The following is a 129,925-nucleotide window of genomic DNA, read 5'->3' as shown; positions in this document are numbered from 1 at the left end:
TTGTTGTTTTGTTTTTGAGATGGAGTCTCACTCTGTCACCCAGGCTGGAGTGCAGTGGTGCCATCTCAGCTCACTGCAACCTCCACCTCCCAGGTTCAAGTAATCCTCCAGGGAGTGTGATCTGATATGGTTTGGCTGTGTCCCCACCCAAATCTCATCTTGAATTGTAATTCCCATAATTCCTACATGTTGTGGGCAGGACCCCGTAGGAGATATTTGAATCATGGGGGCGGTTTCCCCCATACTGCTCTTGTGGTAGTGAATAAGCCTCACAAGAGCTGATGGTTTGATAAGGGGTTTCCCCTTTTGCTTGGCTCTCATTCTCTTGCCTGCTGCCATGTCAGACGTGCCTTTCACCTTCCACCATGATTGTGAGGCCTCCCCAGCCACATGGAACTGAGTCCATTAAACGTCTTTTTTCTTTATCAGTTACCCAGTCTCAGGTATGTCTTTATCAGCAGCACGAAAATGGACTAATAAAGATCCAAATTGTGTGTGCTGTGAGCAGGTGAGAATGGTAAAATTGGGTTGCTTTCCAGAAGAAGGGGGACTGGGTGCTGGGCAGTATGCCCTTTAAGGACTGATCCAGGATCTGGAAGATGATACCAACAGTGAGGGGGAAAGGCTGGGGCCAGCAGGGCCGGGGGGTGGTGTCCATTTGCTGGAAATGACCGAGGGGCAGTGTAGAAATGTTTGGGAAGGGGCAGCCAGCCAACCACAGAGCCAGACGCCCTGTGCCTCTCCCCCCAGCCAGCGAGGCTGCCTGCTTCTCACTGTGAAAGTGTGGTGAGTTTCCGCGAGTCACTCAGGCAGAGTTATGTGGCCCATTGTGATGATTTCCCTTTTTGCCTCAGCTGCCAGGATGCAGGGAGCCAAACTAGCATATCTAATCTGTTACCGTTTCCCTAAGCGCAGGGATTTGGGAGGTTTTCTCCCCTTCTTTCTGCGTGGTGTTCTTGATTCTTCTCTTTCTATTTAACAGCCTTTCCATTTTATGTGTCTTTTATCGTAAACCACCTCAAATCCTTTTTTGAAGCAGGCAGGGTATAAATTGTAAATAGATTTAATTTTTAAAATTCCATAGGGCAGTTTCTCTATAGGGCTCCCAGCAATCGCTTCTGCTGACATTTCCCTCATTACCCCAGTGGAGTGGGATGGGGGCAGTGGGAACAGCTGGGAAGGGGCTTAACCCTTGGAGTGCTGTGTCTGAGGGCTTGGCCCCATGTGCTGGGACCAGAAGCCTAGCACAGGTGGATGACCACGCAGCCCTCAGAGGGGTTCAGCTGCTGAAGAAAGTGGGGTGACGCCCCCCACCCTCCTGGGAATTCATTCCTTCCCACGGTTGCCCCATGTCATGGTTCAACATGTGCCCGCTCGTGCTGGCCTTTCCTTGTCCTTCTCTTTTACAAACCACGCAGGTCTCACACCTCCACAGTGCCACAGATGCAGTCCACACGCCAGGTCATAAAACCCTGCAGAAATGATGCCAGAGCTGTGGCCCAGTGCATCGGTGAGCTCTGGGGGCGGGGGGGGGGGGCTGCTCGCCTTTCACAGGTCCCCAGCGGTGTATAAAATAGCTCACTCCTAGTCACTGAGCTACGAATGTTGGCCTTGCACTCGCCAACTCGGCGTCTCAAAGTGTGGCAGTGGCAGAGGCACCCGTGTGGAGGAGCCATGACTGGGCCATCCTGGTGCCAGGCAGCGGAAGCAGGTTAGGGTGCAGGAGCCGAGGGAAGTCTGCCCTGCTGGCAATGCAGTAGGCTGCCCTGGGCTGTGTGACCTCAGGCAAGATACCCAACCTCTCTGAGCTTCAGCTTCCTCATCTCTACAGTGGGTATACAGTAACACCTACTTAAGAGGGTTGTTGATTATCTGAGTTATTAAAGCATACCGAAAATGCTCAGAATGGTACCTGGCATATTGTAAGAACTTCATCTTTGCTATGGTTCTGTACTTTTGGGGAACACACGCACATACACACACCAATATAGATCATTTTTATAATTTCTGCTCCTTATCACTGGCTTACCCAACAAACTCACGTCATTCAATGGAGGCAAGGTCACAGAAGGTATGATCCATCCGCCCATCTGTCCCTCCTCCCTTTCTCTCTTCTCCCTCCCTCCCTTCCCTCCTCCTTTCCTTCCCTCCTCCCTTCTTCCCTCTCTCCTCCCTCCCTCCCTTCTTCCTTCTTTCACTTCCTCCCTCCCTCCCCTCCTTCCTTCCTTCCATCCTCCTTTCTTCCCTCTCTCCTCCCTCCCTCCCTTTTTTCCTTCCTTCCTTCCTTCCTTCTTTCCTCCCTCCCTCCCTTTTTTCCTTCCTTCCTTCCTTCCTTCTTTCCTTCCTTCCTTCCTTCTTTCCTCCCTCCCTCCCTTTTTTCCTTCCTTCCTTCCTTCTTTCCTTCCTTCCTTCTTTCTTTCCTTCCTTCCTTCCTTCTTTCCTTGCAAGTGTTTGTTGAGCACTTACTTTGTTCTTGGTATCAAGGGATACAGTCGTGAGCAAAGACAGATGTGATCCCTGCTCTCTTGGAGGCCACGTTCCAGGCTATACTTAAGTAAACAAATGAACAAAAAGAATGTCAGAAAATGAAAGTGTTAAGAAGAAAATCAATGAGCTTGAGAGGCTAGGTTGTGAGGGAGTGGGAGTGCTGGTTCAGAAGGCCACCCCAGGTGGGGATGTTGGAGCCCAAATGACAAGAAGGAGCTAGCCAGGGAAGCTGAGATGCAGCCTTCAAGGTAGAGGAGTGGCCAGTGCCAAGGCCCTGAGGCAGGGATGAGTTCGGTGGTTTCAAGGAACAGAATGGATACTGGAGTGAGCTGATCTGGGGTAGAGAGGAGGGCGGAGAAGTGGGAGATGCAGTCAGGGGCCAAATCCTGTGGAATCCAGGGAACCTGGTGAGGAGTTTGGACTTTATTTTAAGTCGTTAGAGCAGAGAAGACTCCAGGGTTTTGTCTCTGGCAACACCCCTGCCACTCACTAAGGCTCCCAAGCTGGTTGACCAGAAGGATGGATTCAAGGAGAGTAGCCCTGAGAGGGCCCCAGGGGTCAGAAGCCCTTGGTGACCTCACCTCTGTGACCTGCCAACTGATTTGGGTTGTGTGGGGACTGTCAGGGCCGAGAGTCCCCAAGCACTCAGTTTTCCGGTGCTGCGGCCCCTGGGATCTGTCCACAGCTTGAATGAATGGCTGGTGGATCTAGTTACGTCATTGGTTTATGCTCCATCTGTACAGGAAGTCTGTACTTCATTAAATATATATATGCCTCACAGTTTCCAATGGGAGAAGAGTTCTTCTTTTCCCACCTGCCCCAAGCCAGCTACAGAACTCTGCAGCTTCAAGAAATGGTGAATTGATTCATTTGCTTCTAAGAGATTGTTTTGCTTCTCCTCTGCGGGGGAGCCAGGCCTGGAGGACACGAGAAGGAAGGAAGAGGTCATCATTTCTGCCTGTAAGGAACTCGCAGTGGAGCAGATAATATTAGCATAAACCCAAAAGTTAAAAATAAAGGAGAGCAGATTGTGTTGTTCACAAAAACCTGTGTGCGTGTACTGTGGAATATTCCTTCCAGAAGTGGGTGATAGAGGCGGAACAGAAGAGGGCTTGTGGCCAGATGAGCTGGATTAATCAAAGTTTGAAAGCTGCCTGTCCTGCAGGACTTGTCAGAGCCTTGACACTGCCCGTGCTCCACTCATGTCTCATGTCCCTTTAGCACTTCCATGTCTGTTCCCAGGAGCTTTCGCTCCCAGGCTCCAGCACCTGGGTCTCTTTGCTAAAGGCTGCTCTCAGGCTTCCAGAGTTGATTTAGTCTGCCAACATGATGAGCAGGAAGTGTTTGGGAATTCACATCCCCTGCCTTGGGGCGCTTTAACCAATAATTAGGGAATGTGGGTGTGAAGGTATAAATACCTCAGCTCCCTTGCCCTGATGGGACTGTTTCCAGAGCCCACCACAGTGGTGAACCAATGCTACCCTCCATGGAACTTGGCTTGTTACAGCCTTCCTGCTTATCCCCCTTCCTCTCCCAGGTTCATTTCCTACTCCCCTTCTGGTCCCTTCCATAAGGGCTGCCTCCCAAAGCACTCTCCCACCATTCTCATCTCAGGGCTTGCTTCTGGGGACTTAACTATAGACAGTGATGCCTCAGACCAAGTATTAAATGCAGCCTTAAGCACAGTTAGACAGCTGGCTGTGCTCCAGGACTTGTCAGAGCATTGATTCTATGTACGCATAGTGGTGCTCCAAGAGGAGGTAGTAGGAGGCCGCATGGTGTGCATAGTTATCTGCCCAAAGACAGCGGTCACCCTGGGGCAACTCCAGGGAGGACCATCCCCAACACCCACACATAGAGCATACTTCGGATACTGTGCTGCATGGTGGGCTGTGGGCTAGAACTCTGGGAAGAGCCTCCACGGCCAAGTTCACAGAGAGTAAACAGAAAGTTGGTATTTGGAATTCAGATGTGGGTCTTTGGACTCCAAAGCTCACACCATCAACAACCCCACCTCCCCAGGCCTGGAATCTGTAGCAGATGCCTCCGCGGCTCCCAGCATGCCCGTCACAGCCATTCTTGGGACACTGCACCTCTCAGTTCCCTTGCAAGCCACCAACCTGGGAGGCAACTGGGTCGCCAGTCTTTCCTTGCCCAGCCCCATGTCAGTAGGTGCTTGCTGAGTGAGGTTGGAAGGTTTGAGGGACCAAGTGCTGCCCCTGGGCTGGGCTCTGGCCATGCCCCGGTCCACGTCTCCCCTCGGGCTGTAGGCATGGAGAAGGACCTCTTGCTGAAGCCCCCCCGTTCCTCACCCCATCCTGGGCCTCCCTGGGCAGCAAATCTGAGTGTGTGTGGCGGAATGGTGGGGGAAACAGAGGATCTGGGATAAGCATCGTGTCACTCCCAGTTACATTGTATTATCCAAATTTTCCATGGTCATTGACAACAACGTTGAAGGTACAGGTCACCAATCAAAATCATCCGAATTCCTTGCGCAACAGCTCTTGGCTTTTGCTACACAAATGGGCACAATGTTCCAGCCCCCATTCGCTCAGGGCTGGCTGTGTCTCCACCACAGCCCTGAAAGAGTGACCGGGGGCCCCAGGAAGAGCTAAGCAGTCATCCAGCTCACAAAGTGGGGGGCCGGGTTGGAAACTAGGCAGTCTCACTCCAGAGGTCATTTCCCCCTGCCCAGCTTGCCCCCATGTTTATTTCAGAAAGTCTTAAACATATGGAAAAGGAGATGGAATCGTCCGACGAGGCTCCCTGCACCAGCACCCAACTGTGACAGTCGTCCATGCCTGCCACGCCGGGGTCTTCTCGGCCCACATGGTCAGGAGCCCATCCCAGACCTCACAGCATTTCTCCAGAAAATAGTTCAGTCAGTGCCTCTCAGAATGTGCACTCCGAAGACTCTTCTATCCTGGCCTGGATAAATAAAATCTGTCTAGAAAATCTCTGTACGAGGATGTAAGCTCCAAGAGAGCTGTATCCTCAAGACATAGGGCAGGACAGTGCCTGGTGCAGAGGAGAGGCACAATAAATATGTTTTGAATCTCCGTCTATCTATCACCTATCCATAATCTATTATCTATCATCTATCTAGTAATCATCTATCTCCTATCTACCATTTCTCTATCCTTTCTCTTTCTACTGTCTATCTACTCTCTACCATCTATCTTTCTATCTCTCTATCATCTATCAGTTATCTATTATCTATCACTTGTCTATCAATCACCTATCATTTATCTACTCTACCATCTATCATTGATCTATCTACCATCTATTTATCTTTCTATCTATCATCTACCAATCATTCATTACCTATCATTTATATATCAATCCTCTACCTGTCATCTATGTACTATCTAATGTCTATCTACCTGTCATCTAGCTATCTATCTACCATCTACCTGCTGTCATCCATCTGTCACCTATCTTTCTATCTCTCTATCATATATCAATAAATCAATAATCTATTATCCAGGCCAGGCCCAGTGGCTCACACCTGTAATCCCAGCACTTTGGGAGGCTGAGGCAGACAGATCACTTGAGGCCAGGAGTTCAAGACCAGCCTGGGTAACATGGTGAAACTCCATCTCTACTAAAAATACAAAAATTAGCCAGGTGTGGTGGCATATGCCTGTAGTCTCAGCTACTCAGGAGGCTGAGGCAGAAGAATCACTTGAACCCGGGAGGTGGAGCTTGCAATGAGCTGAGATTGCACCACTGCACTCCAGCCTGAGCGACAGAATAAGACTCCATCTCAAAAATAAAATAAAATAAAATAAATAAATGATAACCTATTATCTATTTTTTCCTATCATTTATCTGTCAATTATCTATCTATCTTCTATATGCTATCTATTTTATATGAAAATGAGATTCTTCTAAACGTACTGTTTCATGACTTTCTGCTTTCCCCTGACCATTTATTATAATCACTGTTCTTTGTCAATAGATACGAGCCTCCTATGCCACCATTTTTACTGCCTGCACAGTACTACATTGTGTGAATGTATTCTCATTTGTTTAACCTGTTTTCCTTGGGACGTTTAAGGTTGTTTCCAATTTGTCATTATTGTAAACAATGCTGCAATGGATGTCCCTGTTTATGGGCCCTTGAGAACGTCCACAATAATTTCTTTAGAACCAATTCTTGGAAGCAGAAGGGCTGGGTCAAAGAGTATGTGTTTTTAAAAGATGTTTCATATTTTAAAAAACATTTTTGATGGATCTTCACACTGAATGGTAACTTTCTTCAAAAAAAGTGACCCCCATTGGCTTGTTTTTACCTTGAGTTCTGTTTGAGAAATAGATGTGGAAACAGAAGCTGTGGCAGAGGCGGGTGGTGAGGGTCCCGTTAGCTGGTGGCTTTGCCCTGGCAGCACAGGCTGGGCGGGAGCACTCTCAGCAGCGATGTCCAGCCTCATGACGGGAGCCCCTGTGATTGTTGTCTGATGCTCACATCGCAACCCCATTCAGCTCCCTCTTGCCACCTGGAGGGCCATCACCCACCTTTTACTTTGAACCTTTTGGAGTCTCTCTGTTGCCAAGGAGCGCCCTCTGTTCTGGGTCTTCTGACTTGTGTGGTCCCTGGGCTGTGGCAGGACCTTAGTCTTTCCTCTCTGGGTCAGCTGTGGGCCACATACCAAGTGGTTATAAGACCAGGAGCTTCTGGAATTGGGCAACCTGGCATGGAGCCTCAACGTTACCATGTACTACAAGGCTACTACAACTACTGGTACTACAATGTTACCAGGCTACTGTGTGGCCTCAGGCAAGTTACTTAACCTCCCTGAACTTCAGGGCACAATTCCCATATGCCCTAGGACTACTGGTAGGGTAAGGAAATGAGGTCCAAGACACTCTGGAGGCCCTTGCTGCATGGCAGAACATCTGTGGAGCTCACCGTAGGGCTCAGCTCTGAGTGCTTTGTCTACATGTGCTCATTCTGAGGCCAAGGGAAAGCATTTGGGGCTCTGGGGACTGGTGTCAAATCGCCCTCCCTGCCCAGCGCTGTAAACTGTGGAGCTGAGGATCGTGTCCTCCTGGTTTGTACCATAGCTGCAGTGCCTAGCAGATGCTGAATACAGAGCCAGTGTGCAAAAAGTGTCTATGGGACGAGTGAATGGATGAAAAACCGCCCAAAGCCCTGGGGACAAACCCCTCAATCTGACAGTATCTCCCTGGAGAGATGTGTGAGGACTGGCTTTGTCTCACAGTAACATTGGAAGAGAAATACAACAAGAAGAGTCCAAGCCTGGTAGAGAAAAGGGTGATTTCTTTTTTACAAAAAGATGCCAGTTGAGACTATTGGGACAAGAGAGAGAAAGAGAGAGAGAGAGAGAGAGAAGAGGAATGAGAGAGCAGGTTTCTGGGCAGCCAGAGAATCAACACAGCCCGCAGAGAGAATCCGTTCCGCCTGGGTTGCTAGGCAAAGGGCTGTGGACAGAATCGATTGGTCTTTGGGAGTCCGCAGTGTTTATGCAGCTCGAGGCTGGAGATGGGCAGAAATTGCCTGCAGAGTTGCCTGAGGCATCTGTGGGACGTCTTCGTGGAGGTGGAGAGAAAAGACCCAGGCAGAGCTGGGCAGAAATCCTGGCTCTCAGTGTGGGCCACAGGGCAAGGCACATCCGTTGCCGTTGCCTCCGTGTGCTCTGCTGCTGTGGCTACTGTTATTGGAAGGAACACATCTTCATCTGTAAAATGGGGCAGCGACCCCGGCACCCAACGCGGGGCGCTCACAGCACCTGGCATCTTGACACTGAGCGCTTAGTAGGCACTTTGTGGATTTTCATTATGGCACTCCCTTCCCCCATTCCCTCCAACAGTTATTAACTACTGTGCAAACCCAGACCCTAGCTTTCAATAGTAGCTTTCACTAACTATGTGTGAAATGAATGAGTGAATGAATATATGAATCAATGAGTTGTACCTGTGCCAGGCAGCTACTGGTCACCGCACTAAGCTGGAGCATTAAATATGCATTAAAACCAAAGACTTGGAACTCAAAGCACCTTTCACTGAAACCCCAGGTAGGTCACTCCACCGCTGTGTCTCTCTACCCCTGATGTCCTCGTGTGGGCAAAGGGGAAGACGCTGCCACCCCTCCCAGGCTGGGCCGATAACAGATGTTTTGTAAAGTGCTTAGCCAAGTGCCCGGCACAGGGCAAATTATCAAAGGCTCAAAAATGACCATCAACTGTGCTGTGGTTATTGTCATTATGGGCTAAGAATGGGCTCTGGTGGTGGTTCAGGAAATGAAGAAAGGGCTGGGCTTCTCCGGCTATGCTATCATAGCCAGCATTCACATTTCGTGCTTATCAAGGGGCCGTTCTTCCTCACCTCTGCAGTGTCTGTGGTTGTGGAACTCCAGCAGCCCTCTGAAGTGGGGGGCTGCAGGAAGTACACCCATTTTACAGACGAGGACAGAGAGGCTTGCAAGGGAAGTGCTGTGCTCCAACCTGCAACAATCACTTAGCATAGAACAACTATGTTCTATGTTCATTCACCCGACTTCAATTGTGCTTCTACCACACCCTGGGCTTGCATCATTCCATCCTCCCAACAGCTGCTTGAGGTAGGTGCTATTACGAGCCTCATTTGTACATGAGAAACTGAGTCCAAGGCCAGCACAACCAGGTGCCCCTATTCAGTGCTTCATGGCCAGGAGGGGCTCTCCATGTGCTGTGCCAGGGCTGGAGGGCAAGGAGCAATTTCCTCTCTCACTTTCCAAGGCACCCCACTGTCAGCCTGCAGCCCTCCAGATTCCCAGACCCTGCTAGTGTCCACAGTGGTCAGAGAGAGATGCCAGATGGGCCCAGGGGCCTGAAGTGGAGACTCGGTAGTTGGCTGGGTGATGGAACCCCAGTGACTTCCACAGGTAACATCCGGAGCCTGTGAATGTGTCATCTTACAGGGCAAAAGAAGCTCTCAGATGTCATCTGAATGTTGAGACAGGGATCATTGACAATGTTAGAGGGAGGCAGGAGGTCAGAATCAGAAAAGTAGATTCTGTCAGGGTTGACACTGCCAACTCCAAAGGTGGAGGAAGGGGGCCAGCAGCTGAGGAATGCAGGGACCTCTGGAAGCTGGGAATGGCAAGGAGATGGATTCTCCTCTAGAGCCTCCCCAAGGAAAGTGGACATCTTAGTTCAGGATTTCTGACTTCTAGAACTGTCAGAAAAGGAATTTGTACTGCTGTAGCCCATTCAGTTTGTGGAAATTTTTTACATTAGCAAGAGGAAAAGAATACAAACTCCATTTGCAAAACTAATGCCACGCTGTGACACCACAGGGCATGTTTTCCACTATGCTTCCAGGGCTGCTGGAGGAGCAGTAGGCGTGAGGATGCAAACTGTGGCTACCTGGGCTGAGCTGGCATCTCTGGGGCCATGATGGAGCCACCGTCCTGATTTGAGCCCTGTTTGCTGGTTTCATGGCACCAGCCAGCCGTTAGCAGCAGAAACTGCCCGCAGCCACCTTCCACCCTGTGTACTTCTGGAGTGACAAAGGCACAGCGGCTATGTGAAAAAGGAGGCAGAGAAACCAGTGGAGAACAAGGGTCTTGCCTAGAGCTGCTCAAAGCTTCCCTTTGAAGAGCCAGGAGGACGGGGAGGCTGCTGGCTGGATGGCACTCATTAGCAGTCAGCGTGTTAGGAGGGGTGGACTGTGATGAAATGAGTGGGCCCCGGGGTGAGATGAGGGAAGATGGCACATCAGGAGATGAGCCCCTGTCCCTGCAGTCTTCTCTGTCCCCCTCACCGTACCTGCTTTTCCACCTTTGCATCCACCACGAGCATTTAGCTTGCCCACTGCAAATGTCATTCTTTCTTGGGCATGCCATTGATTTCCTAGTGGGATTGGTGGTGCTTCAAACCAATTGTCTCTTTGCTCCCTAGTTAAAAAGACAGAGAACAGGCTTGGGAGCCAGGGGGACCTGCACTGTAGTCTCAGCTCTATCTTCTAGCTTTGTGGCTTGGAGCAAGCCTCACAGCCTCACTCTGGCAGCTGCGAGCCCTCCTTGAGGATTACTGGGGGAGATTCTGTCTCCCGGGTCATCTGGAGGCAAGCGAGGTCATGTTTACCATGGTGTCCCCAGCATCTGGCTCGTGGGAAGCACCTTCTAGATGTTTGCTGAATGAAGGAGGCACAGGGGTAGGTGTGGGTCTTAGTGCAGTGCCAGGCACAGAACCAACTGCGAACCACAGTGTGGGAATGAAGAGACAGCTAAGGTTCCACCCCCTCCACCCTTCAACCTTCTCCCTCCTTCCAGCCTTCTTCTTCAAACTTCTTCACACACTAGGGAAGCTTGTTCTTGACTGCCTACATGTTGACACTTTTTGTTAGTCTTTCAAAATTGTCATCTCCGTAATAATTTTTGAAAAGCATCTTTGGAAGTTGGGTCTTTGATATCCAGGAACGTCACGTAGGCATCTTTTATATTTTGTAACCTGGGGGCATTCCTTATCTTCCCTGTCACCTGGGAAGCTTGGCAAAAACAGAGAGGCACTCAGATTTGCCTCTGCTCCTGTGCAGTGCTTGGCTTTGAGAACCTGTGTTGATGAATGAATGATGGATGGATGAAAAAGGGATGGATGGATGGATGGATGGATGGATGAAGGAGTCAACATGTGTGTGATAAATGAATGAATGAAGGAATGAATGAATGGGAGATGAAGAATGAGCTCTGGTCTTTCCTGTAGCTCAAATGGTCTTGGAGAGGGTATGTTCCATGGTCGGTGTTTTCTAAAGTATATTCCGTGGATTAGCAGTTCTGCCAGACATTCATAGGTGTTATTTGAGAAAAGTTAAAAAGGGACTGGGGTTGGGGGGCAGTGCTTCCTGGGGAATAATTTGGGAAATGATGATTTCCAACGAAGTTAAACAAGTTTCCCTCTGACAGGACTTCTCAGAGCCTTGACTATGCTAACGTGCTTTGTAAATTCCCCAAAGGAGTGTAGATTCGGTCGTTTTGTCCAACGTATAAATTATGGGGTTCATATTTGGAGGATGGGTTTGGCAGATCCGGCTGGTGGGAAAACTCTTCCTGGGGGAGGTTGTTGTGAGGAGGAGGGAACCTTCTCCTGGCAGTGGGGCGCCCGCTGGGAACAGCGCAAAGCGCTGTGCTGCCCAAGGCCAGGCCGCTGGCTCGGCCCCAGGCTGGTCGGCAGCAGGTCCTGGGAAGGACAGCCTTGACTTTGTCCTGAAGCAGGCAATCTGCTTGTCAGACACACTCGGTGTCTTGTAGGAGCGAGGACTGGTGTTGTTATTGTTGTTGTCAGTCAGCAATTCTCTGCTTTTATTCAGGGAGGACAAAAGGACACTGCCGGCTTTTATTTTTTCATCTTTCGCACCCACGGGGTCCATGCCACAGGCTATCGTTCTTCTCCAGAAAGTGCTTGTCGAGGGTTAATCCATAAGGTCACTTGAAAACGAAGCCATTATTCCCTTCTTAAAGGTTAATGTGTTTTTTCCAGGAGTGTGTGAGTGGAAATTTCAAGTATTCCACATTCTTCATCTAGCTGGGTAAAGTCCTGAGCTCCTCTGGAAAAATGAGCCTGCAGAAAGCAAGACTGGGAGCCTCCAGGAGGAGAAAGGAGGGCTGTGCCCCGTCCCCCGTCCCCAGCCAGGTATGTCACAGCCTGCAGAACGGGAATCCCAGGGGGTCTCAGGGAGCTTGCCAGCCACGCTGGCCCTCTCTGCAACCTCCTCTGCCTCCCCACTCCCGCGTCTGCGCCCTTAGTTCAAAATGGATCAGACGGCTGTGTCCCAGGTCGGGTGCGGTGGCTCACACCTGTAATCCCAGCACTTTGGGAGGCCGAGGTGGGTGGATCACTTTAGGCCAGGAGTTTGAGACCAGCCTGGACAACATGGCAAAACTCCATCTCTACTAAAAATACCGAAAACTAGCCAGGCATGGTGAGCATGCCTGCAATCCCAACTGCTCGGGAGCCTGAGGGAGGAGAATCGCTTGAACCTGGGAGGCGGAGGTTGCAGGGAGCCTAGATGCACTCCAGTCCAGGCAACAGAGCAACACTCTGTCTTAAAAAAAAAAAAAAAAAGAAGGACTGTGTACCAACTCCACATGCCACCTCTGGTTGGGCATCTGCCCCTGGCGCAATCAACCTTGGTCAGAGGGCAGCATTTTATGTACCACCACTCTTCCATAGAGGAAAGAGGAAATGGCCCTCAGAGACAGGGGGACTGAGTCAGGCCAGGACCCCCAAACACCCTAAGTGAGTCTCCCAGTGCCCTGCCCAATCTACCAGGTATGCACATCTTAGCTGGAGCTACCTCTAGATTTTCTTCACCCCCAGCTTGGGACATTCTTTTTTGTTTCAGATAAGGAGTTAGCAAACTATGGCCCACTGGCCAAATCTGGCCTGCACCTACTTTAGTAAACAAAGTTTTATTGGCACCCAGCCATGCTCGTTCATTTACACATTGCCTATGTTGGCTTTTATGCTACACTGACGGATAGTTGCGACAGAGACCTTCTGGCCCACAAAGCCAGAAATATTTACTATTTGGCCTTTGCAGAAGAAGTTTGCCAATTCCCATTTTAGATGACTATTGTATAATGCTTACTTAGCTCGTGGGAGTCCTTAGTAAACATCAGGTGTGATGATGATTATTATTACTATCATTATCCAAGAAGGTCTTTGTTCATTTAGCAAATACTTACTGAGTGCCTGTGCCTGCCAGGCCTGTGCTGAGCTCTGGGAATAAAACGATAAACAAGATGAGGTCCCTGCCCTCGCAGAGCTCTGAACACTGAGATGGTAGGGTGTGCTTTCTCCTACAAATGATGAGACACTCAGTCCCAGGTGTCTACTGCTTGGGAATGTAGGTGTGGGGCTGGCGGTGTGGATTTGGTACACACTGAAGAGTCAGTGGGATCTCTGGCTCAGGAAACAGAGAGTCTGCTGTGGATGCTGCTACAGACTCGACAGAAATGCCTGGGCTCCAAAATAGCCAAGCACCTGGTACAGGGTTGCGGCGGGTGGGGGCCTGAGGGGGTGGTTACAGGGAGAGACAAGGTTGACCACCTGGCCAACGACCTGAGTAATTCGTCCCAGAAGTCTGCTTGGACAAGGAGGATTTTGCATACTGCCTTGAGTGCTAACAGAAAGGAAGGGTGTCACCCCTACAGCCCAAGGGCACACCCAAGAGAGACTCAAGCTGGAGGCTGCTGTTTTCACCCTGCTTCCATCAAATTTGTGTGTGGAATCGACTGCTCTTTTTCCCTTCTTCTATTTTATGGAATGTATCTGGACACATGACCACCAGAAATAAAGAGCACACTTCCCAACCAGCCTTGCAGCTAGATGTGCTCACGTGTAGCTTTGGGCCAACATGATATGAATGGAAGTGGTCTAAGCCATTTCCAAATCATGCTGTTGAAAGGGAAGAGGCAAGCCCAATCCTTGCTCCTTTATTCTTTCCCACTTGCTGGAATGCAGATGTATTGGTCAGAACTGGAGCAGCCATTTTGTATCTTGTATTGGAAGCTGTGTGCATGAGAAACTGAGGAATGAGGTAGAAGGGATCTGGGTCTCTGATGACTGCAGAGCTGCCCCACCGGCTCTGGACTGTGAACTTGGACCTTTATGGGAGAGAGAGAAATGGATTTCTGTGTTGTTTCAGCCATAATTATTTTAGGACTCTCCATTGTAGCAGCCAAACCTCTAAAATGAGACACCCCCAAGGCACTCTACATAAACATACAACCGAAGCGAAAACAGTAGGGTTGCTATGCAAGGAAAGCTCCCCAGCCTCTTCCTCTGGGAAGTTCTGGGGCTCCATTGCTAGTCTCTGTTTTCTCAGCCCAGTGTGCAGACAGCTTTTCCTGATGAGGAGCCCTTCTCCATCTCACCAGTTGCTGGCTCCCTCACCGCCGCTGAGCCTTCAATATACATTTCTGGATGAAGGAAGAATTGGAGGGAAACGAGGGTGTATGCGGCCAGCAAAGCCAATGGAGACTCCCAATCCTCAGCAGCCCCCTGACCTTTGTCTTGGCCTCCCCCACTGGTGGATGGGGGCAGCCTGCGAAGAGCCCAGGGTCAGCTGTGCCGAGGGCCGCTGGGAACAAAAGGCTGTAAGGGATTGCAGATGGGCCTGCCACGGTGTCAGAATAATAATTCATGTCCCTGGTTCATCTGGCCTCTGCTGGGCGGGGCTGCTTTTCTCAGTGATCTCAGCCTTTCCCATCTCAGCCCGGTTTCCATGAAAATCACAGGAGTGCTGCCAATTAGAGGCCTGCCAGCCGAGGCCCCTCTGAATGTAATCAGCCATAATCACTTAATAGCCTTAAGTTTGGGAGGCTTCTTTTGAAGCTCAGCGTCTTCACCCCTAGTAGCCCAGCTAATCTGCAAAAGTGTCTGTCTTGCCCTTCCCATACCAATTATCTTGTCAGTCCTGCTCTCCTGCACTCGGGGACCCGTCTCAGAGGAGCTGCCTCACTGTTTAACTGACAGGCATGGGGCATACTTCAGGCTCCCCAGCTCTCATTGCAGCCAGCATCCCAGCACAGATTCCTGAGAGAAAACAAAGTGCAAAATGCAAAAGGCTTGGCTTGAGCCACGTACAACCACACGCACCAAGAGCAATCAAAGAAAGGACCCACTGGGTGCCAAGGATCATTTGAGAATGAGAAGATCTATAATCAGGGAGAACATTTAATATGCAATACTTCATGCTGGATTAAGTGTACCACGCAGCTGAAAAACGAGGCTGTAGCTAGAAAACAAATGTTCAGATGTCTTCACGGCTGACCTCCAAGTTTCCACCGGCTCCTAATCCCTCTGTCATAATTCAAGCTCGTTGGCCGGGAGTTGACGGCTTGGCGGGTGGAATTCCAGGATCTATCAGCGGCTCTCTAAGGCCGCCAGTGGTTCCCTCTGCGGAGCCCAGCACACTGACATGTTTCTTTCTCAGGATGGAAGCCCATGTTTCCATTTGTCTGGGCAGAAAACCACCTCTGAGCTCATCTTCCCAAGAGCTCAATCCATGCAGGAAGGGGATGGGGAGGGGGGCGGGAGGGTCTGTCACAGGGCAAATGGTGTGAACGCCTCTACTTCGGAAAGAACATATCCTTGGGGAACCGAGGGCAGGGATCTTGTAAGTGATTTTGTCAGAACCAGCCTTTAGCCGTGGACTATCCTTCCCTCGATCTATCAGCCCACCTACTCATCTTTCCATTCTTTTCTGCAGTCACTCATTCACTCAACATTCAACAACCTATCTACGCTCACCCATGCTGCAATCTTAATAGATTATTCAGATGCATTGAAAACTTATGATACCCTAAATAAAACTTTTGGTTTTCTCCCAGTGTGGTAGGCAGCATCTAAACCGGCTCCCAGCCATGCTGGTAGTCACATCTTTTTGCAGTCCCCACCCCTCCAGCATGGGCTGGGCCTATTGACTTCCTCCCACACCAGTAGGAGATGGTGAAAGTGATGGGAGGCCAGTCCTGAGATTAGGTTGCAGCAAACTCTGACTTCCATTTTGCTCCTTCTCTGGCTCTTCTCATATACTCACTCTGACGAAGCCAGAGAGGCCCATGTGGCAAGGAGCCGCTATCTCTGGCCACCAGCCAGCGAGGCCCTGAGGCCCTCAGTCCAACAGCTCCTAGGGGCGATCCATCTCTCTATCCATCTCTCTCTTTCTTTCTCTCTCTCTTCCTTTATTCTCATCTCTCCATCTCTTTGTGTATCTCTATATCTATCTATCTGCGTATCTTCTATCAATCTGTCATCTATCGGCCTGCTTATCTATCTATATCATGTATCTGTCTGCCTATCTATCTGCCTATCTATATGACTGCCTGTTTATCTATTAATATCTAATCATCTATCTGTCTGCCTATCTATCTGCCTGTGTATCTATATGCCTGCCTATCTATTAATATCTGTCTATCTGCCTGCCTATCTATCTGCCTATCTTCATCTATTTATCTATCTGCCTGCTTCTCTGTCATTCTATCTGCCTGTCTAGCTACCTATCCATCTATCTGCCTGCCTATTTATCTATCAATATCTATCTGCCTGCCTATTTATCTATTAATATCTATCTATCTATCTATCTATCTATCTATCTATCTATCTACCTACCTACCTATCTGCCTATCTAGCTGCCTATCGGCCTGCCTATTTATCTGTTAATATCTATCTATCTAATCTATCAGCTATTATCTATCTATCTGCCTATCTGCCTGCCTGTCTGCTTATCTATCTATCTGTCTGTCTGTCTGTCTGTCTGTCCGTCCGTCCGTCCATCCATCCATCCATTCATCCATCTATCTACCTGCCTATTTGCCTATTTATCTGGCCTTCTGTGTGTCTCAGCTTGTGGCTGCATTGCTCCAATCCTTGTCTTCATCTTCACCTGGCCTTCTGTGTGTCTTACCCTTCTCTGACTCTTTTAAGGACACTTATCACTGAGTAATCCAGGATGATCTCATATCAGTCTCCTTAATCATGTCTCAAAAACCCTTTTTCCAAATAAAGTCCTATTCAGCAGTTTCTGAGACATGTCGTTTGGGGGCCACCATTCAATCCACTGTACTTCCTCTCCACTGTATTTAACCCTCGGGCCTCCCACAATTCAAACTACACCTGGGAGTACCCAGTAAGCATCCGTTGAATGAACCCATCCATTAGTTCAGTGGTTCTCAGCTTGCATCAGAACATCCTGGAGGGCTTCTAAAACCACAGATTAGGGCCAGACATGATGGCTCACACCTCCAACCCCAGCACTTTGGAAGGCCAAGGCAGAAGGATCACTTGAGCCTAGGAGTTTGAGGTCAGCCTGGGCAACATAGTGAGACCCCATCTCTAAAAAAATAATAATAATAAATTAAAAATAAAAATAAAAACACATATTGCTGTGTGGACCTCCCCACTGAGATTCTGACCCAGCAGGTCTGGGGTGAGGCCTGAGAACATGTATTGCTAAAGGGTTTCCAGGAGGAACTGCTACTGCTGCTAGGGGACCACCTTTGGAGCGCCCCTGCTTTAGATCACCTGGTTTTCCAGTCACCCATCAGAGGACCTGAGTCGTGATCAGATTTAATTTCCCCCGCAAAGAGCAGGTAAGCCCCATGCATCTCTGGGTGTCCCTGGTTCTTCTTTTCCAAGGAGACAAAATAATCAGATGACCTAATTCTTCACCCAAAGCCGTGGTATCTCACACCCTCCCTGGGGGTCATGGCAGTTAACAGCTGTCTGGCAGAACTGCAGGGTGAAGTCGCAGCCAGCACCCGGTGGACAGTCCACTGCTGGGTGTGGAGGTAGCGTCTTCCTGGATTCTCTCAGGTTGTACCTTGGAGGCCACACCTGAGGTTTGTTACAGAGACCAAGGGCTGGTCCACGTCTACTCCCCAAAATAAAATTTCTGGTTTTGGGGGCACATGTTCCACAGAGGAGAAAAATACAGGAAGAGAATACCTTGAAAATAATACCATCGAGACAGATTTTTAGCCAGGAAGATATGTGGCCCATTAGGGACCCCTCTGAGTGCAGCAGCCTTGCCTGGGCCTTTGATTAGTGATTCAATCTTCAGCCCAACAGGGCCTGGGTGTCTTTTTTATTTTTTAATTCTTTCTTTCTTTTTTTTTTTTTTTTAAAAAAAGCTTCACTGAGATATAATTCATAACTTACACAATTTACCCACTTAAGGGTATAGTTCAATGGTTTTTAATATATTTACAGATCTATGCACCTGTCATCACAGTCAATTTTAACAGACTTTCACTTCAAAAGGAAACCATATAACATTGAACTATCACACCTCTATCTTCATGCCCCACACCCAGCCCTAAGTAGCCACTAATCTACTTTTTGTCTCTATAGATTTCCATGTTCTGGACTTTGATATACATGGAATCATGCAACATTTGCCTTTTGTGACTGGCTTCTTTTATTTAGCAGAGTATTTTTGAAGTTCGTGTTGTAGCAGGTATCAGTACATTATTCCTTTTTATGGCTGAATAATTAATATTCCATTGTCTGCTATACTACGTTTTGTTTATCCATCCATCGGTTGATGGAAATTTGGGTTGTTTTCAGCTATGATAAGTAATGATGCTATAAACGCTCATGTGCAAGTTTCTGCTTGGACTTATGTTTTCCTTTCTCTTGGGTATATACCTAAGATTGGAATTTCTAGGTCATGTGGTAGCTCTATGTTTAATCATTTGAGAAACTGCTAGACTGTTTTCCAAAGCAGCTGCACCATTTTCAATTCCTACCAGCAGCGCATGAGGCTCTAATTCATCCGTATCCTCTGAGAGCTGACGCCTGTTGCCATTGGACTTTCTGATTCTAGCCATCCTAGTGGGTGTGACACGGTGTCTCATCTTAGTTTTGATTTGCATTTCCCTAAACAATGGTGAGCATCTTTTCCTATGCTCATTGACCATTTATAGATCTTCCTTGGAGATATGTCTATTCAGATCCTCTGCTTCTTTTAAAATTGGATTGCCTTTTTTATTATTGGGTTATATGAGTTATTCATAACTCTTTTATCAAACATATCATTTGCAAATAGTTCCTCCCATTCACTGTGTTGTCTTTTCAATTTCTTGATAGGGTCCTTTGAAGCACAAAAACTTTTAGTTTGTTTTGTTTTGTTTTGTTTTGTTTTGTTTTTTGAGACAGAGTCTCGCTGTGTCGCTCAGGCTGGAGTGCAGTGGCCAGATCTCAGCTCACTGCAAGCTCCACCTCCCGGGTTCACGCCATTCTCCTGCCTCAGACTCCCGAGTAGCTGGGACTACAGGCGCCCGCCACCTCGCCCGGCTAGTTTTTTTTTGTATTTTTTAGTAGAGACGGGGTTTCACCAGGTTAGCCAGGATGGTCTCGATCTCCTGACCTCATGATCTGCCCGTCTCGGCCTCCCAAAGTGCTGGGATTACAGGCCTGAGCCACCGTGCCCAGCCAAACTTTTAGTTTTGAAGAAGTCCAGTTTATCTATTTTTTATTTTATTGCTTATGCTTTTGATGTAGTATCTAAGAATCCTTTGCCAAACCCAGGTTATGAAGAATTCCGCCTGTGTTTTCTCCTAAGAGTTTTATAGTTGTAGCTCCTACATTTAGCTCTTTGATCTATTTTGAATCAACTTCCTGTATGGCATGGGGTAGGAGCTTCTATTTCATTCTTCTGCATGTGGATGTCCAGTCATTCCATTACCATTTGCTGAAGAGACTATTCTTTTCCCCCACTGGATGGTCTTGACACTCTTGTCAAATGACAGATTTTTTTAAAGGTCGAGTTTATGGAGGTATAATTTATCCAGATTAAAGTTCACCCTTTTTAGGTGCATAGTTTCAGGAATTGTGACAAACACTTACAATCTTGTGACCACTGCCGCAGTCAAGATATAGAACAGTGGCATCACTCCAGAAAGCGTCCTCTGCCTCTTTGGAGTCAAGCCGCTCCCAAAATCCCTTAGCCCTTGGCCCCCAGAAACCACTGGTCTGTTTTCTCTCCTCATAGTTTTGCCTTTTCCAGCCTGGCATGTGTTGGATCATATGGGGCTGGAATCACACAGTACTTAGCCTTTTGAGTCTGGCTTCTGTCACTCAGCGAAATGCACCCGATATCCATCTGCATGGTGCCCGTATCAGTAGTTTTAATAATGAGCGGTGTTCATTGCAAGGATATATCACAATTTGTTGAGGGACATTTAGTTGTTTCCAGACTGGACAACTACAAATAAAACCATTATAAACATTCACGTGCAAGTTTTTGCAAACGTGAATTTTCATTTTTCTTGTGTGAGTACCTGTAAGTGGGATTGCCAGGTCATAAAATCAATATATGGTTAACTTTATAGGAAGCTGCCAAACTGCTTTCCAAAGCAGCTGCACCGTTTCACATTTGTACCAGTAATAAATGGGAGGCCTGGTTGCTCTATATCCTCGTCAGCACTAGCTATTGTCAGATTTAAATTATTTTTTCTATTCTAATAAGTGTGTAGATGTATCTCCGTATGGTTTTAATTTAAGTTTCTTAAATGAGTAATGATGTTTAGCATGTGTTTATTGTCGATTCATATATCTTTTGTGAAATGCTGGTTCCAATCTTTTGCCCATTTTCTTAAGTTGTTTTTCTGATTCCTGTGCTGAGAGAGCTCCTCATATATTCTGAATATATGTGTTATTAGATGTGTGTCTGGCAATCATTTTTTTCCAATTGTGCATTGTTTATAAGGTATCTACTACTGCATAACAAATTGCTCCCAAACTTGGGTAATTAAAATGATATACATTTATTATCTCACACAGTTTCTGTGGACCATGAATTCAGAAGCAGTTCAGCTGGATGGTCCTGGCTTGGGGTCTCTCATGAGTTTGCAGTTAAGGTACCAGCCAGGGCTGCAGTCATCTGAGGGCTTGACTAGGTCCAGAGGATCTGCCTTCAAAGTGGCTCATTCATGTGGTGCTGGTCACTGGCAGGAGGCTTCTGCTCCTTTCCACACGGGCCTCTCCAGAGCACTGCTTGAGCGTCCTTACAACATGGCTGCTGGCTTTCCCTTGAGTGAGCACCTCAGAGAAAGTCAGACCTAGCCTCAGAAGTCTCACAAGGTCGTTTCTACAAAAACCTGTTTAGGTTAACACAGGTTAGCCCTATTCAATCTAGGAGGACATTGCACAAGGGCATGGATGAACAACAAGATGTGAGAATATTTGGAGACCCTCTTGGTAACTGGAAACCGTGTTTATATTTTCATTTTTTCAACAGTGTTTTTCAAAGAGCCTCCTGAGTGAATTTGATTCTCCCTTCTCAGCCTCAGTTTCCTTACCTTGAAATAGGGATGATGATCCCATCTTCAGGCAGGAATATTTTTCAAAGCACTTTGTGGACCACACACTCCCTCATCCCCCTTCTCCTTCCAGGTTGTCATCAGCTCCTTGAAACTATACTCCAGCTTCTCCCAGACTCTAAGACATCCATTTTCTCATGAATTCATTTACTGAAAACATTCCTGGAGCCTGAGCTGTTCCAGATGCTAAATGCTGGTGATTCCATAGCAGACAAAAGAAAATTCCTGCCTTCATGGGGCTTCTTGTGAGGACAATGGCACTGGGCCAACACAAAAATGAGAGTTGATCAAAGCAGCACCATAGCTCGGACAGCATCCATGGAGCACTGGGAGCTGGGTTTCATGTAATCCCATGACAATCCTACAGTGAAGCAATGATCAGTTCCTTTTTATGGATTTTATAAATGTCCAGAAAGATGAAGTGATGTGCCAGGGTCATAGAATTAGTCCAGGGACTGGGACTCTGCACTGTCTGCCTCTAGAACCTGGGGGAAGAGAGTCAACTCCTACAATTCCTAAGCACCAGTGAGAGGGTTTTGGATGAGGTGGGGTGGGTACTGGATTGAAGAGGAGAGAGGATCAGCTCATGAGCTCTGGCATTGCTCCGGAAAAGCCCCTCGGGACCTCCATGGCCTCCTCCACCCACATGCACACAAGTCCCGGCAGAGCCACTGACCCCTTGGCTCCTGGTTGGGGATGAGCCAAGTTTCACAAGCAATTACATTTCATGCAAGATTAAACTGCAGAGAGACGCTTAATTCGATTCTTTCCAAACCTTAGGTTTCTTTGAAATGAAACAGCCCCAGGGCTGTGAGCGTTATGCCTATGTATGTATTCCCCTGCCCAGAAACGCTGCTCTCCAAGGCTGGAGTGAAAACAGAGCTGACTGCTGCTCCATGCCCTGTGAAGGCATCTGGACTGGCTCCGGTGCAGCCCCCAGCCCCGCTACTCCCCAGTTCTGCCCAGCCATCTGGCCAACGCGGGCGGGAAGCGGTCCCAGTGGGGCAGGGTGAGCCACTTCCCGCTCGGCAGATGCCAGGTGTTGGAGTCTGAGCCCAGATGGCCCTGGTCTACCAGGAAGGCCTGCCTGGGGCAGGGGCTCCCCCCGGGGGTCCAACCAGCCTGTGGGTCTCTTCCACCAGCCTGCCCTCTCTGGGCCTCAGTCTTCCCACCTGTGAAAGCCGGCAGGGACCCTGGGAGGTGCAGCTGGAATGTGAGTTTCCTGAGGGGAGGGGCCTCACCTGTGTTTCTCATGCTGGAGCCATGAACTTGGAATAGGGTCAGTGTGCAGTGGACTCACAAGGACCTGCTCAATTTGGGCTCCTAAAGGGCATGAGTCCATGGGAGAGCTCTTGTTCTTCAGGCATCTGTGCTACCTGGAAAAAGAGTGGCCAGAATAAATACAGGACACTCAGTTAAATTCTAATTGCAGGTAAATAATGAGTAATCCCCTAATGTAAGTATATCCCAGGAAATATTTGGAACATACTAATGCTAAAAAGTTATTCGTTGTTCACTCGGAATTCAAATTTAACTGGGTGTCCTGTGTTTTCATTTGCTAACTCCCTACCTGGGGAAGGTATCGGCTGCCCAGAGACTCAGGGTCAGTGGAGGTGAGGTGAGGCCCAGGAATGTGCATTTTTATCTCGTTTCCTGGACATCCTGATGCTCAGGGTCCTCCATCTACACTTGGAGACACATGCAGTGTCTCCTTGGGGCCAAGCTCAGGAGTTGAGGATGAATGGAGAAGTAGGTCTTCCCTTTGTCTCCCCAGTTAACACAATACGTTGCCCGCCCTCCCTGTCAGGGCCAGGATGGGTGGCACGGTGGGGCTGCTCAGAGACACGATTTAAAGCCCTGGGGCACAGAGTCAGGCAGTCCTGGGTTCACATCCCATCTTCTCTACTCAGATTTGACCAAGTCCCTGAGCCTCCCTGACCTTCAGTTTTGTGTAGAGAGATGGAAACAGGAGCACTTCCCAGGCTGCCACAAGGCTGGATGGAGGCCACAGCTGGGGAGCGCTGAGCACAGTGCTTCCGTAATCATGATGAACCCTGGAAAGACAGTGACAACAGCAGCCCTTGCTGCGACACGTGGAGCATCCCTGTGTCTGGCGCTGTGGCAAACACTGCATTCGCTCAGTGAGCTCTCTGCTTGCCTATGCTTGGAGTCCTCATCCTGACCAGGCTCACTCTGGCTTCCCTCGGCCCCTAGCATGGGGTGCTCAGGCCACACGGCAATTACAGCGTTCTTGCCGACGAAAGCTGCCTGCTTATCAGGGTGGGCTGAGCACGTGGGCCTGACCCAAGGCACTCTGCAGACCTGGGATGAAACCTGTCAGTGGCAGGGAAGAGAGAGGTTTCCCTATCCCGCCACCCACCTCCCTGCCACATCCTGCTTCCGGGCTCATATCCCAGGCCCAGAGGACACAGGGATATCACCAGGTGGCAGAACAAAGGCCAAAGGGAAAACAAGATCCCAAGCCTGCGGCGGACACCCACACTCTCCACCCTTCACCCCCGACATCTCTCCATCCCCGCCCCACATTTGAGCCAAACAAGGGCTTCCAAGGATGTTAAAGGACAACCCTCAACTAGCTGGCAGCAGGTTTGGCGTGCTCATGTCACATGAAAATAAATGGGTCTGAGGGGGGACATGGGCCACGGTGGAAGGAGCAAGAGACAGAGCATTGTGGGCACCACATGCGAATTCCAAGCCCTCAGTTCTGTCCTGTCTCCCTTCACTCTGGCCTGGTCTATGATCACCCCTCCTGCCACGGGCTATGGGAGCTCCCATGCAGCGGGGAGAGGGTCCTTACCAGGAGGATAGGGGAAGGGTTCATGGAGAGCCCTGAAGAGGAGGAGGGGGTCAGGGGACAAGGATTTGTGGACATTTAGCCAACACCGTCTGAAAGAGAGGTGCTAAGTCTCAGGCCATGGTTCTGGTGGGTTCTGTTGTGAATCAGTTCTTTCGTCAGATTCCTTTAGGGCCTGGTAGATTGTCACTTAATGTTTCCATCTCCTGGGTGGTAGTTCTCTGACTCCTGCTCTCATTTCAGCCTTTTGAAGGCCTGTTGACACCCCAGAGTCCTTCACAACTACAAGTAGAACCCTGGAGTCCTTCATAGCTGCAAGTACAAGTCATGGGGAGCAGAACCAAAGATTCCAATCTGATGGAGAGTCACATTTGCCCTTTCAAACAGTTAAGCAGGCAGCAGGTGTAGGTTTGTGGCCTGCCTAAGCTGGAGGACTGACTTCAGCGTTACCCAGGACAGGTGGACTCGGGTGGGGCTCCTTCACCACCGCTGAGCCATGCAACCTGGGATAAGCCCTGAACCTCTCTGAACTTCAGGCTCGTCACAAAACAGGCATCATCATCCTCCTCACCTGTGGCGTTGTCGAGGAATGAATGAGCTCGTCTGGGCAGAGCGTGCAGTCCCAACAGGATGGAATTTGCTTCCCAAGGGGGAAAAACATATTTTATTCTTTACGTTTAAAGCATGGATACATGAACAGTACTTAAACAGATACCCAGTGTACCTGTGGCATTAAAATGTCACCAGAGAGAGCTATTAGGAAAAAATGCCTTAAAAGGCTCCTTGCAGGGATGAAGAATGGCAAAAGCTTACAAAGATGGTTCCTGGAACATAGCAGGTGTCCAACAAATTTCAGCTGCTTTGCTATTATGATTACGCACAGCAGGCGTTGCAGAGGAAGGATTGGTTATGAGCTTGGGTTTGGGAGCCATACTGTTGGAGGTCCCTTCCTGGCTCTGCCACTTGCCAGCTATGTGACCTTGGGCAATTTGCTTGACTATTCTGTGCCTCCGTTTCTCTCATCTGGAAGCAGAGCTGATCAGAGCACCTGTCTCATGCAGCTTTGTGTAGATTAGATGGGTTGATTTGTGTAGGATGTGTAGTTCAGTGCCTGGCACACAGTAAGCACTCAATAAATGCTTTGAGTGCTTGCTTGATTATCAAAAGCTATGATTATTATTGATTAAGATTGTTAATTATTACATGCACAGGACCCTGGGGGTCAATGATGCTAATTGGGGGGAAACTGTAAGGAATGGTAAGGTTCAAGGTTGACCCCTAACTGCTTCTTCTGGACATCTGGTCTGGTTCTAGCCTCAACCACTAAGGGCTGTCCTGGGCTCCAGAGGAGGGGCCAAGTGGCAGCCTAGGGCAGGAGCACCAACCAAGCATGTGAAGCACTTTGCACAGTGGCAGGGCGCTCAGGTCTCCATGGAACACCCCTGTCTGAGCACTGGCTTCAGAGCAATGTGTCCTCCATGCATAACCCAGCTCCACGTGCAGGGAGCCTGGGCCACTGCAGCCAGCTGCCCCCTTGCCCTCTCTATGCCTGACCTGGCTGAGGTGGAGAGGGAGGAGTCTGTCCCTTTCCCACGACTTCCCTGACAGATGGTGAGCCCCTCACTTTCCTGGTCCAGACCCACAGTGCAGACTCACTCTCCTGGAATCCCACGGAGACCTTACAAGGCCCCATCTGGTCCACACTGTCTGCCTCTCCCCCGTTGTCAGCCCACTGGCCACCCGGTGTTCCAGAACACAGCAAGCCTGTCCCACCTCGGGACCTTTGCACAGGCCATTCCACTGCCTGGAACTCTCTCCCCATGGCTGGGGCCTTCTCAACCTCCAAGTCCCCCAGTCAACCGTCCCCTCCCCTGACAGGTCTTCCCAGATGACCCAGGCTGAAGTGGACGTCCCACGCCCTCCCCTCCCCAGGTCTTCTCATCATCATATCCCTGTTTCATTTTTGTGTCGCTCTAATCACCAACAACCATTCTGTGTGTGTGTGTGTTTCTTGTCCTTCTCCCTGTGAAACATGACAAGCTCTGTGGGCTGGGGGCTTTGTCTTGCCTGCTTCCTGCCCGCCACCTCCCAGTCTGGGGCCCCGCCAGCCCTCAGTACCCGCTTGTCGTGGGGATGAAGCCCACCGACACCTTGGCTGCCTTCGTCATTAGCTGTGGTTGCCATCCCATTTTATAGCTGTAGATGCTGACAGCAGAGATTCCTTTTGTGTCAATATCTCAGGGAAACTTCTGGAACCCCCACCCAGGACCCAGGGAAAGGACTCTGCCTGGGAGGTTTCAGAGGGCACAGGAATGCAACGCTGCCCAGGCCCTGGCACTTACATTTCTCTGCAAGAGCATTTTCTTAAAATTTGTCTGTTGCCTCTGGATGTGTAAGCAGGGTGACTAAGGAACTCAGGATTCGATTAGGCAGCAAGAGCCAGATAAACAGGACAGGTGGCACTAATCAGAGCTGACGACTAGACAAGGCCTGGGAGGCCCTCGGGCTCCGTGAGCTCAGAGCACCTCTGTGGAAACTTCCTTCTGCCTGGGCCCCAGAGAGGATGGCCAGAGCAGCAGCCTGCCCGGCTGGGACACGGCTGGACGGGGCACAGGCCCAGAGACCATGTGGCATGCACCCTGCCACTGAGCCCCCAGGCAGAGGTGCCAGGGGAGGGAGGTGGGGGCTGCACAGGGTTTCTTGGCTGTCTCCAGCCAGTGGGGGACACTGAGCTCGAACTGGGCAGGTGACGACTTCTCTGGGCCTCAGGTTCCCCCTCTCTAGAGGAGATGAGTACAGGCCTGGGCTCCTGGCCCTGAGGTCCTAGGAAATGCTCTGTGCTGCAGACAGGCCATGAGGCCAGGACTGGCTCTGGCCCAGCCTGGTGTCTCCCAGGGCGTGGAGGCAACACGCATTCCCTTCCAGAGAGCTGGAGCCTGGAGCAGGACTCTCGCCAACAGCCCCCAGTCAGAACCTGCGAGCCTCCCTCAGGTCCCACCTGGAGCCACCTGCCTGCCATGCCTTCCTGGCTTCATGTCCCCCTGGTAAAACAGTCACTGTGCCAGCCTTGGGCCAGGCGCTGACCTAAGTGTGTGTTTATAAAGCAGTAGCTTCCTTTTTGCCTTCCAACAACCCGCAAGCCAGGAACTGTCACTGGCTCTTGTGTCACAAATGTGGTTTGGGGAACACCTACAAGGTCTTGTGGTTAGAAAGGGCAGAGCTGGATTTCGGACCCATGCTGGCTTGAGAGGAAGCCTCTCTCCCTCCCTCCTCTCTCCCTCCCTCCTCTCTCCCTCCCTCCTTTCCCCTCTTTCCTCCCTCCCTCTCTCTTTCTCCCTTTCCCTCCCTCTCTCTTTCTCCCTTTCCCTCCCTCTCTCTTTCTCCCTTTCCCTCCCTCTCTCTTTTCCAGTGACTAGAGCCTTCACTGATCAGCTAACAGTTTTTGGCTAGCCTCCCAGGGTCTGCTCCTCAATCCTAAATGGGACAGAAGTCTCGGCCACCAAGTGTGCCTGTGTGCCCTGCCGGGTTGAGGGGCAGAGGGTGCCACTGTGGCCCCCCTGGGCCTGGCGGAAAGCACACCCCGGCTGGGTTCTCAAATCCGTAAGGTCACAATCAACAAGTGAAGGCACCCTGAGGACCCAAGGACAGACAGGTCCAGGAGGCGGCTGCGGGAGGGGCTGTCTGGGGCCCCCTCAGGCCTGCAGGGGCCAGGGCCTGTTGACTCTGGCGTCCTGTGAATAGACTCTTGCAAAACCGCCACGTTCTCTGCTTCCTTGGGGAGGCACCTTGTCTTTTTAAGCCATTCTGTTGTGTCGATAATGCCTATTCTTTCCATGGAGCCATCTGCCAAGGTCAATGTTTGTGTTGTTTTAAAAACTTACATTATATCATTGTGGGAACTTGAGTGTACAGAAACCTTATTTTCTTTTTCCTTTTAAGGAGGGGACTGGGTGGGAGGTGGAGGAAGAAAACATTTCTCACTTTTCCTCTATTGCTTTAACATAAGACACCATTTGGATGGCATTGGCTTCCCGAAGCCGTAGCTATTTGAAGCTGTATTCACCGCGTGTGGTGCTTGCTTCTCCCTCCCCACCCTCTGAGGACACAGCCACTGGCTATTCCCTAGAAAAAAATAAAAAGGAAAAAGGAAGAGAGGGACAGAGGGAAGAAGAGGTGGGAGCTTCCCGGAGCACAGACCCTGATTAATGTTCCAGGGAGAAAGGTTAGAGATACGTAGTCAGGAAAGAAAATGGGGAAAAGGCCAGGTGTGGTGGCTCATGCCTGTAATCCCAGCACTTTGGGAGGCCAAGGCGGGAGGATCACTTGAGCCCAGGAGTTTGAGACCAGCCTGGGCAACATAGTGAGACCCTGTCTGTACAAAAAATACAAAAATTCTCCAGGTATGGTGGCAGATGCCTGTGGTCCTAGCTACTTGGGAGGCTAAGGTGAAAAGATTGCTTGAGCCCAGGAGGTTGGGGCTGCAGCTAGCTGAGACTGTGCCACTGCATTCCAGCCTGGGCTACAGATCAACATCCTGCCAAAAAAAAAAGGAAAGGAAAGGAAAGGAAAAAAAAAAGGTGGTCGGGGGAACCATCTTGGAATGAAATTCACTCCATGTTAGTCTGAGCCTGTCTGTCTCTGCAGAAGGGACAGAGGGGTGATTTTAACTGGGAAGGACAAAATTAAATAAGGCCCGGACTTCAGGTACTCAGGAGCCTGATGGACTTGTCCCCTGGCACAGTGGCTGCCGCTGCCACCTCATGCCAATTGCATGGCCAGCCACCACCATCAGGGTCCCCAGATTAGATGCCAGGCCCCTGGGCCTGCTTTAGTATTAGGCAAACCAGGAAGCAGGCGGCCAGCAGACCACAGACCTGAGAGACCAGGAATTTGTTTTTCCAAAAATGCCCTGATGAGGCCGGTGGAAAGTCCTGACACCAGCCCTGGTTCTCCTGGGACACAGTGGCCCAAGGCTGTGCCAGGCCCCGCCCCAGGAGAGGTCGATGGCAGGAGGCTTTGCATGGGGATCAGACGTGAAGCCAGGCAGCAGCAGCAGACAATGGGTCCTGAGGCTGGGCCCAGACCTTTCAGGCCCCATCAGCCACCTCCTCCAGTGAGGACTCTTTGATTAACACTCACTGGGCCCTTCTGGCTTTGACTGGCATGAGAGGAAACCTTCCTTCCCCACTGCCTCCTGTCCTTCCACAATTCTTCCTGGAGCACTGGATGCTGGGGGCCCAAAGACCCCGACACACAAGTCCCTCAGAGCTTATAGTCTAGTGGGGAGGCAGATGAGGAATCAGGCTCTCCCAGCAGCCCTGAGGTAGGGAAGAAAGGACAGAGTGTCTTGGGGGCAAAGAACAGGGCTGGGGGTCAACAGGGCCCTTCTGGGGCTAGAAGAAAGATGAGCAGGAGTGAGCTAGGCAAAAATAAGTGTGCGGTGCTTTAGCGCAGGCAAAGAACAGGATTGGAGGGTGCCTGTCTCCTTGGGGGGATGAGAGGAGGGAGCTGCAGCCTCAGAGTGGGGTGGGAGATGCTGCTGGCAGCGGAGAACAGGCTGCTCGGGTGCCGCCCCAACATGACATGGGTCTCAGAGAGATCTGACTTCAGCAGCCCAACCCACGCACATCTGCCTATGCATCCGCACTGGAGCAGGCAGGGGCCTGGCCTGGGAGAGGGGCTCCAGCAGCAGCAGTAGCCCCGGCAGCCTGTGCACGGAGCCTCCCTGGGGAGGCTGTTTGCCCTTTCTTCACAGAGTCACCAGCAAGGCTGCTTGCCCTTTCTTCACAGAGTGACCCACCCGACTGCTCAGGGCCGCACCAGGGGCTCCATGTGCTCCACCTCTAGCAAATGAGGCTACACAGGCGGCTCACTGCCTCACCCGTGTGTCCCTGGGTGCTCCAATGGCACCGAAGGCAGTAGGGATGCTCTGCCACTCTGGGGTCATATGCAACATGCAGCCCTGCAGCCCTTCATCCTCCTCCTCCCTGGAGGCTCCATCAGAAGTGGGCACATGCACCTCGCTCCCAAGGCGAGGAAGCTGAGGCACAGGAGCGCAAGGGGCACCCCCAAAGCCACCAAGCTCCTAAGCAGTACACCTGGGACCTAAGCCCATGTGGTTTGGGATTTCCGTTGGAGGACAACTTCCCTGAGTCTCTGCCACTAGCTCACTGTGTGCCTTGGGGCAGGTGACTTCAGCTCTCTGAGCCTTACCATCCTTGTCTGTCAAATAAGGCTAATGGCAGTGCCCCCGCTGTAGAGTCGCAGTGGGGAGTAGGGGGTGATTGGTATACATAAGGCATTGGCAACTGTGCCTGGCGCAGGTGAGCCCCTACCTCGTCCTTGCGTCTCCCCTCCGGCCCCAGGATCCTCTTCACTGTGTGCCTAGATCCAAGTTGCCTGGCACCAGGTCCTTGCGTGAGCTCATGTTTGTTTAGAAATGAGAGACACAGACCATGTGGTTGTGTGGGCCACCTCAGCAATATATGTGTCAATCAACAATGTGCTGCCAATCACGGGAGTGTCCTCCGGGTGCAAGGCGAAGCCATTTTGCTTGCCTTTGTTCACTGTGACCTCACAACAGCCATCCTCATTTCACCAATGAAGAAACAGGTTTTAGTGGCCCAGCCATTTACCCAGCATCTCACGGCCTTTGTGCAAGGGTCCCACAGTCAAGCTGATCCCAGAGTGTACCTCCCTCCCCACTATCACCAGCCATAGCACCACAGCAGACCATGGTGTGCTTTCCTGGTCATCATGGACACTGTGTGTGTTTCCACCAGGCCTGTGGACTCTGAGAACGCAGGCAGCATGAACCCACCCCTGGGATCCCCTCTGTCTGCAGGGTGCAAACAGTTCCTGTGCCCCACAGGCCAGGGCTGTGATGCTTCGAGGGAAGTACAGGAAAGAGTAGCCAAGACAGCTGTCCACACGCTCTTCCTCTCCTTAATGCATTTCCTCTGAACAAGAGCAGAGAGGCAGGTGGGCAGGGAGAGCTCAGATTGGTGCCTGGGCCCAACCGTGATGCTGTTTTTAGAGGAATGGGTGTGAAATGCTTTCCATGCAAAAGGGAGGGAGAAAGAGGGAGTGACCAGGGGAGAGGCAGAAGCCGCTGGCTGAGTATAGTACACCTCAGCTCAGAGCTGGGGGGAGAAAGAGGGAAGGACTAGGGAGAAGCAGAAGCTGCTGGCTGAGTATAGGACACCCCAGCTCAGAGCTGGAGGCAGCATGGCACCAGCATGGTTGGCACTTCTGGGGCTGCGGAGGCAGGGCAGGGGCCCACGGAATGCTGGCTCTTAGAGACCTGGCAAGGAAAGTGGGGTGGAGGCAGATCAAGGGGCTGTGTTTGGGTTCAGGGGCCCTAACCCATCAAACGGTGCAGGTGATGGCTTCCTTGGAGATTCTGGGTGAGCTGGGACCAGGAACATAGCTCAGGTGTCCTTGTAGGACCGAGGCTGGCACACAGCAGGGTCACCACAGCCATGGGCAAAAAAATGTCTGTGCCTTGTGCTGGAATTTTTGCCATACTCTGAGTTGGTATGCTGTCAGATGTGGGGGTCTGCTCCCCAAACCCTGCTTTGCTTCTCCTCTCCCTAGGTCATTTGGCCAACAGTGGTGGAGCAACCTGGCCTCTCTCGTTGCTGGTGTTCTTTGGAAGGTTTGAGGAACTGAGAGGTGTGGGCCAGCTGTGCAGATCAGTGTGACAGGGAAGACCCTATCTTGTCCCCCTCCAGTCCCCAGGCATGTCAGGAAGCACTCCCTAAATAGGTGCCATGTAAGTGGACCGAGGGTTTGCTCTCTGCCCAGCTGGGAGCCAAGTCCTCTCTGTACAGTATCTCATTTCATCTCCCACGACCACCTCGAGACAGATCTCGTGGCTGTGCCATGAAGGACTCAGGGCTCAGAGAGGAGCATTGAGGTCATGAGACAAGGAAGTGGCTGAGTCCAAACCTGAACCCACAGCCCTTGTTTCTAACAGCTGCATTGAGATCTAATTCATAGACCACGCAATTCACCCATTTTGATGGCTTTTGGTACATTTACAGAGCTGTGTAGCCATAACCAGACTAAATTTTAGAGCATTCACCCCCAAAAGAAAGCCCACTGCGTTAGCAGTCACCCCATTCTGCTTCAGCCCTCCTCTCCAGCTCGAAGCCAACACAAATCTATTTTCTATCCCTATGGACTTCCCTATTCTGGACATTTCATGGAAATGGATTTATACAATATGTGCTCCTTTGTGTCTGGCTTCTTTCATTTAGCATAACATTTCCGGGGTTCCTCCAAGCTGTGGCCTGGATCAGTGCTTCCCTCCTTTTTGTGGCTGAATGATACCCTGCTGTCTAGATGAACCATGTTAGCTGATGCGATGCATTATCAGTTGACACCCTTGGACCGTTTCCACATTTTGGCTATGACGAATACTGTTGCTATGAACATTATGTGCAAGTTTCTGTGTGAACCTATGTTTCCATTTCTCCTGGGAATGCACCTAGAATTGGAATAGTGTGTCATGTGGTAGCTCTGTGTTTAACTTCTTAAGGAGCTGCCAGATCTTTTTCCAAAGCAGCTGTACCTTTTATGTTGCCATCAGCAGTGAATGAAGGTTCCAATTGCTCTGTCTCCTTGTCGACACTTGTTATAGTCTGTCTTTTTTATTTTAGCCATCCTAGTGGGTATGACGTGGTCTCTTGTGGTTTTGATTTGTATTTATCTGTTACTTTTACCATATTGCTTTCCCTACATCAGCTGTGCTTCTCTCAAGGTGGCAAGAGTGCCCCACTGGGTGGGACTTTCAATGTTTGGATTTGAAGTTTAGGTGTATCAGATCATATACCCTCTTTTCTCATCAACAGTCACTCAACACTTACACTCATAAGTACCTACAGAGTATCTGTTCCTTCCTGGGGAGGTGAGGGTTGAAGGTGAGAGCCAGGAGAGGTCCTCACCCTCACAGAACACACAGAAGCCAACACTGACACAGGGCACGTACTGGAAGAGGTGGAAACACGCCATGGAGTCAGTGTCCTTTTAGGAGGGCTCTGAAGGACAAAAAGAATTGTGTAGAAAGACAGGGAAGGATAAGAGACTCAGCATGTTTTCCTTCCTTCACTTCATAAGTGTGTATTGATCACCGATTGTGTGCTAGGCATCATGCCCGTCAGCAGGAGGCCCAGAGGTGGGATTGTGTGCACTCTCTGCCCTCCCTTTAGGTAGGTGGGACTTGGTGAAGGTAATCTTATTTTCGATTTCGATGGGGTCCCTCTAGCTGTGTGAGCAGCCCCTAAATTGCAGGACAGCTTGTGTCTGCAACAATTCCATACAAATCACAGAGATGAGAACAGCTGATATCTGCCACTGACTGGACTCACAGAAGCAGTCAGCAGCACCTTTGTGGACCATGCAGTGGGCTTCTAACTGCTCCTGCGTCTCGTTTGTATGGAAAATCCCCTTCGGGGCTCAGTCAGGTCTGTCCAAACAGCACCAGGCTCTGTCGTGTGTGAAGATCTTGATATTTTCCATCTTGGTAATAGAAGCTTTTCCACTGTTGAGAGAACGGTTCCTTGTAGATGACTGCCCGCCCCCCTACCCCCATCCTCACGATTAGATTTTTGTTCAGTGGGGCTTCTAGATTCTTTACAACAAACACTCTTGTATGTGGCAATTATTTTGTTCAATGTCTTAAGCTCTCCTTTGAAGCACAACTCCTGCCCCTGGGGGACTCAGGGGTTTTGGTCAAAGCATATGGCCTCATCCATGGTCACCATTTGGGCTCCTGCCAAGTGCCCAGCTTTACATAAAGTGTCACTGTAATAACTGCACAAGTATCTCCCCTCCTCCCTTGCCCCCTACCCTGTCATCTGCTTTCTGTCTTTCAGGCTTCAGCTAATGGCCGGTCTGTTTTCTGGATACTTCCATACTTGTTTCTGTTCGGACTCGAGAAAACAGTGAGTTTGTTGGTTTTGTGTTGGGGATGTGAAGAGGTTTTTTTTTTCTTAATCTAGATGTTTTAGAAAATGGTGCCTTGAACAAGTCAGCAAAGAAAAACAGTTCTGCCCTTTGGGATGTATGAAAATGAAGGCCGTTGCAGGAGGGTCTTCAGCTACAGAGCTGGCTCCAGAGGCATTGGGAGGAGAAACGCGGCAGGCCTGGCTCACTCATATTTCAAGATCTATCCCGGCTTGTCACAACGTGGACTGCGTAACTGAGACGATTCGCGGTTGGTGTTCCCGTGCTGAGTCACGTGCTGCCCCGGCCCTTGGCTGCTGGGCAATTTGCTCTCTATGGACTGTACCTGGGGTGCCTACCCTGGACTTCACACAAGCTTCTTCAAGAGTAGCCCCTGCCAGGGCTGGAGCCAACAGCAAGAGCAGCCCAGGGCCACTCTGCCCAAGCTCGGAGGTATCACTGAGAAAGAGGCAGGGGCAGAAGGAACTGGGGTGGGAAGCCCTGAAGGGTGTCGAGTCCCAGGACAAGGGACTGGGGTGTGTCCCAGCAGACCCCCAGGGAAGAAGCAGCTTTGGACTCGCCTGACCCAACCCCTTGCTGACAGACAGGCTTAAATTGCCGACTCTCCCCATGAAGCTCAGACAGGAGGATGGAGGAGCAACTGCTTTCTGGGGTCAGATCTGTCCCCGCTCCTGCAGGCCGGAAGCATGTGTGGTCAGTGGTGGGCCAGAGCCTCTCAGCCTCTCAGCAAGGGCCTTCCTGTAGCTCTCCGCTCCTCCAATAGCCCCATCCCTTAGCACAGGAGGAGCTAGCGGAGCACTGCGGGGGCCAGGCGCAGCCACGGTGCAGCAAGGCACAGCTGCCTGATCAAACCAGATCAAAAGCCATTCGATCATCCAAGGACTATTTTCATTCGATATTTATTGATTCCTGCCGCTCGCTGGGGCTGTACAGGGCCCTGAGCTTGCCGTGAGGAGCACATTTTAGCCCCCACCCCCTCGAGGCTCACAGTCTGGTGGAGGAAGCACAAGAAATAAAAGAATTGCACATGTAAATATCTCACTACAAATGTGCCAAGAGCCATGAAGGAAAAAAAGAACACGATGGGAGGTAATCACAAAGTCCACTTATTTTAGACAAAGTGGTTGGAGACAGCCACATTTTTGCCAAGACCTAAAGGATGAGCAACAGTAAAAATCATCATCATCATCATCATCATAGTAATTTTTTGAGCGTTTCATTGATGGCGTGGTAAGCACTTAATAAACATCGACGTTGTATGGACTGGCTTATTTAATGCTGAGAAGAACTGTATGAGTAAGTGTTGTCATTATCTCCATTTTGCAGATGAGGAAACTGAGGCACAGAGCGGCTCAGGGACTTCCCCGAGGTCTCAAGTCTGGTTGGGAGAGCCGAGCTAGTGGTGAGAGTAGCATTAAGCATTTTCTGAAGCAGGGGCCATGCCCTGCATGATGCTTTGCAGCTGGGGAAATGAAGGCACAGAGATGTGAAGCCTCCTCCAGGGACAGAAACCAACCCTCAGGGCCCCTCAAGCCCCAGCTGGTGGGACCCTGTAAAGGGGCCTTCTGCAGTCCTGTGCGTGCCCTCCACGCTGCCCAGGATGAGGCTGGGGTGGGAGAAGCCGAGCTTCCCAGGCAAGTCCCCAGTGAGGCCCCAGGACTCCTGCCTTGGGGACAGTGGCATAGAGCCTGGTCTAGCTGGTAGAGCTGGCTGCCCCAACATCCTTCAGGCTCCATATTGAAGCCAAGACATTCACAGGGGCCACTGAGGACAACTGTGCTCCCAAACCATTTGGGTAGCAATGGAATGACAAGGCCTCTGTGCACGTGTTCCTTTGGTTGGGGACAATGAAATATGTCAGCAAGCAAATGGGAATGCCTAAATCCTGGAGTCTGGGCCAGAAGCCCCAGGAACCCCAACCCACACAGAAACCCTGCCCCTGAGCCAGAGCATTGCATACACACACACACGCACACACATATATACACACACACGCGCACACACATATATACACACACACGCGCACACACATATATACACACACACGCGCACACACACATATATACACACACACACGTGCACACGCATGCGCACACATTCACACACACATACACACACACACACGCACACACATGCGCACACATTCACACACATATATACACACACACGCGCACACATATATACACACACACGTGCACACGCATGCGCACACATTCACACACATATATACACACACACACGCACACACATGCGCACACATTCACACACACATGTGCGCGCACAAAGCACACATACACACATGTGCACACACATGCACACATGTGCCCACACATATACATGCACACGCACACATGCACACACACACGTACACATGCACACATACACACAGATACATGTGCACATGAGCACACACACACACACGCAGGCATCCCTCGGTGGTGGAAAGGGATGGCCATGCAGGTATCAGTGTGTGCTTTACAGCCGTGATCAGATAAGAGCTGCGGTCCTCGGGGAGCCGCACAGGCAGCTGCTGCTTGCATCTGTTGGGTGCAGCCTGACCTTAACCCCTGGGCTTCCCCGAATGCTCTCCTCTTCATCCCTTCCCATCCAGTCCCTCACCACGCGGCCACGGCCCACATCTCCTCCTCCAGGAAGTCTTCTCTGGCCTCTGTACCAACCTCCCACCTCACTGGAGGAGGTGTCATCTGTGCATGGCGTCCACTCAGCCATGTCGTTGCCAGTTTCTGTGTCATTGGTGTCTTAGCTGGACAGTAAGCAGTGTGAGGGCAGGAAAGTGTCACAAAACTGAACATTTGGCACTTGGTAGATGCTTAATAAACATTTAGAATCAATCAGTAAATAAGTGGGTGTGTTCATTTGTCCTCACCACGGGAACTCTCATCTCTTGCTAACATAGCATTTTGTAGATGCCCCTCAAAAATCAAGCCCCCCTGGAGTGCACTGAATTGTTTCTCCCCAAAAGATAGGTCCACCTGGATTGTGACCTAATCTGGAATAAGCGTCATTGCAGATGTCATTAAGGTAAGGATCTGGAAATGACATCATCCTGCACTGGGGATGGCCCTAAATCCAATGGTCGGTGTCCTTTTGAGAAGCTAAAGAGGAGGAGACATAAGGAGAAGGCTACGTGAAGACTGAGGCAGAGACTGGGGGTGATGTGTCTACGAGCCAAGGAATGCCAGGATCCCCGCAGCCACCAGACACTGGGAGAGAGCTGGAGGGACAGGTCCTTCCACGCCACCTTCAGAGGGAGTATGGTCTGGATGGCACCTTCATTTTGGACTTCAGTAAATTTCTGTGGTTTGAAATTACCCAATTTGTAACAATTTGGTGTAGTAATCCTAGAAAATTAACACACCCTCCTTATGGAGTCTAGTACCCCCACCCCGAGGAGCTCCATCCACCAACCATAGACCTCAACGCTTCATACCCACATCTTGAAATCTGTCCGGATGAAATCTAGTCTCTAAATGGGGACGTAGCCTGTCCCCATCTCCCCATTGCTCTCCACTCACAAGTTCAGCCTATCTTCCCCCAATCCATCAGTCACCATCTCTCTGTCTCTTGGAGAGCAGGCCTCCCAGGCCCTGCTGCTAAAGAAGATGGACTGTATTGTTCCAACAGCCCTGCCTCAATTTCCCCTTCTGGTGGCAGTGCACTGGTTTTTCTTTAGGGACCACCCTTCCCCAGCTTTCAACCCATGATGTCTGTGTGAAGCCCATGACCCAGAGCTGATTAGAGCATTCTATCCTCTGGCCACTAGGGCTGACTTAGAGATGGACACATGAGCCAGCAAGTTAAGAAGATGCGATCATGGCTTTGGGAAGGACTGTAGGGAAACAAGCTTTTTCTGTGGGAAGGCTGACTGGGGTGGCTGCAAGTCGGGACCCATCATGAGCCCCCATATAGGGGGAGCCTGCCTAGGAATGAAGCCAATGTGAAGTCCAAATCTCAGAGTAGAGCAAGACCTAGATTCCTGGTGGCAGCTCAGATGTTCCTGGGTCTCACCATGCCTGAAATCCACCCTATCACCAGATATGCACTTTCATGAGCCAATAAAGTCCCAGTTTTTCCTGGGGCTACACTGAAGTGGGTTTCTGCTCTTGACAACCAAAAGAGCATTGTCAATACAAGAAGACAATCTTCTCCTCCATCCAGAGGTTAACAAAAAACCTCTGAGTGGTTCTTCCTGCTCAGCGCTGGTCACCTCTGGTTGAAGGCCACTCCCCCGCTCTCAGATTCCTGCTGACCACCCTCCCTGAACTGTTGGCAGCAGTAACTAGAAAGCTGGACGGCTGTTTATCATCGTCAACCCTCCCTCCACATTACCCCTATGGTTTTCTTCCCCAAAACCCAAGCCTTCTGTGCCTCCTATGCCTACCCCACTTGGTGCTAGCTCGGTGGCTCACTTGCTGTCTGGAGTATAACTCATCTGTGTACCTGTGGTCTCTACTCCCAGACTCCGTGTCTACAAAGAGGAGGATATGCAGCTCAGACTGCACATCCAGCAGACGCTCATCAGATGCACAGCTCAGTGACTGATCCTGACCACAGGGGCCGGAGCCAACACTGTGTGCTGTGGTGTGTCCAGTTGCGATCAGCACTTTACATGGAGGTTCATCCTAGGAAGTGGCATTCATAGTCTTCACGTCTCACAGATGAGGAGTCAAGGTGGACAGAGCTGCACAGCCATGCATCCGTGGTCACACCACTGTTTGGCGGGGCTGGGGTAGGATGACCTTGGTCCCAAAGCCCATGTGCTTAACCAGGAAGGAAAGGAGGAAGGCATGGGGAGAGGGAGAGAAGAAAAGAAGGAAGGAAGTAGGGAAGGAAGGAAAGAGGGAGGGGGCTGTGTAGGCATATGAGAATGTGTGTATAGTAAGTGTGGATGTGGATGTGGGTGTGTATGCACGTGTGTGTGAATGTGGATGTGAACATGAATGTGTATGAGGGTGTGTGGAGGTGAGTGTGAACCCTGTGCATACAAGTGTGTGCATTCAAGGGTGTGTGTGTGAATGTGGATGTGAACGTGTGTATGAGGGTGTGTGATGTGTGTATATGGGTGGGCGTAAGTGTGTGTGATGTGTGTGTGAACCGTGTGCAATGTGTGTGCATTGGAGGAGGTGTGTGTGCACATGTGTATGAGTGTGTGAGATATTGTGTGATGTGTGTATACCATGTGCGTGTGTGTGTGTATTGGAGGGTGTGTGTGCATGTGTGAATGTACGAGTGTGTGATGGTGTGTGAAGTGTGTGTGAACTGTGTGCATTGGAGGGTGTGTGTGTGCACCTGTGTACAAGTGAGTGTGATGGTGTGTGAATTGTGTGTGAACCATGTGCATGAGTGTGTGCATTGGAGGGTGTGTGCGCACATGTGTGTACGTGTGTGATAGTTTGTGATGTGTGTGTATACCGTGTGCACATGCAAGTGTGCATTGGAAGGTGTGTGTGTGCACCTGTGTACAAGTGCGTGTGATAGTGTGTGATGTGTGTGTGACCTGTGTGCACACACGTGTGTCCATCGGAGGGGGTGTGTGTGCCCTCCTGTGCCCTCTGCCAGAGCGCCCCATCCTCCATGTGCTCTGTCCTGCTGGGGTCTCATTAGTGTGCTGAGGGCGTCAGAGCTGGCCGGAGCCGCAGAGCCGCTGACTCACGCAGCGTCTGGAGTGAGTCACTGGCTGAGCTGCAGGCTGCGGGGGCCGCACTCAGCCGGAATCCCTGCTGGCCTCCTGTTCTCATCCGCCTGCTCTGAGTCACCCACACCTATGCTTAGGGCCGTGTGGAATTAAACTCTCCTCTCCTCGAGGAGGATGGGAAGGGGATTGAAGAGCCTGTGGACGCTGTCCCCAGCCGGAACCCGGGGGTCTGAGGGCAGAGAGATGTGCTCCCAGCACTGCTCTTCTCAGAAGCTCCATGAGCTGCAGGCCAGGCTCCAGTCATTTCCAGCCCATGTCTCTGGGGTGTCCCCCAGATGGGGGCAGTGGGGCCTCTCGGGTCTTGCTTGAGGCCTGAGCCTCTGGGAGGCTCTTCATGGGAAAAGTTGCCCCCATCCCCACCAGAGGCAGCCCCCTCCACAATGGGTTGCTCTTCTGAGTATGGTCCAGAAGCTTCTAGAGAGAAAATGTCAGCACCAAGCCCCAACCTCATGAAGCTGACGGTCCAGGGGGAGGGCAGACAGCAAACAGAAACAGATAAATAGTGAGAAACAGAGCCGATATCAAGGGGCCGTGCTCCATGTGTTTTCAGAGCCTACTAGGACTGCCTGGAATGACCGTCCACACTTATTTGTGTACTGAATGCAAACCCCATATGGTCCGAGCCATGCTGATCTTGGTGCATCTTTGTGTTGAGTACAGGGCTTGCATACAGTAGGCGCTCAGCAGATGCATGCTAAGTGAAGGCCCGTGTGAACAGCAAGGCAGAAAAGTAGGTGCAATGGTGCAAGAAAGAGCAACTGGGAGAGCTGCTAAAAGAGGGTGTCTGAGCAGAGGGAGCAGCTTGTGCCGAGACCCTGGGGCAGGAACATGCTTCCATATTCCAGGGAGGTCAGCAGGGCTGGAGAGCAGGGGGAGGCGGCGAGAGGTGCGCTTGCAGAGATGAACCTGTGGGCTGTGATCAGGAGTGTGGATCTTGATTCTCTCCTCCTGATGGGTTATTATTCTAGATGCAGCCCAGAAGCTTCTACAGGAAGATGTCATGGAGCACCAGCTCCAGACTCTTGTCCCTCCTCAGAAAGCAGGAAGGTGTGATTCCACATGCCTGCCTGTTATCTGTCAGCTGGTGTTAACGTGCCCACCAGCAGGACAGAGGCCGGCTCAGAAAAGAAGAGCTCAGAAAAGAAATTTGGAAACATCCGTGAGGGGCAGGGAACTGGGAAGAGCATGGTAAACATGAGCCCTCTGCTCTTGGCTGAGCCCAGACCAGACTCACATCTCCATCATTAGGGGCCTCCTTTGGAGACGAGAGAGCAGGCAGAAAGCCTGCCCTGTTGAAAATGGACCTATGTTTTCTAGAATAAATAGTAGCAGCATAATGACTCTTTAGTGTAGGTAAAAATGTGTTGCTGACACTTAGCAAGAGACTAGGCACCCAGTGACACGGGAGAGGTAGGTTTGGATGAGACACAGCTCAGAATTGTCCAGATCACAGATGGTTTGGGAAGCAGCCTAGTGGCTGTGAGCCTTAAGGGTGACAGCGGAGAGAGGCCCCTAAGTTGCACGTCTCAGTGTGACCCAAGGCAGGCCAACCTTCCTGGGTGGCGTGATCTGCCCTGCCCTCCCGCTCTGCAGCTGGCTTCACTGGCTTCCCCTCAGCCCGTGTCCCTGCATTTTTCTATCACTGCTGGGACACAGTTTCCCCAACCTTGCCACATGCTTTGCAGATGTTGGCACCAGCCTGTATCCCTGGCCACTTGGCAGTCATTGGACCTATTAAACTGGAGTTCACATGCAACACAGTGGTGCTTGGCTAGGGTCCCTCCCTCCCCCTGCCTACTCCACCGAGCTGTGAGCTCTGAGTGCAGACGTACTTCCTGTCTCTGGAAATCCAGCACCTGGAACAGTGCCTGGTGCAATGTACGAGGTCAATAAATAGCTGCCAAGACGGGGATAGGTGATCCCATTTTATGGATGAGGAAAGTGAAGCCACGTGGCAGAGCCCTGTGTTCCTTCTCTTCCACTCACGTGAAATGCCCAGGGTACTAATTTAAGGGGGCGCTCACCTTCAGAGTCCAATCCTGTGCTAGCACCCCTTGTGAGTGAGTACCAGCTTAAGTATAATGCCTTGCTTGCCTCTCCCTTGTCCCATCCCAGAGAGGAAGGAGGTGAAGGGCAGAGGGACAGTGGCCAGATAGCCCCTAGCCCAGGGGGCCCTCCACCCGACTCTGGAAGTATCTAGGCTGCCCTAAAAGTCCTGAGGTGAGCTCACTCTGTTCATCGCGTCCAGATACCCAACGGTGCAGGGAGCAATCAAGTTAGCCATTTCCCCCAGTGAGCTTGACTTTAGGGGACTGGAGGAGCTATTTGTAGCACTTTTAAAACCTTTTATAGATCAGTGTGTTACCACTGACGACAGTGGAAGAAATGCTGCTATTAGAGGCAGGAGCTTTAAGAGGTTTGGTTATTGGCTATTTCTGATCGGGAATGCCGTGCTGGGAATCAATGCTCCATGCGTCCTTACAGTGCTGTGTGAGGAGGTCACACGTTGGCTTCTCACTCCCTCCTGCTATGTCTTTGCTCTTGTGTCTGCTCTCCCTTATCTTCTTTCTCTTTCTTTTGCTCTTTCTTCTCCTCCTTGCCTCTCTTTTTCTTCCTTTCCTTCCTCTTCACAGAGTCCAAGGAATTCTAAGGAAATGAGAAGTGTGGGTTCATAGGGTTTCTCACCTTGACCACCCGGGCTCATGCTGAGAACTAGGTTCCTTCAAAAGGCCTGTTGCATCTGTGGAAGTGGCTCTTCTGGAAGAGTCCGTGGCACCCATGGACAACAGCAGAGTGAGGCCCATTGAGACCATGAGGCTCATGTGATTCCTAATTCCACTAAACACTACGGGTTGGATGCCTGCGACCTGCCAGGCGGTCCCTTTCTTGGAAGGAAGCCAGACGCAGCCTCAGGAGACCATAGTGCAAGATGGAGGAGGGCAAGGCCAGTGGAGGAGCTGAGGAATGACACCCAGGTCCCGTTGAGTGAACCAAGATGGCGCCAGGTGGGGTTGGCCTTGGAGTGGGCCAGGACAGTTGAGTGGGGGAGGTGCTCATGGGTATGGAAGTGGTGAGGGGGCAGAGAAAGGCATTTGAGGAGGAGGTAAAAAAGGGAAGTGGATAAGAAGATGTAGTCTTGGGTTCAGATCTTTGTTTCACAGCTTTCTGGCCATGTGACCTTTGCTGAAACCACTTCCACTTCTGAATCCTCTTTTCTGACAAGTGAAAGGGGCCCTACCTTGCAAAGGAATGACATAAGATGACGTTTGCTGTGTGTTTGCCCCCTGCCTGGCATATCCTCAGAATGTGGTTCGTGATATCTTGATGAACTTGACAACAGAGGCAAGCTGTGCATGCGACATCGCTGGGCGTGCAGAAAAGCCTAGAAAGGTAATCCTAGAAGCCCTTGCTAATGAGCACTTACTGTGTGCTAATGAGCACTTATATGTGCCAGGCAGCATTCTGCAAGCTGTGTGTGTCCTGCCACTCAGTGCTCATGACAAGGACTCAATGGGAAGGATTCACCACCATGATGCCCACATGCCTGGAGAAGTGGGTCCCCTGGAGGGAAGCGGCTGCCCAGCAGCTCCTGGAGCCGGCATCCTCCTGGGCATGTCAGCTCTGGAGCCATGCTCCTCTCACCGTGGTTCTTGTCCCCCTGTTGAAGGGCTTCGGGGGCCAGATGAGGGGTTTGGGCTCTATCCTGGCAGAAGGGGAGAAGGGGTGGCAGCCTCTGAAAGTGTCTGTGCAGACCAGGCCCAGTCTTATTACTGGTGGCCAGTGGGGCAAAGGGCCTTGGGGGCTGTGGAGCAGCCACTATTGTTCCTGTTTCTAGGAACTTCTCTCTCTCCCCAGCCTCATCACTGGGGAGCATCCTGTCTAGAGTTTCTGGAAGGCTGTCTTCTTCCTCCCTTCCAGCTTCGTGTCCTGATGGCGTTGTGTGCCAGGGGGCTCACGGAATATTGTTTTCCTCTAATGACTCAGACAACTGATGAAATACTTGGTGCCTTGTGCTGCCTAAGACCCGTCCCCCTGAGAGCCTGCCTTCACATGACTGCCAGGGCCTTCAGTGCCGAGGCCGCTTTCCGTGGGGACCATCCCCATGTGGAACTTATTTCTAATTTTAAAAAAACAACAGACTCCCCATCCCCTTTCCCCTCCCTCCCCAGCCTCCTGCCGCTGCTCCTGGCTATGCAGTGAACACCAGGCTGTTGCTACCTCTCGGCTTTGCCATCGTGTCCAGCCTGGAAATTCTTGCTGGGCTATCTTCAGGGGCCAAGCCAAGGCCCTGGCCAGACCAAGGAAACCCATAAGCACCTCAGCCTTCCCCATCTCGGCCCCCTGCATCCCTCTGACTTCTAGGCAAGCTGACCCATGCCACTCCCTTCTCTAGCAGCCGTCCTCTGCCTGTCCTTGGCAGGGCTATGGGAAAGAACACCATGGCCCAAATCTTTAGATGGTTTGGACAAAAATTAGAGGGGGTTCAGTCGAACTGTACCTGCTGTCCCAGCAAGGCTGACACCTCCCTGAGTGTGAGGGTCTCCTCCTACAGACAACACCCCACTCATGGCTGCTCCTGCCCAGACCCTGCACTTTCTAACTCCTGGGATGCGCTGATTGATTATGTCCTCATCACAAACCCATTTTACAGGTGGAGAAACTGAGACAAAGAGGCTGAGTAACTCATTCAAAGTCCAGTGGTATAGGCAGGACTTGACCCAAATTCTGACCCCAAAGCCTAGCCCTTGACTGACCCCTAGAACTGCACTGGCTAGGGTTCCATGGTGGCCACCTTCTAAGACTGCATCACAGCTCAGGGAGGGGCTCCAGGACCACTTATTTGCTCTTAACATTGGTGACAAGGATGTGCTTTTGCAGATGTTGGTTTGTTCATGAGAAATTCGAGTCAGATTTGAGGGGGAAAGAGGAAAAGAGAGAGAATATGTGTAGAGCCATTATGTCTAATTCAGCTACCAACACACTTCTCTGTGGGCCTCTTCTGGCTCCCGTAGCCCCCTCCCCAGCTGTGATGTCACCAGTCAGCCTCTGCAGATGACAGCCCTGTGATTTATCATCAGCCACCTGCTTTCTCACTGCTGGGGATAGCCAGAGCCCAGAGCAGGCCCCGCTGTTCTGGGCAGCAGCTGCCCCCTGCCCCACTGCCGCCCTTCCAGACCTGTGAGCTTTTTGAGATTGTTTGCATTTGGGAAATGCCGGTTGTCTCTCCCAAATCTGCAGATAGCAGCATCTCACTATCCAGGGTTGGAGTTTCTGAACAGTCAGATAACCTTGCTCGCAGAGAAACAGCCTGAACACCATTTACAGAGAGCGACGGGATTTAATGAGATAAAGCCTTGGGCATCCATGAACCAATTTATGTTACGAGCCGTGATGAAATGGCTGTTTTCTTAATAGATACCCAAACGGAACACAATTCAGGGCTCTGAGAGCTTCAAAGGAACTTCTCAGCTCTAGCCTCTTGAAATTTTGGGCAAAATCCAAACACTTATCAGTCTTACCACTACCATGAAAATGATATGTTTTTGTAAAATTATGTGGGACCCACCTGCCAAGGGGGAGATGCCCCAGATGCTTTGGGGGCTCCAAGCCAGCACCTTCAGCCTTTTCTCACATAATGTGAACACCAAATTCCGGTACCACTTTCTAGAGGGGAGACTGCAGATGGATGGCTTGTCCTGGAGAGGTTGAAATGGTGGGAAAGGGAATAAAAAGCATGCTCTCGCTTTTTCTCCAATTCCCTGAACTAGCTGATTTCCTAAAGACTCCAGCGCAGCTAGACTGTGGCAAGTGGGCGACCGAATACTGACCTAGTCCTCGAAAAGAAAAAAAGGTCAAAGGGCACCCTTCCAACCCCCACTGTGTGACAATGACCTCCTCAGAGAGCAGCCTCATGGCCCCCCTTTGAAAAGGCACAGTTATCCCCCAGTGTCTGTCTGTTCTGCCCTGCTTGGAGAAACGGCTTCCTCCTCTGAGTTCCTAAAACATTTATCATCCCTACGATTTGCCAGGCAATTAATCATGCCCTGCCTTGAATATCTCTTCTATTGTTGTATCAAACGGCTGTTTAACCCTTATCAGCAGTGCAGTTTTCGATATCTTGTCTTTCTAACTCGATGTGAGCTTCCAGAGGGCTGTGCAAATGTCCACCCGTGTCTGTCTCCTGTGCCCATGGTCCAAACACATCTGGTCATCACCATCAGAGGGTAGGACTGTGTCCTGCCATTACAGGTAAAGTGTTTAGCATGCAAAATGCTTAGCACAGACACTGGCACCTCACAAGGGCCCAAGAAAGAACCACTAGTGTTTACCTTGTTATTCGTATTATTATCTGGTTTACAAGAATAGCTACTGAGCACCCTCCATGCCTGGTGCTGCTGAAGCCACTTGAAAATGGTAGCCGTGAATTTCCCCAAAGCCGTCTGGAATCCAGTTGCAAACTCTAGCTGTTTCTACTGAAGGGAGACACGTATCCCCTCACTGAGAAGTCTTTCCTCAAAGGCCCTGGGTCGACGTCAAGGACCCTGCAAATCTAGGTGAAGTTGGTTGTTTTGGTCTCCAGATCGGTGTGTGAATTTCACAGAATAGAGGATTTGTAGGTGGAGATCCTTGTCAACCTCTCCCCCAAAGAAGTCAGAGAAATGCCAGAAGAGAAGGAGCTCTCCAAAGAGGGGTGGGCTGGGCTGGGGGAGCTCGGAACAAACCATGCCCACCGTGGCTGGAACTCACTCATGTCCCAGCTACTGCTCTCACTGGCCAAGGAATAAGGTGAGACAGTACAGAAGGTTGAGGTCGGAGAGCTGGGTAGATTTAGGAAGATACAGAGTTGGAAACTTTGCTGTAGTCACGTCCAGTCAGACCATCTGATGTAACTTCATCCACGCCAGCCTCTACCTTCTTTATCAAAGCTCCCTCTGGTTCCTGTGTGGAGAATGTTTAGGGGTACAGGAGGGAACCCAGGAGTCCCGTGGGGGACTTTCACAGTGGCCCAGATGACCTGGATTGGACCAGGGAGGTGGGGGTGGGCAAAGGAGAGCGAGAAAAGCCAGGGCCTTCTGAAGCCTTCTTCCCGGCCCCTGGACCCCAGCTCAGGGTCCCTCCACTCCCTCCAATCCCCTTGTCCCCAGCCCTCCTCGCCCTGTATCGGGGCTTCTTGTTTGCATGTTTTTGGCCTCACGGATGGGGGGTTCCATGAGGGCAGAGCCCTGGTTTACTTGTCCCTGCTCACCGACCCCAGCAGGAAGAAAAGGAGGCCCGGTCTTGCGCACCCTCCCGGCTGAGCTCCTCACAGTCCCTGCATCTGCAGCCTGTAACGGCCAGGCCTGGAATGAGAGGAGAAGTCTGATCTCCCAGGCTGTCAATTGTTCCATTCCAACCCAAGCATTCTGACCCATGCCGCACTCCCGCCTGGGATTTATGACTCTCTTTGAGTCCACTCTGCAGCCCACTTCCCAGCAAAGCCTGGTTCGAGGGCAGCTGAGACCAGCCCCAGGCCCCAGGAGGAAGGAGACCTACATCTCCCCAGAGTACGCCAGCCCCGTGGACAATGGATCCTCTGTCAGCTGCGGCGAACGTTACAAGGCCCTAAAAACACTCTGGCCCTAGTGAGCTTTTTAAGAAACAAAACAAAGTTTTAAAACACACATACCCAACAAAACACAAAGTGAAAACTGCTGATGCTGATGAAGATGATAGAATCCAACGTGATCTTACCTTCACCAGGCCCCAAAAGAAAAGAAATGTGATGTGTGGCATCTCTAAAACGACTCCGGAAAGTGAGGGGGCAGAAGCAGACCCCACTGAGAAGGAGCTCCATGCCAAGGAGGAGCAGGGCTGGAGGCGTGAGGACCACCAGGAGGACGTGAACAGCAGCAGTCTGGCTGCTCTTCTGGGGTCCCCTGGGCCTGTGGGAAGTCCTGGGTACCCAGGGACATCTGCCCATAGCCAGCCAACACCCTGATGACCCTGGGAATCCCTCCAAATTCCATGTCCACTGGAACCTGAGCGAGCTTATTTGGAAATAAGTTCTTTGCCAATGTCATTAGTAAAGGATCTTGAGGTGCAATCATCCTGGTTTTAGGGTGGGCCCTAAATGCAATGATGGTGTCCTTCTGAGAACAGAGGAGGACACAAGACACATAGGGAAGAGGGGCCGTGTGAGGACAGAGCAGCGACGGGAGCGATGCGGCCACAAACCGGGAATACCAGGAATTCGCAGAATCCAGAAAAGGCCAGAAGGATCCTCAGCTAGAGCCTTTGGAGGGAGCATGGTCACACCTTGATTTCAGACTTCTGGTTTCTGGAACCGGGCCTTGGCCAAGTGAATACATTGATGTTTATGTTTTTCCATGTCAAGGTTACATGATTTGTGGATGATTTTCTAGCCACCAGCCAGTGGGTTGACCACACCAGTCCTTGCCTCCTGTGCTTACCTAGGGAAAGCAGAGCCCCCACTGATCGGGGTCGGGAGAGATGCAGAAGTAACTTCGCAGAGGACCGATGAGCTCAGCCGGGGACATAAGTTGCTGTGCGGCTTTTCCACAGGGGAAGAGTTATGGACAACTTCAGAGTAGCAACCAGGATTCGGTGAAATACTTAATGCCAAGTACTGCTCTATAGCGACCTGACAGCCCTGGCCTTGTGGCCGGTACTTCCCATGGAGACCACTGCAGGTGCACTCATTCTTCATTCTTTGGACAAATATTTATGGAGGACCTAAATATGCCTAGCACTAGGCGTTAGGCCCACCGTGGTGAGCAGGCCAGGCCGGTTCACATCCTAGTAGAAGAGACACGTGAAGGAAATGAACAAGGAACCAGGACAGAGACTTACAGGAGAGAGTGTGGCTGGAAGGCTTCTCCGAGGAAGGGACTTGGGGACCTGAAGGACAGGAAGGAGCCAGCCATCAAATGAGCTAGGGCAAGACCATTCCTGGCCGAGGCAGCCAGAGAACAGAGTCCTTGAGGTGGGGAAGGGCTTGGCCAGTTCTAGGCATGTGCCCAAGGCCACTTTGGCTAGCAAACAGAAAGGTCTGGAAGGCTCCGATAAGGAGGAGGAGTTTGGCACCGTCTCACCTAGGAGAGGTGAAACTGCTAACACAATGGCACATCACCACCTCCAGGAAGTCTTTCAGGGTTGCCTTTGTGGAGGTGAGCCGCAATATCACAGAAAGCTTGGGCCTACTGTCATGGTCTCAACTGGCCATCACCATCTGTGACTTTGTCTCTTAAGATTCTTTGTATTATGAGGGTTGGGTGTCTTCCCAAAGGCCTCTAATTCTCCCGCCGCCACTGCTGGAATGACCTCCTAAAGGTATCTAATACTTAGCATAGGGTGACATGCGGGTGATTGGTCTGTGATGTCTGTTACACCACTGATCGCCAGGATCCGTGTGGCACATCTCCGCCTGGTCAAGTGGGTGGCCCCTTACCTCCCAGAGCCATGCACAGAAAGCCCTTCCCAAGAAAGAGCAGCCCAGAGCTCTCTGTCAACCAGCATTCTGAAGCTCCACATGTGGTGATGGTTTAGCAGTGTCTGCTAGGAGTGTGGGATGGGGAGGGTGGGGTTAGGTGTGCCATGCATTTGCCCTCCTTCCTAACAGAACCTCCTTCCCCTCCCCAAAGCCCCATGTACTTTCTAGGTCTTAACCTAGCGGCATATACATGATAGATGTTCAAAACATGTGCTGTTTGATCGATAGTGCATTCAGCAGTCATTTCGCAGCCTAGTGACTGTGAACTCGACTCAGAGAGGGAATGACAGTGATGGGGTGGAAGCACGCGGCTGCCAGATGGGCAATGGGAAATGTTCTGCACACAGAAGTCAACCCTCCTGCCAATTTGGGAACAAGAAGTCACTCATTCGATGCCTGTCAAGTCCCTCTGCTGTGCCTGCCACTGCCCTTGACACTAGGGTGCCATGAACGCCCCCAGGAAGACACCTTGCTTGTCTCTAATTCCATGAACTTTCTGCAAGAAAATCTTGCTTGCCTTCCCAGGGGTCAGGTCTTCAGAGGGGAGACCCCTGCCCTGGTGTGCCCGGCTCCTGCCCATCCAGCAGAGCAGGAAAAGGTGACTCAGGTTCCATTCGACAAACGCTCTTCTGAAAGCCACCCTTAGCAGGCAGGAGAAAAGCTCCATTTACTGGGGCCTTGTCAGAGTTTCTAGAGCTTAAATTCTTTTCTTGAGAAAGGAAAAATATCTGCGGCCCCACACCCGCAGATGCATAAACGTGGGCGTGATTTATGAGTGCACATGGTATCCGGCGCTTTCCCCCCGCTACTGTGAAATCGTTCCTCTTCTCTGACTGAGACGTCAACAGTATGGTCACTGTATATGTTTCCCTACTTTTTCCGGAGCCAAGAACCAGGGGAAATAAAAGAAAAATGCAAGTGTACGGGAAGTCAAGGTCAGGCCATACCCACCACAGTTTGGAGAGCCATAGAGGAGAGCTTTCTTAACGGTCTGCTGGGCCCATCTGGGCCTCCCCTGGGATGGCGTGCTCCCCTACAGAACCTGATGGCTGGAGACACTCACACTCCTGCCTGTCGTTGCATCTCTCCCTCCACCGCAGGGGCTGGTACTGCCACAGGACACAGAGCAGCAGGCCCTAGACGCTTCTGGAAGCTTCTCTGCACCTCTGCTGCCTTTCTGAGTAATCAGAGGAGGCCACACCCACTCCAGGACACCCAGACCGGCCTCCTGGGCAATGATGCTCGTGGCGCGGGAGTAGGGGGCTGCCTCACACCTGCTGCTGTGGGGCAGAGTCTCTCCTGGATCGGGGTCTTGCTGGCAAATCTGCTCCATGTCATGTGATGTGCTGCAGCCCTGTGTCACCAAGAGCCTCTTGTGGGTCAGCAAGTCCAGACGGCCACTGGCCATGGGGCACCCTGCAGGGTCTCTGGACATGGAGACCTATGGTTCTCAGCCGATGGTGATTTTGTGTCCAGGGAACACCTGGCAATGTCTGGGTTCATTTTTGGTTGTCAGAGTTTAAGGTTGAGGTGCTGCTAGACATCCTCCAATGCACAGGACGGCCCACAGCAGACCAGCCCCACTGTCAGCATCACCGAGCCAGGAAAGCCTGGTCTGGAGCCGTTTCTCTCCAGGCTCCCTGCTGGGGAACCCCTCACTGCCATGGAGAACCCCTCTCCTCCTGTCTCTCAGGACTCTCCGAGGGTCAAGGACGGATGCCTCCCCATCGAGAGCCAAATAAACTGACAAATCGAGTGGGCAAAGGACTTACTCAAAGGCCAGAAGCAGCTACCCAACGGCTGCTCCCTCGACCTCTCTCTTCTCATTTTCTTCCCTATTCCATCCTTTGATAGGTGGCCTGTCACATGTTTGGAAATAAAAACAAGTGGGAAAGAGTGCCATAAACATTCCTGGAAAAAAAGCAGGGCCAGCTGGAGGTTCGTTGATGCTGAGAGACAAAAAGATCAAAGAGGAAGAAAGAAAGGATGGAGGGAGGGGAAGAAGAGAGGGAGAAAAGGAAGGAAAGAAGGAGGAAAAGGAAGAAGTGAAGGAGGGAGGATGGAAAGGAAGGAAGGAAGGAGAAAGAAAGAATGAAAGAAAGAGAGGGAGGGCGGAAGGAAGGGCAGGAGGAAGGAAGGAAAGGAGAGAAGGAAGGAAGGAAAGCAGGGAGGGAGGGGAGGGAGCAAGGAAGGAGGGAAGGGGGAAGAAGAAATGGAGGAAGGAGGGAGGGAGGAGGGAGGGAGAGAGGGAGCATGGAGAGAGGGAGGGAAGGAAGGAAGGAAGGAAGGAAGGAAGGGTTGGTTCTAACCGGTAAATCTCCCTGACTGCCCTCTGTGCATGTGTCACGTAGAGATGTTCTGTAGAAATTTCAGGAGAAGGGCTTTGGAATCCTTTCATCCCAAGTGATATCAAGCGCAGGTGACCATCAGGATGTGGGGATGAGACCACCCAGGTGGTGGGAGCTCACCAGACCAACATTAAAAGGAAAGGCCACCCCAAACCTTCTCCATAGCAGTAGCTGGCAGGCCCTGAATGGCTGTGTCTGGCCTGGAGGAACTGCTCCCCTCAGGAACTGTAGCCCTTCAGGGGCCTGAAGGTTTTCAGAGCCGAAGAAGGAGCCCCTGAGATGCCCACATGTAGATGTTCCAGGAAACAGCAATACCTGACTACACTCAACAAACCCGAAGTCCTCATGGCCTGGTAGGCTCTTCACCTCTGGCCCCTGCCATGCTCCAGCCTCACGGCTTCCCCTCCGCTCCCTGCTCTTCCCACTCCCTGTGATACTCTTCCCTGCGACAGCTTCGTGGCTTACTACTGGTCTCTGAATCAATGTCACCTCCTCCTGAAAGCCTTCCCTGACCATCCTTCTTGTGTGTCTCCTGTCCGTCAGAGGGCAGGGAGCTTGTGTCTGGCTGCCAGTGGCATCCCCAGCAGCCAGATCCCTGCCTGGCACAGAGTAGCTGCTCTGTCAGTATCTGTCAGTGGTTGAGTCCAGTTCCTATTCCTGGCGGCTCTGTGAGGTCCCCAAGGACTTGGTTACAAGGTGCTCTCAGCTGAGTGGCCTTAACTAAGATTATCATGGGTGATGCTGGTAGGTTTCCCCCAAATCAACATGATTCAGTGGTCAGGAGGTGGGAACTGGAGCCAGACGTACCTGAGTTCCATCTTGACTCTGCCTCTCCATGACCTCAGGTCACCCGAGCTCTCTGAAATGGCTTCTTTGTCTGTAAAAGAGAGCTCAGTGAGACAGACCGTTTTCAGCGCTGAGCGCAGAAGAAACTGTGGCATCCCGCCTTCCCACTAGGGGAAGCCCAGTTAGGCGGGGTCTTGAAAACCTAGATGCTTCATCAGCCTGAGCCAAGAGCCTGGGGATGCTTCTTTCCTAGCAGGTCCTTGGGGACCACCAAATTCTTCCACCCTCCATGTGCCTCTCATTTTAAAAGACCAAAAATCTGTGAAAAAGCTGTTCCCTGCGCATGGGAAACTCAATCACAGGACTTGCATGAAACACATCCCAAAGCAGCCTTGTTTTGCCTTCGGACATGGGTGGCCCCTTCTGCCCACCCCTTCCCAAGGCTGAAGATTGCCTGTTGGAACTTCCTGCATTGAAAACAAAAATCTTCAGTTCCATTGCCATTGTCATTGGCTCAGCCCTGCTGGTTGGGACCCGGAGGGCTGAACTAAGGACAGCAAGGGAACACCAGCCAGGCTGAGGTCCGCCTCTGGGGTAGATAGAGATGCTGTCCCATCCTTGCTCCCAGATGTTCTACAGGCCTTCTGCAACCACCCCTATCCCAGCAGAAATGCCTATCCATTCTCCGTTCTGATCTGTGATGGCTCAGCCTCCATGAAGTGAGAGAAATTAGCATGCCTATCACTCCAGATCCATCTGTTGCCTCCAAAGTTTCTCTAGGACGAGGGCCGCTGGCCAAGGCTGCCATGTCGGAGAAGAGCAGCCCTCATTTCACACTGAGCTGCACCCTGAGCCTCAGCCCTGCCACCAGCATGCCAGCCTCCCTGCTCTAACTTCAAGCCCAAGTGCCTTTGGCAGGGGCGCTATCCTGCCTGCTGTGGCCCTGCACACTCCAAACAGCCTGGGCACCACAGATTGTCTCACTGGCCAATCACACCGAGTGTGGAGCCCACAGCCGTTCCCTGCACACAGTAGTCCCTGCCTCGTGCCCACTGTAAAGACTGCCTTTATCACTCGGGAGGTTCATTCATTCACTTACTATTCATTTATTCATTCACTCAGCAAATATTTACAAAGCCCTCACTCTGCGTGAGGATAGTACAGACATGAATTAAGTACACATGGTTCCACGGTTCTTAGTGGTTCTGACCAGGAGATAAGGAAATCCTTGTTTGCCATCTGTAGGGCTCGCTGTTCTTTCTTGCTTGCCAGGGTGTTCTGGTAACAGCACCCTGATTTTCCTCAGGACAGCACCCTGGTGCTTCAGTCCACACATCGGGAGGCCTGGTCCAGCTCTAGCTCTGTCGTGAGCAGGTGACCAGGCTAGACCAGATGAGCCTCACACCCCTGGTGATAGCCACTAAGTGGTCACAGGTATGGGCAAGTGACCCGCTTCAGGCCATTGAGACTCAGTCCTGGGACCCTTACCAGAAAGATTCATGAGTCCAGAAACAGTGAAAGTTGCCTAGGTAACTGATTCAGGCCAAAGATTGATCTTCCACTAGTCCAGGAAGGCTTCCTGGAGGTGGAACTTCAGGTCTTTAAATTATGAGAGAGAAGAGAGTGAAGCCAGCACTCACGTGTGACCACCATCCACCTACTGACCCATTCGTCCAATGCAGTGGGGGCACACGGCACTGCACGCTGGGCGGGCTGCGTTTTTACCCTGCCATATGCTTCCTGTGTTGGTTGCCTCCAGCCTGTGCACCCCACCCTGCTCCACTCTTGCTTGTGAACTAAATCAAGATCTAAGTGATCACATCTCCACAGTGAGAAAAGACACCAATTGTCCCAGAGAACCAAATACAGGAGGTACTGGTCTTTGTAGGAGACTTGGGGAAGAAACTAACTCTTCTCTGAGGGGTGCTCAGGGCTGCCCTGGCAGTCAAAAGAGCTATCTCCAAGGCCAAACTATGCTACAGAGCTGCTGCGTGACCTTGGGCAAATAGCTTCCCTTCTCTGGGCTACCTGATCTCCAGGCATCTGTCCTATAAATACATTATTTTTAAATCAATTAGACAGAAATGCTGAGGCTTGGAACAGGAGCCAGAGAACGTGAGGCTGACCAGTGACCCCTTGGGAAGGTGGCTGCCATCCACCTGTTTCCAGAGCCTCTCCCTCTGGGGGGCTTCAAAAGCCCTGCCCTGAAATGGCTGCCCTACCACTCCCAATCCAACTTCCCAATACCATTTCCCTCTTTTCATTTTTCTTCTGTTCCAAGGCAGAACAGGATAGGAAATTGTGTCGAATAAAGATAGAAGTGCTTGATGTTCCTAATGGCATCCCAAGGAAATGAAGCGTAAAATCACACAAGTTACTCAGCTTCACATAATGCTTTTATCACAGGCCTGGACAGAACTCCTTAGCAGGAGGAAGCCTGATTTCCTTGGGAAGATGGAATTCTGGTGAGAGCAGAAGGGAGCTGGACTCTCCTGGCACTGGTGTAGGATGGAAAGGTCTGTAAGTCACGCCGAGGCAAAAACCAAGACACAAATCGCCTCCCCCCACCCACACACACAGAGCAAGACCACATTTTATCCCCGCTTTTCAAAGGCAAAGCTGTGTGTGGGCATTTACTCGGCCAACTTTGAAAGATCCTTTAATTCCAGGATGCTCTTAAAATAAAATCCAAACTCCCTGCTTTGTCTTCCAAGCCCAACAAGGTCGGAGCCAGCCTTGGGTTCCAGCTTACCCTGAGCTCTCTCCCTCCTCAAGCCCTCTGGTCTGCCTGTCTCCTTTCTGTTCCTCAAAGACTCCGGGCTCATGCCACCTTGGAGTATTGCCCTGAAGTGCCTGTTGTCCAGAGAGCTCCTGCACAGCTGTCCCCTCCTTCCCTTCAGGGCTCAGCTCAAATGCCATTTGTTCTGAGAAGCACCCCTGAACTACCCCTGGTCCAAGTAGGTCACTCTTTTTGGTTTTCTCCTGGCATTTATCACTCTCTGGGATTGCATTATTTATTCGTTATTTTCTGATTCCTCCTCCTAGAAAGTGAATGGTGGGGAGGGCATGGGGGAGAGGAAGGCAGGAATTACACTGGTTTTGTTCATCATTGTATCCTCAGAGTCCACAACAGCGCCTAGCACAGGATGGGTGAATCTGCCAGAGTTCAACTGAAAAAGTAGAAATAGGACATATATACATATAAATTATTTTAGGGGATTTGTTATGGAGAATTGGCTTACACATTTGTGGGAACCAGGTAAACAGTCTTTGCAAGGCTGCGTCTCAAGTCTGATGCTGGTGTTAGGTCCACAGGATAGGCAGTCAAGAGGAAAGGCAGATGTCAAGTAGGGAGGGCGGAAACCCACCAGCACAAGCCAGAGTCCCAGGATTGCAGCCTGAAGCCCACGGTTGTTCTTGTGGCCTCTAACCACAGTGATGAGGCTGTCCTGCAGAAGCCTAGCCCTTCATCACAGAGCTGAACACATACACACGGCCGGAAGTCAAAAAGCAGCAAGAAGATGCGGGAGAAGGTTGCGGGTGTTGTGGCAGCTGCTTCACTCCAGTGAGGTGAGTCAGCAGATCAGCAGCAATGTGTGCCAACTGCAAAACACAGCTGCAGCCTCTCTTGCCTTCTGTATCTTGCAAGACTCTTCCAAGAATATTCCTCGTGGTCCATCTTAACTGCAAACATGCAGGAAAGATAGTTCCAGGAAATGCAGTTGAGCGTGGCCAAGTTAACAGTCTCTGAATCCATCACAGGTCCACATCAATGCTGATGGATGGAGAGAGGGCGTGGTTTTAGACTGAAGTGTGAACTCCTTATGTGGCACACCAATCTCAGGGGCCAGCCTCTGCCTGCCTATCAGCCACCTGTCCAAAGTCTACCTTCTCTCCAAGCCCCGTCAGGGTCTCTAAACAGCCGGGCTCATTTGGACTGTCCCCTATGTCCAGAACCCTATTCCTCGCCCATCTGCCTGGGTAACCCTCAGCACCTTCTAAGACTCAAGCTTTAAGCAATACCTCCTTTTGGAGTCATTTCACATCAAGATTGTGTCACAGCCTCAGCTGTATTCCCCTCTTCATTCTATCTGGAAACAACTCTTATCCACATGTCTCATGTCTCTTTCCAGAGATGGCCTAGTCGTTTACCCACAAAATGTATATTTCTTTTTTTCTCACATGTAAGACAGCACACAATATATTTTTTCTGGATCTTGTGATTTTTTTCTCTTAACACTGTATCTCCAAGATCTTTCCAAATCAAAATATACAGAAATTCTTTATTCTTTTTAAAGGTTGCCTGGGGTTTCATGTGGGTGGACCAAATTTGTTTAACTTGTTGCTTTTTGCTGGATGTTTAAATTGTTTCTCATTTTTCACCAGGATAAACAACACTGCAGTGAACATCCTTACATGTGCCTAGATCATGCTCCTGCCCCTTCTACTTCCAGTGCTCTCTAGGATTAACATAAATATCACCTCCTCCATGAAGCCCACCTAAATCTTTCCTAAATTGGGTTGGCTGGTTGCCCCACTTGGCCTGCTAGGCAGCTACTTTCACTGCAGCACTTACCATGAGATATTGATGTGTCTGACTTGCCCTGTGACTTGTTCATCTGTTAATGTCCTGCACAATTTCACAGTACCTGACACACAGTAGATACTCAATAAATGTTTGTGAATTCAATACACATCAAATTTAAACCCCTGACTTTTGGGGCCTCCAAATCTTGCTTTTTTTTTTTTTTTTTTTTTTTTTTAGAAAGAGTCTTGTTCTGTCCCCTAGGCTCGAGTGCAGTGGTGCGATCTCAGCTCACCGCAAACTCTGCCTCCTGGGTTCAAGCCATTCTCTTGCTTCAGCCTCCTGGGTAGCTGGGATATCAGGCACCCATCATCATGCCAGGCTAATTTTTGTATTTTTAGTAGAGACAGGATTTCACCATGTTGGCCAGGCTGGTCTCGAACTTCTGACCTCAGGTGATCTGCCTGCTTCGGCCTCCCAAAGTGCTGGGATTACGGGCGTGAGCCACCATGCCTGGCTGCTCCATTATAATTTATGTGTCCACACCTTGCCCAGGCTTGCACAGATCAGCCAGGCTCTCTCGCCCACCTTATTCTTAGCCCTGCTTCTTCAGCTTTGCTCCTACTGTTTGCTCTTGTCTGGAACACCCTTCCCTTTCTGAAGCCCCTTTCCATCCTTCAAGGCACAGGTCTTCCCCTACCTCCTCCATGAAGGATGCTCTCACTGAAATATCATCTCTCCCCTTTCTGAACTGCTGCTGCCTTTATAGTCACTTTGGCATATTTTTTTCAAGCTCCATTGCTCACTAATTGTTTCCCGTCTGTTGGTTTTGTGTCCCCAGCTAGACTGTGAGTTCTTTGAGAGCAGAACTTCTTTATATAACTCTTGCGTCTCCCACAAGGCTGGGCTCATGGTAGCTACTCCATACTTCTGTGTTGGTCAGTCAACTGGTTCTTTCATGGATTGAGTCAGATCCTGGTACCGACTGTTAACAACCTTGTCCCTGGGGCACCATAGAGGTGCCGGAAATCATCGTGCTGGTAACTGTCACAGTAGGAAGCACGCTTAGATGGGGGAGTCCACTGGAGTGCAGCTCCTCTTATCCTCCTACCGCACCCTACCTACATTGGCACTTCTGCAAGAACGAACCTCTCAGTTACACCACGTTTTATCACTCTAGCGTCTTTATGGACCCCAAAAATATCTATCCTATGGAAGTCTCTCCTTTGGAAGACACAGATAACACGTGTCTTGGGTCCCCAGATTCTGGAATAGCTAGCTCCTCAGGAGAAACGGAGCACCCAGAGAGAATCAAATGAGACTCACCCAGACCCCCTGTCCAGTCATATTTCCAGAGATAATGTGACACAGGTCTGACTCAATCAGCCTTGATTTCCATCAAAAAGACATGAAGGCCGGGCACAGTGGCTCACGCCTGTAATCCCAGCACTTTGGGAGGCTGAGGTGAGCGGATCACTCGAGGTCAGGAGTTTGAGACCAGCCTGGCCAACACGGTGAAACCTCATCTCTACCAAAATACAAAAAATTACCTGGATGTGGTGGCACGAGCCTGTAATGCCAGCTACTGGGGAGGATGAGGCAGGAGAATCACTTGAATCCAGAGGCAGAGGGTGCAATGAGCCAAGATCGCACCACTGCACTCCAGCCTGGGCAACAGAGTGAGACCCTGTCTTTAAAAAAAAAAAAAAAAAAGGTAGAAGCACGGAGTATGCAGAGAATGTTCTGCAGGGCACAGGACTCAAGGCGGGAGTGGCTGGAAAGACCCTGGACACGTCCGACTTTGAGAGCAAAGTTAAAGAGTTAATTTTTTTCTAGTAGGCAGTGGGAAGACAAAGCAGTTATCTAATCAGGAAAGGAACATGAACAGATTGATAGTTTTAGAAAGGTGATGGTTTGGAGAGCATTCCACACCAGGGACCAGTCCTGGAGGTGTGACGGCCAGCTAGACAGTCTGTTGTGACTTTCCAGGCAAAAGAGGTGATGAGAGCAGTGAAGATGGAGAGGAGAGCAGACTGTTGATATTTAGGATGCAGAATCTGTCGCGCTGTGGACCTGAGTGGTATATTAGCAGGTGGTGGGGGCAAATGGGAGCAAGGATGGTGAATGATACTAAAGGCTCTATTTAGGGGTGCCACTGAAAGATAAGGAATAGAGGAGAAGGAAGAGAATGCTCAGATGGGCAGCCAATGGTTCACTGTTGAGCGTGTAAGACACCCAGGCAGCTCCGTGCAATGGAAAATCCACATGGATGCTCTGAATGAGTGGCAGAGTGTGTGCAGGAGGCCCATAGGTAGGCGGGACCTGCCACTGTGGTTAGGTGAAAGGTAACAGAAAAGCAAGGACCTAACACTGGGGAGAATAAAAATTTAGGGGCTGGGCCTCAGAGGGATTATGAAGGAGAAGAATCAGGCATGACCAAAGTTCCAGAAGCCAGAGGAGTGGGTTTGAAGGAGAGGCATATGGCAGTGTGCAAAGGGCACAAAGTGGATTGAAAACAGACCTGAGGCAGAAATCTGTTGCATGCGAGCACCCAACATCGCTTTCCTTCATTCCAACACACTGATTTCAGAAGAGGCGAGTTTGTAGCCCATTGTGTTTGGGTGGATCAGACCCTGCCACCCACCCTGAGTTCAGAAGTGGTCACATGATCCTGGTCTGACCCCCTCTGATGATCACTACTTTCTGGCTAAGTTTAGAATTTTGGGATACCTGCTCATACCTGCAATTCCAGCACTTTGGAAGGCCCAAGGCAGATGAATAGTTTGAGCCCAGGAGTTCGAGACCAGCCTGGGAAACATGGTGAAACTCCATCTCTACAAAAAGTATAAAAAATTATGGCTGGGTGTTGTAGCTCACACCTGTAATCCCAGCACTTTGGGAGGCTGAGGTGGGTGGATTGTTTGAGCCCAGGAATTTGAGAACAGCCAGGACCCCATCACTACTAAAAATATAAAACTTAGCAGGATATAGTGGCACATGTCCATGGTCTCAGCTACTTGGGAGGCTGAAGTGGGAGAATCATTTGAAGTTGCAGTGAGCTATGATCATGCCACAGTACTCTAGCCTGGGTGGCAGAGTGAGACTCTGTCTCAAAAAAAAAAAAAAAAAGTATAAGAATTAGCCAGGTATGGTGGTACATGCCTGTAGTCCCAACTACTTGGGAGGCTAAGGTGGGAGAATCACCTGAGCCTGGGAGGTTGAGGCTTCAGCGAGCTGTGATTGTGTCACTACATTCTAGCTTGCGAGACAGAGTAAGACCTTGGCTCAAAAAAAAAAAAAAAAAAAAAAAAAAAAAAAAAAAAAATTCAGGGATAAGGATGTAACTCATGACAGGCCAATGAGAGTCAATTCTAGGACTTTTGAAACCACTGGAAAAGAGAAATGCTCAATCTATTGGGTTGCTGTCCTGTGAGATAACAGGGCAGAGCTTCCAGAGAGCAATTTGCCACCTCCTGGGGTTCACTGGCTTGAGAATGAAACTAGCACAAGCAAAGGAAGAGCTGAGAGATAGAAACTCCTTGTTGATATTTTTCCCCCTCTGGATCCAGCCACGCATAGATGTTTGGGCCAACACATTTGCTTTGAAGCTTAAGTCCATTTGATTTGGGTTCTGTCCCTTGCGACCAAAGGAGTATTGAGCCATGTATGGCCACGTAGCTAATAAGAAGCTGCTGGTTGCACAGGCAGCATCTGGGGAAGGCTGGAGTCGAGCCCTGCACTTGCACATCACACAAATGACCATGAGCAGGTCAGTGGCCATGGCCATGGGAAAAAAACTAGAAACGAGTGAGCTGGCTATGTTTCAATACCTGCTAGCGGAAAAACACAATGATTTCCTTTATGTTTTTCAGGGGTTGAGTCATCCAGGTCAGTCCTGGTTTGGCACATTAACTTATTATTCCTGCCAAGGGAGATGGTTAAGATGGGAGGGTTGATTTATTTGAGTACACATGTGTCAACATCATCCTGGACAAAAAAGAAGTAAAATGCAGATATGCTTTGCTGGCATGTGTTGTGACCCAAGAGGCCTCTTCTTGGCCTCAAAGACCAAAAGCCACGATGTTAGACATTGTTTCAGTCTTGAACTTGACCAAGCATGGGCAGGCACCTGGTATGATGGTGACATAGGGGCCCTGGGAGAGGAGAGTCCTCTCCCCACACCGTGGACAGGGTAGGAGGATTGCTTTCTATTGAGTGGTCCGAGACAAGAGTGGTGGGAAGGAGCCAGTTATTTGAAGAAGCCAGGAAGGAGAGCAGAGCAGGTGCTAAGGAGGAGTGAGGAATAGTGAGAAGGCTAGTGTGGCTGAAAAGGGGTGAGTGAGGGGGACAGGGAACTGCCCTAATCTCTCCACCCATTTTGAGTCTTGACCATGTGGTATTCTCTAGCACTTAATATATTTAATCTCACCTTTTGTGCATCAAGCCATCCATTCATCCATTCCGCAAACATTTATCACACCTGACAGTGGGGAGGCGCTAAGTCTTGAAGGAAGGGTTTACCAAGCACAAGGGGCAAGACACATCCCCCGCCACTACCCCCACCAGGCAGAGAAAGGTCTGTGAGCCAAGTCCTGGAAAGAAAAAAGCTCACCATTTGGGTGGGGCCTGTTGGGCAGGGCTTTGAATACCCAGGGGTACTCCACCATGTGGAGAGCATAGAAAACCTAAATGCAGAACTCCAGAAAATACTGATATATGGGGAAAAAAATTGTAATGAAATCCATGATTCTGGAATAAGTCAGATCTAGTCTTATACTATATTCTAATACAGCCAAGTGGTAGCAGGAACTGAAGGTTTAAGAGAAAGTGAGAAGAGAAACACTTAAGATGGAGACTATTCTATTAATTAGCTGCTGCTTCTTTTTTTTCTTTTTCTGACAACCAAGTAAACACCATCATTAGTTAATATTAGTGATGCCCAGCTTGGTTCAACTTAGACAGCACCTGTTTTCTGCTGAGTGTCATTTGGATTGACTGGCATAGGCCAGAGGGAGCTGTTTCAGGGCCTCAATCAGGCAGTGACATGATCAGATTTGTGCTTTGGAAAGGTCACTGTGGCTGCAGGATGAGGAGGGAAGAGACGGGTGGCTGCTAGCAGACTGCTGGAAAAATGTACAAGATGAGAGCCAGAATTTGGGCAGAGACAGTGGAGATACAAATTCCCTGAAAGCAAAAGTTTTGCTCTGTTTCATTCTTTTAGCAGTGCCCAGCAAGAGCTAGGCACAGCCACTGGTAGATTTTTAGAAATGCCTACTGTATTGAATTGTCTGGTACTAAACGTTACGGGACTCCAGACAAAACAAAACTGTTGCCTCTCTCCGGAGTCTCCCTTCTTGGGAGAGGCATCATAGCTGAAGACAGACCCAGGTAGGGAGTTTTTTGTTGTTGGAAATACTCAAGGTTTTGAGGAACCGTTCGGAGACGTAGAACACACAACTCCTGTTACCTGAACCTGGCCCGTATCTGTCTGTTAGATCTGTGCAGACAAGACATGTGTTAGGCTTGGGGGCTTTTGCTGCTTGATAAACAAACAATCATCTGTCTTTCTATAGGTGGGAGAAAGGCCAATGTTAAAAGGTGTCTTTGAGACTGTTTAGCACCCTCTTCCACATGAGCGTGCACCACAGACACATCTGGATCCCCAAGGTCCAGAACAAGAAGCTCAGAAATGTGCTTAGATTTCCAAGTGTTCAGTTCTCAATATCATGCCATTCTCTTTGGAGTTTATGATGCCTTCCAGGGAGAGCAGAGCCCACGTGAGCTTTCCAACAGCAAGACTACTGTTGTGATAAATCACATTGCCCATTTGTGGAGCACTTACTCTATGCTGAGGTTGCATAAGGGCTTCACAAATCCTATCTCATTTAAATTGTTTTCACCAAAGGTGTGTGTCCCACTGCTGACCTGTTGTGCTAACCATCCCCTCTCAGTACTTGAAAACCTGCTCCTGCCCAAGTCATGGCCTGGCTTCACTGGGGTTCCCTTCTGTACTGAATGAGATGACAACAATGAAACACTTGTCCCCAAAAGTGACTTATTGGATTCGTTGGCAGAATGTTAGAAAGTGGGTATGAAGCCCAAGAAACAGGACGCTGAGCCTCACCAAGCCCAAGGAGTATGACGGAATCCGAGCCCAGGCCAAGAATGAGTCACAATGAAAGCTTTTAAAATGTAAAACCATCAACCTAGATTTCAATTCCAAGGAAACACATACTTGGCCATCGGGGAATGCTTTAAAAAAAAACAAAAACAAAAAATCAAGCTTAAGTTACTTGACAGGAAAATAAAACAGCCAACGAACATTCAAACATAATGATTTACATCCTTCCCCAACTCCCTTCCAGTGTGGGTCAGGGCGAACACGGACCATGGACGTGACTGGAGCCAGGAGTGCATGTCCTCTCTGGGTTTCCTCTTCATTAACACTATTTCAGGCACACAATCCCATACCTAAACACAGCCTGGTTAGAGCTGCACGGTGCTACCTTTGGGCTGTTATGCCAATTTCTTGGATTTTCATGACCTCCCTGCTGTTGGGCTCTTGAGTTGCTTGGGGTGGCTGTTTTGGGAATACGAGGGTTTTTCTTCCGTTATTTATGTGTGCAAGCAGTGTTCATTTCGCTCAAAGAAATGGAAGCTTGATTGATTTCCTAAATGTAAGAATGAGATTGTCCTGTAATAAATATTTAAGACTGACCAGGAAAGGCGACCACCATCTGCTTAAACACAAGACCAGGAATTATTCTGTTAAGCTTCCTGAACGGAGGGAATGAATGAATAACCATCCTATACAATATTTGCTCAGCACCTGGTAGTTTACAAAGAGTTTTTACTTATCTTATTTGATCTTCACAATAACCCCAGAGAAGCAGACAGGGCACGGATTACAAGGATTACGAAAAACCCACATTTTTTTCTTTCTTTCTTAACAGATAAGGGCTCTAAAGGCTTAAAGCCACTCGAGGGAGGTCAGAGAGTTTGGGGACTAAATCTCAGGTCTCTCATTCATTCATGCACATATTTAAAAAATATTTATCCGGAGCCTGTTCCAAGCCAGATGAGACGGCAGTGGGTACAAAGATGAATAAAACACAGTCCCTGCGTAGGAAGATCACGTTCTAGCCTGGGGGAGAACGCCAGGAAAAGTAAACAAGACCCCCTGCTTTGCGAGGTGATGAGTGCTGGGGAGATAGGAACAGAGTGGGGACCATGTTTCTAATCTGATTCTCCTACCGACAACCAGCTCAGTTGTTATTTACAAATAACTGTCCCCTAAAGGGGCGAGGGGGGAGGCTTGGCCGTGCTGCTGGGGTCAGAGCTCGCGGGGGGATCTGCCGCGGGTGAGGACAGAACTCTCCCTTATTGGGCAAATATTTCCTGGGGCACCGCGCTAAGCACACAGGCTCCCCGAATTTCCCTCCCCAGGGCCTCTGTCTTTGGATGGCCTGTCAGCGCGCCCCTGCAGCCCCCAACCCGGCCCGCGAGGCGACCCGGTCCCCTGTCGCCCGAATCTTCCACCGCAGCGAAGCGTCCCCGGGCGAGTGCCCTGCTCTCCGCGCAGAGCGGAAGCTGGCGGGTTCTCACAGTGAACTCGCCCAGCCCCGCTCGCGGCTCTCTCGATTTTATGTGGGTTTCGTTGTATGCATTTTGTTATTTGCCTCAATGGATATGTTTGACATTAATTTTTAGTTCCACAACGAACGCGCGGGAACGTTCTCCGTGAGAGAAAAAGCACGGCGGGGGGCGGTTACCGGCGTTTCCCCCGGTCCTCTGGGGGTCCCGCACGCGCCCCGCGGGTGCCGCTGTCCGGCCGGGGTCCCTGGGTGAGCCGCGGGCACCGGCTTCGCGTCTCCCCGGGCGCGACTCCGCTTTGCAAGCGCTCAGCACACGGGAAGCCCTCGGAAAACACACGTGTGTAAAGTTTGTTCCACGCAGAAACAAAGGACGCGTGGGGGCCGCTTCTGGGGCCTAGGTGTTTTGTTGGAACCCCACTCCGGAGTCCGGCCCGCACCCTCGCCCGGCAAGGGGAAGCCGGCCCTGCACTGGGAAGCCGGCCCTAGACAGACCGGGGGCCCGGAAGGCGCAGCAGCACAGCTCTGCGCCCTCGACCCGGTCCCGCCGAGCGCTGGGCCAGGCCCTTGGCCTCAGGCCTCCCGGGCGGCTCCGGGCCGGACCAGAGTCTCCGTCACTGGGCGCCCGCCTGTTTCTGGGCGCCGTGCTCGGGCCCGGGCAGCTGCTGCCCGACGCGGCCCCGAGGAGCCCCTGCACGAACCCCGCCGACCTGGCCCGGGGCGGCAAGCCGGGGTGCTTAGGGCGCCCCGGGCCTGGCCAACGGCGAGAAACCAGGCCCGGGACGCCAGGGGCGCGGGGGGCTCCGGGCCAGGGCCCAGGCGGGGAACAGAGATATTTTTCGCGGGGACGGGGGCAGGAGGTGTCAAAGTTTTCGGGGAACTTTTCCACTTGAGATTCCACGACCCTGTAGTGCCACCTACAGAAAGCGGCAGCTGGGGAGGGCGGGCGCCCCCAACGACCCCCGACTGCCGGCGGCTGCTCGGCCAGACTGCCTGGAGCTCTCGCTTTTTTTTTTTTTTTTTTTTTTTTCCTTTTTTTTCCTCCTGGTTGTTTGTCGGGTACATCTTTTTTCAGAGTGGAAAAAAAAAAAAAAAAAAAAAAAGCGAGCGCCAGCGCCTGCAGTAGAGCGTGCTCGGCCTGCAGAGGCAGTCGTCTCCAACTTTTCCTCTCCCGCTCCAACTCCCCGCGCCCAAAACTTCGGCTCTCGGGGAGCCCAAATTTGCCTGCCGCGCAACTTCCACTCTAATGCAGGGACCAAGGGCCCTGGCAGCGGTTTGCAGCCTGGGGGTCACGCTCCCCAGGCTCGGGCCTGCTCGCTGGCCTGCTCCTAGTGCCTAGACCCAGTTGGGGAAGGCGAAACGGGGCGCCCCAGGAGCACCCCGGGAGAGGGCGGAGCACTCTCGTGCCCCGGGGCAGGAGTGCAGGGAGCTCCCGCGCCCGGAACGTTGCAAGCAAGGCTTGCGAGAGTCGCAGGGGGGCACTCGCGAGGGACGGACAGGAAGAGGGCCAGGGGGGACGCCAGAACCCGGGACCACAGCACGGAAACGGCCCGGGGCTGAGCTGCAGTCAGATCCGGGGATGGAGGGAGCCGGAGAAGAGGAGTGAGAAGGCTGGGGAGGCAGGCCCTGCTGTCCTCCTGCAGGCCAGCAGCCTGCTGGCAGTGGAGGACCAGGCCAACCAGGAAAGGAAGGGGTCAGGAGGTCGGGCAGGGCCTCAGCAGGCTCAGACAAGGCCCCAGAAGGGAGCTGCAGGCGCCTTGGAGTCCAGGCCCCAGGCCTGGCTCCGGTTGTCCAAAGAGGGCCTAGGCCAGGCCTCTGGTGGGGAAACTGAGTCACAGCCAGACCTCAGGGCACGGCCTAGACGCTTACGAGCCAAGTTAGGGGTAGAGAGCAAAGACCTTTGGGGGTCTCACGGAGTAGGGGGCTTCAGGGCCTCCCAGTCCAGAGCTGGATTGGCGAGTTAGACGCTTGTAGATCCAAGGTTGGATTGGGGTGGGGTCTCTGGAACGTTGGATCGCTACGCAAGGATTGGGGGGATTCAAGTGCTTAGAGATCGAAGTCGGTCCTGGGTAGGGGGAGTCAGACAATTGGAAAGCCTAGGTAGTTATTTGGGGAGGGGTCTCTACGCTTTGGCGAAGGGCACAGCTGCGTCTTTTTGGCTTGAGGCCTGAGGCCTTGTCGAGAAGCTTCTGTGAAAGGGTGGGCCGGCCGGGTCAAGAGAAAGAAAGTGAATAAACCAGGAATATAAGTGGGCGGGGGGCCCCTGAGAGGGGGGTCACAAAGGGTGAGACATGGCCACCAGGCGTTTAACCGACGCTTTCTTGTTGTTGCGGAATAATTCCATCCAAAACCGGCAGCTGTTAGCCGAGCAAGTGAGTAGTCACACCACCTCCAGCCCTCTGCATTCACGTAGCATTGCTGCGGTGAGTCTCCCGGCGGCCTCTCCGACACACGGACCGTGTGCACTGCGGCTCTGCCTGTTTGTCTGTCTCTGTCTGTCTCTCTGTTTAATAAAAGAAGATAAGAATAATAAGACTAAGGATAATAAGATCTCTTGGCTAGAATCAGGGGGCATCTGTAACCCTGGATGGGGAAAAAGCGGTGCTGTGAGGCCGCAGCTCCACCTCTGCCTTGTCTTCTCCTCACTTCCGCAGCACCCCCCCGCGCATCCCCCGCCTTGGCGTCACTGCGCTACAGGCCGCCTGTAATTTACATATGTTTTAACGCTAACATTGGGAAGCATTGGGCCTTTCTGAAGCCTTTTTGTTTCGTTTTGTTTGAAGCTCCCCTCCCCCCAATAGTGAGCCTCAGTTCGGTCCTAATGGCTGGGTCGCGGGACCATGGACCCAAATCCTTGCAAATGAACGACTCCCTCTCCTAAAGAGGAAGCAGTTGTGTTGTTGTTTTGTTTTGTTTTGTTTTTTTGCCCGTTTTAACGGTCCCGCAGCCCTTGTGTGGCCTTGTTCCCTATGAATAATTGTTTCACTGTTCTTCCTGGGGGCTTGGGTTTCTAAGACTCGAGGTGCTAGCCTCTTCACTTTCCATTTCCCAGACGGGAAATTACGCTTTCCTCTCCATTCGAACTTTTTAAAAAAGCCTGAGGAGGTATATGTGAAAATTAACCCTCTAAAATAGCATTTTTTTTTTTTTAATTAGCCAGAACCTTTAGTTAGCCTAGCAGTAGTGTTTTTTAAGGGTGGTCCTGGAAAAATTACTGTTTCTGGTTTGTTTTTAATGGGGGCTACTTTTCCCTTTCTGAGCCTCAGTTTACTGCTCTGTTAAATAAGGGGCGAGTCTAGATGATCTATACCAGACAGTGATCGTTAGCTCGGTAATGTCTTCAATTGAAAAGTGAAGTTATGAAATTGGCTGTAGTTCAGGCTACCTGCTGTAGGGAGGCTAGGTTGGGATAGAAGCAGCGTTGGAACAGGCGGGGAATAGCCATCCCAGGACCACATTCTTGGGGATTATACTTGATAGGCAATTTTGGAAACCCCGCATTTATTTCACCTCCTGGGGACTGTATTGCCAGTTCATTTTTTTCTTTGTGACTTTATCTAAATGTTTCAGAAAAATTTTGCCATATGTCATGATTATCATGTCTACAAAGACAGTTTCTCCTTTTTGTAAGTCACAAGTGGAGAATGTCTTTGGCCATATAACTGATAGAAAAGTGATTTTAAGCCATATGAGCGGTTTCAGGAATAAAAGCATGTAAACTCAGGTCGAAAAGCCTAGAAACAGGGACAGAGTGTGTGTGAGATTTCAGTTAAGAAGTTGAAGGGTTTTACATTTATAAACTGAAAGGAATGACATTATATTGAAATAAATGTAAAGATGTCTGGTAGCATAGAAAAGGGCTAATTCTAGCGCTAATTTTGAAGAAAAAAATAAGCCAAGAAATTGAGTAGCAATTGGATGAATACAATTCCTTAATGGTACTTCAGTAATGTTAAATAAGAACTACATGTTCCTTAAATGACTTGATTTTTGTGCTGCCTCAAAAACAACTGAAACTGATATTAAGATTTCTAAGGTATCAGTTTTAATTGATTGAAAAACATATTGTTTATTTTTCAATTTTTAATCATTAAGGTTCAAAATACCCTGAACCTTTGGGTAACATGAGGGTTTTTTTGTTTTTTTTTTTTCCCCCATTTAGTCAGACGGTTTAAAAACTTAGTATCTGAGACAGGAAGCTTTTTAAAAGTCCTTCTCTGAATCAAACCACTTTAGAAAATTATTTTCTAAGTTAGGCAATTTAAAAAAAATATTTAAGCTAAGCAAAAGAACTAAAAATGGATAGCTAAAGTATACAGTTTGGAAAAATAGATACGTCAGGATATATACAGATATATTTACCTAACTCACAGTTTTTTGAAAATGATTTCTAAACCCAACTAAAAATATATTTCTAAGTCAGAACATTAAAAAATGTTTTCTAAATGTCATGCCATTGAAAATGTTAATATTTGTATTAGTCTCACCATTTAAAATCTTTCTCAGATCATTGAAAGCAGCCATATCATTTAAAATATCCTTATAGTCAATTCATACTGTTTAAAAAATAGGTTTTGCATTCTAACAAACATAGTTTTCCTGAATTAAAATTTTAAAAGAAAACACAGATTTATATATTTTAGTTGTGTTTAAAAAAATGGCATGTCATAAATTTCTGAAGTATTTAGGGTTGAAGTGTTACGTCTTCACTTTGCTTACAGGTGATCTTACAAAATCTATTTCTGCACACAATACGGCGAAATGCTAACAAGACCACATAGAGGTTATGATTTTTTTCAACTTATCTGGAAGTTGGAAAAGCTTTATAAACGTTTTGAAGCAAAAGCCACGTCTAACACAATTTGTAAAAACTGTATTGAGTAACTCTTAGCAATGCTTTTCACTGCATATCTAGCTCATAAAAAATTTAAAGCCTTGTTTCTGATTTGTAAATTTCAAAGCCATGTAGCAAACCAAACAATACCATATCTGTCAAATTTTGAATATGGACTAGGTATTAGGTGACATTAAAGAATTAATTAAATTAATTATAATACACTACATTTGCTAATTTTACTAGAGATGCCTACTAAAATGTTTAGTGGTGAAATGTCAAGGTGTCTTACCTAGATCCTTAAACCCCTCCAAAAACAGAGGAAGCAAATAAGGCAAATTGTTACTCATTGTTGAGTCTAGTGATGAGTATGTGGGGGATATTTTACGTAATTTTGTAGGCTTTTCTACATGTTTGAAAATTTTTAAATAGAAACTTAAAATAAGTATATTCGTTATAGTAAAGTAGAACAGTTAAAAAGAGACAATTTGTAAATATATATCTAACACTCAGGCAATTTGAAAGGAAGAAACTAAACCTGAGTTTAACTTAATTTAAAAAATAATAACCTGGAATTTTAAGTTTCTAATTAGAAGAAAAAGCTGTAGACTTTGATCTTGATGCATTTGATACCAACTAAAAATACACCTAAAATAACAGACTTAAAAAAAAAAAATTATAACCCTGAATTTTGACATCTTTATTTCAGGAAAAAGCTGCAGAAATTAATTGCAGAGTAGTATGTCTCTTACACCTCTAAGCAAAGCACACCTTTAGCCATGTCATGGCTTTAGCCATGTCATTCAAAAGATTTAAACATGCATTTTTTGCATCCTAGTTTGAGGGGAAAAACTAGAATTTGGTTGTTGTAGTGGGGTTATTGTGTGTACCTGTGCGTGCATACAGGGTTTTGCAGCATTCAGGCAAATACGTCAAATAAACAGGAATTTAAGGAGGATAGGCAGTGACCAGATAAACACAAAGCCTTAAGGGCCAGAAGGGACCTAAAGGTCATTTGGCCTAGTGTACCCGTTTGTGATAACCCCTTATGCCTGTCTTGTTTGGCCATGTTCTGTGACTATGATGGAAAATGCCAGCAGCTCCACGATTTTTACCACTAAAAAGTCTTTGCCTGTTAATCCCAACTGTTTGTGTCCTGGGGTCCTGCTTTTAGTTCTGTTCCTTCGGGTCTTCCTTCTGTCTGGTAACCCTGCAGCCTTGTTACCCAGAGTTCTTTCCAGGCTTAGCAGTCCCGGCTTAGAGTGGTTACGTTTCTTTCCTATAAGTGATGTTTAGTTTTTCTGTATCCTTTTTAAAGTTCAGCACCCAGAACTGAACAAAATTCTACTTTTTTTGTGTAATTAGTTGTATTAATGTTAGTAAAACTGATTGTTAAAAACAGATGGGTTTGACTTTATACACTCCTAACAAAATGCAGTTGTATTTCCCATGCATTTTGCTCTGGCCTCAGTTTTGAGTGCCCCATCACGTTCATGCCTCAGGGCAGCATGAAATAAAGGAAAGAGCACTGAGAATTGAATCTGAGAATTGAGGCCTAAATCCTGTTCTGCTGCAGGCTCAGAGTGTGTCCTTAGGCAAGCTTTTAATCTTTTTGGATATCTTTTGCCTCATTTGTAAACTGAGGGGTTTGAGTTAGGTGATTTCCAGCCCTATGGATTCAACAGTATTTTCTCAAGTTCTGTTTTAATACATTGTTTCTCCTGACTTTAGCTTTAATTTGAAAAGGAGGAATTCATAGTCAACAGGTTTGTGGCTGTCAGTCCAAGGTTACTGACAGAAATCCTTAGAAGTAGCCTACCAGTACAGTGCAAAAGTAACTTTCACATTATTATGCCAGCCAAGTGCAGGTTTTAAGGTAGCAACTCGTTCAAGCAGCTTGGCCTTAGGAAATTGAAATGGATTTATGAAGCTAAACAATCATTCAAAAAAAATTGTAAAGTCATAAAGAAACGAATGAAAGGTAGATATTGAGATGCTCTTCTGATCTGATGAAATTCTGTATGGATTTGTGTGGTTTCCTTCGATCCCTGGGAATGGATCTAATATAGGGGTTGGAGCTACTTTCTTAGTGTTTACTGCCTAATCTATACTCTGCTTTAAAATAATGCATAATCTATAATGGGAAGCTAGAGTTAATTGGTCTTACATTAGTTTGAAACTTAAGCACATTATTTTTAATAAAATGTGTGCTTTAGGAAAAAAAAGAAATTAAGGATTAACTATGGTTATAAGAAACCTAAGGTTCTTATTCAGGCTTGACTACAATATTAGCTAAGATTTATGGAGAGTTTACTTTGTGCCTGACTCTGGGCTAAGCCCTTTCCATGTGTAAGCTTGGCTGTCTTCACAGTGCTCTATCAAATAAGTACTATTGTTTTTCTCAGATACAGATAAGGAAACAGATTTTAGAGGAGGTAGGAAACTGGCCCAGCATCACCCACCTGATGGTTTGGGGGCTGTGACTGGAACTCTGGCAAACCTGGCTTGAGAGCCCCGTGCTCACCTTCTGGGCCACTCTGGTGTTGACTGCATTTTCAGAACTTGTGTTGCAGATCCTGGAAAATGGAAGGACCTATTGTTTAAAAACAATTTTTTTTTTCTTGCAAGAGGCTAGCATCTTTCTTTATCTCACTTTTACAAACCTTACACAGTCAATTTTAACTTGCAGATTGAAGGTTCTAAGTTTTAGTACAAGCTGAGTCTGTTGGAAAATTAGTTCTCTGTCTTTAGGATCCAAGTATGAAATCATTATATATTTCTCTTTAGATCTGCTTGCTTTTCTGCTTTTAAAGATTCCATGGGAGCAGTGAGGCTTACTTTGAGAATAAGGGTACTTTGTTGGATAAAAGTGAAGCAAACTTTTATTTTGGCAGTAACGGAAATAAAGTAAATATCACTATAGTATAGACCTGTGTTTCCAACTCATTTTGCTCAACTTTTCCAGACTTCCTGAGTAAACACAGATGGGTTTCCACTGATTTTTCAGTTTTATGTAGAAAGTTCTTTAGACTATAAATTCCACATGCTACTTGGAGTTTTCAGTATTTGCTTGATTGCATGCCATTGGCAGGTCAAAAACCTAGATTTAGACATAAAGATTTAGAAGGTGATGATGTGTAGTAATATGTTTTCATTTGGCTTTATTTTGGTCTTTCCTGATGGTAATTCTAAATGTTTTAATTCAGGTCTTGACTAAATTTCCTGGTAATTTGGTGGCAAGCAGAGCTTCGAAAGCCTTCTATTTTTAAGTAGCAGAATGGTGGGGAGGGTCTTTGAAAAGGTGACCTTAATTTAATATTCCTGATGTGGTGGTAGCTGCCTTTACAAGTAATTTCCTGAATTGTTAATAAAATTAGAGAGGCTGGAGGGTGGGGTGGAAAGAGACCTGAACACCTGGGTCTGTCCCCGGTCTGACCATTAACAAGGTCTGTGGCTTCGAGCAATGCATTTATACATTTTGAAGCTTAGTTTTCTTATTTGTAAGAAAAGAGTTATTTCTAGCCCTAGAATCCCATGATTCAGATTTCACCTCTTATCAATTAATAATTGTAGCAATCGGAAGATCAGGGTGTGTGTGCTCGGTTAATAATCCAAGAGCATAGGCACATGTGCAGCCGAGATTTTAACCGAGGTTTGCAGTAGTACATCGTTCACAGATTAAATGCCAGGGAGCCGCTGCAGAATAGGAAGAAGACTGAGATACTCAAGTTAGGGGTTTTGTCTTGCATCATGTTTTATTAATAAAAGATTTTAATGTTCTCTTAATGTTAAGCTTTTAAAAAATAAAAACATTTTTTCTTTGTGAAGTAAAAGGTAATTAAATCAGATTTCCATTTGATACTATCTTTATTAATATCGTCTAGTACTACTATTATGGCAGGGTGTGTATAGAGTTCTCTTTTGCTCTCATAGAAAATTGTAGAAGGAATGAAGAGGATTTGCAGCTTTCCATAATGTCATCTAATTGAATTTTTACATGGAGTAAAGTTTGATTACATTTTTATTGCTATCATTGTTTAATAATATTTTGGCCCTGATACAGCAGCTTCATTTGCACTATTTTTAAATAAGAAAGTTGTTTTTTTATTTTCTAAATTTACTGCTAAACATAAAAAAACACAATTGATTATTGAATTTCACCACAAATTATTTCAGTGATCAATACTGTACAAAAAAAAGAGCTAGTTGTTTAGATTATCTGTCATTAGTAAATGTCTGTCCAGAAGATAGAGTTCCATGTTGATCTAAAAAAGAACCGTTAGTTTTCAATCGAAAGTTAACCCTCTGGTGTCATGCTTCTCCCTTCCCACTCCCCTTAAAAGAAAAAATGTATTCTTACCTTTTGTTTTGTCTCGTTTGCTTGCTTTTATAAGAGCTTTATGAATAACTGTACGCTTTCTAGCTAAAAATAATACATACCAAGAGATGGTAAGAGTTTTTCTTTTATTTTGCCACCTGTGTCTCTCTCCGGGAAAGAGTGGTTTCTCAGCTCTCTTACTACCAGGGATGAAGCCGTGTCTGCGGGATGTAATTTGCAGAGACCTTGCATGTGTGGTCACTCACATGTTATCTGAATACGGCTACAGACAGTTTCTGTGGGTCGTTCATTTTTTAATTTTGTTGCATTTGCAGGTCTGATTTACATGTTAAAATATATACATTTATTTAACATGATAAAATTACATTTTAGCTCTGCTCTCATTTTATTTTCCTAAGGGAAATTAGAATGTGGTATTGTATGTGATATTTGGTGTTTATGAAACAGATTAACAGCATATTTTAGTGAAACCAAAGCAAGTGTGTTTTATCTGTTTCCAGTGTATTTTAATATTTACAATCATGTTTTGCTTGTTTCCTAGCTCATTTTCAAAACAACCGCAGTAAATAAAAATAAAAGCATATATTAATGTAGCTTATTTTAAAAAAAGAAGAATCAAAAGGAGATTTTAAAATACCTTGCTTAGTGGATCTTTATATTTAGTTAGCTTAAAATCTCAGTGTTTTCTCAACTGACCATGCCTTATCTGTCTGTCCCATGCTGCTTTCTTTTTGCTTTCCCTAACTGGATGGGACTGATGGGAACAACATGTCTCTTCAGGAGCTGGACGAGGTATCGTGTTTTGAATATTTTTATATGTTGGGTAATTTGAGATTATAAAATACCTGCTTTTCCTGAAGTCTTTGCTCATATATAAAATGCTAACAGCTTATAAATATTTAGCATTTGTTTTGATTATTTTCTAATTTTTTTTAACAGTTTAATATGTAGAATTTAATATATTTTCACACCATGTGAACTGATGATTTGAAAAAGGCTTTGGGAAGATTGTTTACTACTCTTGGGAAAGTGTCTCAACTTAGGAAGCAGTAAAAAGGTTGAACACTTTCTTCAAGGAAGCCAGAATGTTTCGGGAATTAATGTCTGTAGCTTCCTGATTTCTGAGAGGTGAGTGGTGCACTTGCTCAGGTAGACAGTATAGAAGACCAGCGTGTCTGTGAAGGCCCTAAGAGAGAAGGACTGTAGCCATGGCAACTGTGGGAGGGTCTTCCTTGTCACTCCTGTCTGGAATGAGTTGACACCCAGTGGATGCACCTGAAGCTGTTGACACCTGGGCCCAGTTCTGCATCTCCTAGCTGGGGGTGCCTTTGGCCTTTTTATTAGCTAGTAGCATCTTGCCCAGAAGGTGGAGAGAGTATATATTCAAAGCACTTTATTTTAGTAGCCCTAGTAAAAGGGTTGAGAAAAAATAAGATGAAAACTGTTGTTAATGTTTGTGTCTATTGTCTGTTTCAGCATTGAAGGGGTAAGAATATTTTTCCTGAGTATAGAGTGATAGAGAAGTGAGGGTTGTTCTTGTTTGTTTTCATTTAGAAGTATGAACAGTAAAGTAGGATTAGGATCCCTGTCCTTAAAACCAGTAGGGTCCTAACTATTCGATTCAGATCTACCTATATATTCTAAAAAGCTTAACTAGTTGATAATGACAACAGACTGAGCACAGCCTAAATAGCTGTCGTTGGGAGCTGGTTAAATACATCGTGTAGCATCTCTGACCCTCTGCACCAGGCAGATAGTGAGGCCCGTCCATGAGAGCTGCAGTGGAATGAGCCCCAGACACATGGCAGAGTGGAAAGACCCAGATGCAGAGTAGCATGGATAATGTGATTCCTGCTCCTTTTTGTTTTGTTTTGTTTTGTTTTGTTTTTTCAGGAAAAAATAACTCATATTTATGCTTGTGTGTGCTTAAAAAATTCCTGAAAAGACATACAAGAAACTGTTAACAGTGGATACACCCCAAGAAACATCTGAGATAGAAGAAGAACTTCCTTTCTATTACAAACTCTTTTCTTAGGGTGCATATATATTTTTAAACCATGTGCATGTATACTTTGCCACTAAAAACAATTAGTTAAAAAAAAAAACAACCCACTTTACTGGTAGCTGACCGAGCCAGGTGTCATGGTCATGGCTGCGTGGGGGTTTCCTTTCCCATTCAGGAACCTCACCGCCAGCTCCCCGCTTGGGCACTGGGCACTGGAGAGGGCCCAGCTCACACACATGAAGGTAGAGATCTCTGGAGCACAGTGGACGTGGGTGGCTTTGCTGATCAATCTTTAAAAATGTTAAGGCTTGGGGGCTTGGAGAGCAGGCATTCTGAGTTAAAATAGGTGTTGCTATTGGCTGAACAGTTTGAAGCTATGGAGCTTCTGACCTCAAAAGGAAGTGTATAGGGTGTGGGGGAGGGTAACAAATTATAGAACCACTTAGGTTGAAGAACCATTTGAATAATGTTCCAAGGAGGGGCACATAAATGGTCATAATTACTTCGGGGTCTGCTGTCTGAACCGATTTCCAGTCTTTCCTACTTCCTTTTTCAGGCAGCAAGTTCCGGAAACTGGCTACTCACTGCATGAACTTGGCAGGCCCTTTTGCTTTTCTTATGCTTCACCTCTAAGGGCTTAAAAGGGAGTCTTCATGCTCTGTGATCAGAGGCCCTGCGCAGAGAGCACTGTCTCCTCCATGCGCACCCCAGTGCTATTAGAAATGCAGGTTGCTGCCTCATCGTGGGTGCCCACAGCCACCTCATTTCCTTGTGCGTTTCACTTGCCCCTTTTGCTCTTTTGTCCAGCACCATTATCTTTTTCATGAAGTGTGGCTTCCACAATTGTCTGTGACGTACATTTTATTTACCTCGTTCATTTATTCCACTCGTTTCTTGTCGGCTCACTCAGCTGGCTGTGATTGTGCGTTCAGGACTCTGAAGTGCCAGGTACTGGCCTAGGAGCTGGGGGTGTGGTTGGGGACAGTGTCCAGAGGCTTCTTTGAAGCTGAAGCAAGGCCTCACATTGGCATCTCTGGAAATAGTAAACGCCCAGCTCCGGAGTGGATTAGATAGTAGCCACCCCTTTATAGGTGAGGCCTGAACAAATGTCCCTGAGTGCATATCACCCGCATCTCCCAGGGTGAAGGCATCGACGGCCCCACTTCAGGGGCTTCCTGCGGTCTCTCCATGTTTGATTGTCATTCTCCTCCTCTAGCCTGAGTCCCCTGGAGATGTCACTTTTCCTTCTCAGAAAACACTAAGTAAGGTGTTCCTGAGGAGGAAGCCGAGCCCACCATTGGTTCTCTTACCCAGGGAAGTGTCTGGCCCTCTCCTTTGTTCTCTATCTTTAATCTACTTCCCGTCTTATGACAAAGAAATCTCCCAAGTTTGGGAGTTTTTCAATTCAAGGTAAGAATTATTTTAAAAGTCACAAGATACAAATATCGAGCCCCCAAACCACACTGCCTGGAGGATGGGTGATTGGTGCACATCTGAGAGTGCCTGGGCCGGGCCCCAGTGTCCATGTTGGTGAAATAGGGAGCGGCGCCCCTCTGAAGGATTGCTGTTGGGACTGGCGTGGGCCAGGTCAGTAGCAGTGCTCAGTACAGTGCTCACAGAAGGCAGAGAGGAACGGATTGCTCCCTTCCTCGTTCTCCCCCTCAGAGTATGTATGTTAGTTGAGAAAAAAGGAAAATCAGTGCAACTGACAACAGTATCAGGATGATGTGATTCTCAAGTGTTTTTATCTCTATATTTTTTGTATCATTTTGTTTATTTTTGTTTATTTTTTTGAGACAGAGTCTCACTCTGTCACCCAGGCTAGAGTGCAGTGGCGCAATCTCGGCTCACTGCAACCTCTGCCTCCCCGTTTCAAGCGATTCTCCTGCCTGAGCCTCCTTGAGTAGCTGGGACTACAGGTGCGTGCCACCATGCCTGGCTATTTTCGGTTTTTTGGGGGTTTTTTTTTTTGTATTTTTTAGTAGAGACGGAGTTTTGCCATGTTGCCCAGGCTGGTCTCGAACTCCTGAGCTCAAGTCATCCACCCGCCTTCGCCTCCCAAGTGCTAGGATTACAGGTGTGAGCCACTGCACCATCCTATACCATTTTAAAAGTGTTTATTTTGACCGTTTGTTAATTTCATAATCAGAAAAGGTAAGCATTATTTTAAAATTATCACAGGTTTAGAAAAATGTAGTGCTGACATCACTTTTTTCTTTTATCTACATGCTTATTCCCTTCTCCAACAACTCAGATTTCTTAAGCCTAATTGTCTATTAGCAAAGTGGTCTGACTTCATCATACAGGCTCCCAGAGTTTCATGTGGAAGCATGAGTTGCCAGTCTGTTGATTTTCAGTGTCCCTTCTGGACTTGTTAAGTGTTCATTGCCATAGACAGTCCAGAATTATCAGTATTGTTCTCATTACCAATGCGTTATGGCTAAGCTTAGTTGATTTTTTTAGATGGGGAAGAGGTGTATCTGACTTTTCCAGTCTCCGCAGAGGCTTTGCTATTTCTGTAATCTTAGGCTACACTAAATCAGCCTTCAGGGAAAGGTGGGGTTTTAAGAGTAGGAGGGCTGTAGATCTGAAACAGCAAGATTTATAAGAGAGAGTGTGTATGTTCCTTCCATAGGTGGACAACTTGTCCATACTGGCTGGTACTCTTTAAGGGGACAAATGTCAACATCTAAAGTGGATCAAAGGCAAAAGATACCTTTGGTGAGACTAGCAGGAAAGCCATTGGGTGTGCTGTTTTGAACATCTGTTGGATTTTTTCTGCATTTCTCTCAGGAAGGATGGCTCTAGGTTAGGGTAGCAGACCCCAGTAGTTCTTGGAGAGAGGAACTACATATCAAAGAGACAAGAGTTCTTAATTCTCTTAAGTATAATTTTTATTTAAAAAATATGGAAAGGTTTTTTTACTTCAGAAGCACAAATTAATTAATTAATTTTTTGAGATGGAGTCTCTGTTACCCAGGCTGGAGTGCACTGCCGCGCTCTCGGCTCACTGCAACCTCTGCCTTCCGGGTTCAAGTGATTCTCCTGCCTCAGCTTCCTGAGTAGCTGGGATTACAGGTGCATGCCACCACGCCTGGCTAATTTTTGCATTTTCGATAGAGACGGGGTTTCACCATGCTGGCCAGGCTGGTCTCGAACTCCCGACCTCAGGTGATCTGCCTGCCTCTGCCTCCCAAAGTGCTGGGATTACCGGCGTGAGCCACCACGCCTGGCCACACAAATTTATTTTTAAAAAAGCTTTAGTAACCAACATCATATATTTAGAGGGGCCACCATGTTGAAATTCAGCAGGGGTAAGTGAAGAGAATTAGAAATCTGGCCATTTTTTAAGATCTGTATGAAATAGGATGACAACTTGAAAATTGATATATGTGCTAGATCTTCAACAAATAAGAAGACATGTTTTTAAATGGGAAGTGAGGTTTCTGAAATTAAAAGGGTGTTTATTTTGCACATAAAAATTTTTTATGTCCATATTTGTTCCCATTTCAAATAGTTGATGTTTATCTTCAACAATTGTTTTCCCTTCCCAAAACATACTGTCTTGTTTTTTAATAGTACATACTGTGATACACATTACAAATCCATACTGATAAAAGAAATGACACACTTCTTCTCAGTAGGGCGGTGTTTCTTTATCATAATGAACTATAGCTATAGACTGTGTCATAAAAGAGACAAATTATTCGCTATTTAAAGTTTTCACTCCCAAAGAATCAGTTGTAATATCTTACTGGCAAAACCCTGATAGAGTGTATGGGAAAGCTATACCAGCTGAGCGGGCTGGCATCCGTGCTCTTCGTGTAGGGATCTCTTAATTAGCAAGCTTCCTTAGGACCCTTAACAAAGATTGTGTTCTCCCCACTTTTGATTTACATCTAATTTGGGGGGAACACATGCATAAAATCAAGTACTACTTCAAAGAGTTGTATTCACTTCAACTGACTTTTCATAATGTGGTTTATAATGTGTTGTTTTGGATAAAATGATGCTAATCCCAATGCAGGTAAATTTAGATAGATACCATCTCTCTGTCTTCGTTAGTGTAATACGTATTTGTAAACAGTAAAAACAGTACAAAGTAAGATCATGAGTTTAAAAATTATAAAATCACTGTAAATAATTACTGTATTGAAATGTGTAATAATAAAATATAGTGGATTCGATAATAAACTGGTGTGGTAGAAATTCTAGGACTCATGAAGAGGTACTTTAGCAATTTTAGATTTTACTTTGTATAAACAGCTGGAGTTCAAGTTCTGTTCCAGTCCAGCAGTACCTATAGACAGCACCTGATGTATGGCTGGCCGGTGCTGGGAGCTGGGCCTGTGGTTTGTCCCCCTGCTTTTTAGTCGGTGTGTCTCCCACAGAGTTGTGTACCTCTTGGTGACTTTGGAGCAGGAGTTGTTGAGGAATAAACAAGTCTTCCTCTGATTGCTTGACACTGGCCGCCTCTGTGCCTGCGCTGTAGAGGGTGAGGTCTGCATCTCTCTGTCCACGGATGGTCAGGAAGAGAGGGTGATCTTTACTGACACTTAACGTCACTCACTGGGGGCCTATCCTATAGTCCCTGGTGTAGTAGGTGGGAAATGAATCAAACTACTATATTTTCTTGTTTTAATCTGATGGCTTGTCTTGATTCATTTTCTTAGCAAATTGCAGTTATAGTTCATGGGCCTGTGGAGTGATTGGCACCTTTGAGGGTGGAAGGGGTTTTTGGAGTCAGCCGACCCAGGTTTCAGTCTGTCACATAATAGCCCTGTGACCTTGGGCAAGCGACTTTTCTGAGTTTCAATTTCCATATTTATAGGTTAGAATAATAGTTTGTAGCTCACCTAGTTTTTGTGAGGATTAAAATAATGTCAAGAATGTAAAATTCCTATTGGTGAACGCTTAAAACCAAACAGAACGTGGTGGTGGTAGAGAATTACCACTTCACGGCCTGGGAGCCCGAAACAGTGCGGGTTTGGATGACACACCATTTGTTTAAGAAATGACACTGGCCCTGCAGCATCCCTGCTGTGCTGGAGCACTGGTGGGCTTAATCACGGCTCCTGGATGCACTGGGATTAGTGAATGGGGCCTGGTCCATCCAGCATGGTCATTGCCCAAGATGCGCTCCCTGAGTGGACACATGCCCCAGAGCACACAGAAAGCCTGAAGCAGATGGTGGCAGAACCACCCCGGTGTGTGCAGGGAGGTTGATGGTGAAGATACCAATTTGCTTTTAAGAATTTTACTGTGAACTCTTTAGGATTTAGGGCCTATTACTTGAAGTGTTCTTTTAATCTTAAGTTTTTCTTTATATGACATTTTTCCCCCTTCATCTGTGGATTTTAAAATTTTGTCTTGTTCCTTTATTATTAGAAAAGGAAATAAGTATTTAATGAATGAAAAAATAAATTTAGATAAATGCAAGGAAGAGGGAAGAAAAGCAGTATGAATTTTTCACCCAACTCTACAGTGTGATTTAGAAAATTTCCAAAGTATTATCTATAAAGGACTTTTATAGATTATTTTCCATTATACTTTGATCATCATTTGGATCTTTTGAAATTGGCATTTAAAAATTCTGAGCTCTGGAGGGCACCTCAAGAGCTTTTCAACCGATTCACTGCCTGCGGGCAAGAAAACAGCTTAACCATGCCAAACCCATGATTTCCCTCCCCGTTTTTTTGTTTTGTTTTGTTTTGTTTTTAAAGACAGTTTTGCTCTTGTTGCCCAGGCTGGAGTGCGATGGTACAATGGTACAATCATGGCTCACTGCAACCTTCCCCTCCTGGGTTCAAGTGATTCTCCTGCTCGGCCTCCCGAGTAGCTGGGATTACAGGTGTAAGCCACTATGCCCAGTTAATTTTTGTATTTTTAGTAGAGAATGGTTTTCACCATTTTGGCCAGGCTACTCTTAAACTGCTGACCTCAGGTGATCGCCTTGGCCTCCCAAAGTGCTGGGATTACAGGCGTGAGCCACCACACCCACCCGATTTCCCTCCCATTCTTAAAAGCTTTCTACAGCAGTGTCTTATATAGTTAAAATAAACAAGAACCATCGATATCGTTTCAAAATAAGGGGAAATGTTGCCTGTGGACATTTAACTGAAGAAAAGAAATGACAGTGTAAGATTGCATTGAGATCTTAAGGACTGCTTTTGCCAAATGGTAGATAATTTGCTAGCAGTTTTAGGCAGTTGTTTCACACATCTTAACACGTGGTTAATGACAGTGTGACTGAGATAACTGGATCAGCCCTCTTTCGAAAATAAGCTAAGGGTATTTAAGTAAACCTTGCTACTATTGAGCATTTTGTAGTTGTTTCATTTACCACCTAGTTTTTTTTTTTTTTTTCCACTTGTAACTGATCACACGAATCATTGCGGTTCTTGCGGTTCTATCACAGTACTAGTACTAAGAGGTATTTATTTTAAGGATCTATTGTTGACTTTTTCATTACATTTCTATAGCCAGATCAAGTCAAATTCACGTTCTCAAGTATATCCAAGGAAATTAAGAGCTGGTGCATGAAAAGATAGGAGAACAATCCAAATCCTAGCAGTTATCAAAAGCAAGTTTATAATACAGGCAAGTGCATTCACTCCTTTCTATATATTTTCAAGGAGCGACATTTAAGAGAGAGTAAACATTCACTCCTTTCTGTATCTTTTCAGGGAGCAACATTTAAGAGAGTAAGAGTATTTGTATCTAAATTAGATTGGAATAATTTTTTTTCCTGTCCCTTTACTTTCCTGTAGCTTGCTGATGACCGTATGGCACTTGTGTCAGGCATCAGCTTAGATCCAGAAGCAGCAATTGGTGTGACAAAACGGTCACCTCCTAAATGGGTGGATGGAGTGGATGAAGTAAGTTGCATGTTAGTTTCATACCATCTTGTTTTTTTAAGTAATTATGACAATGTATTTTAAGATATCTGTCATATAAACGAATTTGGCCGCACTTGAATGTATATTTCTAGAAATACTTCAGGTTAAGTTGTCTTTGTGTGTGTGAATGATTTTAGCTTTAGTTTTAACACTGGTAGTAACTACCTGAATTATAGGAATAAATTGAAAACCATGCAACAAGGAAGAATGCTATGTGATTTTCTGGTAATTTGAATTAAAGCTGCTCACACATCAGCAAGCCAACAAGTTTGCTGAAGACCACATTCTGTATGCTGAGTGTAGCTGATTGTCTCGGAGGCAGACCAATAGCTTGCCTGGCATCAGTGGAGTTCTGTGACTTCATTTGCTTAGATTCAGTATGATGTTGGCCGGATTAAGCAGAAGATGAAAGAATTGGCCAGCCTTCATGACAAGCATTTAAACAGACCCACCCTGGATGACAGCAGTGAAGAGGAACATGCCATTGAGATAACTACCCAAGAGATCACTCAGGTGAGGAGTGCAAGTGAGTCCTGGGGAAACCAGTGAGCCTTCTCATGGCAATCTCAGAAACTAGAGTGTTACTCAGAGTCAGTCTCCTGGAGTTCATTTCCCAACCTGAAGTTCTCAAAGGGACCTCAGTAGGCCCAGAAGTCCCCCAACTGTCAGCGTAGGTACCTGTGAGGCCTTGGAGGTGTGGGGACTGTTTTTCAATTGTTGGCAGATACTACTGTGGACTGATAAAGTAATAAAGTAAATATGAAATTTCAAACATTATCGAGTTCAATCTTTTGATTTTAAAATGTATAACTAATATCGTATACTAGTGGTAAGAAATTTTAATGCTAAAATATAGTCCTCATAATTGAAAAAACAACTTAGTATCCTAGAAAAAATTTTTATAAAATACTAAATTTGATTAATTTTAAAATAATAGGACTAGTGTTTAAACTTCAGTGTTTACATTTTTTACTTAAGTCTCCTGGGTGCTAATTATCAGAGGAATATGGTGCTTTGAGAAAAGCCCTGGGGTTTTGGAATGTTTGAAACCTGACTCTTATCAGTTTAACAGTTACATGATTCTCATTTAATCCCTCTGACTCTAGTGTTCTCATCTGTAAAATGGGACTAATAATAATAGTATCATCCTCATAGGATGCTTGTTAGGGATTAAATGAGAGGAATGCAATAATAATATGATATATGATAATACAGGTTGAACATTCCTAATCTGAAAATCTGAAATCCAAAATGCTCCAAAATTTGAAACTTTTTTTTGAGTGCCAATATGACACTCAAAGGAAATGTTCATTGGAGCATTTTGGATTTCGAATTTTCAGATTGGGGTATTCAACTAGTAGGTATTCTGCAAATATTCCAAAATCTCCCAAAATTTGAAATCCTAAACATTGTCGATCCCAAGCATTTCGGATGAGGGATACTCAGCCTGTCTAACGTGATACGTGAGCAGCTGGGCACACAGCAGGCCTTACACGGCAGGAGCTGAAATCTAGTGAAATCTTTCTGTGTGTATAAATTAAGCCACAGATTCCTTTTATCTGTTCACCTTTCTCTAAACCAGCCTGAGTGAACAGAGCTTCTCACTTCTCTCTCTGGCTTGTGATGATGGCAGTGTTAGCAGAGGGGCTTCTCTCCCAGGCTTGCCCTGAGCCTCGGGCTTGTTCTCTTAGCTCTTCCACAGGTGCCAGCGTGCCGTGCAGGCCCTGCCGAGCCGGGCCCGGGCCTGCTCCGAGCAGGAGGGGCGGCTGCTTGGGAACGTGGTGGCCTCGCTGGCGCAGGCCCTGCAGGAACTCTCCACCAGCTTCCGGCACGCACAGTCAGGCTACCTCAAACGTGAGTGCTGCCCGGGCCTAGTGAAGGGATTTTGAGTAAGAAAAGCACTTTATGTTTTCTTTTTTGCGACTAATTTTTCATTTAGTCCAATACCTTTCATTGTTACCTTTTGAACACGTTCACACCTTATGCAATAAAGGGAAGCCTCCTCCTCATGTGAAACCCTGGCTTGGAATGAAGGCACAGCGTGGGGTACCAACCAAGGCTGGGGGAGGGCACCAAGATAGTTCAGCATCTCAGCAAACAAAATTTGTTTTGTGTCAAGCTGCAAGAATTTGAAAATCAAGCACATTTTAAAAACCTGTTGTTTTCTAGATGTTGGGGTTTGGGAGAGCTGCTCTTCAATAGGTAAAAAGCAGTTGTTATTACTGAAAGCCACGTATTTGCATAACAACCAAAGTGTTGGAGAGCGCCTGAGAAACCCTCCCCAGGGTTCTTGAAACACTTCCTCTGCTGGCACCATGGGTTTCACCCAACAGACCTTTCCTTCCCAAATAGTGCAAAGCCAGATTTCAGCTCTCTTCTTATTCTCATCACCCTGTAAACTGGGTTTTTAAAAAATTGCCATTGTAATCAATAAAGTCCCCACATACTCCAAAAAAAACTTCAGTTCACCCTCCCTCTGACAACTGGCACATTTGTATTTTAATTTTATTACTTCCAAAATTTGATTAGGGCCATATGGAATTCTTATTAGAGATGCTTCTAGAGAGAAATACTGATTTTTTTTTTAATGTTTTGTAACAGCAGTTAGATTAAATATTTCTGTTTCACTTAGAAATTCTCAGATGGTTGTGTCATTTTTGTCTTGGCATCAAGTGAATTGTGCACATTTACACTGTGACTTTGTCTTGAATAATCCCAAATGCCTGCATATTGTTGTATGTTTGTAATTCTTTACTCTCCCTCCACCCCCATTGGAGTTAGGCTTCTTTAAAGCGGCTAAGAATATTTCAATTTTGACTGTTGGAGTTTACTCTAGAATTCCCCCTTTTAATGGTAGAACAATACCCAGGATGGTCTACATATTCAAGTAAGGTGAATTCCTATCTGTGATAGGCATGAAGAATCGAGAGGAAAGATCCCAGCATTTTTTCGACACATCAGTACCACTAGTGGATGATGGAGACGATCATACTCTTTACCATCGGGTATGTGAGTGGCTGCAAAGCTGATTACTGTGTCTGTGCACCCCATTCTGCTGCTCTCTCCTCCTTGACCTCGAACTTCTGCACAGTGTCAATGGATTGGTACAGTTGACTTGTATATTCATCAAGTTGTTTTTGTAGCAGGTGGAAGAACAGCCATACTGTTTCTTCCTTTCCAAAGGCCACAGAGAGACCTTGTAATCTGCTTTCCAGAGCCTTTGGGAAAGTGGTCAACACCCTGCCTTCTTAGGAAGGGCCCAGAGAAGTAGAGGGCTGTCCCAGGGGTTTTGTTTATCTGCCCTTGCAGAGTTGCAGACGTGGGCTTCTGTCTTCCCTGCTATGGCCTCAGAGCTTTAGATCCTGCTGGCTTAGGGAGTTTGAATCTTTCCTGTTAGGGAAAAATAAGTGCTTGCTTATTATTTATGTGCTTTGTAGAAATATTTTCAGAATTCATTTTCTTTAAATTATTGTCTTTAAATTATATCTAAACAAGTACACCATAGCTTTCCTGAGAGGGGAAAACAATCTATCCAACAAATTGTGCACTATTTTGCTAGGGTTTTACAGATGACCAGTTAGTTCTGGTGGAGCAGAACACACTGATGGTGGAAGAGCGGGAACGAGAGATTCGCCAGATTGTACAATCCATTTCTGACCTGAATGAAATATTCAGGGACTTAGGAGCGATGATTGTAGAACAGGTATGTGAGCTGGCCTTCCTCGTGAATAGGTTTTCCTGCCATACTCTCTGTTCCTTCTTTTTCCTGTACTCCTTTCAGGGAAAAAAATTGGAGCCAATTCCCCCAACATGTGTGTGTGCACCTGTCATTTTATATGTGTGTGTGTGTGTGTACATATGTTTATGTTTATGATGTTTATGAATATGTTTATGAATATATACATAGCATCCCTAATCAGAAAATATGAAGTTCAGAATGCTCCAGAATTTGAAACTTTTTGAGTGTTGATATGATGCCACAAGTGGAAAATTCCTACACAAGACCTCATGTGACAGGTTGCAGTCAAAACTTTGTTTTATGCACAAAACTAGTAAAAATATTGTAGCCGAGTGCGGTGGCTCACGCCTGTAATCCCAGCACTTTGGGAGGCTGAGGCAGGTGGATCACCTGAGGTCAGCAGTTCGAGACCAGCCCGGTCAACATGGTGAAACCCTGTCTCTGCTAAAAATACAAAAAAATTAGCTGGGCATGGTGGCAGGTGCCTGTAATCCCAGCTACTCAGGAGGCTGAGGCAGGACAATTGCTTGAACCTGGGAGGTGGAGGTTGCAGTGAGCCGAGATTGCACCATTGCACTCCAGCCTGGGCAATAAGAGTGAAACTGTCTCAAAAAAAATATATATATAGTATAAAATTACTTTCAAGCCATGTATATAAGGTATATGAAATATTAATGAATTTTGTGTTTAGACTTGGGTCCCATCCAGAATATCTCATTATGTGTATGCAAATATTCCAAAATCTAAAAAAAATCCCCAATCCAAAATACTTCTGGTCTCAAGCGTTTCAGATAAGGGACACTCAGCCTGAAGATGTGTGTATTTACAAAATTATATACATAGGCTACTGTCATTCCCTATAAGAATATTAATAAATCTTTTTTTGATAAAAAAATAAATAGAAGTTCTAATATTCTCTTCCCATGCCTCGAGGGTACTCATGTGAGCACCCTACTGTAGAGACCGTGTTGACTCTGACCAAGCTCAGCAATGATTGTGATAATATAGAAGATTTCCCTTCTAATTTTGGCAGGTTATTGTGTAATGGCGATTGGAACCACTAGCTTTCAAGTAGAATTAAATTGTTGTTCACTGTTAAAATCTGATTAGGGCATTTTATTATCTTGCCAGCAGGGATTTGGGTCCTGATCCCCCTGAAACCAACTGCAGAATGGAGTGTTCAGGCTCTGGAAGATCCAGTTACATTAATTACTCCAGCGGTTCCCAGTGAACTGCTCTCTCTTCTTATCCAACATGTTTCCAATAAAAGCTCTGTTCTTCCTCATAGCCCAGTGTCTACTTCTTCCAGTTTGTATTAAGAGATTAAACAATTAAACATCTTCCCCTTGAGTCCGAATTTTTAATTTTAGGTGGTAGACTGGAGTTTACCATTTTCTGCTCTGACCCATAGAGATGTGTATCCACGTTTACAGACATGATAGTCAATTTGCAGGTCTGCTCATAACAGGGTCGAGCTTACCTGGTGGTCTCTGCTTACTTGAATCCAAGTATGTAGACAGCAAAGGGCCACAGAGCTTCTGTGCCGGTCAGAGCCTGTGTCCACTGAACCATATATTGTTTAAGGCCCCAGTAAGTCTGAATATGGCATATTCTACGGTAACTGAAACTAATAAGGAAACCTCAATCTGTCAGTACTTCTTTCTCGTGAGCTAGATGTGATGGCAGTAACCAGCAGTCTGCCATCAAGCTCCTGACGCCGCTTGCGGGTGAACTCCAGAGCCCTCCGTGTGTGCGTGCAGCATACAGGGAAAGAACATATCATCTTATGGATGCTGATGTCTGTGATTTGCATATCTCATTTTTGATGTTCAATTTTCACAGTTGCCATTGTTGATTGTCTGTAACTGTTATTTATTACCTAGGGTACGGTCCTTGATAGAATTGACTATAACGTTGAACAGTCCTGTATCAAAACCGAAGATGGCTTGAAACAGCTTCACAAGGTAATAACATGTCTTTCAAAAGTTGGGAATTTTAGGAACTATTTTCAAATAATCAAGAATTGGTAAGAAGGTTCTCTTCCACCATAACGATCTTCAGCATTCTTGTCTGTGTTGTCCACTCTCAATACAGTAGTGTAAAAAGGGATTCGTCATTTCATTTAAAGCCCGTTGTGGGGTCTGTTGCCGTTTTATTGTAGTTAATGATTCCAGGTGTATCTCACACTTAAATCCAAAATTGCCAAGAACCCCTTTTTGTGACAGTAAATTCTAAAGGAATTGGAGTTCTTCCTTTTAGAAAATATTTCATTCTTTTTTGATGCTTCTCTTTTTAGGAAATCAGTTGGGCATTTGCTAAAATATGTGTTGAAAATCTGTGTGCTTGTTGCCACTGACTTGGGCCTCTCTTGTTGTGACACATTTCTGATGAATTGCTCGTGGAGAATCATTCTGGAGAAGATAAAAATCTAATTTTCTCTTTAATTATCACAGCATATCTGTATATTACCTTGAGAAAAGAGAAGTTTGTTGAAGTGAGAGTAGAGTAGTAATTCTTTTATTCTGTGCTAATAAGGCAGCTGTTCCAGGGATGTTTTTGTGTTTTTTTTTTTTTTTTTTTTTTTGAGAAGGAGTCTCGCTCTGTCGCCCAGGCTGGAGTGCAGTGGTGCGATCTTGGCTCACTGCAAGCTCCGCCTCCCGGGTTCACGCCATTCTCCTGCCTCAGCCTCCTGAGTAGCTGGGACTACAGGCGCCCGCCACCACGCCCGGCTAGTTTTTTGTATTATTAGTAGAGATGGGGTTTCACCATGTTAGCCAAGATGGTCTCGATCTCCTGACCTTATGATCCGCCCACCTCAGCCTCCCAAAGTGCTGGGATTACTGGCATGAGCCACCGCGCCTGGCCTCAGGGATGTTTTTTATGATATTCTTTCTTTTAAAAAAATAGATGGAAAGCATCTTAGGAATTTTATCAGTTATGAGAAACATGCATAAACTGCTGGAGACTCCCATATATAATTGGTTACATATTTTCTTGAAAAGGAATATAACAATACTTCACAAATTAAGTCATATCCATTTCCTTGTGTCTTTGGGACTCAGTGGAGTTTCTAGCCATATAATGAGTGTTTTGCCATTTCACTACTGGACTACGCTACCATTTTTCTAAAATCAGTTGCTTCCTATACCAGAGATCACAGAGATCACCCCATCTAACAGCAGTATTGGGTTTACAAAAAGTCAGCCCTTGCACCAGTCTAACCAGAAGCCCTGAGCTGTCTTATCAGGGGGCTTGTTGCCACGTGTGGGTGGATATGAGACTTCAGCCTATGGTGGGGAAGAGAAGTCTGACCTCGTCTATGCAGGGGTTTTTTAAGCATTTAGATTAATTTGGTTGCCAAGCCCTGTCTATTAAAAGTGAAAACTAACTTTAGTTTCTCACTCTGTAATACCCAGGTTCTGATGTGCTGCTGAATTATGCATTGGTTTTGAAGTTTCTTAAATAAAAACTAGTGAAATATGTTTTGTAATATAACACAGATAAAAGGAAAAGCTTTCTCTGCGGGAGTGAGCAAATCTAGTGGGAACTAAAAATTTTGTTTTAGATTCTACTTTATAAATCATTTTGAGAGGTTTTACAGTATATTATTTAGTACTGGCTTCCCTGGTGTTCTGGGTTACTTATTAGAAAAGTCAGCGTGCTCCATCTTCCCTCCAGCCACAAGGCTGTAGGCAGCACGCGCGACTGGCCACGTGCTCGGCAGTCGGCTAGTCTAAGGGTGATTGAGCGTCGGGAGCTGCTCCCCATGACCGGACTCTCCGGTGCTCTTCCCTGCCTGATGTTTCCTCCTGGTGAATGAGGGGCTCCTCCAGGTGGGCGGGCAGGCTCAGGGAACAAGCCCACCGTAGGGGTTGGAGCAGGAGAGATTGCCATTCTCGCCAGGGCTGCCTTCCCACTGTCTCCTCCTCCCTTCTGTGCCATAGCAAGGTCTGGAAGAGGCAGCGCATGCTGTCTCTGGACGTGCGTCCCGGCGCCCTCTGAACTCTGCTGTCCTCTGGCTCTCCTTTCTCAGTGCTGTGTGTCTTTCGCCAGCCAGGCAGGGCCCTTTGGCATTTCTCCACCGGGCATGGTGGAGTTCCCGCGCTCCTGCCGAGCTTCCAGGATGCGGTGTTCGGGTGAAGAGATGTGCAGGGTGAGGCCTGGTGCCCAGATGGAGCTTGGAGAGCTCCTTTGCTGTATTGTTAGCAGCACTGCGAGGATGCGCCTCGGAGGGATCTTTATGCGTGTGACATCCATGGGGCACACGTGTGTTTTTATTTCAAACGATGAGTTCTTGTTTCCAAATTTAGGGGAGGTTGAAATGGGGCCTCTTTGGGCATCTGTTGCCTACCTGCCAGGTACGGTCCTCCAGCCCGTTGTTTCCTTCCGCGGTGAAGGAGCTGTGCCTTCGCTTCAAGAACACGGAGCAGGAACAGGCGGCCCTTGCTGCAGGGGCGCTTGCCACGGCCTGTAGGAGGAGAAGCAGGGAGAAGCACGCCCAGCTGTACACGGAAGCATGAGCTTTCACTTCCCTGTCAGCCTTTGTCTTAGTAGTAGGTTTCCGACAAGTCCATTTCCACGTCCAGGGTAAATAAGCAGCTCCGGGATCATGGGGCTCTTCCACTCCTGGTGATTGAATTCCCTGGGATTGATGGAGGGATTACAATCATGTAGCCTGTAGCAGAGACCTCAGTCACTGTGCAGAGAGATCTGGAAGCCTCATTCTGGAAACAAGTGGGACCTGATCTGGGATTTTGGGGAAAATGACGGCCTTTTTTCCCTCCTCTTTTTGTAGGCAGAACAGTATCAAAAGAAGAATCGGAAGATGCTTGTGATTTTAATATTATTTGTCATCATCATTGTGCTCATTGTTGTCCTCGTTGGCGTGAAGTCTCGATAAGTGGCATTGGGTTTTCGTGTGTGCCGCACGTGTGGATCTCCCGGGTGTGAGGGGCTTGGCCTGCGCCCCGCCAGCTGCCCACAGAGGTGCAGCCTCGAGGAATCCGAGGGCGTCCGGGCAGCGAACCTTACCATCCACGGACTCCTCCTCCCCTAGTCCTGCTCAAGCGGTCCGGGGAATGGGTTTTTGTTTTTCCTTCATTGTTGAGAATTTAAGAACCTTTGGTACTGCTGCACAATAGAGATTGAGTTCTGTGATCAGTTATAATATATATATTTTTTTTAGAAAGAGAAAATGAGCTGAGAGTTTACAGGCACTGCAGAAGCTGTTCAGTATTATATGTGTATATGCTATTTTTTTAGCAGCCATGTCTGAGCAGAATGTTAAAATAATTTTTGGAAAAATTTTCTTTAAACCATCTGGTTTTTAAGAAATTTGTTACCAAAAATTGATGAGTAGAGGCAAAGATGCCTCTTCATCTTTCTCTATATATTTTCCAGTTGAAAACAAACTAAGAAGTCCTTTAAGAATTTATAATCCGTTCCCCATTAACTTAATTTAGCTTTTCCATCACTGTTAATGATCAGAGTAACAAAGTGTGAAAAATAAGAAACCATCATTGATGTTAATTAACACATTTAGATAGGCCAGTTGAAACAGCTTCATAAGTTTAAATTAATTGTAAATGGAATATTCCTCATTTAAAATGTTTGCACTGCTTTTTCTACTGTAAACCAAAAGAGGTTACTAAGCAAAACCACCTACATTTAAGTTAGTGATTTAAATGAATCTCACATTAAAAGAAAGCTTGACAGTGTTATGAAAGCCACCAGACTCAGCCAGTGTGTCCCCGTGGGTATCCCCAGCCATCCTTGCTCAATCCATGAGTTATATACTAACTACATAATGCCCTGTGCAAACCAGACTCTGTTTAATGAACTGTGAATTTACACAGAGGCCATTTTAAATGGGTCACCCCATTTAGGATTAGTGGATCTCAGATTATTAACCAAACATCACTCCATTTCAAAGTAAAATATTCCACCAGCGATTTGATTTATTGGCTGTTCCATTGCCTGCCGCTGAGCAATGCCCAGGAAGCAGGCACATTGCCAAGGACTGGGCGCATCTTGACTAGGAAGCTCCTCGTTTGTGTGAGCGTGGGTTAGATCGCCAAAGTAGGACTTTGTCATTTACCTACCTATTATCAATATGGTGCTTGAATATATTCGTATAACTGTAGAACAGTGTGGATAGTGATGGTAACTTTGAAGTTGTTCATGTTTTATTGGCCTTGTTTTAATTGACACCAGTAGAGTCTTAATGGTCTTTGTGCAAATTTTAATGGCTTTTCCATTGTTTTTGCTTCTTTAAAAAGTTTAGGAAGAATATGACCTCATTAAATGTGTTTTATTTGGACCAGTCACATAAAATATCTCTCTAGAATTGACTTTGAAGTTGTTTACAGAAATTTAAACTCAATTCCAGAGACTGAAGTTGTCCAAACAGCTCATGGGCTTAACGTCCAAACCCTTGCCCAGCCCTCCCTTTCCAAGTTGGTGCCACTTCCAGGTAGCCACTGGTTTTCTTATTACTGATGTGGCTGTGGAATGATAAGGACCTAGAGGGAGGGACCCTGGCATTTCAGGAAGCAGACCTGGTATTCCATGACAAGCATTGTTTAGGAAGGAGGGCTGGAGAATAAGAAGCCAGCACCTCATCAGCGGTTGAGAGTCACTGCAGGTGTCCTTTCATCCCGGCTGATTTTAACCCATGGTTGAGACGTTCCAAATTAGATCTGCTGCTCTTAGGAGTGGGGCTGTCCAAATTAGGGAACCTGCCTCAAAAACAGTCCACAGTGGCAATACCGGATTCCTGTTCAAGCTTTTTAAAGTGCTGAGTCTTATAAACCCCTGAAGGAAAATGACCCTTTAAGAGAGGATCATCATTTATTTATATTTATTTTCACCAAATAGGGTGATGAGGGTTGGTTTTTGTCCCCTCAACCCATTTGGGTAAAATAATGGATCTGATTAGAAATTGTTTTAAGGAGGGGCTGGGCGCGGTGGCTCACGCCTGTAATCCCAGCCTTTGGGAGGCCAAGGCAGGCGGATCATGAGGTCAAGAGTTCAGGACTAGCCTAGCCAACATGGTGAAACCCCATCTCTACTAAAAATACAAAAATTAGCTGGGCGTGGTGGGACACGCCTGTAATCCCAGCTACTCGGGAGGCTGAGGCAGGAGAATCGCTTGAACCCGGGAGGCAGAGGTTGTAGTGAGCCGAGATCACGCCACTGCACTCCAGCCTAGGTGACAGAGTGAGACTCCGTCTCAAAAAAAAAAAAAACAAAAATAGTTTTAAAGATCCCGTCTGGGTGGGAGAGCTGTCCCTTTCCACCTGAAGCCAGGGCACTGGTGCTATAACTGGTTTCCCAAGGTGGGAGAGAGACAGACCCAGCCTGGAGCTGGCCCCGGGCCTGTGTGCTGACTTCTTGGAGTCCTCAAACCACTGTATTTTTCTGTTGAGCCTGTACTTGGGGAGAGATCAGTAGCATTGGAGGAAAAGAATCATGGTACCTCAGGGTTTCTTTCCCTTTACTCGCTGACAGCCATGGTCTGTGGGCACCTCATGCTTTTCCACACTCTGTTGGGCCATGGAGGTAATGATCACCCAGGCCAGTCTCCTCTGCCTGGGATGCACCCTCTGAGAGGAGGCCTAGCAGGGCAGGCTCCCTCTGGGCATCCCTGGACGCATCTTCTGGACACATGCCTCCTTTAAAGTGTCCAGGGGTAGCTCAGGTTGAGTGGAGGTAGAAGGAGAAACAGACATGTTTACCATCCATTTTCCAAAGCTCCTGATCTTTCCCAAGATTGTAACTGAAAACTGCTGTCTCTTGTTTCGTTCGTTTTGGGGGTGGTGGTGCTGGCTGAGCCATGCTTGTGAAGTGGTGTGTGTCTCTGATTTAACGGATTCACTGCTTTCTCTGCTAATTGAGAGAGCGTTATTTACATTATTTATTTGTTTTGACACAAGTGCTTTCAGTGTTTTATCCTAGCTAATAGCTTCTTAAAGGTAATAAAACCCTTCCAACCTAATTGGTCAGATAAGACTTTTTTTCTTGTATGCTTAAATAAAGCAATTAGTGAAGCGCTTCTATCCAAAATGACTTTTTTGTCCTTTTTTAAAACCAATTTACTGTTACTGGAAACTTTTTGTACAATAAAGCAATCATGCAGATTAAAGAACATCCTGTAATCCTAGTATTAATTTAACAATGGGTTCATGGTTTCTTCCAATGCATTTGTGTTAGGAGAGGGCCTGGCCAGTTTTGTGATCCTTTGGGCCCCTGACTGTTTTGTGCCTGAGGCCTTTGCCTCAGTGTCTGCAAGTTGATCTATCATTATGGATGCTTTCAAAGGGACAATCTATTTGCTATCCAATATACAAAAAGAACAACTGCCGAAAAGGCAGATAATTATTTTTCTTATGAAAATATGTGCTTTATATACATACCAAGAAACATTTGGAAATCTTCAAATAAAACTGTGATGTGCCTTGTTGAGAAGCAGTTCTTACACACAGGCTCTAGGAGACTTAACTTTCTAAGTGACATTTTTTCCTACTTTGTTACACCAAAAACTTCAGAGACAGTGTCTGCCAGTTGAACTCAAAGCCAAGACTATGTTTCCCCTTGATTGTGCCCGTCCTGGGGTCCTCCAAGGAGGACCTTTGTCCTGAAACTTGACTTTGATGCATATGTTTTGCTGGTGGGGGATGTGGACCTGAGTGATGGTAGGGGTATGTGGTTTCGTCACCAGAACTTATGCATACAAAAAATAGCAGCTGTCATGCCAGGTCTCCTTGGCGCACTTGGTGTTTGGTTTTGAGGTGCTGCGGTGACTCAACAGCAGTTCCTTTCAGAGCCTGTTGACAAACTACACAAAAGAAACGACCTCCTCTTGCGCTCTCACCTTGTTTTTTGTTTAGAAATTACATTTCCCCAACTCACATGTTGGCCACTGGCTCTGTCCAAGAATCAAATCCACTCTGAAAGGAGAGACATTTGCCATAGGGTTCAAGAATATTCTGACCGGCAATGATACTTAATAACATTAAAGAAATCTTCCATCCCGAAGAGGACCACATAAAGGTACAACACCCATGTAACTGGTGACCTCTTGGGTTACGTTCTCAGCTAAGTCTTTGGTGGCCCAGTCTTGAACCAGTGCTACAAGAGTATGCAGACAACAATCCGAAGAAGCATTGCTGTCAGTGGAGAGCTGCAAGATGCCACCAATGACTTGGAGGCATGACTTGCCAGGAGGCTTGGAAGTGGGAGACCATTGGGGTGTCCCTTTGAATGCTCACTTTGACAGCAGGTAAACAGGCTGGATATAGATTTCCTCTGGAAATTTAGCGACCATCCTATAAGAAGTCTGATCCTGATCCAACGTTTGAGCAATCTAGAATCCTTCCCGGTCTGTCTGCCATAGTTCTGTAGCCACAACAAAATTTACCTAGCTTATTTTCCTAGCACCATTTCTATCTAAATCTAATAGGAGAGCATGTCATTCTACATGTGGCCTTAATTTTGATCATCGGCATCCCTTACCCTAGTTAAGCCATGTGGGACCATGTGGAGAGAGCTTTTCACAGAAGGGATATCCCTAGTTGGGTGTAGGGAAGACAGCTCATCACAAAGACTTCCTGCTTCTCTGTGGTTCTAATTCATCAATTAGTTATGGTAAGTTTCCATTCTAAGATTTAGGTAGGCAGACCTGGTTCATCCAGCATGAGCTACATTTCAGAACTTAGCACTGTGCATGCACATGAATGCATGCCTAGAATTGTATATCTTGGTGTATATTGGCTCTTAAAAACTAATTTTCTTGGCCGGGCGCAGAGGCTCACACCTATAATCCCAGTACTTTGGGAGGCCAAGACAGGTGTATCGCTTGAGGTCAGGAGCTCAAGACCAGCCTGGCCAACATAGTGAAATCCTGTCTCTACTAAAATACAAAAGTAAGCTGGGTGTGGTGGCACGTGCCTGTAAACCTAGGTACCAGGGAGGCTGAGGCAGGAGAATTGCTTGAACCCAGAAGGCAGAGGTTGCGGAGAGCCGAGATTGTGCCACTGCACTCCAGCCTGGGCAACAGAGCGAGACTCCATCTTTAAAAAAAAAAAAGAAAAAAGCAGGGCACGGGGGCCCATGCTTGTAATCCCAGCACTTTGGGAGGCTGAGGCGGGTGGATTATGATGTCAGGAGATTGAGACCATCCTGGCTAACACAGTGAAACCCCATCTCTACTAAAAATACAAAAAATTAGCTGGGCATGGTGGTGGGCACCTGTAGTCCCAGTTACTTGGCAGGCTGAGGCAGGAGAATGGGGTGAACCCGGGAGGCGGAGCTTGCAGTCAGCCGAGATCTCACCACTGCACTCCAGCCTGGGTGACAGAGTGAGACTCTGTCTCAAAAACAGAAAGCAAACAAAAAACTTAATTTTCTTGGCCACCCAGACTCCACTTCTAACCTTGTTGCCTGATGGTTTTGTTTAATTCTGTTTTGAAAACAACCCCCTCCCAAGTGATGGGTATTAGAAGGAACTAATGAGAGCTCTAGGTGCAAGCAGAGACTTTCAGCACGTGTGAAAGTGCTTCTGATTTAGGACTCAGAGTTAGATGGTGGGTGTCAGCTGTGTGTCTTGTCCCCAGCTCCATGCCACCCTCGGACAGACGTCATGGTACCAGTCTATGACCAGGCTTTCTTACTACACAAAGGGACATTCTATGGAGTCAAATGGCAGAGACTTGTGTACAATTATCTGGTCAATTGAGGCAAAAGAAAATAATCATTTGTCCAATTGGCCAAATTAGCTCTCTGGACTGTCCTGAATGCTCAGGGTAACTGTGTGGTTCTCCACTTCAGTTCCGTAATCTGGCTAAGATGGACCATTTAAATGAGGCTCCATTCAACACAATGCACATTTAAATGAGGCTCAGTTACAAGAGACCACTGGGCTTAGCATTTTCTGTTTGTCAACTACAATTCTATAATTGCTTTTAGCTAATCATCCAAATGATTACATGTTGTGGAGGCAGAAGACCCTCGTTATGCATCATTTGGTCTCTTTTTCTCAGAGGAAGTGCTGAGGGATTAAGTGTGTGTGTGTGTGTGTGTGTGTGTGTGTGTGTGTGTGTGTGTGTGTGTGTTTAACTTGTTGTTCTGACTCAGGACACCATAATAGACCTCCATTTTCATCAACTGTGGGGGAATGAGAACAACTCCCCCCATCCCAACATCACCCTTTTCCAGAGGGGGAAACTGAGACCCAAGATTCCCTTTTGCCAAAGCCACAGAACTAGAACTAGAATCATCAGCTTTCTGATTTCCAGATCAGGACTATTTCTGCTTATGCCATTTTAATTTTTCATTTCTTTCCATAAAATTAAATGACCTTCCTCAAGAAAGATTTAATGGTCAAGATGCGAGTTGGTAAAAAGCTTCCTCAAGGATTTTTTTCTTATTACAAAGATGAGACTGGCTGAGGCTGAGAGAGATTTGCAAACAGTGGTATGTCATTATCCCCAGCTCAGTTTTTTGTGTAATTGGTGTGAAGAGATTGCTGCTGATGAATCAGCCTGCTGCTCAACGGAAAATGATGATTCTTTTGTGACGTGACTTGGTGTACGTACGTGTATGTTTGTGGTTGTTTATGAAAGGTATGTGTGTACATAAAACGCTTATCAAGATGGATAATGTCATGTTAAAGTTGTAAATAATAAAAAATAGTCCTGAGCAAAACTGATTTTACAATTGCCTGAGAATGCAGCACTTCATTTCAACACTATGCGATGGCTAGAAATTGATTTTTTTTTAAAATCCAATTAAGCCTCAAGGTTGGTTATCCATTTAAAAGGTCGGATGAGTTAAACAATGACAGTACCTTCAGTTCGTGCTAATAAATTTGCACAGAACTTCAGCACTTACATCGTGTGCCTCACGGAGGCATACATTTTGTATCTGCACAACACTGAGCTACCAAAGTCCCAGCAGTGGTACAGATACACCAGCAGTCCCTGGACCCCAACAGGGGCAGTCCCTGAGCTGACCACCGGCCCTATCACCTCTTCCACTTAGATCCCCGAAGCACCCCCTACCCAAGAGTGCTGAGTCCTTCCATCTACCTGGTCCCCTTTTCTGTGGTCCCAAGAGCACTGGGAGACGAAAAGTTGCCTCTCATTTAAAAGGGGGGAGAAAGATGTATTCACTACTTGGTTTCGTGTGCTGCCGAGTTTATAATGTAACAAATAAATCCTGTTTTAAAAACAGTACTTTATAGTGTGTATTTACTGTGTATTCCTAGTGCTTAACGTTAAGAAAAAGACTTCACATGGTGGCTCACGCCTGCAATCCCAGCACTTTGGGAGGCCGAGACGGGCAGATCACCTGAGGTGAGGAGTTCGAGACCAGCCTGCCCAACATGATGAAACCCCATCTCTACTAAAAATACACGTTTGGCTGATTTTTGTATTTTCAGTAGAGATGGGGTTTCACCCTGTTGGTCAGGCTGATTTCGAACTCCTGACCTCAGGTGACCTGCCTGCCTCGGCCTCCCAAAGTGCTGGGATTACAGGCATGAGCCACCACGTCCAGTCAATTCTTTTTGCTTTTTAAAAGATCTATATTCAGATACTGCAGATAGACGTATAATAAACACAAGGGTGTTTCTGGAAAAAAAGGTGACTCAGGTTTTTGAAGATTGAATCATTTTCAATGCTCTAGAGAAACATACTATCTAAAAGGATCCTATAAGTGAAAGTTTCCCTAAAGAAAAGATTCCATCAAAAAAAACATTTAGCCCCTAATTTTGCTTTTCTATAAGTCTCCATTTTCTTATACTGAGTTTGCTTAAAGGAATGTGGAACCACATTTGGTCTGTTAATTATTTCTCTTTTCCTTCTCACAGCCTCCCTGTCCAAAGGCTCCAGGTCTTCAACATGCCCTTGAAAACTTTTGCAACTACAAACATAATTTTGCTGGTGTTCAGAAGTAAATAGAGTTTAGTTCCTGAGACATGAAGGTTATTGCTGTCTTACATTGTGTCCTTCCTGGGAGGATAATTTAGGCTGCTAGATTGTCAAGGGACCTCAGAGAGCAACTAGTTCAGCCCACTTGTTTTGTTTTGTTTTTTTTTTTTTGAAATGGAGTCTTGCTGTGTCGCCTAGGCTGGAGTGAAATGGTGTGATCTCAGCTCACTGCAACCTCCGTCCCCCAGGTTCAAGCGATTCTCTTGCCTCAACCTCTGGAGTACCTGGGACGACAGGCATGTGCCACCATGCCTGGCTTTTTGTATTTGCAGTAGAGACAGGGTTTCTCCGTGTTGGTCAGGCTGGTTTTGAACTCCTGACCTCAGGTGATCTGCCCACCTCAGCCTCCCAAAGTGCTGGGATTACAGGCATGAGCCACTGTGCCTGGCCCCAGCCCCCCTCATTTTATCGAGAGGTCCTAAAAACTGATGCTAGAAGAGATGTTTTTTGTTGTTAATAAATGATTCTGCTGGCACATTTTTATTAACACATTTTCTCATCCCACTGATACCAGAAAGTAAAGACACAGTACATGCAGATGAGGCTACCAAATGTGCTTTTCAAGCAAAGTACAAAAGATGGCATGTAGTATGCTACCTTTCAAGATCCATGAATAATCTTGTTTTTTGTTCAGATAGAATCAGGAAAGAGAAAAGCTAATAAAAACGGTTACGTGTGGGGGTGAAAAAGGTTACCTGTGGGGGTAAAAATACTACCTATGAAGGATGACTGAGAAAAGGGGGGAAGGGCAGGGATGGGGAGACTCCTTTGAACATTTCCTTTTTACAGGTGTGATTTGAATGATACAAAATGTTATATGTAGTCAAAAAGAAAATGTAGAAAAAAGGAAAATGGTGAACCCTTCTGTGAAGTACAGATTTATGAAACTAAATGTACATCAAATCAGTAAGCTGCACAAAAATCAAGTCAATGTGGAATATATCGCTGGGATATACTCTTAGGAACAAAAAGTTAAAACATCTTGAACTCTGTGTTGTGGGTTTGTTGTCGGGAGCAGAGGCTATTGGTGAGTGTGGGAAACAGAGAGTGAGAAATCCCAGGAGGGACTGGGAACCAGGGTTCTCACTGTGGCAGAGGGAGATGCAATTATGGAAGACGGGCAGGTGAGGAAAAGCCCTGTCGTGTGGATTTGAGTGGGAGGAATCAGTATCAACTCATGATGTTAAAGAAAACCTGATCCTTCCACATCCAAGAGGGCCAGGAGCAATGATGCCCAAGTGGCAGGAAGCATGCCCAGCACAAGAGCTTGGTCTCTAACTCTGAAGCTCTTGGCTCTAACCAACCTTTCCCCTCACTGAATGGAGCCAGGTTTCTTGGAGAAATGACTGACTCTGGATTTAGGTCAAGGAAAGAACAAAGTGAGCCTGTGATCATCTTACTCCTTTTTTTTTTTTTTTTTTTTGAGACGGAGTCTCACTGGTCGCCCAGGCTGGAGTGCAGTGGCGCAATCTTGGCTCACTGCAAGCTCCGCCTTCCAGGTTCACGCCATTCTCCTGCCTCAGCCTCAGGAGTAGCTGGGACGACAGGCGCCCGCCACCGCGCCCAGCTAATTTTGTGTATTTTTAGTAGAGACGGGGTTTCATTAGCCAGGATGGTCTCGATCTCCTGACCTCGTGATCCACCCGCCTCGGCCTCCCAAAGTGCTGGGATCACAGGCGTGAGCCACCGCGCCCGGCCTGTGAGCATCTTACTGTTCCAGAAAGGACAAAGCCCTTGAAAACGGATAAGAACACATCAAAAAGGAGCCTGCCTGATGCAGCTCTCATTGGCCTAAGTGGGTCCCCACTTGGGAGCAGTGACATTTGATGAGATGCACACACGTATGGGCTGTGGCAGGGCTGGCTTCATGGGTGTGCAGCCACCATGGCCACATGGGCCCTGTGCCTGGTTTAGTGCTCAGCTGTTGCCATCTTGAAATTGTTTTTTGAAAGAGAGGCTCTGCATTTTCGTTTTGCACTGGACTCCACACATCACGCTGCCAGCCCTGGGGAGAGGGGGAAGGTCTTTGCTGAAGAACACCAGGTAATAAGTGTAGAAGGGAGGATAGAGCTGGAAAGTCACTCAACCAATACCTGATTCAGGCAGAAATCATCACTGGATACTGAAGACATTCAGGAAAAGGTGGTTGGGACCCAGAAGGTTCTTAGTCTCAAAGTGTCACTCCATGGATTATAAAGAGGAAATTATTTTAATTCAATTAATTATAAAAGGGGGAAATACACTTTTACCATGAAGAGATCTGGCAGACCCCACTTGCCCAATGATGGGGGACACTTAGATTATGTGCCTCCTGATGAGGTTCGATGGGAACCATAACCTGTATTTTTGCCAAAAAAGTTCAACCCAAATCTAACGAAACAGACGAACCCAGATGGTGAGAGCTTCTGTAGGACACCAGTGCGTGAAAGAACGGTAAGGACTGTTCTGGATTAAAGGAGGCCAGAGAGTCTTCACAACCAAACGCAATGCCTTATTTGGATTCTGGATTTAAAAAGAAAAAGCCATGAAGGACAAGGGGACAATTGAAGTTTCATTGCAAACTGTATACTGGATAATAGTATTGTTTCAATGTTAAATTTCATGGGTATGATCAGCACATGATCATGATTATGTGGGCTCGTGTCCTTGTTCTTTTTTTTTTTTTTTCTGAGATAGAGTCTTGCTCTTGTTGCCCAGACTGGATTGCAATGGCGCAATCTCGGCTCACTGCAAACTGCACCTCCCGGGTTCAAGCGATTCTCTTGTCTCAGCCTCCCGAGTAGCTGGGATTACAGGTGCGTGCCACCACGCCTGGCTGATTTTTGTATTTTTAGCACAGACGGGTTTTCACCATGTTGGCTGGGCTGGTCTTGAACTCCTGACCTCAGGAGATCTGCCTGTCTCGGCCTCCCAAAGTGCTGGGATTATAGGCATGAGCCACCGCACCCAGCTGGTGTCCTTATTCTTAAGACATACGCAGTGAGGTAGGGGTGTATACAACTTACTTTAAATGGTACAGGGAAAAATATGTGCACATACATACATATACACATATACATACATACATATACACATATACATACACATACATATACATAAACACACATACACATATATGCATGTTTGTATATATACAGGCATACCTCACTTTATTGTGGTGGTCCGGAACTGAACCCAGAATATCTCCAAGGTGTGCCTGTATGTATATGTGTGTGTGTGTGTGGGTGTGTGTGTATGTGTATATTTGTGTGGGTGTGTGTATGTATATATATATCTGTGTATATATATATATGAATCTAGGTGAAGGGTATACAAGTGTTCATTATACTCGTTTTTCATCTTTTCCAAAAGTTAATCAACTTTTCAAAAAAGTTTCTAGAGAAATGTGTTTTCATGGCAACAAGTTCTTTTTCCTCCCTTCAGGGAACAGTTAGTGCAAATCTAGGTGGCGTGTCTGGTGCCAGTTGCAAAAGGGAACGGAGGCCCTGCCTGCTGTACAGGCACTCAGGTTGTGGCAAGGGACAGCACAAACATCCACAACGCGGGGCAGCATTTGAGGCGGTCTTGTGGCTGTCACAGTTTTCACTGGTTGTGGGCTCACTTCTCAGCCAGCTGCTCCAGCTCCATGTGGTGGAGGGAGGTTCTTGGAGCTGAGTCTGCTTCTGCTTCCTCTGGGCTCATGAGCAGGTCATTCTGAAGCAGGAAGGAGCCCTTCCTTGATTTCACTTTAGGACTGCCTGAGGCACTTCCACTGGTTTCCAGTTACTTGCAAGGTCAAGTACAACCTGCAAGGTCAGTGTATATTTTATGCACACTTTATGTCTGGCTACACGAGCTTTTCCTTTTTTTTTTTTCTTTCTTATTTTTTTTTGAGACAGAGCGTCTGTAGTGCAGATTGGAGTGTGGTGGCGCGATCTCAGCTAACTGCAACCTCCGCTTCCCAGGTTCAAGTGATTCTCGTGCCTCAGCCTCCCGAGTAGCTGGGATTACAGGCAGGCACCACCATGTCCAGCTAATTTTTGTATTTTTAGTAGAGATGGGGTTTCACCATGTTGGCCAGGCTGGTCTCAAACTCCTGGCCTCAAGTGATCCACCCTCCTCAACCTCCCAAAATGTTGGGATTACAGGCCTGAGTCATGGGGCCTGGTTCCACATGAGCTTTTGACAGTGCCAGAATGAACAATGTCCTTTACTACTTCAGGCCTTTGCATGAACAATTTTTTGGTCGGGGATCAGACTGCCTGACAGACTTTAACCCATCCCTCAAGACCCAACTCAAAAGTCTCATCGTAGTCCAAGGGGCCTTCCCTAACTCAGTCTTCTCCTAGTAACTGGATCTCTGGATTTTACTGTTCTATTTGCTCCCCCTTCCTCTTTCTGGCCACACACACATATGCATGCACACACACACACACACGCACACACACACACACACACACACATATACATACATGCTATTGCATCCCCAAAGCCTGACGGGTCCTGGAGCTTTTCAGAACTGATGTTCAACAAATGTACATCAAACGAACGAATGAATGAAAACACCAGAAAACATGAAGCAGATGCACCACGGAAATGAGTGTTTCTTTGAAGTATCGGATATAATGGAATCTGAGAGCCTCGTGGCGATCAGCTGAGTCTAAGCAGGCATTAGGTTTTATACGGGTGAAGCCTGACATGAAGTTAACATATAAATGCACATTTCAAACACATAGAGCCATCTTACATGATAGGATTTCAGAAATGTGTCCTAGGATGTGAACTGTATCAAAAAACATCCTAATAAGTTCTAGTAACTTTATTCTGATTTGTTCCAGAAGTTTTTAATCTTTTCTTCAACTTTTGAGCAAAGTCTGAACATCCAATTGGATGTGGAATAGGTTTCAAGTCATCAAAAACATAAATTGATTTTTGGGTTGCATTAAAGATCTGGTAATTTGTTTTAAACTTTCATATTTTAAGGAAAATTAAATAGAGGTGAATTTTTCATTGATAGTGAAATATATACTAAGCCATGGATTAATACCTTCATCAAAATTTATCTAAACAAAGTGCTGCCTGTCTTATTTATGTTAAAGTCTGTAAAGTCAGCAGTGAAAAGGGGAAAGTACTTTCCTGGAATGTATTTGTATCTGTCACAAGCTGCATCTTGAGGAAATTGGCAGGCATTTGAAGTGGAATAATTCCTTAGCGTTCTGTTTAGTTTGGATTTCTTCAATTCAGGCGTGGCTTAAAACCAGAATCACCAATATTTGCTTTTAACAAGCATCTAATGTTTTCTCTTGCTTTGTGTACAAAATGTTGGTTGAACTGAATCATTTTGTTCATCCTTTCTGGGGGCTGTCAGGGTTATTCACTCTATTCTTAAATATGAAAGAATTCTAAAAGAAAAACATCTCCAAAATGACCTCTCCACCAACAGTTTATCTCATTTCCAACTCCTGGTACACAAACCTGCTGGATCTGGCTTTCTGAAATGCTTCTTGGATCCCTCTTCAGTTTGTAAAATTCTATAGAGTGAACCAGGCTCCCCAGTCGATCTCCTCACCCACTCTTCTATTTTCCAGGAACCTTCTGTTCTAACCACACAGGTTTCAGAGCCTGCTGGACATATTCTGCGTCTGTGTTTCCTCCCAGGACTTCTCCCACGTGGAATGCCTTCTTTCTCAACCTCTTCGCCTGTGGAAGTCCTATTACATCTGTCAGGGCATGGCCTTAAGTCTCTCACCCTCTAGGAAGATCCTCCAGCTGTCTCAGTCCTCTGGAGTGCTGTGTGCCTGTCTGCAACATATTTGCAAACAGAAAAAAGAGTGAGAGATCTTTATACACGCTCTTAGTACCCTTTACCAATGTGTGAAAACATTCAGCTGCTGTAAAATCTTTTGAAGAAAATAAGATCCAATTAGCGTTGACTTTTATGTCAGGAAAGCTGAGGGTTTCAAAGGAATTGCTTTCAGTCATTCAACAGCTTTTTTTTTTTTTTTTTTTTTTTTTTTTTTTTTTTTGAGTGCCTGCTCTGTGCCAGGCACTGGAGGAAAAAAACAAAAAAACAGAAAACAGGCAAAAAGACCTGCCTTCAGGATGCTGATGCTCTAGTCTATGTGGTGTTTCCGAGGGCCTGCCCTGGGGCCAGGGACCACGGTTCAGAGCTGAGCAGGGAGACCTGGAGTCCACAGACAGGGAAGATGAAAGCATGGCTTGTGGCTGGGGTATAAGTTAGGGAGCTAGGGGGCCAGCTGGGAGGTCAGTGGTGGAAAACCTCCCACACCACGCCAGGGAGTTGACACTGCTTTTTTTTTTTTTTCTTTTTTTCCATTTTTAGGCTGGTAATGAAGAAGAAACTCAAAATAAGAGGAGTAGCTTATGGAACTTCATGGAGGAAACAGAGAAAGGTACCAACCAAAGGCCCTTGAGCAATCAGGATGTTGGGTAACAGATTTTTGCTTTTAAATGACTCCTGCGTGGAGCTTCCCCAATGCATCATCATTTCCTGACCCTTGCATCTGACCCTGTGGGTGGGACCCTCCACCTCCACCATCCACTCACCACTCACCCCTGGCTCCTCCACCACCCGGCTCCGGCCCCGCACCCTCTGATGGCCTTTCCTCCCCTGCAAGGCGACTGAGGTGACTCAGGTCACCCTGCTCCTTCCTCGTCTCATCTCCTCCCTTCTTTCCTGCTTAGACTGTGCCAGATAACCCTTCTTGCAAAGGGGTGGGTGGGAAGGTCCCCCACGCAGCCAGGCAGTGCCTGGATTTGTAACTGGCCATCCCAGCAGCAGTGCCCTGGATGGAAAGCCACGTCCCTGGCACACTCTCACATCCAGGGCAGTGCCTGGCAGAGTGGGGTCTGATAAACGCCAGGGAACCTCCGATTAAGTGAGGAGGAAGTGAGGGTCCACGCTGTGCCCACCATGCCAGGCAGTGGGACAAAAGGACCTGACTCAAGTCCAAGAGTCACTGGGCCCCTCCGGCCTGATGGGTGGCCAGGGTGCGGGGTCCCCGGGGATCAAAAGCGGCTGCTCTGGGACCCCGGGGGACCTGTTTGGGGCCGGCCTGAGGCCTGATCGGGCCGGAACTGCGTAGGGTGGGCTTGGGCCTACGTCGGCCCAGGCCCCACTGGAGGACGGGCCTGTCCGGGAGGCGCTGCCTGGCGGGCCACGTCGCCCCGCGTGTTGGGCAGGGCTGCCCGGGCCGCTGGGCCGAGGGGCGGTGCCGCTGGAGGCCGGGCGCGAGCGCCCTGCTCGGCTGGGCCTGCTCGGGGCCGACTTTGGGCCTGCCCGCCCGGGCCTGCCCGCACCCTCCCGCCCGGCCTGGCCGGCGCCCCCTCGCGCCCCGGGCGGGCCCTGCACGTCTCGCGAGCAGCCCGGAGCGGCGGGGGAGGCGGGGCCCGCGGGCTGCCGGGCAGGGCCGGGGCGGCGCCGAGCCCGGGCCGGAGCGGGGCGAACGGGACCGAGCGGCGGGCCGGGCCGGGCCGGGCCGGGCAGGGCCGGGGCGTGGGTCGGCGGGAAGATGGCGAACGTGGGGCTGCAGTTCCAGGCGAGCGCGGGGGACTCGGACCCGCAGAGCCGGCCCCTACTGCTGCTCGGGCAGCTGCACCACCTGCACCGCGTGCCCTGGAGCCACGTCCGCGGGAAGCTGCAGCCCCGGGTCACCGAGGAGGTGAGCGGGCCGCCGGCCGCCATGCGCCCCGCGCGGCGGAAGCCCAGGCCCGGGCGGCCCGCGGAGGCCCCGCCTCGCTCGCCGCACCCCCGCCGCCGCCGGGCCGGGCCCAACGAGGCTGGGCCGCCTCCCTGACGGGCTCAGCCGCCAGGCCAGTCTTCGCCCGCGGAGGCCCAGCCCTAGGCCCCGTCGCCGGTGCGGCGCGGTGGTCCTCCTGTCAGCCCAGCCCTGCGCCCCCCGAGGCCGCAACACCTGCGGACTGGGCGGGGAGACGCGGCCGCTTCCAGGGCCTCGCGTCGGCCCTGCCTGACGACAGGCCCTGGCTTCCAGAAGTTCCCATGGCAGTGTCCCCAGCTGCCTTTACTTGGGGACACCTGGCCCCTGCCCCCTCTCTGGTGGAAGCCGCCTAAGCCCTATCCGAGTGTTGGAAGCAAAGCAGCCCCCAGCCTCTCCCTTCCAGTCTTGGTGGCTTCATCCCACCAGGGGGATGCGAGCCAGCCTAGAGACAGTTAGCTCTGCAGAGAGGCGACACATCTCCCTAAGGATGGGACAACGGTGGCGGGGAGCTGCGCAGTGCCCCTTCCAGGACTGCAGGCGTGGTCGTGGCCGCAGGGCAGGGCCTCCTGGCACGTGGGCCGCTGTTTGAAACCTCTGTCTCTTGTCTCTCCCTTCTGATCTAGCTCTGGCAGGCTGCCCTGAGCACGCTCAACCCCAACCCCACGGACAGCTGTCCCCTCTACCTGAACTACGCCACCGTGGCTGCCCTGCCCTGCAGGGTGAGCCGGCACAACAGCCCCTCAGCCGCCCACTTTATCACGCGGCTGGTGCGGACCTGCCTGCCGCCCGGAGCACATCGCTGCATTGTGGTGAGTGCTTCGAGAGGAGGCAGCCGCGGTGCTCCTAGTCGGGCCGCGGTGAACTCGGGCCTGGGGAGCTCACAGCCCTGCACAGACTGCAGCGCACGCCGCCGGAGGGCTGTGGACGTTATAATCCCTGCCCTGTAGACGGGGAAACAGGTCCAGAGAGACGCGGGGATTTGCCCCAGATTAATTTTGGTGGCAAATCAGAGACTCAACCCTAGATTTCCTGAGGCCCACCTAGTGTCTGTCCCTCTGTCCGTCATTTTCCTGGCTGGTCAGGCTGTTGACATCTGGTGGCCAATGTGTTATTTCTCTTGGAGCATGACCAGTGGTGCTTCCACGGTTCCTGGGGTGACCTGAGGGATGGGGTGGCGGCTGCTGTGGGACATCTCTGTCTAGATGTCATCTGCAAGGGAACCGATGTTCTGGAGGCGGTCAGAGAGCAGCAGCTCCCTGCACTTCCTGGTGGCGGCCCTTGCACCCTCATCCCATCTCCCCCTGTGCCACAGATGGTCTGCGAGCAGCCAGAGGTGTTTGCTTCCGCCTGTGCCCTGGCCCGGGCCTTCCCGCTGTTCACCCACCGCTCAGGTGCTTCTCGGCGCTTGGAGAAGAAGACGGTCACCGTGGAGTTTTTCCTGGTAGGACAAGACAACGGGCCGGTGGAGGTGTCCACATTGCAGGTGGGTGTCTGGAAGGGCAGACCCGGCCCCTGGGCCGTGGCAAGATCGGGGAGGTGGGAGGGAGGTCGAGAGAGGGAAAAGCTTGTTGCGGGGGCAGGAGCGGGGCTGGCTGCTTTGGTTCCTGGGAAGCTGCAGAGGCTTTTCCAAACCCAGGCCTCCTCCCTCTGCCTCAGCGTGGCCTGTGACTTCAGGATTCTGTTGTATACAGGCAGTGTTTGTTGAGCACGTAATCAGTGCCAGGAACGTCCATGCTGTTTTCCAAATAACGCTGCCCGCTTATGTGAGCTGTGTGTGTATGTGTGATGTATGCAGGTGTGTGTTGCTGTGCATGTATGTGTGTGCATGTGTTATATGTGTGGGGTGTGTGTGCATGTGTTGTATGTGTGGGGTGTGTGTGCATGTGTGGTGTGTGTTGCTGTTTGTGTTTGAGTGCTGGTGTGTGCATGAGTGGTGTGTGTGTGGTGTGTGTTGCTGTGTGTGTTTGCTGGTGTGTGCATGAGAGGTGTGTGTGGTGTGTATGTGTGGTGTGTGTTGCTGTGTGTGAGTGCTGGTGTGTGCATGAGTGGCATGAGTGGTGTGTGTTGCTGTGTGTGTTTGAGTGCTGGTGTGTGCATGAGTGGTGTGTGTGGTGTGTGTATGTGTGGTGTGTGTTGCTGTGTGGGTATGAGTGCTGTTGTGTGCATGAGTGGCATGTGTGGTGTGTGTTGCTGTGTGTCTTTGAGTACTTGTGTTTGCATTAGTGGTGTGTGTGGTGTGTATGTTGCTACATTTGAGTACTGGTGTGTGCATGTGTGGCGTGTGTTGCTGTGTGTGTATGAATGCTGATGTGTGCATGAGTGGTGTGTGTGTGGTGTGTGTGGTGTGTATGTTGCTATGAGTACTGGTGTGTGCATGTGTGGCGTGTGTTGCTGTGTGTGAGAGTGCTGGTGTGTGCATGAGTGGTGTGTGTATGGTGTGTCTATGGTATGTGTTACTGTGTGTGTGTGTGTGAGTGCTGATGTGTGCATGAGTGGTGTGTGTGGTGTGTGTGTGGCATGTGTTGCTGTGTGTTGCTGTGTGTGTGCTGGTGTGTGCATGAGTGGTGTGTGTGTGGTGTGTGTGTGGCATGTGTTGCTGTGTGTGTGTGAGTAGTGGTGTGCGTATGAGTGGCGTGTGTTGCTGTGTATGAGTGCTGGTGTGTATGTGGCGTGTGTTGCTGTGTGTGTGAGTGCTGGTGTGTGCATGAGTGGTGTGTGTGTGGTGTGTGTGCATGTGTGTTGCTGCACCCTTTACAGGGAGCACTTCTACATGTGTTATTTCACTCAATGCTGAGAAGGATCCTTTCGAGGCTGCAAGGCCGGAAGTGATTTCCCGGCTCCAGATCCTTGGATGGGCCTGACGTCAGGCTCCCTTCCTCACGGCAGCGGTCCCAGCCTCTGCGCCTGCTGCCTCCAGTCCCCGAGCCCACAGCGCCACCCAGGTTGTCTTTTCTCGTGTCCGAGCTCATTCTTCACTTCTGGCTCTGGAAGGCTGTCACCTTCACCCCGGGCAGCAAGCTCTCCCACACCGGCGCTTGGGCCGCACCTCATTTCCTTCACTGTGTCCTCTCTGAGGCCTGCAACCACTGACCCTCAACCCGAATTTTTCCATCTTCACCAGCATGAGATAGCGCCCCTTTTTTTCCTTCGTCTCCAAATTTTTAAAAAAGTCTAACTGGTTTGCCTTTCTTAATCCTCTTTTCCCTCTTAACCCATGGAAACATAGTTTTTGCCCCCATCCTGACATGGTTTTCTAAGGACTGCTGGATGGGGCATTGCCATCCCTCCTTGAAATGCATCTGCCCCATCCAGAGGTCTCCCTCCCTCCTGCTGCTCCCCAGACTGTCGCCACCTCTCGGCATCCTCTTCATGGCCTCAACAGTGTTCCGACCTGCTCAGTCTTCTCAGGGTCAGACACCAGCATCAGCTTCTTCTGTCTTTAGCAATTTCCTTCTGAGTTCCAGGCCTGCTATCCAGGTGGGCAGGGGTGCCCGCAGAGCCCACTTGGGGGCTCGAGCATCACCCTTATTTCCAAGGATAGCAGGGCACCCTGACCTCTGTTGCCCTCAGTCCCTTCCCCTCCTGTGGACTTCCTGCTGTCCCTTAGACTGGCCACACCCACTCCTGCTCATGCTCCTGCGCCAGGATCCTTCCCTGTCCAGCCCAGCATGGTCTCCCTCTGGCCTCTGCCCACATTCCCTCCCCAGGGAGGCCTGGCCCTCTTGGCTAACACAACCCTCCCATTTGTCAGCTAAACCATTACTATAAGACATGTCACATCTTTGTTGATCTCCTGTGCTCCCCACTGGGTTGGGAGTCCCCAGAGGGCAGGGACCTGGTCTTGTGCACAATGATCCCAGCACCCGACCCCACACATGAGAAAGGCCCAATAAACATCTGGTGATGGAAGCAGTGGGGCAGTGAGTCCCCGTGGCCCCCAACCCCATTGGTCCCAACTAGCCAGTGTGTCCTGTTTCTTGTCTTTGCTCTGCCCAGTGCCATGCCTTAAGGTGCTCTTCTGGGCTATGGCAGCAGTCTCCTGGTCACCCTGCCACAGATGGCCTCCTTCCAGCTCCTGCTTCGCTCACCTTCCAAAGGTGCATCTGTGTGCAAGGTGGCATCTTCTGAGTGCTGTCAGCTGTCACGCCCTACACTCAAGGCAGGATTGTGCACACAGCACGTGCTGGTACACTCTACAGTCCTGTGAGATACGTCCTGTTGTCCCCAGGTTAGGGCTGAGCAAACTGCTTGCTGACATTGAGTGACTCACCGGGACCACTCCAGCAAAGGGCAGAGCCAGGTGTTAAGCTACAGCTGCCACCACTCAGCCCTCTTGGGTCCTGAGCACACCAGTATCTGACACCCATGTGGCCTGTACTCAGCTTCTCCCTTTCTTCCCTGCGGGAACCTTCCAGTCCCCACCCAGGACCCTGTCCCTTCTGCATCCTGTGGCCTCATCCTCTCTGTAGCAGAGACTGGGACTGTGCATTGTGAGCCTCTGCTGAGCTTGACTCCCTTGACGTCTCTGAATTATCCGAGTCTTGCATGGTGCCTGGCACGTGTGGACAGCATGAGTGGCCCTCCCCTCATGGTAAGAGACACCCCCCCCCAGTGCAGCATGGCTGTGTGTTGGTGGAGGGCACCCACAGCCCTGCCCTGCCTCCCGCAGAAGCGCTGTTGCGTCAGAGCCCTGAGCTTGCCGTGGTTTGGGGTCTTCCAGGTGACACTTGGCCTCCTTGGAGGCAAGTTACACAGCACTGACGCACTTCTCAGACAGTCCTTGTCTGGTCCCCACATGCCCTCACAGACAAAACCTGCTGACAGGCGGCAGGGACGGCACAGGCACATTCATATCGGAGCTGTCAAGTTCCAGGTCTCTACCTTTGAGGCTTTGGGGTTTAATTACCTCTGCAGGGCGGAGGAGGTGGCTGGGCTGCGGTATCGACCCGGCGCTTGCTGCCCTGACATTATGAGACTAGAGGCAGGGATGATAAACTCGATGCTGTCCTGCACCCCCGCAAAACGGCGCTGCTTTTCTCTTAATATTGTCTTTCTGGTGAGCGAGGGAGGCCGCGCAAGCAGCCAGCTGTCTGAAGCTTCTGCGCCTGGGGGTGCACGGTAGGGGACAGGGTGGGGCAGGGATGCCCGCAGATTCAGCTGAGAGACAGTGAGGGTCCCAGGGCAGACGTGAGACACACATGAGAAGGCAAAGAATGGCCCAAGCCAGGGCTGAAGGACACATTTCTGGGACCCACGTGACGTGTGCTTTGGTGCACATGCCCCTCTCTGCCCTGCCTTCGAGTGTGGGCTCTGAAGCCCTGCCAGGCAAGCAGGGCCCATGTTTTCAGCTCCTGGGTGGACACGTCAGTTCCATGAGGCGAGACCTCTCTCTGTCCCTCCCCTTCGTGCCCAGAACCGTGCTGTGTCAAGTGACAGCACTAGGGCAGCCAGACCCCCGTCTGTCTTGCAGGGTTCATGAGGGACTTGCGTGGGACTCCTGAGGAAAGCAGTGGCCCAGAGGGAGGGCGTCCGGGAGGGCCAGCGGGTTCAAGCGCCCAGGATGTAGAGTGCTTCTGCTTGATGGGGAGGATCTGGAAAAGTTACTGGTGGAGATGGCCTATGAGAAGTGCCTCGAAGGATGACTGGGATCTTGGTGGGAGGGAAAGGGCTGTGGGATCTGCAGAGGTGAGGGGTGGGAAGCTCAGGGCATACTCAGGGGCCACTTACCTTCAGCTGTAGCTAGGATGAAGGGAGAAACAGGACACAGGGCTTGGAAAGGATCCAGATACGGAAGGGCAGGACCCCAGGCTGGGGACTCCTGTATACTTGTGGAGGCACAGGGTGGTGGCTGTGCTGAAGGTTCTTTCTACAGGTGGCTGGTGGCCCTGGGTTGCTGGGGGTGGGGCAGGCAGCGAGAGCCATGCTCTCTCTCTCCTCTCCCCTTGCTGCCCTGTCAATAGCCTTGTGGGTGGCATTTGCCTCTGATGCCTTTGTGTTCCTGGGGGATGGACAAGTGGAGAACATCTGCCTCCCACCTGGTCCCAGGACCCCAGTGATGGCCTTTTTTTCCCTAGTGCTTAGCAAATGCCACAGACGGCGTGCGGCTAGCAGCCCGCATCGTGGACACACCCTGCAATGAGATGAACACTGACACCTTCCTCGAGGTTTGTGGGTCATCATGCCGGGGGCGGGACCAGGCTGGGGTGGGTGTCATTGACCCCCCAGGAGAGCCAGAGGAAACCAGGGGCTGTCCACACCCTGATGTGGCCGCAGGGCTGCCCTCGATGGAGTGCTGCTGTCCGCCCAGCTCTAGGAAGCCTCAGGAAAGGGTGTGTGGGGAGGACAGAGCCTCCTCTTCAAGGCCCCTTGGCAGGACTGCAGCCAGAGCTGCAGGAAATGAGAGAGTGTGGAGGGTGAGCCCCCTCTCCTGGGTTTCATCACACGCGAAGCTGGCTCCCAAGCCTGGCTCCCCCACTCCACACAGGCAGCAGTTCATCCCTGGCCCCAGCCTCGGCCTCTCCTGTTTCCAGCCATCTTCATGTGTCGTTGTGTTGCTGTTTTTTCCATGAACATGTCCAGGAGATTAACAAAGTTGGAAAGGAGCTGGGGATCATCCCAACCATCATCCGGGATGAGGAACTGAAGACGAGAGGATTTGGAGGTGGGTGGGGGCTGCATCCCTGCAGGTCTTGGCCTCAGGCAGTGACCAGGAGCACTTGGGTGACAGGGGGGTCGGCGGGCCATATGGCACATTGTCCCAAACTTCATCCTGCTTGTGACCTGAAAGGAATCAGCCTGTGTCCAAGCCCCGTGCCAGACCCTGGGAAGCAGCCATCCCTGGGGGAGAAGGGGGAGCAATCCAGATTCTGATTTGGATTCTGGAAGCTGCTAGATCCAAGTCCTTCCCTGCCTGCAGCCTCTCCAGTGTCCTCGCGTGCTGCACACCCTTACTCGTGGGACTGGCTCAGCAGGGCCTTTCTGTTCCTTGAATACACAAGTTCACATCGTGGCAGGCAGGGCCTGTGTGCAGATGGCTCTCCCTATCTGGAATACTTTCCCCCAAGATATATTTTTGGTGGAGGTCATCTCAACCAGTGCATCTCAGCTCAGATGCCCCCTCCTCAAAGAGGCCTTCCACAAGTCCCCAGACCCACCTTTCCCCATTGCCCAGGAGCCAGAGGGGCTGATAAGTATGACTCACCTGCCCCGTGGTGCTTGTAGACTGGCGAGGGGAAGGTGGCTGTCTCTGTTACGCAGGCTACAAAACAAATTACTCAGAAGATAGCAGCTGAAAGCAACACCACTTATCCCCTCACCATGCTGTGGGTTGGGGATCCTCGCCTGGTGCAGGGCCTCTGCCTGCTGTTGTCAGGTTGTTGGCTGGGGCTGCAGTCATCTGAAGGCTTGCCTGGGGCCTGCGATGTGCTTCCAGGCAGGCTCACAACAGGCTACTGGCAGGTCTTAGGGCCTCACAGGCCATTAGCTGGAGACAGCAGTTCCTTGCAGTATAAGCCGCCCTCCGAACGAGGTCTCTGAGCGAGAGAGAGGGATGAAAAGTGAGCAAACAAGATGGAAACTCCCATCTTTTTCTGTAACCTAATCCCAGGAGTGGTATCTCATCTCTTCTACCTTTTTTTTTTGGTTGGAGGTGGGACATTAGGACCTGCCCACATGATGGGGAAGGACTACACAAGGACATGAATACCCAGACATGGGGGTCACAGGGGCCATCCTGGTGGTGTCTACCTAGACAGAAGCCATTTACAAGTGGAGGGAGAGGCCACTTGTGTCAGGAAAAGCTCCACAGAGGAGGTGGCGTTTGCTGTGGATCTAACAGGATGAGTTGGAGTTTGTCAGGTGGCCATGATTAGCCCTCACCATTGTTGCTATGATTATTTGACTCAATTATTGCAGGACTTTGAGCCATAGACTGCACACACACGGGCCACAGCTTCCTTGATAAGATGTGTCATGTAAACCAAAGAGGCAGTGGTGTAGAGACCGTGGGAGCGAGTGTGAAAGGGCGGTGCAGTTCCTGAGTGCTCAAAGGATTCAGGAAGTGGGGACGAGCATGGGCTGGGGCAGCCTTGAGGCATTATCCAAAAATAATTTCATTCTGCAATCCTGTTCTGTTCTTTCTGGAAAGGATACAATATTTTTTCCCTCAGTGGGTTTTCTGGCCTAACAATACATTGCATAGAATTTGTTTGCAGTCTCAGGCATTGGCGGTAATTTGCATTCCCCAATCCCACACTGGCCAGGGGCAGGAGAAGGGGCCGGGAGCCCCAGGCTCAGGCAGGCGCCTTTCCAGGAGAAACACCAGCGGCCAGAGTGGGGGTTTCCAGGGACCTCTGGGAGTTCCCCACTCAGCTCAGCCCGAGCCTAACCCACTTCTCCCCACGCTTTCCATAGGAATCTATGGGGTCGGCAAAGCCGCCCTGCATCCCCCAGCCCTGGCTGTCCTCAGCCACACCCCAGACGGAGCCACGCAGACCATCGCCTGGGTGGGCAAAGGCATCGTCTATGACACTGGGGGCCTCAGCATCAAAGGGAAGGTGAGGTGCAGGGCCAGCTCTCCAGAGGGCTCTGGGGGTGGGGAGGGGCCCAGTTTGGGTCCAGCCAGCCCTCTCAGAGGTGTCAGGGGGTGGGGGACAGCAAGGTTTCTGGGGGTTCTGGGTTGGGGTGGGTTCAGGGAGAGTCTACAGGGCCAGTTCCCATGCTGAGGCGACAACTTCACGTGGCCCCCTGGGTTCCATGCCCACCCTTCAAAAGGGTCTGGAAACAAAAGCCTGGCCAGGGCCGGAGAGCAGCCCCGGAAATGACCGAAGGAATGGCAAGCAGGGCCAGGGAGGCAGGGCTTGCAGCTGCGGGGCTTTGTCCGAGGAAGGGAAGGGCGAGGGGACGCCTGTGTCTCTGAGTCTGCCATGGTCCCCACCGAGAAAACGCTCAGGGTGGCCACACAAGACCCTCCAAAGGCACGTAACCCCCAAGAGTGAGGGGAATCTGGACGCAGCACAGAAGCGAGTCACCCGGGAACATCCCTGTGAGGTGGCCCTAGACGCCCGTCCCGTGGTGTGGCTTTCTGTCCTGCCATCCCAGGAGGACAGGTGCTTGTGGAGCCCCGGTCGTGGCCTAGTCGGCCTGCCGCAGCAAGCCCTTCCCGCCTCCGCACTATCTCCATCCATTCATCCCACACACCGTGTGAACACACCGTGTGAACTTCCCTCCTCCGCACCATCTCCATCCATTCATCCCACACCGTGTGAACTTCCCTCCTCCGCACTATCTCCATCCATTCATCCCACACCGTGTGAACTTCCCTCCTCCGCACTATCTCCATCCATTCATCCCACACCGTGTGAACTTCCCTCCTCCGCACTATCTCCATCCATTCATCCCACACACCGTGTGAACACACCGTGTGAACTTCCCTCCTCCGCACTATCTCCATCCATTCATCCCACACCGTGTGAACTTCCCTCCTCCGCACTATCTCCATCCATTCATCCCACACACCGTGTGAACACACCGTGTGAACTTCCCTCCTCCGCACTATCTCCATCCATTCATCCCACACCGTGTGAACTTCCCTCCTCCGCACTATCTCCATCCATTCATCCCACACCGTGTGAACTTCCCTCCTCCGCACTATCTCCATCCATTCATCCCACACACCGTGTGAACTTCCCTCCTCCGCACCGTCTCCATCCATTCATCCCACACCGTGTGAACTTCCCTCCTCCGCACCGTCTCCATCCATTCATCCCACACTGTGTGAACTTCCCTCCTCCGCACCGTCTCCATCCATTCATCCCACACACCGTGTGAACTTCCCTCCTCCACACCATCTCCATCCATTCATCCCACACACCGTGTGAACTTCCCTCCTCCGCACCGTCTCCATCCATTCATCCCACACCGTGTGAACTTCCCTCCTCCGCACCATCTCCATCCATTCATCCCACACCGTGTGAACTTCCCTCCTCCACACCGTCTCCATCCATTCATCCCACACTGTGTGAACTTCCCTCCTCCGCACCGTCTCCATCCATTCATCCCACACACCGTGCGAACTTCCCTCCTCCGCACCATCTCCATCCATTCATCCCACACCGTGTGAACTTCCCTCCTCCGCACCATCTCCATCCATTCATCCCACACCGTGCGAACACACCGTGTGAGCAGCTGTGCTCGGTCTTGGGCTGGGAAGGACAGGGAGGGAGCAGACTGGGAAGTGTGTGCCTCAGGAGGTCTGGAAGGAGCAGGGAGTGCATCTGGAACAGACACTGCAAACTAGTAGCCCGCAAGGCTCACAGAGGCCTGGCGTTTTTACAATTTGAATTAGCTACCCATATTTGAAACCAGGAAGGATTCTCATCAAAGCCTGGATTTCCGGCCTTTTGTGAACTCAGGTCTGCCAGTGCTGGCATTCTGGTCCCACCTGGCAGCATTCCCCTGCAGCCAGCGGGCCTGCCCCGGTGTTGCCCATTCTCCAGTTTGGTTCGTGGCGGGCCCCACCACTTGCTGCTGCCTTCCTGACACTGAGCCCTGGTGTCAGCTGTTGTTCAGGGTGGCGCTGGTGCAGCTTGCTGTGCTCTGCTTTCCAGCACGCCTAGTTTATTTCATACCTGGAATGGATGAGTAGTTCCCATCCCTCCTCGAAACCACAAAACTGTTTAGAACAAGGCAGGAAATTAAACTAATCATAAAAAGATTAAAAAAAAAATTTTTTTTCTATTATTAAGTTCCATACCTATTGTCATGCCAGTAAAAAAAAATTAAAAAGAAAATAAATATTGTACTACAAAGAAAACAGAAATGGATTAACACTCAACTAGCATTCATGTATTTTTTTTAAATAGAAAAAAACATGCCTCCCTATGGGTCTCTTGGAGTGATAGATGGTGGAATGAATGTTTCTGGCTTTGGGTCTTAGCATCTACACATTTGACAATGATTTCGTTTAAATTGATCTTCTTTACTAATGTATGTTCAGTAGGCAGAGGAATCAGCTTTGTCAGCCATCTTCATTCACAGTCGGTCCAAGAATGCTCTTTGTTAATTTTGATTTTGAAGAGCTCCAATCACGTGAGGCAGCAGATACAGATACTTAGGAAAAGTCTTTAATACGGCATCATTTGGCAGAGATTCCCCAAAATCCCATTTCACAGTAAATTCCAGCAATCACAACACCCACCATGTGTTCAGTTCTTCAGGGTGGATTCTTGTGGCTTTCAGATGTCCGTGGAACAAAAACATTTTGGACACAGTAACTCCAAGTGTTCACATGCAATGAGGGAACTGAAGGAACTCAGGTTCCGCGTCTTCGTTTTGACCATCCCGTGCTCTTGTGTTTTATTTTGGGTCCTCTGTTTCGACACCAGGAGGTAGGAAATCATGGGCCCTGGAGGCCCCGACTGTGCCCAGAGCCAGGCCACAGGATCTGACTGTCAGAGCGATTCTCAGAAGGAATGTGGGTAGTAGATTCCGCGAGTGTCAGGGCCAGTTGTGTGTCGGGTCACTGTTAACATCCATGTAATGTTACTTTCAGGATAAGTAACAAAGATAGGGGAATTTGAAGCTTTTATTTGTAAGATTAAAACGCAACTGTAGCCACAGCAAATTTTTAAACTTCAACCAACAACAGATTTTTGGAGGAGGAATATGTTATCGCTGACATTGTTCAGAGATACCAGCACATGGTGGTAATAAGCAAACTGACTTTTAGTCGGTTTATTATGATTCCTAAATTCGCCACAGATAATGCACCCCTTACTGCCTGCACCTGGTACTGGCTGCCCCCACCCTCGCACCCTCAATACCTGCGGTCAGTCGCCCTGGAAGCTGCTACATTCTGGCTGGTAGAGTTGTGGACCCTCTTCTCTGCAGATCAGATGCTTGTTTTTGATGTCGGTTTGTTGTGGACCAGTGTGAGAAGATGAGCTTCCTGGGAATTCATTTGTTTGCTTGTGGCACTAACTCTAGTCACTTAGGGAAAATATTGCACCTGACTTCATCGCATGAGGCTGTGGCTGCACCTGTGCAGTAAGTCAGCTCCTGGCCTCAAAATGAACACAAAGGAAAAACCTGACCACATAGGCCTTTCCTAGAGGCCACAGCCGCACAGCCTCCGGGGAAGCTGTGGTCTGAGGGTGGCTGGTAGAACTGCCAGAGAGTAGGGCATTTTCCATGGCTCCAGATCACCTTCTGAAAATGAGACTATAGCCCCTGCCTATTCCCAAGGTCCAACTGGTCTGCAGACACCATAATACAAGGAAGAGCTGGGTGTTTTGGCACCAGTGAAACAATACCTGGTTTTTTATTTTAAACCAGCCCATCTTCGCCGCTGCACTTGGAACTGTTCTACGTGGATTTGGGATCAACCAGCAGGCCTTTCCTGAGCTGTTACTATGTGGAGTGGGCACTGAGGCTCCAGCCATTGAAGGAGAGACCCCAATCCTGACCTGAAGGCACTCACAGTCTCATCCCAAGGGCCTGGTGTGAAACGTGAACGCAGCAGGCATTCTCCCCAGTGGCTGCGTCTAGAGCAAATGGTGCAGAAATGGTCACTCCTCAAAAAGCAAGCTGGGTGGAGCCAGCCCAGCTCCCAGTTTTGCAAGAAAAATCACAGCTCCCTTTTCAAAGATTTCAAGGGCAGATCAAGATCAGCCTGGACTAGCAGGCCTCAAATGCATTACTGGAGACCCCTTTACCCTCTTAACAAGTACCAACCCCAAAGAGGCTTTATGTATAAGAATGTTGTCTATTGATATTTACTCTACTGGAAATTAGAAGGGAGAAATTTATAACATGTATAATTCATTAAAAATAGCATATAAATCCATTGCATGTTATCATAAATGATATAATTTTATGAAGATAAGCATTTTCCAAAATGAAAAAACAATTTACTGAGAGAGTAGCATTGTTGTACATTTTCACAAATCCAGTCAGTGACTTAATAGAAGACAGCTAGGGACCTGGCATCTGCTTCCGATTTAGTCTGTGGAAACGTGTTGTTTCAGTTCAACTTTATCAAGAAAATCTGGCCTCTCACATTCTATAGTTGAAACAGGGAAAAGGATTTTAGTACCTTTTTCAGCTAACTATGAAATTCTTTGCTATTACACCAAAACTCAACAAGTGGTAGCTTCTTAAAGGCTGGTTATAACATGGAATTTGAAGCCTCACGAGTAGACTTTGGTGCTCCGTGGCAGTTAAATCCACTGCTCTGTCTCACTTTGGTTTTTGTAATATGCATGTTCACTTGAAAAATATTGGTTCAAGAGTTCTGCAGAAATTCAAATTTTTGACACATTATGTTATATAGTATCGAAAAATCACTTAATATCACCATCCATCTCATCAGAAAAGTCATTGAGTATGAGGAAGTTGTCACGGTGACAGGAGAAAGTTTTTCAAAATTCTGATTTTTGCTTAAAAGCTCAAATGTATACCATTGGCAATAAATAATGTCAGCTGTTTCTGGAAGTAAGAGGCTGAGTTTGTTCCTTTTCTGGGAAATATCTGCCAGATACCTAAATCCAATTAAGTGCCATTTGTCTGTCAGTTTTTCTTTCAAGTAAAAATGGTGTCGTGGCCAAAGTGGCTCATGGAGCTCAGAACTGCCCCAGCAATCACAGCTGAGCTTCTGCTCTGAGCGACCACTGCCTGTCAGCAAGAGCAGGAGTGCATTATGAGTCACACAGAATATGGAAAATGTATTGTACCCAAGGGTTGAGAGTTTTAAAAATTAATTTTACTGCTTCAGCAAGGAAATTCTAACATGCAATTGGCATTGGTTCATTTTCCCAGAGGGCATGGAAACGAATCCAGGGGCTCCCCAACCTCTTTGGGACTGTGGCTAATACTCCAGCACAGGGGGTGTAAGTGTCAGCCCGGTGAAAAAGGCAGAGACCATCTTAAATCACTGCGAACATGGTTTCTTCTATAAAAACAGAAACAATGCATGGGGGCTGGTGGAACTTTGCACAATCAATGGAGCTGTATTTGCAAGCCCAGTCCTGGCTCTGCCTGCAATTGGGAAGGAGCTGGCAGCTGTGACGGGGGAGACATGGTGTACAGTGAGCAGCCGTTTCCAGGCATTTCTGTGTGACCCATTTTGCACATGGTTTGATTCCAGATCGGAGGCCCTGTTTTTCCATTTAAACAACCCTGTACTTTCTCGCAGATTAGCTAGGAAGAGATGACTTGTTTTCAGTAGAAAGGTGGTCCCTTCTTCTGGCGGTAGACCTGGCAGTGACATGAGGGAGCGACAGGTGTCCTTGCTGCTGGTGGTGTCGGTGGGGGTGGATGGGTGTCACTGGAGGTGGATGTGACGGATTTTGGCTAACATCAGCCCTCACCATCGTTCAAAGTTGTGATGAAGGGCAGAGAATGCTGAGCCTAAGTCTCGTTAGGTGGTAAAGGCCTCTAAATGCCAGGGAGAGGAAGCTAGGCCCTGTTCTGGGGGGTGACAGGTGGCCAGGGCAGGTTTGCATTGCGGCAGCAGCCCCTCAGGCTTCCTCCCCACCATAAGCACAGAAGGAAGCTACAATGAGTGCAGGAAGCAAGCAAGCCCACCCAGGTCCCCGAGGTGCTGGCCAGGGACCTCCAGCAAGCCCCAGAGGCTCCCTGGACCTCAGCTTCCTTCTCACACTGTGCGGAGGAGTGGAGAGAGAGGGTCCCTGCAGACAGACCCCCAGGCGGTGTGGCAGCCCAGGACTGAGGTCAGGGTGCCCGGCCTTAAAGCACGGGGTCTCTGTGGCTATGTCAGAGCCCGGCCATGGTGAATTCTGCAGCTCCAGGCATCTCCTCGGGTTCCCCCTCCATGCAGTTACTGTTTGATGGCCCCAAAGTTCTGTCAAAACAAAAGGGAGCCCCACCATCTATAGCAAAGACTCCCTGTTGCTTCCGGAGAACACCCCGCTTGGCCAATAGGAGGTTCATGAGTTCTGTGGATGCCCAGGAGGCCTGGTGTGGGGGCTGCCCAGGCCTGGGAGCCAGGGAAGGGGGGGGCTAGCGTGGGGCTGGGTGGGGGTGGAGGGCTGCTGCTGCCAGGCCTGGACCTCACGGCTCACCTTTGTCCGGGTCTCTTTGTACCACCTGCAGACGACCATGCCAGGGATGAAGCGAGACTGCGGGGGCGCCGCGGCCGTCCTGGGGGCCTTCAGAGCTGCAATCAAGCAGGTGAGTGGGGCCCTGCCCACCCTCGGCCGGGGTATCCTGGGTGTGCCCCATGGGTGCTCCCCTCTCCCTTGTCTGTCCCGCCATAGGCACCACCATGTTCCTACCTGAGTCTCCCCAGCGGGAGCCTGTCCCCACTCTGCCCTCAGGCTGTTCTTGGGCCCCCAGAGCTTCCTGCCTTCATCAGGGCTGCTCTGGGAGGCCCCGAGGACAAGGTCCAGCCATGTTCTCCGCTCAGGGCCTGCCTTGGCTCCAGAGCCCCATGAGCGGTTGGCTCAGTGAGGAATCCTGGCCTAGACCCGCGTGGCATGTGGCAGGCAGAAGCTCAAGGCAGGGGCATGCATTGTTCTGTGTACCCCTCCCACAACCCTTCTTTGCAGCAGAGCTGCCTCTGGCGACTGGTCTTGCCAAGTCACCACCCCCGACCCCCAGGCCTGGCTGGGCCCCCTTCCTCTCTTGCCTGGGCAGGCGCCCCAAAGCTCAGCCCTTGCTCGGTGGCAGTAATCACTCGGGGAGAGTGTGGGCATGGGGGTTACCTGAGTGACCTTCCCATAGAGCCCAGATGTCCCTGGGGCCATGAAAAGTGCTTATTAAACAAATGAAGCGGCCAACTCTTGCTTGTAATCCCAGTACTTTGGGAGGCGGAGGCAGGAGGATGACTAGAAGGCCAGAAATTCAAGACTACCCATAGCAACCTTGCGAGACCCCGTTTCTACAAAAAAAAAAAAAAAAAATTTAAAAACTAGCCAGGTGTGGTGGCGCACACCTGTAGTCTCAGCTACTTGGGAGGCTGAGGTGGGGGAGGATTGATTGAGCCTGGGAGGTTGAGGCTGCAGTAAGCTAAGATCCCACTGCTGCCCTGCAGCCTGGGAGACAGAGCGAGACCCTGTCTAAAGAAACAGGCCAATGAAGAGTGTGCACGGACTCATCAGCCAAGGTTTTACCTCCCTAGCCTAGCGTTCAAAGATGGAAAGGTACGCCTGGAGCGTGGTGGCCCTGGGCTCTGGGGGTGTTAGCGACCCTCCAACCCTGGTACCAAAAAAAGCAAGCCCCTGCCCCACTGACCTACCCCAAACCCTTGGCTGCCCTGGGGGACCAGGCCCAAGCCCCGGCGTGGCACTGGAGAGCCTTCCCACGCTGTCCCTGAAGCATTCACTGTGCAGCCCCATCTTTGGCCACCCTCTTCTGTTAGACCAGCAGTCCTCACTGTGCCAGGGAACACCCAGGGAGTGTGCGAACATCGACAGCTCCAGGGCTCACCTCCAGCTCTGCTGAGTTCTGGATTTTTTCAGTCGCCCCTGGTGATTGGAGACCCCCCAAGACTGGCCATGAGGGCCGTGAGGGCAGGGCCGTACCTGCGCTGTCTCTGTGTCACATCATCTAGCCATGGAGACCTCAGCACTGTTTACGCTGGGGCTGCAGCTCGCTCGTCCTCTAAGCCAGCACTTCTCCAGTGGGATCTCCATGTTGTTAGTAATGTGGGTTCTCAGCTCTGCCCCAGATCAGAAATTAGGGGCAGGGCCCAGCCTTCAGTGGGTAGCAGCCCTCCCTGGGAGGCTGAAAGCATCCATCTGAGAATCCCTCCTCCTTCTCCTCGTGTCCCACGTGCCTGCCCAGGAGGTGCTGCCTCTACTTGCTCTGGGAAACCTGTCTTCCCTGGCAGGCCACAGATCCAGAACCCTGCTTTCTGGGAGGACTTCAGGGCTCCCGTCCTTTGTTGGTGGAGCTCATCTCTGCGGTGTCTGTGGCTTGGAGCCCCATGGCCTCATCCTGTGACCTCAGGGTCATGCTGTCATTTATTCATTTGTTCCCAAACACCCACTGCCCCCTGGAATGACTGCAGGAGGTCTCAGCACAGGGACAAGCTGTGGTCACTGTACACACAGATGGAATGTCAGTGCTGGGGTATCTGGGGAGGAGCTCTGACAGGAGGAGGCTGAGGGTCCTGAAGCCCCTGCGCCATGTCCCTGACAGAGGCTGGGCTTCGAGAGTGGGAGCGGGGGACTCAGGGCCCTTGTGGAGCTGACAGGTGGCCCCTAGATCATCACCCTGAGGCTGGTGGAGTTCTTTCCCCTGTGCTGCGTGGGGGTGCGGGGCCATCTGTGAGGCTCAAGGACTGAGCAGGGGCCCAGGGAGGCCTCAGGGACTCACAGCTGCCGCCTGCCCAGCACCACTGCTGCAGCATCTGCCACTGGCCACTCCTTGCACTGCTGGCTGCCCCTGCCCACCGTCCCAAGCGTTTGCCTTTGGTGAGGGCTCTGCGCCCGTGGTGGAAGAGTCGGCTGTTCCAGGAGATGGATCCTATAGAACTGCGTCAGCACCCTTGAGGCATGCTCCGTGCTAGGAGGATGTATCCTGGTTAAAGATTCGGCTCCGGGAACAGAGGAAGGGCAGGGACAGGGGTCTGAGAGCGCCACTCCATTGACATTGCCACCCAGGCATGGGTCGCTTGGGGTCAGGAGGCACCCTTAGAGCCTGTGCAGGGCAGGAACCGCTCCCACCTATTGGCCATACGTTTCTCAGCGAACAAATGACTTCATTTTGGCATCAGAAAACTATAACGTCACACCTAAACTTCCACGAGGCTGAGCTCTTCCTGCCCCTCTGTGTGTGTGTGTGTGTGTGTGTGTGTGTGTGTGTGTGTGTGTGTGTGTATTGAGGGGACGCAGCCGCTGGCCACCTTCCATTGGCACAGGTTGGCGAGGCTTCATGACTGCCCAGCCCATGCAGCCCAAGAGTCCCACAGCCCAGCCCGTGCCCAGGCTCATCCACTGTGGTGGGTGGGCTCTGCCAGGGGAGGCTAGGAGACCCCAGCGGTGAACCTTGGCCTTGGGATCTGCCAGGACTGTGCCCAGGATGGCAGGGAGGGCGAGCTCTGGTGCCTGCAACTTGGAGCCATCTGTCAGTCTCTCTTCTGCTGTCTGTGGGTCTGAGAACCCCCAACTCGTCCTCCCTCCTCCCCACACCTATGACCTACAACTGGAGCCTCTGCCCACTTCTCCCCCCAGGGCTTCAAAGACAACCTTCACGCTGTGCTCTGCTTGGCTGAGAACTCGGTGGGACCCAACGCGACAAGGCCAGATGACATCCACCTGTTGTACTCAGGGAAGTACGTCTGACCCTCCGGCTCCTTCCTGCCCACTGTTGGAACTCATGACCCCTCCCCGGCCTGCAGTGCCACTTCACTCCAGGCACACTGGGAGGGCGCCCAGCAGCAGGCTCCTTGCTTCCCAGAGTGCCGGGGAGCTTTGGTAGCGGGGGCACCTCATATTGAGGGGCCCGTGACGCCTGGATGAGGTGCTAGGCTCCCTTGCAGTGCCTGGCCCAGGAGCTCATGGTCTACCCTGCATTACCAGGACAGGCCTTTCCAAAATGTAGGCCTGAATTATTTGGGTGTGTGAAGCTCTGACCCCCAGATTTCCTGCTCGGGGGTACCCCCTGGGTTTCCCCCTTGAGATTGACTCTGGAAAGTCAAAGCTGAGCTGGCTGCTGAGGAGCAGGTGGCTCCAGAATGCAGAAGAGAAGAGCTGTCCCCAACCCCAGGCGCTGGTGCCTGAGCGGGCGCCTCCCCGCATCTCCTGCTCTTCCTCCTCATCTGCCGGGTGCCAGGCACAGTGTGCTGAAGGCCAGCCCAGCTGGTTCATGCCACCCACTTTACAGATGAAGAAACTGAGGCATGGGGGAGCCAAATGGCTGGTCCCTGGCTCTCGACTCAAGAGCAGCAGGGCAGGGATGTCATGGAAGCCCTTTGCTCCAGGCACTGCATTGCTGTAGGGACTGGGGCCATCCCAGCCTCCCCAGTGGGGGAATGTGTCGGGGTTCGGGGAGCCACAGGGATGGGCAGCTCCAAATGGGGTCTTCCCAGTTCCAAAGGGGCTCACGCCAATGTCCCAGGGAATGCCGTCCCTGAGCGGGGATCTCTGCCATGCCCCAGGACGGTGGAAATCAACAACACGGACGCCGAGGGCAGGCTGGTGCTGGCAGATGGCGTGTCCTATGCTTGCAAGGACCTGGGGGCTGACATCATCCTGGACATGGCCACCCTGACCGGGGCTCAGGTGAGTGCTGCCTGGGTCCACCCCTCAGCTACGGCACCGGGGAACCCCACCCCCCCTGGACCTTGAGGTGGGGAAGGCAGCGGGTGGGGGCTGCCGTCAGGAGGTTTCCATAACTGGGCACGAGGAGGGAGGAGGAGCTGCCCATTGAGCTTGGTGTGGGCAGCGCCGAGACCCAGGCTGGACGCAGAGCCGGGAACCACCTTCTCTGTGCTTCATGGCCACAGTCCTTTCTGCCTGTGTTTTTCTTTTCTTCTCAACCATCTCTCTTCTGGCTCCCTTATTTCTCTGTCTGCCTCTCAATCCCTCTTTTGGGTGTTTCTCTCCTGCCGTCCCGTCCACATGCTTCCCGGGTTCCTGCCCACCCAGGGCATTGCCACAGGGAAGTACCACGCCGCGGTGCTCACCAACAGCGCTGAGTGGGAGGCTGCCTGCGTGAAGGCGGGCAGGAAGTGTGGGGACCTGGTGCACCCGTTGGTCTACTGCCCCGAACTGCACTTCAGCGAGTTCACCTCAGCCGTGGCTGACATGAAGAACTCGGTGGCGGTAGGTTTGGAGCCTGGAGCCTGGAGCCTGCCACTTGGGTGGAGCCGGGCAGGCAGAGCCCTGCCTTCAGGGTGCTGGTGCACCCAGGGAGCTAGGGTCCCCCAGAAGCAGCCACAGTGCAGATGAGGGCCTGAGAGGCAGGTGTCGGGGCACAGGAGCCATCCCAGATGGCATGGGCCACTCACTGGCTTCCCTGCCACACAGCCAGGGGTTTCTCCCCCAGTCTTGGATCTGACTCAGCTGCCCCGTCGGGCCCTTTGCTGGCTTCCCCGTTGGCCTATGGTAGGGCAGACTCCTTGGCTCATGGTCAAGGCCCTCCCAGCCCAGCTTCAGCTGCCTCCCCACACTGACTCCCTCCCAGCCACCCCGGGCTCCTTGCAGACGGCAACAGTGAGAGACGATGGGGGAGGGTGGAGAGGGCCCGGCCGGAGCAACCCACAGGCACTGTGTCCTCCTGGCCTCCCTAGGACCGAGACAACAGCCCCAGCTCCTGTGCTGGCCTCTTCATTGCCTCACACATTGGCTTTGACTGGCCCGGAGTCTGGGTCCACCTGGACATTGCTGCACCGGTGCATGCCGTGAGTGTCCCCGCTCTCCACCAGCCCAGGCTGCTCCTGCCCTCTTGTCCAAACAGAGTGCCCCTCTGGCTCTGGAGCTGCTGGCCGAGCTCATCAGAAACTTCTGTGTCCGTGACCCAGCTTCCAGTCCGCTGTCCCGCCCAGGTCTCATCCTCCCTGGGAACAGAGTGGCTGCTGTGTGTGACCCTTCCCCAGCCAGCCTGTCCTCCACAGGGGGCCCTGGGCCCTCTGTCTCACCCATCCCCACCCTGAGGAGCTCCTGGGGTTGAGGCAGAGCACACAGGGCCTTGCCCACCACCTGTGTCTGGCCTGCTGGCCCTGAGTGTGTCCAGCCAGCAGCATGGAAGGCCCTGGGCTCCAGCTGGTGCTCAGGATCTCCTTCCTGAGAAGGGGACTGTGGGGCACGTGGAGGGGACCCAGGAGGTGAGGGGTCCCCAGGAGCCCCTCCCGTGCTGCAGCCCCACGCCCAGAGTCTCTGTCCTGCCCTTTGCTTGCAGGGTGAGCGAGCCACGGGCTTCGGTGTGGCCCTCCTGCTGGCGCTCTTCGGCCGTGCCTCTGAGGACCCTCTGCTGAACCTGGTGTCCCCGCTGGGCTGCGAGGTGGATGTCGAGGAGGGGGACGTGGAGAGGGACTCCAAGAGACGCAGGCTTGTGTGAGCCTCCTGCTTCGGCCCTGACAAACGGGGATCTTTTACCTCACTTTGCACTGATTAATTTTAAGCAATTGAAAGATTACCCTTCAGATGGGTTTTGGTTTTTCTTTGTGGTCGTCACCATGGTGGTGGAAACAGCTGAAGTTTTAGGAGACAGTTTACAGTTTGGTGCAGGCCACGGTGAGGGGACCGGCAAGCGCTGGGGCTTGTTTCTGTTAGTTACTTATAGGACTGAGACAGCTTCTGTAAATTGCTACCCTTGGGGCCTTCTGCACCCCGGGGTGAGGCCTCCTGCCTGCCTGGTGCCCTGTCCCAGCCCCAGGTCCTGTGCAGGGCACGCGTGTGGCTGACAGCCAGGCTCTTACTCCAGCCGGGGCTGCCAGGGCATCCAGCCAGCCCAGCCCTGTGAAAGATGGAACTGACTTGCTGCAGGGGACCCGATTTTATAGGGCAAGAGAAGTCACACTCTGGCCTCTTAGAATTCACTTGAGGTTCAATTAAATATGGTCACACCACCCCCTCACCTGGCCCTTCTTCTTCTTCCCTCCACCCTTCATTTTCAAAACGGGTCCTGGAGCACATCTGGGGACTGAAGTGCAGGGCTGCCTCCTGCTTCTCCCAGACCAGCTCTGGCTTTGAGCCCCAGCTGGTCAACCCAGTGTTGATGACAGGAGCCCGGGGAGGAGGACAGTGAGCCACTGGGCCTAGGCCTGGCCCTCCTGATCATTTTGATTTTCTGGGTGCGCACAGCACAGACTCCAGGCGAAAGCGCTGTGGGCTCTCGAAGTCTCCACAGCCCGGCAGCCTGCACGGAGGCTGTTCTGTCTCTCGAGGGTCCTGGAGCCTGTCCTGTGCAAGGCTGACTGTGCTTCCGCGCCCCTGACCACACTGTCCCGGTGATAAAGGGCAGGGCCCCGAAGCCAATTCAGATTTCCCGGGAGCCCGCCGGGATTCAGGGAACCCCTGAGCCTGGGCTCCAGGAAAAGCAGGTGAAGTGGGTCCATGGCACCCAGGAGCCCGCCTTCCACTGGCTTGGGTGACAGTGCAGGCCAGGACCTCGTCCCTGCCATGCATCCCCTTTGCCCTCAGTCGCAGCAGGGCTGCCTGGGGCCCCCCAGGAAGGGATTGGGTCTGAGGCCCCACAGGGAGGGGGACAGTGCTCCTCTCTCTCCAGCTGGGGCCGAGGGTGAGGACCTGGCTGCAGCTCTGCGGGACACGTGGGCCCAGGCTGCGTCCTGAGTCCCTGGCCACCTCACCCCAAGGGTCCCCAGGTTCCAAGTGCCCCCACAGCCCTGAAAATCAAGGTGACTCTTTCTGGGCCTGATCCCAAGCAAATATTTATTAACTGCCTGCTGTGTACACAGCCCTGGCTGGGCCTGAAACAGCAAGAACTGGCTCCAAGGTCCTGGCCCTGTCTGAGGAAACTGCCACCCAACACAATGCCAGCCATTGTGGGCAGCAGCCGGGCAGACGGAGCCGGAGCTTCCAAGCAGGGGCGGCTGCAGCCGGGCTGGGAGGCTTCACGGGTCATTAGCTTGCTTAATGGCGCTGCAGTAGGCCCCGCTCGCCGGCCTCCCCTGAGACACCCAGAGGAGGCAGAGGTCACAAGGTGGTCTGGCTCCTTCTCCAGGGCGGCTGGCACCGTCTGCTCCCCCTACCAGGGGTGCACCCGTGTGGACACAGGATGCAGGGTCAGGGAGCAGGGGAGGAACTGAGTCTCCCTTGTGCAGGCACAAAGGCGGCCTCAGGACCAGGGACCCAGCTGGGCACCAGCTGCTGGCTGGCCTGGCCTGCCTGCCAGCGTCAGGGGGCCCATGGGGGTGAG

General features: G+C 49.4%; 1 protein-coding gene and 1 long non-coding RNA gene across 15 annotated transcripts; one reads left to right on the top strand and one right to left on the bottom strand.

Annotated features, from left to right (window-relative positions):
- The first annotated feature begins 66,093 nt into the window (after nucleotides 1-66,093).
- Nucleotides 66,094-128,189, top strand: LOC105470583 (aminopeptidase like 1). Of its 14 annotated transcripts, XM_024789386.2 has the most exons (21): nucleotides 66,095-66,983; nucleotides 74,514-74,525; nucleotides 82,509-82,616; nucleotides 83,010-83,150; nucleotides 84,329-84,491; nucleotides 85,551-85,642; nucleotides 86,197-86,340; nucleotides 88,260-88,340; nucleotides 105,003-105,175; nucleotides 105,688-105,757; nucleotides 107,707-107,892; nucleotides 108,396-108,566; nucleotides 113,158-113,247; nucleotides 113,663-113,744; nucleotides 115,496-115,638; nucleotides 122,195-122,272; nucleotides 125,278-125,378; nucleotides 126,204-126,327; nucleotides 126,694-126,870; nucleotides 127,338-127,448; nucleotides 127,946-128,189. In XM_024789386.2, exons 1-21 carry the CDS (start codon nucleotides 66,852-66,854, stop codon nucleotides 128,102-128,104), a joined length of 2,538 nt encoding a protein of 845 aa, XP_024645154.2. In that variant the 5' UTR covers nucleotides 66,095-66,851; the 3' UTR covers nucleotides 128,105-128,189. The 14 variants fall into 14 exon arrangements, with proteins under 14 accessions (XP_070935217.1, XP_070935214.1, XP_070935219.1 ...); XM_071079116.1 differs by lacking the exon at nucleotides 127,946-128,189 and having other exon boundaries at nucleotides 66,094-66,932; nucleotides 127,338-127,928; XM_071079113.1 differs by lacking the exon at nucleotides 127,946-128,189 and having other exon boundaries at nucleotides 66,094-66,983; nucleotides 127,338-127,928.
- LOC139358421 (uncharacterized) lies at nucleotides 66,983-73,901 on the bottom strand. Its single transcript, XR_011613208.1, has 3 exons — nucleotides 73,755-73,901; nucleotides 71,857-71,970; nucleotides 66,983-67,063 (listed from the first exon to the last, which is right to left on the bottom strand). It is a non-coding gene; the product is annotated as an uncharacterized lncRNA (long non-coding RNA).
- Nucleotides 128,190-129,925: the final 1,736 nt, after the last annotated feature.

The sequence above is a fragment of the Macaca nemestrina genome, chromosome 15, assembly GCF_043159975.1.
Source record: "Macaca nemestrina isolate mMacNem1 chromosome 15, mMacNem.hap1, whole genome shotgun sequence".
NCBI classification, from domain to species: Eukaryota; Metazoa; Chordata; class Mammalia; order Primates; family Cercopithecidae; genus Macaca; species Macaca nemestrina.
This window is presented reverse-complemented; position numbering and strand designations above follow the sequence as displayed.

What these genes read in the sequence shown, in the direction of transcription:
- LOC105470583 (XM_071079113.1), top strand. Translation starts at nt 66,852, where the DNA reads ATGGCCACCAGGCGTTTAACCGACGCTTTCTTGTTGTTGCGGAATAAT. An exon ending in CATGGAGGAAACAGAGAAAG is followed by an intron (nt 105,758 to 107,706) that starts GTACCAACCAAA and finishes CTTCTGATCTAG; the next exon opens with CTCTGGCAGGCTGCCCTGAG. An exon ending in GAGCACATCGCTGCATTGTG is followed by an intron (nt 107,893 to 108,395) that starts GTGAGTGCTTCG and finishes CCTGTGCCACAG; the next exon opens with ATGGTCTGCGAGCAGCCAGA.